Raw genomic sequence first — 144179 nt, forward strand, 5'->3', positions numbered from 1 at the left:
CAGGCCACGCCACGCTGCTAGGTGACCGGCAGCACCGACCCTCCACGTTAAAGAGGGAAGCAGAGGCGCGCGCCTTTTTCTCCAAAATGGCTGAGCAGGGTCACGTGGGCTCGGGGGCGGGGCTGGTGCGCTCGCCAGAACGGGGCGGTGGGTCACGTGGTTCAGACGGGAGGCGGTAGCCATCGGGGCGTGGCCGTCACACGACCCGATGCCCCTGGGCAGCGGCTCTTCCGGGGCCACGCCCCCCGGGCCCTGGGGGCCTAGCGCACGGCGGTGGGGTGGAGCCAGCCTCGTGACCTTTTACCCCAGCATGGCTGCGCCCGTGGGACCAGTGAAGTTCTGGCGACCCGGTAAGGCCTTTGGTGGAACGCTGGGCAGATGCGGCGGCCTGACTTCGGTCTTGGCGCCGCGACCGGCGCCCTGGGGCCAGCAGACCTGCTCGCAGGCCTGACCTCGGCGAGCTGGGCGCTGCCGCCTCTGCGCGGGGGGAACTCTGGCTCAGGCTCCCCAGTGGTCCCAAGGGATTCGGGGGTGCTCCCCTAGCGTGAGCAGAAACTCTCTGTGACCTTGTTAAAGTGGTCCAGCCTCCTCGGGCCTCGTATTCCTCGTTACTGATGCTTGTCCTGCCCACCCCGCGAGATGGGGAGTGCTAAAGCTCCTCGTGTCTCGTTACCGCCATGGGGTTGCGTTGGGGCCCGACAGACAATGCTGCTCGCTGCTCAGGGCTTGCAAGCCCAAGTTATGGAGTCAGACTGTCCGGGTTCGAATTTTCGTCTTTGCCTTGTGGTAGTAGGGTGACCTTGGGCGAGTAACTTAACGCCTCTGAGCCATGACCTCTTTTTACCTGTAAAGTGGGCAGAATAACAACTTCTATCCTGTGGGCTTAGAAGACAAGCACAACGCGTTGTCAGACTTAGAATAAGTGCTCAAAAAAAGGGAGAGTGTGTTATTTTCTTTTAGGATAATTGTTGTCCACTCCGAATGTCTACTAGAAAAGGAAACACTCCTTCATATTGGCTGCCAGCCACTTCCTCTCTTACAAACTAACACGAATCACAATCACAAAATGCTTTGCTTGTTTTGTCTTGATATTTACTCATTAATCAGGTTTTTATTGAATGTGTATATGCCAGACCATACTAGATGCATTACTTCCTCTCTGCAATCAGTTTCTTGTAAAAAACAAAAGTTTTTCAGTTACAGCTACCAGCTGGATTTTTTTCCACCACCTGCACCCCTGCAGGTCTGGATGTGCAAAGTATATTGCAGCAAAAATGAAATGACACCAAGAATGTAATATAAGGAAAGCTTTTAATTTTTCAGTGGTTCCCTGAAATTCTGACCATGCATATGTTGATGTGAGAGATAAACCCAAGCAAGAGGTATGTTTAATGCTTTTTAAAAATTTGTAGTTGGTCACTTGACAGTTTTATGATTCAGCATTTCAAGTCATCAGCCAATTATCCATCCTGAGTTTTACTTGCATCCAAAAACTAGGAACTTACTAAGTAATGAATACTTTTAATTTGTTCACACTTTTAGTAACAGGTGAAAGTGGTAGGTATAATAAAGAACTTAATGAACTGTTTGAAATCAGACCAGAGTACTATTTTGGTTAAAGCATGTGGAATTACTCTAAGAGTTCTATTTCATTATTTTAGTTCATCCATTGAGGGTACACTTATTGAAAACCTAATCCTGTGTTCAGGAGACAAATACAGATGCTCAGGGCTCTGCTCTCAAGTTACGCTCTCTCTCTTAATTGAATATAAAGTAAGATGTCCTCTAGAAGAGATTTTACAATGAGGCAGAGTAAGGTGGTGGTAAAGATGAGCTCCAGAGTCAGACTGCAGTGCCCGTTGTGTCTGCCACTTACTAAGTTGATGACTTTATAGTCTCTTAAATTCTCAAAGTCTCAGTTACTCCATCTGTAAATTGGGTGTAATACCTACACAGTGTTGTTGTGAGGATTAAATGAAAATAACACACAAAAGGATCTTGGCACTAGATAGGTTACTATTATAATTATATGGAAGTATGGAAGAGAGAGGGAAACTTGAATGTATGGATAAGAAATACTTCATTAAGGTGGTATTTTTGGGGTGAACATTAAAGGATGAAAGGTTTTGTTTCATAGAGAAATGGAACTCAAAGCAAAGGGTGCAGCATGAACAAAGGCAGAATGGAATTTGTGCCTTTAGAATGTCCAGAAAGCCAAAATAACAGAGCAGTGTGGTGGTGTTAAGTGCTAGGGTATATTTTGGGGTGTGACAGGAGATGAAGCTAGAAAAGTAGGTAGGGGCCTCATTGTGAAAGGTCTTCATGACAAGTTAAAACATTTAGACTTCACTTTTTTTTGTTTTCTTTCGTTTTCTTTCTTTTCTTTTCTTTCCTTTCCTTGCTTTTTTTTGAGACAGAGTCTGGCTCAGCCATCCAGGCTGGAGTACAGTGGCATAATCTCGGCTCACTGCAACCTCCACCACCCGGGTTCAAGCGATTCTCCTGCCTCAGCCTCCTGAGTAGCTGGGACTACAGGTGTGTGCCACCACACCCAGCTAATTTTTGTATTTTTAATAGAGACAGAGTTTCACCATGTTGGCCAGGATGGTCTCGATCTCTTGACCCCATGATCCACCCACCTTGGCCTCCCAAAGTGTTGGGATTATAGGCATGAGCCACCAGGCCCAGCCCGACTTCACTGTTTTTAAGCAGGAACAAATCAGGTTTACTTTAGAAAGATAACAGAGAAGGTACTACTGAAATCCAGGAGGAATGTTAAAAACCTTAATCCGGCCAGACGCGGTGGCTCAGGCATGTAATCCCAGCACTTTGGGAGGCCGAGGTGGGCGGATCATGAGGTCAGGAGATCGAGACCATCCTGGCTAACATGGTGAAACCCTGTCTCTACTAAAAATACAAAAAAATGAGCCAGGTGTGGTGGCGGGCGCCTGTAGTCCCAGCTACTCGGGAGACTGAGGCAGGAGAATGGCGTGAACCTGGGAGGCACAGCTTGCAGTGAGCCGAGATCATGCCACTGCACTCCAGCCTGGGCGACAGAGCGAGACTCTGTCTCAAAAAAAAAATAAATAAAAATAAAAAAACTTTAATTCTGACCTGGGAGCTTAGAGTAGGGGCCTGTTGGATAGACATTTTAAAGGAAGATGTGAGAGAAGATGAAGTCAATAATGACTCAAGATTTCTGGGTTAGGTGACTGTCTAGGTTAGTGATTCTCTAATTTTGCTTTATAGTTGAATCACTTGGGAAACTCTGAAAAGTCCTGATTTCCAGTTGTACCCCACACCAATAAATTAGAACTTTGGAGGGCTAGGAGGCAGGCATCAGTGTTTTTTAAAGTCTCTAAGGAATTCCAGCATGCATCAAAATTTGGGAACCCCTGGTCTATGTAAATTGTGCTGTGATTAGTGGACATGGAAATAGCTTTAGTACACAGTTATTGGGCCCTTGCTTTGTGTTAGTCACTTTCATTTACACATCTTATTAAACAGTCACAGTATCTCTGTGATGACAATAATACTCTTATTTTAGTGATGAAATTCAAGATATGAAGTAGGTTGTGGGAAATGCAAGGTGAAAGTCAGGGAGGTGGTTGAAGCTGGATATAAAGCTGGACATTGGAATCATGAACATATCCTGTAGTCCTGAGCCCGTGACTCCTAGTCACAGAGTGTGCAGAGGGTGCATGCATTGGATAGATATGTACAGTGGAGATCTACAGTAGAGCTTACGTATGCTTTCTAAAATAGGGAGCTGTACTCGGGTTCACCTAATTGTTATCATATGGGTTCAGAGTTGCCCAATCTTTTTTTTTTTTTTCTAAGAAGCCTGATATCCAGATCTGAATGGGAAAATTTTATGTGTTGTTTTAAATGAACGATTTAAAACATTGTAACAATAGCATGTCCGGGGACCTTAAGTGTGGTCTCTACCTTAGGAGTGTGACTTAAAGGCCTTGTATGACTGGCCTGAGAGTTTTCTACAAAAATCTTTTACTTAATTTGCAAGTACATGTGGATCAGAAGGGCCTGCCCATTTTCGTTTGCCCATTTGATAAATATTTCATGATTGTTGACCATGTGCTTGACAAAAACTTTACAACAATAGCTTTTAAGCTTTTTTTGACTTGACCCATGGTAAGGAATATATTGTGTTGTGATCTAGCACACATACATAACCAAAAAAGTTGTTCATAAACAGTGTTCCTTTCTGGAATGTGCTCTGATGCTTTCTATTCTATTTCATTATTTAAAAAGTGCTGGTATAACATACTACATTGATTTCATAACCCACCATTCAAATTTTTAAAAACCGAGTTAAAGGGAATGTGGGATTGGGGATATCAGCCTTGTTGAGATAGAGAAATGAAGATGTTCATAGTTTGCAAAAGTTATGAAGGTGTTGCTCCTTTAAGCATAGAGCATACTCTCAAGGAAAGATCAATCATAGGTAGCCACAGAGGGGTGTTTATAGAGGGAAAGCAGCCCTGATGTTCTGGTTTGGTTGAAGGAAGTCTTTTATGAGGAGAAGATACATTGTTTATCAGCTGACATAGCTGTTCTTATAAAAGAGCTCGGCTGGGCGCAGTGGCTCATGCCTGTAATACACTAGCACTTTGGGAGGCCGAGGCGGGTGGATCACCTGAGGTTGGGAGTTTGAGAGCAGCCTGGCTAATATGATGAGGCCCTCCCTGTCTCTACTAAAATTACAAAATTAGCTGGGCGTCGTGGTGCGTGCCTGTAATCCCAGCTACTCGGGATACCCAGGCAGGAGAATCGCTTGAACCCGGAAGGCGGAAGTTGCAGTGAGCCGGCATTTTCCATTACACTCCAGCCTGAGCGACAGAGTCCATCTCCAAAAAAAAAGAGCTTCTAACAAAAGAGATGGATTGGGCTGTAGGTTAGAGACAAGGGAGGAATGTAGTAGTACAAAAGACACGTTGAAATATTAAATATTCCAGAGAGGACATGAAGGTTTAAAACATAGTATGAAAAGGCAGGAATTCAGTACAAAAACAGCAGAAGAGCATAAGGTATTCTTTGTAATTGTTTTCTTGGGTAACAATTACAAGGAATTATTAAGATGTAGTGACAAGAAGGGAAGAAAAGAAAGGAAAGGAAGCCCGCCTTTTTGAGGACAGGCGTTGTTCCAGATCCTGTTCCATCTTTTATCTTGTTGAAAGGAAGGTCAACATTTTGGCAAAAGCAACATAACTGTCCCACTTACCTGATTTTTGGCAGTCTTGAACCTCTGAAACACAACTGTGTTCCTGGAAGTAAATGGAAAAGGGTCAGAGATCTAAAGGGTCAATGATTCTAAACTTAGCTCTAGGGGTTCAATGGACCCCCAGAATTTTATATTCTGGTAAATTCTGGTGTGTTTTTTAGGAGAGGGAGTTCATAGCCTTTATCAGATTGTTGAAGCAATCTGAGAATCCTAAAAAGTGTAAAAGTCACTGAGCTGAGTATTCTTGTTACAAAGCTTCTGTGTTTTCACATAGCATGACAGATTCTCTAGGAAATGATAGTTATTGGTTATTGTCACTGTAGTGCCCCAACAGGAGGCTGTATAGCATGTGTTTGATCTAGCGAGGATTTTTATTCATTTACAAGGCAGCATACTCCAGTGCTGAACGGTGTGACCTTTTAGAAATTTCTTCCTTACATTGAGTTGAATTCTGAACCCTGTGTCATTTACTTATTATTCCTAGTTCTGTCCTAGGGTTACAGCAGCAAATCAGCATGAAAAGTTATGGAAGCTGATCACGCAATTTAAACTTAGGTTTCTCCTGATTTTTTTTTTTGTTTGAGCTAAAACTGTATGGAACCTTCAACAGGTTTTCAGGATGGGATATGGCTTCTCTGTTCTTCACCATCATGAGCACCGGTTTGTCATTGTTCTTAGCAAGAAGCTGGGGTGAAGATCTCTTGTTTAATCTGCCCAGCATGGCAGTTTCTGGGAATAGCATTTTTCCATCTATCCACTCCCAATTCCACGGTTGCAATGGGGACTGTCATTTACCACATCACATTCCACTGGCCATGGTTGATTGTATTGGGGTGGGGATTGGACCTAAGCTGGGAGAAGTCAGTCCCTGCCTGTCCAGTGTAAAAGAGCCTCCCCCACCCCCCATTACAACACGTACCTGGGACTCCCAGTCCCCTTTATGGTGTCTTGATTTCTCTCCATAGCACTTATGACCACTTAATACACTAAGTTACCTTCCACCGAGAGGAAGAATAAAAAAAGCAAATGAACTCCGGGAGGGTACGACTGGCATCTGTGTTGTTCACTGTAGTGTTTCCAGTGCTCAGAGCAGTGCCTGGCATGGAGTGGGCCCTCGGTCCAGCCTTGCTGGTCCTTGCTGGATGAATGATGGATGCTTGGTAGAGGAGTTGTAAGCGTGAACCCTGGCACTGCCGGCAGCCGTGTTTCCAGCTCCTATAGAGTAGCCAACCTAAGGGGCTGGAAGGAACCTGCAAGAGTTGCCAAGATGAGAGAAGGAGAAAGCCATGGCTGCTTTGAGTGCCCAGTTTCTGTCATCTCTGAGCCTTATTGCCATCCTATGGTAACAGGATTCATTCTTTTACCTCAGCTAATTCCCATTGGGTTTCTTTCACTTCTGTTAAGAATTCAGTAATAACATGGACATGGAGGCCAGAACTAAAGACACTGTGCTCTGTAATATACAGTTCTGAGTGGCCACTTTGGAGCCCAGTGGGACTGCCATGTCATTTCTTTTTTCTTTTTTTTTGGAGACAGAATCTTGCTCTGTCACCCAGGCTGGAGTGCAGTGGTGCGATCTTGGCTCACTGCAACCTCTGACTCCTGGATTCAAGCAATTCTCCTGCCTGAGCCTCCCAAGTAGCTGGGACTACAGGCGCACACCGTCATGCCTGGCTAATTTTTTGTATTTTAATACCAGTAGGGTTTCACCTTGTTGCCTAGACTGGTCTCGAACCCCTGAGCTCGGGCAATCCGCCTGCCTCAGCTTCCCAAAGTGCTAGGATTACAGGCGTGAGCCACTGCGCCTGAACCTATCTTGTTTGTTTTTGACACTGTGGTGAAGCTTTTAGGGAAGATTTTTGGTTCCTCCTAGGCACTTTTCTGGATGCTTTCATAAAGTTAAAGTTGAATACCTTTGGGTAGTTGGAGATAAAAAGTATTGCTTCTCTTGTATATCTTCATCTTCAAAATTTGTAACCTTAACACCTTTTTCTGTTCATTGTATCAGAGAATCTGAAAAAAACATTTCTGCTGCAGGTACAGAGGGGCCAGGTGTAAGCATCTCTGAAGAGAGACAAAGTCTGACCGAAAACTCTGGGACAACAGTTGTTTACAACCCTTATGCTGCCCTTTCCATAGAGCAGCAGAGGCAGAAGCTGCCAGTATTCAAGGTACGTCAAATAATCGTGTTCGATCTGTGGGCTTGAATCGTATGTCTGCATTAGCTTTATGCTCACCACTGAAGGGAATGATATCCTCTTTCTAGAACACAGTGAGCTCAGAGAAACCCTTATCGTAAGGGATGATTTCATACTATGTAATTTTTAGTTAACCGTATAAATCTTGAGAGTTCTTAAGATTTTTTCAGTTGCATCATACATACTGGGAAACTGGAAGAATTAGAATGACTTTTTTTTCCCCTTTATTTCTTTCAATTACAGACAATTTCAGACATACAGAAAAGTAGAGAAAATAGCAGTTACTTTCTATATAACAGATTACCAACATATAGCCAACTTTTGCTTTATTTTTAAAGACACTCCTTTAAACAAGTTTACTTGGGAATATGAGGTTGTTTCTGCTGAAGACATCAGTTAATACTCTGACTTCCTCAGACAGTGACAGGATTTTGGTATGGTTAGTGCTTACCAACTGCACATCCAGACACTCAGTTTTATTAGTGCTCATGAAATAGATGCGTACTCAGCTACAAGAGACCAAAGTGCAAACTAGAATTCATTCAGAACGTGTTCATTTATGGCTAGTGATAGTTCTCCACTACAGATGGACACAGTTGATATATACACTTTCTTCCTGTTGGCACATCCACATGGGAAGTCAAATTGTAATCTGGAAGTACAGAACCAAGACAGGTTACTACAGAAATGTCATACAGCCCCTGATGAGGGGTGAATCCTCCCTGCTCCACAGGATGCCTCTGGAATGACCTGAGTAGGTGTGGCCACCAGCACCTGTGTCTCTTTCTTTCTCCTGGATGTTGCTGGGTGAAAGTTGCCATGTTCTCTGTCTCTCTGTCTCTCTCTATCTCTGTCTCTCTCTCTGTCAGTAAATCAGACAGGGTCTTCCTATATTGCTCAGACTGGTCATGAACCCCTGGGCTCAAGCAATTCTCCTGCCTCGGCCTCCCAAAGTGCTGGGATTACAGGTGTGAGCAGCCAACAGGTGCCAAGTTCTTATACTCAGGGGGTTCTTTTGGCTAGACTGTCCTGGTAATTCCTCTTCTATTAATGTGTTCTTTCTCCAAATAGATAGGCAACAGCAGCCTTCTTAATTTAGCCAGACTGCCTTACTTGGAATTTTATGTGGCTCCCAATGTTTTAGTCACATGTGAACTGACTGTCTCTGGGTTTCTTCCTCAAGTGACTAATTCATTCACTATGTATGAATGTTAGCAGGTCTGACTCTCAGGAGATGAGATGGTAGGTTCAGTATTGCTTTCTCACCACTGAGGGACACAGTTTGAGCTGTGATGAAGGGTCTGGACTCTGGAGCTAGACTTCAGGGTTCACACCCAAGCTTCACCATTTATGTGCTTGGTGAAGCACTTCTCCATTCTGAGCTTCTTTTCCTTATCTGTGATGTGGGACTAGCAGGAGTACCTACCTCATAGGACTGTTATGAGGACCGGATGAGGTCATTCATGCAGAGTATTTAGCAAGATATCTGACATGTAATAAATGCTCAAATACAAGGGAAATTACTGTTTATTAATTCTGGCCTTTTCTTGACTATTCTTTGTCTCCCAATTGTACTTAAAACATAACATAAATGAAACAGCAAATGAAAAAAAAAGAAAAGCAACAAGGAGTTGAGAAATGTTGATAAAATTAAAATGGTGAGAAGAAGGGTATACATTATCGATATAAAACAAAGTAGAGTTTAAGTACAGTTGAGATCTTATAAGATGTTAAAGATAAATCTAGTACTAAACAAGTAGATACGTGTTTGCCCTTAAAAAATGCAATTACTGGTGTATTAGTCACACTGTTCTACATCTTACTTCCTTTTCTTAACATGTCTTGTAGATCATCCCATATCAGTACAAATAGATATTTCCCCTTCTTAATAACTGCAAATTATTCCATTATTGGAGTATTTTATAACTGATTTAACCAAACTTTTGTTGATCAACATTTAGGCTGTTTGAATTTTTGGCTATTATAAACAACTCTGGAGTGAGTATGCTTGTATTTATGTCTTTGTACACATGTAGTATGTAGTAGTATGTCTATAATTTCTTTTCTTATTTTTTATTTTTATTTTTTTTTGAGATGGAGTCTTGCTCTGTCGCCCAGGCTGGGGCTCAGTGGCCAGATCTCAGCTCACTGCAAGCTCTGCCTCCCGGGTTTATGCCATTCTCCTGTCTCAGCCTCCCGAGTAACTGGGACTACAGGCGCCTGCCACCTCGCCTGGCTAGTTTTTTGTATTTTTTAGTAGAGACGGGATTTCACCGTGCACCGTGCTAGCCAGGATGGTCTCGATCTCCTGACCTTGTGATCCACCCGTCTCGGCCTTCCAAAGTGCTGGGATTACAGGCTTGAGCCACTGCGCCCGGCCTCTTTTCTTATTTTTTTGAGACAGAGTCTCATTCTGTTGCTCAGGCTGGAGTGCAGTGGCATGATGTCTGCTCACTGCAGCCTTCCCCCATTGGGTTCAAGCGATTCTTCTGCCTCAGCATCCTGAGTAGCTGGGATTACAGGCACTTGCTACTGTGCCCAGCTAATTTTTGTATTTTTAGTAGAGACGGGGTTTCACCATGTTGGCCAGGCTGGTCTTGAACTCCTGACCTTGTGATCTACCCCGCTTGGCCTCCCAAAGTGCTGAGATTACAGGCATGAGCCACCCCGCCTGGCCTATAATTTCTTTTTTTTAATTTTTATTTTATTTTTTTTTTTTTGAGACGGAGTCTCGCTCTGTCGCCCAGGCTGGAGTGCAGTGGCCGGATCTCAGCTCACTGCAAGCTCCGCCTCCCGGGTTTATGCCATTCTCTTGCCTCAGCCTCCCGAGTAGCTGGGACTACAGGCGCCCGCCACATCGCCCGGCTAATTTTTGTATTTTTTAGTAGAGACGGGGTTTCACCGTGTTAGCCAGGATGGTCTCGATCCCCTGACCTCGTGATCCACCCGTCTCGGCCTCCCAAAGTGCTGGGATTACAGGCTTGAGCCACCGCGCCCGGCCTATAATTTCTTATAAGTGAAAATGTTAAAGGGCATCTGCATGTATTTTGGTGTTACACTTGATTGCAATTGTATTCGCTCATGCTGAGAGGAACAACAGTACCTGAGAGTTAGAAAAACATTTTGATAGTTCTGTTTAAAATTTACTTTCCTTTGAAAATAGCTCATTTCATAATGTTTCAATATCGTTGTTATTTAGGTCTTTTGAGACAATGTATGGCTTTTTACAAGGTGTGTTATTCTTTTTCAGCTTAGGAATCATATTTTATACTTGATAGAAAATTATCAGACAGTGGTGATTGTTGGTGAAACGGGATGTGGGAAGAGCACACAGATTCCTCAGGTGAGTACATATTTAATATGTGTCTTTGCACTTTGATTTGGCTGGAAGGATTTTGTAACTTGAGAACTCTTTTTACTATCATTTACATTTTTAAGATCTCCTCTCAGGAAATGTTCACTTCAACTAGATATTTTTAATATTAAACTTTTAGGGCTTATAATTTCTTTGGTGAGTACTAAAGTAATAGTTTGTCTTCGATTTATTATAATTCCAAAATAGTAATGGAATAGCCATCCTCTGAAAGTTATAGTGGAGACTTATTCAAAGATGTGTAATACAGAGTTTTTATCCTTAAATAGTTATAGTTGAAGAGGTTGGGTAAAATGAATATTGCTATAGTTGTAAATAAAAGTTGGTCATTATAGAATTATGCAGTGCTATGGAAGAACCCTTACTTACTAGGAAAAATCCTAAGTGGTGTGGATAGGAGTAGAAAGAAGGATCAAGAAAGGCCTTGTAAAGGAATTGGCATTTGAATTTGACCTTGAATTATCAGTGGGAGCTGACTGAGAAGATATTCCAAGCCAGTGAATATTGTGGTTAGAGATACTGGGGTGGAGAAGTATCGGGTGAGTTCAGAGTATGCTTTAAGAACCTTAACTTGAAGAGTGAAGGCTGACCGAGTTTGAGAGACTTTGCAGGTTCTTCTTTCATTTTTTAATATTAATTTTCTTGAAATATGAAATATATGTAGAAAAATACCTGTATCATAATTGTACACCTTGATACGTTTCTGCAAGTGGAATACATCTGTGTTACCAGCACCCAGATCAAGAAACAGAACATTACCAAAACCCCAAGAACTCTTCTTCTGTGTCCTGTTCTGGTCTCTAATTGCCCTCTCTGCTTACCCCTATAATCATGAACACAAAGGTAGCTCTTATTCTGGCTACTAACCTCATAAATTAGTTTTGCCTATTTTTGAAATTTTGTAAAGGAGTAATATAGCTTCTTTTGTCCAACATTATGTGTGAGTCTTCCTTGTTGTTGAATTAGTTGCAGTTTGTTCATTCTCATTGCTGCATAGCAGGGTTCAGCAAGTCACAGCCAGTGGGCCAGATGCAGCCCACTGCCTGTTTTGTAGAGAAATCTTTACTGGCACACAGCCACACCTACTTGTTGATACATTGCCGGTGACTGCTTTCAGGCTACCACACAGGGTGAACAGTTTTGACAGAGACCCTACGATCCTCAAAACCTAAAAATGTACCATCTGGCCCTTTACAGAAATGTGAAATGTACTGTTAACCCCTGCTAGTTAGTATTCCACTATATGAGTATTCCATGGTTTGTTTATTTTTCCTATTGTTACTGACATTTGAGTCATTCCCAGTTTTTAGTTATGGATCGTGCTGCTGTGAACATTCATGTGCTTGTCTTTGGTGAACATACGTGCATATTCTCCTGCTGGGCTCTACTTAAGAGTAGCATTGCTGGATCCTGTGTTCAACTTTAGTAAATACTGTCTAAGATATTCACAGTGGTTGTGTCCTTGTAGGGTTTGCAAGCAAGTGAGCAACATGATAAGCTGAGTTTTAGATAAATGATTGTATTGAGATATAAGGTGACTTAGGAACTGGAGGAGGCAGGCCATAGAAAGCTATTGCAGTGGTCTGGAGAAGGGTGGTGTAACGGGGTCCTCAACCAAGAGCTGATAGTGGGATAATCTGATAAGGATAGGGAGGAGAACAATTTTAGCGTTAGGGTCTGTAGATATTAGAAACTTAGGTTGGTGCTTTTGCACCGATCTAATACATGGATATTTGTGATGACAAAGGGGAAGGGACAAAGGTGCACACTGACTGACCATGACTTGCTGCCTTGGCGAACAGTGCTAATATTAAATGTGATAGTACAGTAAAGATTTTTTTTGGCCGGGCACAGTAGCTCAAGCCTATAATCCCAGCACTTTGGGAGGCCGAGACGGGCGGATCACGAGGTCAGGGGATCGAGACCATCCTGGCTAACACGGTGAAACCCTGTCTCTACTAAAAAATACAAGAAAAACTAGCCGGGTGAGGTGGCGGGCGCCTGTAGTCCCAGCTACTCGGGAGGCTGAGGCAGGAGAATGGCGTAAACCCGGGAGGCGGAGCTTGCAGTGAGCTGAGATCCGGCCACTGCACTCCAGCCGGGGTGACAGAGCGAGACTCCATCTCAAAAAAAAAAAAAGATTTTTTTTGAGGGGAAATTAACTTGTTTGCTTTTAAACAGATTTATTTTTTCCTATATTATTGATGGCCTTTGATGACATTATTAGCAGGAAGATTGGAATGGGAATCTGAAGCTTGGTGGAGGTCAGATGTAGAAAGTGTGGACATAGGGATTGAACATTCTGATACATGCAGGAAGGAGATGGAACAGAAATAACTGAGAAGAGGATTAAGGACAAAGTCCTAGGAGCATCAACATTTAGGAGTCAGGAGCAGAAAGGAGATAGAATGGCAGCCAGGGAAATGGCAGAGGAACGAGGAGACTGTTCATGGTTAGAGAAAGCAAAGAAAGAGTGAGGTTTCTGGAGAGGTGGGTAGGTGGCAGGTGCAGCCAACAGAGCGGCCAGGGAGCAGGAGAACTGGTTCGGTCCTGAGTTGTTCATCTTGGAGACAGCACGTCCAGTGGTAGGGTTTTAGGGTTAAGGGTGTCTAAGGGGAAGATGATAAAAATCCCTTTGCATTTTTGAGTATGTTAGTGATGTGTTGTTGACTGCCTGGTCCAGACTTGTGGTCATGCCAGCATCTGTGTAGGTCTTCTTTTTTGTCTGCTCCCCAACTCCATTCTCAATAATGGGTTTATTAATAGGTTGGGACCCAGATATAGTTATTTTTTTAAAGTTTCTCAATAGACAGCTAGGAAAAGGTAGACAGAGGAGAATGACCTAGTGAAGGACAATTTGAAATGCATACAGGAGAAGAAATGGTGGCCTAGAGGAAAAAGATAAACATATATGCAGATGGAATTGAGAACCTAGTAAGTTACTCATTTCTTACAGGAAGAAACGGGAGAAAGGTTAAATTACTGTGTGATTGTCATTTAGAGAGTAATATAACAATAATATAACAGCTAATAACAGTAGTAAGTGCTGCATAAAGTGATTTTACACATGATGATCTGTTTAACCCTCAGCGACCCTATGAAGCAAACACCATTGTTGTCTTCATTTTATAGGTGAGGACACTGTAGAGAGTAGTAAGGTTATGGAATATAGAACAGAGGTAAAAGGCCACATGATGTTCCAGAATTGTTTGGGAATTAGTCTGTGATGTTATGTAGTCACCTTAGGATAAACTATATTCTGGTAACAAAGAACCTGAAAATCTCAGTGGCTTAAAAGCACAAAGGTTTATTTCTTGCTCATACTATGTGGTTATCTTGGGTTGGCTTCGAGATTCTATCACATCATCATTGGGCCTTAGGCTGATGGTACTGCTCTTGTGAGGGACTTGTTGGTCTTGTGGTAGATGGCAGAATCATGAGATAGCTCTTAAAACTTCTGACCGAAAGTGGCCCTTCTGCTCACATTTCATTGGTCAAAGCAAGTTATATGGCCAGGCCTGATGGCAATGGGGTGGCAGCATATATAATCCTCCCATAGGAATGGGTGGCAGGTATTTAGAACAATGATAAATATATCACAGTGATTTGACCATTTACCCCTGTAAGGTTTAGCTGCCAGGGAACAGAGAGGGCCTGCTGTGTTACTAAGTCCAGGGAAAACTGGTGGGAAGGAGAAAGAGGAGGGATGAGGATCTAGGCTGGGTAATGTGGGCAAACAAAGGTAGTTTTTTTTCTTTTAATTTTAAGATTTGAGTATTTTTATTATTTTTGAACATTAATAGATTCACATGGTTTTAAATTCAAAAGGCACAAAGGGCCATAAAAAGATTTCCTTCTGCCCTGTCTTCCTGGTACTCATTTCCTTTGTGCAGTTATAATCAATATTACCAGTTGTTTGGTAGAAATGTTTTCATGCATTTACAGAGAAGTGAGTGGGTGTGTGTGTATGCACATATATACCCTATTTTAAACATGAAACATCTATACATGTTTTAGTATGCCTTGTCTTTTTTTTTTTTACTTATTCTTTCATTTTTTAAAAAAGCTGTTTTGAATTGACATAATAACTATGCATATTTATGGGATTTAGTGTAATGTTTTGATATGTGTATATGTTATATAATGATCAAATCAGGGTCATTAGCATATCCATCACTTCAAATATTTATCATTTCTTTGTGATGAGAACTTTCAGACTCCTCTTAGCTATTTTGAAGTCTATGGCACATTATTGTTAACTATAGTCACTCTGCTGTGCAGTAGAACACCAGAACTTATTCCTCCTACCTAACTGTAACTCTGTGCTTGTTGACCAACCTCTTATTCTCCCTACTCCCTGTCACCCTCTCCCCTCTGCACTGTTCTATTCTCTACTTTTGTAAGATTAACTTTTTTAGATTCCACACGTGAGTGAGCTCATGCAGTATTTGTCCTTCTGTGCTTGGCTTATTTTACTTAACATCATGTCCTCTAGGTTCATCTGTGTTGTTGCAAATGACAGGATTTCATTCTTTTTTATGGCTGAATAGTATTCTCTTGCGTATATATATCACGTTTTAAAAATCCATTCATCTGTTGATGGACACCTAGGCTGATTCCGTATCTTGGCTGTTGTGAGTAGTGATGGGAATGTGGATGTCTTTTTGATGTTCTGGTTTCCTTTGCTGGGAATAAATACCCAGTAGTGGGGTTCCTGGATCATATGGTAGTTCTGTTTTTAATTTTTTGAGAAATCTCCGTATTGTTGTCCATAGTGGCTGTACTAGTTTACATTTTCACCAACAGTGTACAGGAGTTCCCTTTTCTCCACATTCTTGCCAACATTTACTTTCTTTCATCTTTTTGATAGTAGCCATTCTAACTGGGGTGAGGTGGTATCTCATTGTGGTTTTGATTTGCATTTTCCTGATGATTAGTGATGTTGAGCATTATTATATATATATGAAATAATACACCTGTTGTGCATCTTCTTTTGAGAAATGTATGTTCAGGTCTTTTGCCCATTTTTTTTAAACTTTATTAAAATACTGAGTTTTATTTCACATTTATTTCACATATTTTTGTCTCCCCACCATTTCCATGTCTGACCACCAGTACTATTATGTCCTGTCGTAACATTCCATGCATACCTAAAGCCAAGCAAAGGGTGAAGTTCCATCTTTAAAAACGAAACAGGCATTTTGGACAACACAGCCTTGGCAATGGAACCTGGACAACATTTATCAAATACGGTAGGGAAAGTTCACACTCTGCATTATAAAAAGGACAACTAGATATCAACTGTTGCACAAATGAAATAAGATGGAAAATTTTAAACATATTGTTGAAACTATTTGCTTGAAGAGACTTCCTCCACTACCAGAGGTCTTGAATAGCCTCCTGGTCAGTCATCCGGAAGCAATTCTTCACATAATTGATGAACTTGGCTTCTACTTTGGGAAGAGAACCACCTTTTTCTATGCTTGCTTGCATTTTTGCTTTAGTGTTTTCTACAGAACTTTTGATATTTTAGGACTTTTTTTCCTGTTTTTTGAAGGATTCTTGTCCTTTTGATCTTGGTGTTGATGGTATTGAGTCTTTTCCATTCTGATTTGACTTTTGTGCATTTTTTTTGGCTGGAGTATCTTGTATAGATTCTTTACTGGTGCTTTTCCTTCAGTTTCCTCATCATCAAAATCATCATCATCATCTTCATCAGCAGCAGGTTTTACTTTTTTCTCTGGGACTTTGCTACCACCTCCAGGGGCAGATCGCCTTCCAGATATACTTAAGAATTTCACATCCTCCTCTTCATCTTCTGGCTCTGCATCTTCCTCCACAGCTACTAAGTGCTGTCCACTAATATGTACTGGCTTTGAGCCACACTTCAACTGTAAGACCACCGGTGATATTATCTCAAAGCCGCTAAGGGATATCATTGGCTGTACAGACATTTTAAAGTTGACAGTGTTACTTTAATTGGACTGCCTTCAGCATTGTGCCTCTGCTTCAACAATGTGCAGTTCATCCTTTGCATCAGCCCCTGAGCTGACTGTTCTTAACAATAACTGGTGCTCATTTTCATGAATATCCACCTTAAAGTGATGATCTTTGTTGGCCTTTAGTTCACAACCTAAGAGATTGTTCTGGGGCCTCAGAGGGCTCATGTCCATGTCCATCGTATCTTCCATGGGGTGGTGGCGTGTACTTAGGTGGGAAAGAAGGCAGATAGAGATAAATGACCCCTGCTCCAGAGAATAGCCACGCAGAGTGGAATCACACCCTTTTGCTCATTTTAAATTGGATTTTTAGTTTTTTGCTATTGAATTGTTTGAGCACCTTATATATTCTAGATATTAACCCTTTATCAGATCATAGTTTGCATTTATTTTCTCCCATTCTGTAGGTTTTCTCTTCACTCTTTGATTGTTTTCTTTGCTATAGAGAAGCTGTTTAGTTTGATGCAATCCCATTTGTCTATTTTTGCTTTTTGTTGCCTGTGTTTTTGAGGTTATATACAAAAAAATCCTTGCCCAGACCAGTGTCATGAAGTGTTTCCCTTCTCTTTTTTTCTGGTAGTTTCGTACTTATGGGACTTTCGTTTACGTCTTTTATCCATTTTGATTTGATTTTTGTATGTGGTGAGAGTTGGGGAACTGGTTTCATTTTTCTGCATGTGATTATCCGGTTTTCCTAGCACCATTTATTAAAGAGATTGTCCTTTCTCTAAGATGTGTTCGTGGTGCTTTTGTTGAAAATCACTTGACTTTAAATGTGTGGATTTATTTCTGGATTTTCTGTTCTGTTCCGTTGGTCTGTGTGTCTGTTTTTATGTGAGGACCATGCTGTTCTGTTTATAGCTTTGTAGTGTATTTTGAAGTCAGATAATGCCTTCACACTTTATCTTTTTTTTTTCCACGTAATGTATTACTGTTTTTTTTCCAGTTCCATAGATGCTAGTATGTGAACATAATTTACCAATCCCCAGTTGATAGACATTGAGGTTGTTTACAGTTTTGTATTATCACAATGATGCAGTGGAGTTGGTTTGCACATAAATCATTTTGCACACATATAGATATTTTTATAGAATAAATAAAATACTTATGGGGGTTGCTGGCTCAAAACACACATGCATTTGAATTGAATTATTTTAAGGAATTGCATTTTATTATAAACACTTTTTAAAAATAGGAAATACATTTACATGGTACAAAATTCACAAAGAACAGAGGAATAAATGGTGAAAAGTGAATCTCCTAAGCTTTGCCGTTGAAAATGACTAGATCATTATGATAGATTGTATTATTGGTCCAAATATCTGCTACATCTCCTATGGAGTATTCCCTTTTCTCCTAGCCACTCAGTTCCCCGTCCCTGAGACAGTCACTGTTTTCAACTTATTGTGAAGCTAAATTTGGGCTATGGCCTCGGAAAATTGGAATGACTGAGGAACTAAAGGTTACAGCAAGGATACGGAGCAGGTTTTTCTGTTTTGTTAGATTTATATAGTACCTTTTCTTGGGAAAAAACAACATGCAAAAGCACCAAATACTTAATAATTTTGAAATTCTACAAACTATAGGTAGAACCTAGATGATATATATATATTTTTTACTAGAGTTCTGTAAAAAAAAAAAAAAAAAAAGAGCTATGAATACAAGCTCTTCTTAAGTACAGTTTTTATTAGTACTGTTATTGGTGGAGTTCTTCCTACTTTTGTCCTTTAGCCAGAAGCCCAGATTGGGTGATCCTTAAAAAGTGGAGAACTCAGATGGATTTCAGCTATGTTTTAGTGATCTCCCTCAGTGACAGGCCGCTGCCTCTTGACGTCAGCGCTACACCTGCTTTTTCAGTAGCTTTACATTTCCACCTCTCAGCAATCATAAGCATGCCGTAGAAGTCTGAATCACAGATTCAGTCTAGTATTGAGGTGACTAGCTTTATGGACAGGTTTGTTTTTTTTGTTTTTGTTTTTGTTTTTTTTTTTTGAGACGGAGTCTCGCTCTGTCGCCCAGGCTGGAGTGCAGTGGCCGGACCTCAGCTCACTGCAAGCTCCGCCTCCCGGGTTCACGCCATTCTCCTGCCTCAGCCTCCCGAGTAGCTGGGACTACAGGCGCCCGCCACCTCGCCCGGCTAGTTTTTTGTATTTTTTTTAGTAGAGACGGGGTTTCACCGGGTTAGCCAGGATGGTCTCGATCTCCTGACCTCGTGATCCGCCCGCCTCGGCCTCCCAAAGTGCTGGGATTACAGTAAACTTTATTTTTAACTGCTTTTAAACTAATAGAAAAGTTGCAAAAAACAATACAGAATTCCCTTATACTCTTTACTCCGCTGCTAGTACAAAGATGGAAAGCAGGACATTAACGCTTGGACAGTAATAGTAACTGGACTATAGATCTTATTTAAATCTCATCAGTTTTCCTACTAAGGTTCTTTTTTAGTTCTAGGATCCTACATTGCTTTTAGTTGTTATATCTCCCTAATCTTTTCCAGGTGGTGTGAATTCCTCAGTATGTCTTCATCTTTCATGAACTTGACACTTTAAAATAATGGGATTTACTTTGTGGAATGTTCCTCAGTTTGGGTTTATGTCATGTTTTCTCATGATTAGAAGGAGCTTATGTGTTTTTGGCAAGAATACTACAGAAATGATATTGTATCCTTAGCGCATCATTTCAAGGGTTCGTAACGTTGGTATGTTTTGTCGCAGGTAATAGCAACTTTGGTCACTTGGTTAAGGTTCCAACTTTTGCCTATGAAGCTACTGCCTTTCCCTTTTTAGTTGATATGTATCTTGGGGGACATATTTTCATACTGCAAATATTCTGCTTTTCTTCCAACTCTCACCTACTAAGTTTAGCATCCACCTCGGTGGATCTTGTCTGCAGCAATGATGATTTTCTTTTCTCTTTCCCTCTATCTTTATTAAATGTAATTTTCTGTAAGGAAGAACTGTGCTTTCTTCCTCATTTCTTTGTTAGATTATTTGCGTATATCAATATGGATTCATAGATACTTATTTTTTTCTATGTGTTAAAGCCCAATACTGTCATTATTTATCGTGTTGCTCAAATTGTTTCATCTTTGAACATTAGGAGCTCCTTCATTTTGGCTCCTGTTTTCTTTCTAAAGGCTTTCATTTTTTTGACCACTTCCTTACTTTCTAGTACTACAGGATGTTTCAGGCTTGTTTTATATTTTTCCTACACAAGCCCTGGTTCCTTTTATTGGAGAATGATGTTTAGAAATCATGATCTGGGACTGGGCGTGGTGAATCATGCCTGTAATCCCAGCACTTTGGGAGGCCAAGGTGGGTAGATCACCTGAGGTCAGGAGTTCGAGACCAGCCTGGCTAACTTGGCAAAACCCCATCTCTACTAAAAATACAAAAAATTAGCCAGACGTAGTGGTGCATACCTGTAATCCCAGCTACTAGGGAGGCTGAGGCAGGAGAATTGCTTAAATCCAGGAGGCGGAGGTTGCAGTGAGCTGAGATCATGCCATTGTATTCCAGCTTGGGCAACACAGCGAGACTCCATCTCAAAAACAAACAAACAAACAAAAAAAACAAAAAAATGCTGGGCGCAGTGGCTCACTCCTGTAATCCCAGCACTTTGGGAGGCCGAATCGGGCAGATCACGAGGTCAGGAGATCGAGACCATCCTGGCTAACATGGTGAAACCCCGTCTCTACTAAAAATACAAAAAATTAGCCGGGCGTGGTGGTGGGCGCCTGTAGTCCCAGCTACTTGGGAGGCTGAGGCAGGAGAAATGACATGAACCCAGGAGGTGGAGCTTGCAGTGAGCCAAGATCGCGCCACTGCACTCCAGTCCGGGCGACAGAGCGAGACTCCGCCTCAAAAAAAAAAAAAAAAAAAAAAAAGAAAGAAAGAAAAAAGAAATCATGATCTGGATGCTAGAGTGCTCATTGCTACTGAGATGTCATTGCTGAGTCTCAGTGAGCAGACTTAGGAAATATATGTATGAATATTAAGCAATACATTGTAAAAAATCTAGCTATCTGTATCTGTCTATCCATCTATGTCTTAAACACCATGAGTTTATGCAGATGCTTCTGATTCCAGTCTAATACCATAGGGCTCCTTTGAGCCTTTCTTTATTTATAACTTCTCTGCAACGAGAAGCTTAGTCCTTATTATCTACAGTATATTTATGGATTCATTAAAATAGTTTCAGAATTGCTAACTCATAACCTTGTTTGGATATTTACTAACTATATTACAGCATTTATGTCCAGTTCTGTCTTTAGCCTTACAACATCCAGTCAAGATATATTTTTCCATCATTACTTAGGTTAGTTCTTCTCCACCCCCTGCAATGTGGTTATGTTATTCATTTGTAGTATAGAAAGGGTCATCTGTTAGTGTTTGTCTTTCCTTTAGGTTTCCCTCCACATCCTGGTTGGTTTTATTTGTCTTTTGGGTATTTAAAAAGTATGGGAAACATGCATGGCTATGGTTCTGAGAGTCAGAGCTACACAAAAAGATCTATTGAGAGCATTGACACGCCCTCTTTATCCCTGTTACCTTGCCTCCATTTCCCCTTCTTTCTATGACTTTCCCACCCATTCCCTGTAGACAACCATTTTCTTAGTATCTATATTATCCTTCCTTTATTTCTTTTGAACACATGAGCAGATACACGCAATAACTTTTAGAATCTTTTTTCTAGTGTTGAAGTAATATGTGTTCATTGTAAAACAATTAGATGTTAGAAAAACATGTAACTGATAACCACTGTTATCCATATTGGATTTTAAGTGCATATAATCAAATAAATACATAGATATTAAATAAGCACATAACTCAGATAAATACACTTAAGCAATTTTTTTTTTAATTTTAATTTTTATTTATTTATTTTTTTTGAGACAGAATCTTTTTCTGTCACCCAGGCTGGAGTGGAGTGGCACAGTCTTGGCTCACTGCAGCCTCCACCTCCCAGGTTCAAGTGATTCTCCTGCTTCAGCCTTCTGAGTAGCTGGGATTACAGGCACGTGCCACCACACCCACCTACATTTTTATATTTTTGGTAGAGACTGGGTTTCACTATGTTGGCCAGGCTGGTCTTGAACTCCTGACTTCAAGTGATCTGCCTGCCTCGGCCTCCCAAAGTGCTGGGATTACAGGTATGAGTTACCGTTCCTGATCAATCAAATTTTATGTATGTGTACTAATATAATGTAATGGTATATAGTCATATATATAAAATCCAGTTGTATTTAATATGACTGAAATGTGTTGTATGGTTGATATTTATATTGAACCATCTCTATATGTGCTTAAAAATTCTTTTTTCTACAGATTTAGCACTGTTCTGAGTGACCTATGGATAATTTTTTGTTCCTTGAGGCATCTGTAGAACATGGTGATTTTCCAGAACTGGGGTGTCAGAATGCTGGAATTGTGCCTTAGTTTTTCTGTTGATCAGCTTTGATGTGAACTTAATTACCTAACATTACCAAGCCTCAGATTCTCCATCTGTAAAATAATTCCCAAAGTTCTGCTGGGACAATAACTATGCTTTTTCCTTTCTTAGTGACTTTAACACAATATGGGAGCATCTTGGGGGAGACTGTTCTGGAAAAGTGGTGTCATATGTATACTTATATGTGATTTTGTTTGTAGTACCTTGCAGAAGCCGGCTGGACAGCCGAAGGAAGAGTGGTAGGAGTGACCCAGCCTCGGAGGGTGGCTGCTGTTACAGTGAGTTTCTTTTTGTATTGGAAAGATTCTATCTGTGTTGTCTACATTTGTGATTTGTTTACATTTCCTAAAGGCTTTAAATGAATAGAAGTTGCTCCTTAAGAATGTAGGTCTTCAGTTTTTGTGGTTTATTTTTATTTTTATTTTTTTCCCGAGACAGAGTCTCACTCTGTCACCCAGGCTGGAGTGCAATGGAGGGATCTCAACTCACTGCAACCTTTGCCTCCCGGGTTCAAGCAATTCTCCTGCCTCAGCCTCCCGAGTAGCTGGGATTACAGGCATGTGCCACCACGCCCGGCTAATTTTTTTTGTAATTTTAGTAGAGATGGGGTTTCACCATGTTGGCCAGGCTGGTCTCAAACTCCTGACCTTGTGATCTGCCCGCCTTGGCCTCCCAAAGTGCTGGGATTACAGACATGAGCCACCGTGCCTGGCCAGGTCTTCAGTTTTAAAACAATTATGATTTGAATATTTTTGTTAAATTGATCCTGCACATTATGAACATTTTAAGTAATAAAGTGCTGAGGAAATAAAAAAACAAAATATTTTTTAAGCCTAAATTTCACCATCCAGCATAAACAATGTGAACATTTGTGAACATCATTCCAAGTTTCTCTTAAAGGTGAAGATGAATGGTTAACTGGCTGGATAGAAATAATTTTATAAAAATGAGATCATATTTAATATTTATTTTTTATTGAATTTAACAAAATAGGAAACTTTAGTGAAATAGAAGTAGTGACTGTACTTTGGATAAATGTTCACCACAAAATAGTTTATTAAAGCTTGAAAAGTAAGAAGAAAGAGTACAAAAAACCTCAGGATGTTACCTATATTTCAAATTATACCGTATAGTTTCCTGTTATGAAAGAAGAGAAAATTAGCATGTATTCTTCTTTCCACCTTTGCTTTCTCCATTTGTCGTATATACAGTCGTGTCATTTTCATTTCAATATTTATAATGTACATGTTCTTAATCATAATTCTCACAGGTGTTTAACCTTAATTCTAGCTTAAATGGATTCAGTACTCATCATTAGTTATTTTCCATGATTTTGCCAACCTTTAATTGCTTGTTTTGCTTTTATTTCTTGTATTGGCTGAATTTTATCATTCAGCTTTTTTTTTTTTTTTTTTTTTAATATGCTTGAGAATGTTCAGTTGTGGTTTTTGTTGATATAAATTTCTTGATTCACGCTGTCCCTGCGAACTGTGCAGACTTTGCTCACTGCCTTTTGGCAATTGAGGATCACTGTGTAGAAGTCGGAGCCACCATAAGTTTTTCGTTGATAGTATGTTTAAATTCTTTTGTCGTTTTTGAATTAGCTCTGAGAGATTGGATGTGGTGGCCAATGCCTGTATTCCCAGCACATTGGAAGGCTGAGGCAAGAGGATTGCTTGAGCCTAGGAGTTTGAGAACAGCCTGGGCAACATAGCAAGACCCTGTCTCTACAAAACAATTTTTTAAAAAATTAGCTGGGCATGCTGGCACCTGCCTGTGGTCCCAGCTACTTGGGAGGCTGAGGCAGGAGGATCGCTTGAGCCCAGGAGTTTTAAGGCTGCAGTGAGTTGTACTCCAACCTTTACCCTATCTCCAAAAGCTTATAGAAAAGGAAGGAAGTAGGGCCTTTAGTTTGCAGTCTTTACCTGGACAAGAAATTAATTCTGTTTCCTCAAGTTATTTTTGTTCTGTACTGAGTTTTAATTATTGTGTCATCATTTTGCCCAAAGTTCATTTTCACCAATGGTGTTCAATTAAGAAGTTATGGGCCGGGCGCGGTGGCTCAAGCCTGTAATCCCAGCACTTCGGGAGGCCGAGACGGGCGGATCACGAGGTCAGGAGATCGAGACCATCCCGGCTAACACTGTGAAACCCCGTCTCCACTAAAAAATACAAAAAACTAGCCGGGCGAGGTGGCGGGCGCCTGTAGTCCCAGCTACTGGGGAGGCTGAGGCAGGAGAATGGCGTGAACCTGGGAGGCGGAGCTTGCAGTGAGCTGAGATCCGGCCACTGCACTCCAGCCCCAGCGACAGAGTGAGACTCCGTCTCAAAAAAAAAAAAAAAAAAAAAGAAGTTATACAGTTTTACAAGTTGTGTGTGTGTGTTGTTTTTGTATGAAAATGGTGGTAACAGTTTGGAAACTAAGTTGCAAATGCTGGAGTTAATCTTTTTTTGTCACTAAAAGATGACTCAGTTACCTAAAAATTAGAGCAATCTTTCCTGTTTGTGGTTTGGAATCCCAGCTCTTAATCAGTTTGCATTTTAGTTCCAAATTTGTAGCCATGGATAAAGTCCATGAAACCACAGCTTTCTCTTGAAAGAGCAAAGAGCATGTAATATTAATAGAGCTGTCAAGTTTGAAATGCTACATCTCAGAAAGTATTTTATGTGCAGACTAAAATCTGCAAACAGTCTCAGAGCCTAAAAACAGATTGTATAAGCTGTTGCTTGATCTCTGTGAGAGGCAATTAGTAATGAGGATGCTTGTTGAACTCATGTGGCCTGGGTTTGACTTTAAGACCAGGTCTTCCCTGACCAATGATTTCAGAATAAGCTCTAACACCTGTCTTATTTCAATTTCTTCAGTTGTAAATACAACAGTGTCTTGTCTGCCTCATGGGCTGTGTGTATATTTAATGAGATACGAATTTGTGAAAGGTTAGAGCACAGTACTCGCCAGTAGTAGGTGCTCAGTGATTTTTTTTTTTTTTTTTTTTTTTGGTCTTTTTACCTCCCTTTCCTTTTGGTCTGTCAAAAAGATAGTATTTGTCCAGTCTAGTTGATGAGGTTATTGGGGGCAGAACTAAAGTGATAGGGATAAAATCTGTTAAAAAACCAATAGAATATAACCTTGTGTGATTATAAATAACAAAGATTTAAAAATAGAGTTTGAAAATAAAAATACATACTTTTTATAGCAGATGTATTCAAATAGTGAAGGAGTAAGAATAAGCAGGTTTGGCTTTTACCTTGTAGACTCATAAAATGATTATATTTTTACAGAGATTCGTTAATTTATGCTCATTTTAAAAAATTTAACATTTTTGTGGGTACATTGTAGGTGTATATATTTATGTATGCTCATTCTTATAAGCCTATTTTCTCCATCAGTTCCTAGTATCTCTATGCACACATTCTCTACCTGTACCATATTCTGAGATTTATAATATAATGACGTGTAGGGCTGAAATTGGAACAATAACAATAACAAGTCTGTCCTGGTGAAATGCTGGTCATTGGGAAATACAACCAACCAGAGGTAGAGCAGTGTGGGATAACTTTCTGGTTTCATCAGATGTTTTGAAAGCCTACATGGTATAGACCAGCTGCCAGATGATTGATTTGGTTTTGGCTTCCCCAGTCTGTAATTTCAAGTCACCAGGCAGAGCTGCTTCTGATCCTCATCTGCTCTTCAGTGTCTTAAACACTGATGGGCAGGAAACGCCTGGGTGTGTCTGGCTCAGAAGCTGAGTGCAGAGAGCCTCTGCCTTCCCGAACCTGGGGCTGCTAGGGTGGAAAGGCTGGAGCAGTAAGCTCTGCCTCAGGACACCTCCTGTGCCAGCCACGTTCTAAAGTCAGCACCTGGGAACTGCGTGGGTGCTGGGGAGGTTGTCTCACCTGTGAAAGAGGGAGACTGAACTCCTTCCTTCTGTGGGGATTGGTGTGCTGGGTCCCTGGGAAACCTATTAATATTGCTTCCCTTCGGTTCTTTTCATTTAGGTAGTTTATGTGGTGGGAATACTAAACTTTCTTTTCCTTCTTTTTTTTTTTTTCAACACAGCCTCTCTTTGTCACCCAGGCTGGAGTGCAGTGGGGTGATCTCAGCTCGTTGCAACCTCCACCTCCTGGGTTCAGGCGTCTCCTGCCTCAGCCTCCTGCGAGTAGCTGGGATTACAGGCGCGTGCCACCATGCCCAACTAACTTTTTGTATTTTTGGTAGAGATGGGGTTTCACCATGTTGGCTAGGCTGGTCTTGAACTCCTGACCTCAGGTGATTTGCCTGCCTCGACCTCTTAAATTGCTGAGATTATAGGTGTGAACCACTGTATCCGGTCCTATTTTCTTTTAAATTAAACTAAATGATATTCATTATTGCTTTTCTACTTTTATGCTTATTCATTCTTTTAAATATTTTCTATTAATAAGTTAACTTTTGAATAGCCTTCTTGAGGGGAATGCAGAGATCTTGCTGTTGGATTCATTTTTCTCTTTCCTGCATTCACTTTTTATTTGTTATGTTTTGATGGGTGAAATTTTGTCTATAGTTTATGGTCTTCATAATGTATTACATATTTTGTCTTTCACTTTATTATGCTACCTTGGATTTTTTATTAATCTTCTCATCCACTCATCTGCCCTCTTTATTTTAAACCCGAGTTCTAGTCTGTATTTCCCCTCTCAGTGGCTTTGGCAGCTGGAACACAGTTGTGAGCTGTTTTCACGTATCTCACTCTTGAAACTTACCTTTTTGCCTTCAATGAGAAAATGAAACTGACCTGGCATTGAATATGGTAATTCCTGTTCTGCCCTCATGGTCCAGGGGGATGGGTTTTCTTTTCGAGCGTGGAGATGGAACACTGTCTCTGGTTGGTGTGCCCTTTCTTTAGGAACAGGGTGAATCTTGTCATTTCTTTTACTTTCCTTTTTGCTTTGGCCACCAAATTTAGAGCTGAATTTGTGGCTCAACTTGAATAACTTTGGCATATCTATGTTTAACATTTTCTCATTGGCTTTGATCTTTTGAAATTTTTTCTGCGATTTTTTGGATCTTGATCTCTAACATTTTTATGTGATTTTGTTTTTCATTGTATATGTTCTTGTAAGTTGCCCCAAGACCTTTATAGAATGGAGTGAGATATATAAGTTAATAATTGGCTGGGCATGGTGGCTCACACTTGTAATCCCAGCACTTTGAGAGACTGAGGTGGGCAAATTGCTTGAGGTCAGGAGTTCGAGACCAGCCTGGCCAACATGGCGAAACCCTGTCTCCACTAAAAATACAAAAATTAGCTGGGCCTGGTGGTGCTTGCCTGTAATCCCAGCTACTTAGGAGGTTGAGGCAGGTGGATTGCTTGAACCTGGGAGGTGGAGGTTGCAGTGAGCCGAGATTGTGCCACTGCACTCCAGCATGGGTGACAGAGTGAGACTCCGTCTCAATAATAATAATAATAATAATAATAATAATTGCAAAAGTTATTATGCTTGTTCTCTAATAACTTGTCTTTCATTTTTCATTGTGTTCACATACTATTTAAAATATAAATGACCTTTAGATTTTCCATAGTATGTGCTCTGTGCAGTAATTTCTATGTCTCTATTTTCAGCATGATCTTTCTTCCCAAAGGTTGCAGGGAGAGTAGCTGAAGAAAGGGGTGCAGTGCTGGGCCACGAGGTGGGCTACTGCATCCGCTTTGATGACTGCACTGACCAACTGGCCACGAGAATTAAGGTAAAGTGCTCAAGCTGCTTTTCCTAGTGGAAATAAGGAAGAAGATTATTTTGGGAGAATTAAAAACATGTAGCCCTTGCTGCTGTACAGGACATTGATACCATGGCAGAAAGTGAAGAAAATTATCCTGACATTCAGAGACTTTAGTCAGCTGGGAGACACAGAGCTGTTTCTTTCTTTTTTTTTTTTTGAGACGGAGTCTTGCTCTGTCACTTAGGCTGGAGTGCAGTGGCGCGATCTCAGCTCACTGCAAGCTCCGCCTCCCGGGTTCATGCCATTCTCCTGCCTCAGCCTCCCAAGTAGCTGGAACTACAGGCAACCGCCACCACGCCCGGCTAATTTTTTTTTTCTATTTTTAGTAGAGACGGGGTTTCACCGTGTTAGCCAGGATGGTCTCGATCTCCTGACCTCGCGATCCGCTCACCTTGGCCTCCCAAAGTGCTGGGATTACAGGCGTGAGCCACCGCACCTGGTGGCACAGAACTCTTTCAAAGGGTCCTGCAGTCTTAGCCCAGAAAGGAGATTGGAAGTAAGGTTTAGTCCTTGGTTCCACAGATGAAGAGGTTAAGGGCTTGGAAGGTTGAATGACTTGCCTGATATTATATGCTAATCAGTGATAGGACCAAGACTCAAAGCTGTCTTTTCTTATGTGTATTTTATTGTATTTTCACTGACTCAAATAGCTATCGAAATATAGAAACAAGCCTGTAAAAGACTTGAAAATAGAGACCAAGTAGTATAAGTTGATGAAGTGTAGAATTCATGAATGTTGTTTCACTAATTAGTAATTTTCCATTTACATGTGAAAATGGATTTTGTATGTGTGTTCTTTGGCCTCCTTGCTAATATTAAAATAATTAGTATCAATAGTAATCAGTGTATAATCAACTCAACAGGATGTCTGCCTACTACCTACCACTGTGCTAGAATCAAAGTCTAATTAGCCAGTGCTGTAAAACAGTGAATGAAAATAATCTGATGAAATGAAAATTGGTTATTAGAATCTCAGTTACCTCTTAATTTGCAACAGAGGAAAAATTGAAAATCAGATGAACTGAATGACCAATGTAGTGATTTATAAAAATATAGACCTTACTTTCTGGATTACTATATTTTGTTACATTCATTTTGCTAGGTGAAGGGAATATTTTTCTGTACCATCAAATGTATTTGAACTAGCTAAATTTTCAGTGGTTTGCATAACCATAAAAACCTTTGAGCCATCCATAAAAACCTTTTGTATTCCATTTGATCACAATTTCAAGGTGCTCAGTTCTTTTTTTTTTTTTTTTTGAGACGGAGTCTCGCTCTGTCGCCCAGGCTGGAGTGCAGTGGCCGGATCTCAGCTCACTGCAAGCTCCGCCTCCCGGGTTTATGCCATTCTCTCGCCTCAGCCTCCCGAGTAGCTGGGACTACACGCGCCCGCCACATCGCCCGGCTAATTTTTTGTATTTTTTTGGTAGAGACGGGGTTTCACCGTGTTAGCCAGGATGGTCTCGATCTCCTGACCTCGTGATCCACCCGTCTCGGCCTCCCAAAGTGCTGGGATTACAGGCTTGAGCCACCACGCCCGGCCGGTGCTCAGTTCTTGACTGGTGATTTGTCATTGATAGCAGGTTCTCACTTTCGCTCTTACATATGTATGTGGCAGCTAGTACCAGGTCCAAGAAAAATATGATGGTAATGCATCCTGCTCTTAAAACAAAAAAAGCAAAAAACACTAAGATACAGCACGCAAGGGAGATGGTTTAACCTGAAAACAAATGCAGTACGTTAAGAAGGCTGTTACTATATGTTTCTGAAGCATTATAGATTCATTAATCTTAAACAATATTTGCTGACTTTTCTTGAGTGCTACTCTGTCCTAGGTCCTATGCTAAACGCTTTACATGTACAGTCAGTCCTCCGCATCCTGCGGGTTCTACATCTGTGGATTCAACCAACCTTGAATTACTAATATTAAAAATAAAAATAAAAAATTATGTAAATTTTAAAAAATAGAGTATAACAACTATTTACATAACATTTACATTGTTTTAGGCATTCTAAATAATCTAGAGATGATTTAAAGTATATGGGAGGGTATGCATAGGTTACATACAAATACTATGCCATTGTATATAGTGGACTTGAGCATCTGCAAATTTTGGTGTGGGCTGAGGGGGTCAGTTTCTAGAACCAACCCCCAAGGATACCAAGTAACTACTATACTATCTTATTATTTTTCACATTAACTTGGTGAGGTACATACTTTGATTACCTCATTTTACAAATGAGCAATCAGGGACAGAGAAGATAAGTAACTTGCCCAAAGTTCACACAGCTTAGTAAGAGGTAGAGCCAGCATCTGAACTCCCAGCAGTCTGACACCATAGCCCATGTGCTTAACCATGATCCTGTCTAGATTCTGTGAAATAATATTAGTTGAAGTTTAAGTTAATAACATCAAGAACTGCAATCTGTAGTCTTTGGGACATTTGAAGAGCAATTTATCTTAGACTTAAGGTGTTTCTTTGGGCAGATACCAGTTGGTCTTCACTGCCTCTTTATCGATAGTACTAGTGGTGCAAGTCCAGAGGAAATGGGGCTTAGCTGATGTTTCCATAATAAATGCAAGTGAAATTCTGCTCAAAGATTTGCAACTCCAGCCGAGCACCCTATGTTTAAAGCCTTTTGTGAACAATTACATTGCTTGATAATGAAAATATGGAGGCATTTTCTCACAGTCCTTTGTGGGAATTTACTTGTACACATCCTGGCAAAGAGATTGCACTTGAACTTAAACAATACCATTAATATATAGTGTAAGTGAATTATTTCTAAAGCTTTGTGTTTTTATGTTTTAGTTTCTTACTGATGGAATGCTGGTCAGGGAAATGATGGTTGATCCGTTGTTAACAAAATATAGGTAAATGTGTTTTTCTTACGATAACTTTCCTAGTTTCCAAAGTCCCCAGGGAGATGGAGAAGCAGGTGTGTTAGTAGCTGGGATTCATGTCTGTTTTAAGCTTCCCCAAAGCTTTTCTCTTGACCTTCGCTGTTGGGACCCTTGGTGTTTTTCTCAGAATTTAAATAGTATGGCCCTTTACAGTCAAAAATGGGCACATTAAAATTCCTGTCATGACTTAGTCTGGTGACTTGTCCTTTTTATTTTGCCTTGTCACACTCCAGTATTGATGGTGACTGCAGAGAACTAACTGGCCCATGTTAAATGTAATTTACAGAGTCTAAATAATTTTTTTATCACTTTCCCCCTCCTTGTATATCTGTCACTCACAGCATTAAAGCTGTCCCACCCAGGCTCTGGTATTCTCGAGAAGGGTGTCACATTTGACCCCCTGTTCCACGTATGTCACAACTGTAGTCAGCTACCTCTTTGACTGTTGTTATAGCTTAACAGTCTTCAGGTGATTGGGCTTTGTTCTGATTTTTATGCGTTCTGTGAGGTTATAGGTAATGTTTTCATTTAAAATCAGATACTAAATTCAGTTGGAATTCAGTGTGAATGGTAAAATGCTTAAAGATAACAATAGTACACTTTTAAAAATTCAGATATGTTATTGTCACCATTTTTATTAACCTAAGAATTACCTCTTTGTCAAAGAAGAGTAGCTTAGGTTTACTTTTGATGCAGAGTGATTGTATGAGGACTAAATACCCAGAGGCTCTTTGATGGTCTAGATGAGATGATGTGTGATTTTTTTAGAGGCTCACTGAGAGCTTCTCTTTGATTCTTAGTGTCATCATGCTGGATGAAGCCCACGAGAGGACCTTGTACACTGACATTGCCATTGGCTTGCTAAAAAAGGTATGACTTTACTGCCAGCTTTTTATTTGTGTGTGTTTATTTTATTGCCCGATTACAAAAGCAATTGTAGCGACTTGGAAAAGACAACAAAATCCAAGGAAGAAAATTAAAATCATCCATAATCCTACCCATTCAGAGAATATCAGCAGTAAAATGTTGGTATGTTGTATTCTCTTTTCTGTGTGTGTGTGTGTGTGTGTGTGTGTACTTGGATCTGTTTTGGCATACTAGGGATTGATTGAATTATATATACTAATTTGTATCTTTCATATTTCCCTTAACATTACATTAGGATCATTTTTCTGTGTCATTTAAATATTCTCTGAAGATACTATTTTTAATGGTTATTTAATCACATCTCTATCATAAAGTATTTAACTTCCCCTACTGTTAGCAATTTATATAGCTTGCAGATTTTAACTATTATAAATACTGTTGCAGCGAGCACCCTTGTAATTAAATCTGCTGCATTTCTGTTTCTTTCTTTATTATTAAGTTTCAAACATATCCCAAAGAAGTGTATAATGACCCCCATGTACCCATCATCTGGCTTCAACAATTACAACTCACAGCCAATCTTGTTTCAATCTTACCTCCACTCTCTCCTCCCTTCCCACATTTTCTGATTGTTTTCTTTGGACAGATTCCCAATTAGAGTCTAGAAAGAAGTGGTAGAACAGAGTGATTAAGAGCATAGGCATTGAGTCAGACTACCTGGGTTCAAATTTTGACTTTGCTGAGTTTACTCATCTCTAAAATGGGATAATAGGAGTATCTGTGCTGGTGTACTTTCCTCTATGGTAGCCACTAGCCACCTGTGGCTATTGAGATAAAAGTTAATTAAAATAGAAGAAAGTAAAAAAATTCAGGTTCTCAGTCACATTGGCTATTTTTCTTTTCTTTTTTTGTTTTTTTGAGACGGAGATTTTCTCTTGTTGCCCAGGCTGGAGTACAGTGGTGTGATCTTGGCTCACTGCAACCTCCGCCTCTCAGGTTCAAGCGATTCTCCTGCCTCAGGAGAATCTCCAGCCTTCCCGAATAACTGGGATTACAGGCATGTGCCACCGTGCCCTGCTAATTTTGTATTTTTAGTAGAGGTGGTGTTTGGTTCCTCCACATTGGGCAGGCTGGTCTTGAACTCCCAACCTCAGGTGATCCGCCTGCCCCGGCCTCCCAAAGTCTTGGGTTTACAGGCGTGAGCCACTGTGCCCAGCCACATTGGCTATTTTTCAAGGGCTCTATAGCCACAGATGGCTAGTGGCTTATGCATCAGACAGTACAAATAAAGAAAGTTTTTGTCATTGCAGAGAGTTCTGTTAGACATAGGTGCTGTATATTGTGCTTTGTTTTGAAGCTTAAGTAAGATAGCAAAAAACTTCTAGGTTAGTGCCTGGCATAGGGTCACAGCTAGACTGTGAGGTTCTTTTGTGCAAATTAGAAAAAGATGTCCCCTCTGGGAGGATGTCTAGAGCTAGGTAGGAGGCAAGTAGGCTGGATTGCTGATGCCCTTGGCCCCCTCAGCCAGGCATCTTTGCACAGTGGGTATACTCTGTACCTGTATACAGGGCCTCTGGGCTAGCACATAAGTTAGTCTGTATTAGTTGTTATTATTACTACTTTCATTATGATTTTATTCCATTGCCAAAGATTTAGATTTTTTGATACTTTGAGGGAATTATTACCTTTTTCAGGAACAGTATAATAAGAGGGCTGATTTCACTGAATTTTTGCCAACACTGAGTATTAGCCTTAAAAAAATAAATCCTTGCCAATGGGATAGATGGGGGAAAAAATCTCATTGTTATTATATATCTTAGCTGTAGCTCATTTGATCACTTCTCTAATGCCAGTTGATTATGTGTTTCTTTGAGTAACTTAATATCTTTTATCTCTTTTTTTGTCATATTTCTGTCTTGGTGTTATCATTTATTGTTTGTTTGCTTTTAATATACTTTTTCTTTTGTTTTTTTTTTTGAGACGGAGTCTCGCTCAGTCGCCCAGGTTGGAGTGCAGTGGCCAGATCTCAGCTCACTGCAAGCTCCGCCTCCCGGGTTCACGCCATTCTCCTGCCTCAGCCTCCAGAGTAGCTGGGACTACAGGCGCCCGCCACCTTGCCCGGCTAATTTTTTATATATATATTTTTTTAGTAGAGACGGGGTTTCACCATGTTAGCCAGGATGGTCTCGACCTCCTGACCTCGTGATCCATCCGTCTCGGCCTCCCAAAGTGCTGGGATTACAGGTTTGAGCCACCGCGCCCGGCCTAATATACTTTTTCATACATAGATTCAAACTGTCTTGAGACCCGGGTTTCAGGAAAAAATGGTTTTATTCTCAGTAAATTCAGATTTGGGTCTTAAAGCTTCTTTATAGTTTTTATAATTAAAAAAATTTACTTTGGAAAATTCCATACATTTACAAAATTGGAAATAATAGTGTAATGACCCCCCCCACCTTTGACAATTATTAGTTTGTAGTCAGTCCTTTCATCTGTAAGCTCCCCTACCTCCTCCTCAGGCAAAACAAAACAAAACAAAACAAAACACTGAATTTTTGAAATACATTTCAGATATCAAATGATCTCATCCATAAGTATTGCACTATTATTATTTCTTAATGTCTTCTTTTTTTAGATTCAGAAAAAGCGAGGGGATCTTCGATTGATTGTGGCTTCAGCCACTCTGGATGCGGACGTAAGAGCCTTTCCTCTCCTTTCCTCCTCTCCTCACAAACACTTTCGTCCTATATATCCTTGGGAAGTTACCTCTAGCAAGAGCTTATCTTTGGCAGAATGGCCTACCTTCTTTATGGGACCATCTGATGTCCTAGATTTCATATAATCAGAGGATACTCCTTTTCAGCTTGTGGGTGGAAATTAGCCTGTAATTAATTAAGTTCATAATTACCTACCTGTCTTGTTTATCTACATTCTGTCTTTCTCCTCACTTAGGCAGCTTCTTTTTATTATTTTTTCAGTATGAGTCTGTATTTCTTGAATTTGTTTATTTATGACTATACTGTATATATTTAGATTTTTCTGTGCAATTGAAGTTTCTCCTGGGCTGGGCACGGTGGCTCACACTTATAATCCCAGCCCTTTGGGAGGCTGAGGCAGGCGGATCACTTGAGGTCAGGAGTTTGAGGCCAGCCCAGCCAACATGGTGAAACCCCATCTCTACTAAAAATACAAAATTAGCTGGGCGTAGTGGCGCATCCCTATAATCCCAGCTACTTGGGAGGCTGAGGCAGGAATATTGCTTGAACCTGGAAGGCAGAGGTTGTAGTGAGCCGAGATCGCTCCATTGAACTCCAGCTTGGGCAACAAGCGCAAAACTTCATCTCAAAAAAAAAAAAAAGTTTCTCCTGTATGTATAATAATTTCCATGTTGAAGTTTTTTATGGCTAGGTTTACTTATTTTTCTCTCTTGATGACCGATAATTTAAACAGCAGCTCAACTCAACAAATACTTTTGACCACTTGCTATATATACATGCAGGAATAGATGTTTGCAGTTCAGTGTGTTCAAAGTACTGAGGCAGCCAAGGAGGGAGCCCTTAACTCCAGCCAGCCGGGGGGTGCCCAGAAACTTTCATAAAGGTGGTGACGTACCAGCTGTGCTTGAAAGATGAACAGCCGTTTTCCAGATGGATGAAGGTGGGGAAGGGCACCCTAAGCATAAATGAAATCACAGGGACATGACCATGAGTTCACGGAGCTTCGAGTCTTATCTTACCTGCCAGACCCTTGTGGGTGAATTACCCCTGAACTTCCTCTCTGACTTTATTTTCTTCCACTTTCTCCAGTGCTCGCTACATTTCAGCCTCACTGGTCCCCTTGCTATTCCTCAAAACAACCCAGGCATGCTTATGCTATGGAGGAACCCTCTTTTTAGATCATTCTTACCCAGTCTAAGGTTCTCTCCTAATTTCATTCCAGTTTTGAGTATTTATTATTTCCTCAGAGAGGCGCTATCTAAAACAGCACCCCAGTTGCTCTTTATTCCCTTATTCTGATTTTTTTTATGTTTATCACTTTTCTATCACTACTTAACATTATATGCATTGTTTATTGTGTGTCTCCTGTCACTAAAACGTGAGCTCCATGAAGATCAGGACTTTATCTCATTTTGTCCCTTCCACCTAAAACAATGTCTGGCACAGAGTAGGCACTTGGGTTGAATGAATTTTGATTGAATGGAAAGCAATGGAAGATTAAAATGGGGAGGTTAGGGTCGGATGACGGAAGGCCTTACAGGCTCAGCCAGAGAGGATGAACTCCATCCTATATCTGGTTGGGAGCCATGGGAACATGTGAGAGAGGGCAGTGACTTCATCATGTTTGGGCTCTAGAAAGATCATTCTGAGTGCTATGTATGGGAGACAAGAGTAGATATGGAGTCTCCAGTAGATACGGAGGCCAGTTCTGAAATCCAAGTGAGATGTGGTCCCTGGCTCCTGGCTCCTAGTCTCCCTGTGGCTTCTGGGAAACAGAACAACTTGGAGAGAGAGAAAGCGCAGTATGGCGAAGGTAAATGTCCAGTGTGTCTGGAGACTGGTTTTTCAGACTTTTCTACAGGCTGTAGGAGTCTGTTGCCTTGGGTCTGCCCATGGCAACTTTTGGGTTAAAGCTCCTCTCTTGGCCGGGCACGGTGGCTCAAGCCTGTAATCCCAGCACTTTGGGAGGCCGAGATGGGCGGATCACGAGGTCAGGAGATCAAGACCATCCTGGCTAACATGGTGAAACCCCGTCTCTACTAAAAAATACAAAAAATTAGCCGGGCGTGGTGGCGGGCGCGTGTAGTCCCAGCCACTCGGGAGGCTGAGGCAGGAGAATGGCGTGAACCCGGGAGGCGGAGCTTGCAGTGAGCTGAGATCCGGCCACTGCACTCCAGCCTGGGTGACAGAGCGAGACTCCGTCTCAAAAAAAAAAAAAAAAAAAAAAGCTCCTCTCTTGCCCTGTTTAATTGTCATCTCTCTCACCCATGGTATCTGCTGGCATGCTATTTTGTGGACTATGGCTGACTTCACCTCTAGTTAGCTCCTCTGTGGCCACGTTACACAGAACATCTCTATCTCTTTTTCACCCCCCCTTAAAAATTATTAAATTAAGTTAAAAATTATTCTAGTTTTTGTTATGTTCAAAACTGTAATGTCCAAGTCTTTTCTTAGATGCATTTTATTGATTGATTGATTGATTGATTGAGACCGAGTCTCTCTTGCCCAGGCTGGAGTGCAGTGGTGTGATCTCAGCTCACTGCAAACTCTGCCTCCCAGGTTCAAGTGATTCTCGTGCTTCCATGCCCCGAGTAGCTGGGACTACAGGCGTGAGCCACTATGCTTGGCTAATTTTTGTATTTTTAGTAGAGAAGGGGTTTCATCATGTTGGCCAGGCTGGTCTCGAATTCCGGACCTCAGGTGATCCTCCCGCCTCGGGCTACCAAAGTGCTGGATTTACAGGCGTGAACCACCACGCCCAGCCAGATTCATTGTTAATTAATACTAATTGTTCACAATTGCCTTTTATTGTCTTGGTGTGACACAGAGATGAAAAAAATAGCTTCTTTCAGTTCTGTCTATGGTAGTTGATATAGATGACTTTCTGGAAGCAGTTTTGTAAGCAGGAAGGCAGCATGTAGGAACTTTGTCCTGCCTTCCTCTGCTGTGGTACAGGACATGCTGGACCCTGGTGAGCTGGGCCATTCCTTCTTATTCCATCCTCACTGCTCAGCCAGTACCTCCTGTGTGAGGAGGACAGTGGTTTCTATGTGTCTCTGAATGGGGGATCTGTGTGTGTGAGTCATCTCTGTGTGGGTTGTGGGTCCGTGTGTGAGCGGCCTATGTGAGGTATGGGATGTGAGTTTGTATGTGAGTGAAAGAAAGAAAGAGGATATGAGTGGGCGAAAGAGGGCAAGAACGAGGAGGACGATGTGGGAGTGGCAGTGGGGTTGGGTATGGCTTAGGAAACATTTTGATCTAGAGACCCAGGGAAGTCCAGAACTCATCCCCTGCCCCCCAGCGGCTCGGTCTGTGGGTGATAGACTAACTTCAAACCTCCTAGAGCTAGGGCTGCTGATAGGCCACCTGCTGTGGTTTCTCTCAGCAACTGGGGTGGCCCAGCTTGCAGATGAAGACAGCGGCAGCTGCAGCTGGTAGGCAGAGACCAGCAGAGCATGATGGGGCTGATCAAATAGCTGCTTTGGTTGCTTTAGCTGCTTTCTTAATGTTAGCCCATTTAAATGAACAATTATGTAACATGACTGGATATAATTATGAAGTATTTATTGATCCTGTATCACATGATATTATGATATTGCTTTTCTTTTATTTGCGTCCAACTACATGGCAGAATATGTGGTTACTGCTCCCATAGTTTTTTTGTTGTAAGTCCAGCTACTTGAAGAGAGACTAATTTCTCTTTCCAGGTTCTTAGAGAAGGAACTTAGGATCACCTGGGGTCAGATCCACACCCTGGACCTGTCTACATGGGCCAAGGGCTATTGGCCAAGGGATGGGTGTCTTGGGTAGACATGGCTGCTTGGCGGCCACTCCGGTGGATCAGGAAGGGGCAGCTACCAGGGAAGGAGCCTATGGTGAGCTAGAAGACAACCCTGCAGATGGCCACATCATTTACATTCCATTTCATAGACTGTCCCCTGCGTTTATATGATGTACGCTTCTTACCATGTCTGTATGTCAACGTGACCCCACCTCTTTCAAACCTGACTCAAACTCCTCTTTTCTGGGTGTGTTGAACTCATTTTACTCTTCTTGTTCCTTGATCCTGCCTCAAGATTCTTGCATTGTTGGTACTATATTTATTTAGTTTTTTATGTATTTTGTATTTCCAAATAAAGATACAAGATAAAGATCTTAAAGGTCTTGTGCCTTCTCAGTAAATGCTGAGTCTTAATTCTTTTCTTTTTTTTTTTGAGACAGTTTCGCTCTTGTTGCCCAGGCTGGGGCGCAATGTCGCGATCTCGGCTCACTGCAACCTCCGTCTCCCAGATTCAAACGATTCTCTGCCTCAGCCTTCCTAGTAGCTGGGATTACAGGCGCCCTCCACCACGCCTAGCCATTTTTTTTTGCATTTTTAGTAGAGATGGAATTTCACTATGTTGGCCAGGCTGGTTTTGAACTCCTGACCTCAAGCGATCCACCCGCCTTGGCCTCCCAAAGTGCTGGGATTACAGGCATGAGCCACCGCATCTGGCCGAGACTTAATTCTTGAAAGAGTAACTCCCTATCTTTAATTTTCAGTACTATGTATTCCTTAATGGTAAGGTTTAGGCATCCACTCTAATAAAATTGTCAAGGCATCATCTTCCTTGTTCTGCTTGCCTTTTTGGTAACATTCACCCCTGTCCAAGCCCTTTGGTAAAATCTTCCTCCTCCTCCTTCCAAAGCTCCTGGAGCCCTGCCAACTCCCCTCTCCCACCTCCTTGTTGGCTTCCTCTTGGGCTCCTTCTCTGTCTGCTCTTCCCCCTCAAGGCTACACACCCCTGTGGCCTCTAGTTCAGCTGAGCCTTCATGCTTGTGGCAGTCTTGACTGTGTGCCTGCACACTAGCCTTAGCTGTCTGGCAGCTGGCTAGCCGTGGACATCCTAAACTCATAAACTTGTGACTCTCGGATTCTCCATCTTAGTCTCTTTCTCATGATCATTCAGACCAAGACCTCCATTGCTTTAAGAAGTTTTTATCCCCGGTTGAGTAAGAAGTCACTCCAGCCTTCTTTCCAATGTGCATGTATGTGCACACTCAGTCACTGATTTAGCTAGTTCCTGCCAGTTGTATCTCTGGAATGATTTGCACAGGTTCACACTTTGTCTCCCCTGCACTATTATTATAGCTTCATTAATTAGTTTGTTTGCCTCAAATCTTTTAGTTCCTCTGCCCTTCTCCAAAATGGCCACTGGAGTCCAGGATCCAGCTTGCGGGTCTGATAATATCATGCTCATCCTCACTGCCCTTGTCTTGCCGGTTGGATAAAGTGTCAGTGCAGCTCAGCACTTGGGTCCCTTCAGAGTTATGGCTAACATCACTTACTGAGTGCCATTCTAGGCTAGACGTGTGCCACAGCTGTCCCACACACTTTATTTGAACCTCACAGCAACCTTGCAGGGTGGATAGCAGTTTGTCCATTTTGCAGATGAGAGGGCTGACTCAGAGACGAGGGAGGCCTGCCCTAGACCTTGCCTCTGTCCTCCCTTAGGGACCCCTTTACATTTTAGTCCACACTGTGCTGTTGTCCTGGTAAGGGATGTCTCCCCTTCCCAGCCAGTAATAATCCTCCTTAGCCTTTATGGTGCAGGCAAGGGATATTGCCGCCTCCATAAAGCTCTCCCTGAAAGCCAGTAGTTCTTTTTTTTTTTTTTTTTTTTTTTGAGACAGAGTCTCGCTCTGTCACCCAGGCTGGAGTGCAGTGGCCGGATCTCAGCTCACTGCAAGCTCCGCCTCCCGGGTTTACGCCATTCTCCTGCCTCAGCCTCCCGAGTAGCTGGGACTACAGGCGCCCGCCACCTCGCCCGGCTAGTTTTTTGTATTTTTTAGTAGAGACGGGGTTTCACCGGGTTAGCCAGGATGGTCTCGATCTCCTGACCTCGTGATCCTCCCGTCTCGGCCTCCCAAAGTGCTGGGATTACAGGCTTGAGCCACCGCGCCCGGCCAAGCCAGTAGTTCTTAACTTTTCATTCTATCAGATTGTAATCTGCAGCTCTTTCCTGGTCACAGGGTCAGTCTGCCTTAGGGTTTATTTGATCAGCTCTTAGCACATCTGCCTTCTGTGAACTCTTTACTCTTTTGGGGCATGGGGTGTCTGTTCCCACTTGTTTGTGTGTTACTTCTAGTGTACCTGTGCTGTGCATGTCATAGGGCTGCAGGAAGGCTGAAGCGACTTGCAGGGAATTTACCCAAAAGAAAGTGAACAGGGGTACTGTGTGGAATTCTGCATAGCAAAGCATAGTTTTGTTGGCATGAGGCACTGTTATGTCTGTGCTTATTCTTCTCAATTTTGAGGTTAATGTATAACATCCGTGTACTTTGTAGTTAAATCAATTTACTCTTTTAAAAATACCCCTCAGAGCCCCTTCACTTAGTGTTTGATGCCGTTCATTAGCACAGCTCCTGGGCTTCTGGGTTTCCTGGAGCAGGATGGACATATTTTATAAAGGTACATAGGGAAATAAAGACAAGCTTTGCAGTTACGTAGCCAGGCCTTGGGGAAATGAGTAGAGGTGGGGAATGGAAAGGGGACCCAGATTCAAATAGTGGAGCACTCCACCCGACGGGACATCCATGCCCCCTCTGCAGTGGATACCAGCTGCTTCCCAACTGGTGCTCACTTGCCTGCCTGCATAGTCACTTAACTCTTCTCAGTCTCAGCTTCTCTTTGTACCTTAGGGTCACATTCCCCAAGAGAGGATCTTTGGTGGTGTTTCCTTCCTCCATCATTGGCCAGAGCCCTTAAGACAGGTCTCCCTGTGGGCTGCAAGTGGTAGTCAAGTACCATTAAATAGGATGTGGCCACCTGTTTGGGAGAAACTGCCAAGAGACACTTCTCCCAACGGTACTGCAGGAGTGTCGGGGAAGTACATGATTGATGGCCTACCCCATGCAAAGCCTCGCACTCACTACTGTAGGGTGTGTAAAGATGGAGAAGACACTATCCCTGCCATCAAGTGACCTAAAACCAGTAACAATGGGGCCAGAAACACACCTACTGTTCACAGAAGGAAAAGTTTCCTTATAAATTGATAACTCGAATGATCATATCTATGTTTTCCAGATAGAGTTACGCACCAACCTGATCTAACCTGTACTGAACTTGAATCACACCTTTGACCAAATTTTTGCTTAAATGAAATAGAGAGGATAGGAATAAGATAAATAATACTACAGCTACATGTTAACTCAGATGCTATACTGAATGCACTTTTGAAATCTAACCTTTATTATTTTTATGAAAACTTTAGTAAAGACTGTCGTTGAAATGTGATTCCCCGCAATTGCAGTTAGAAAAATGTGAATTTAAAAAATGTATGTTGCAACCCATAATCTGTATTGCGTATATGTAATCCTTGCTACTCACCTGTCTTTGGCCAGTTTTAATATTATTTTTTTCCTTCCATGAATCGCTGTAACCTTTTTCTCTAAGAGAAATGAAGAATTAATTTTTTTCTTTTTAGAAATTCCAGGATTTCTTTAATCAAAATGAAACCAGTGATCCAGCAAGGGATACAAGTGTGATCCTTACAGTGGAAGGGCGAACATTTCCGGTGGATATCTTTTATCTACAAAGGTTTGATGATGCTTGATTTCTTGATGATGGTAATTAGAAAACTCGGTCTCTGATGTAGAATGTCAGAACTGCATTTGCTCACAACTCTAAAGGATGGGGAGGAGCATGTTTTGTGTCCCTTGTCATTGGTCTAGAATGTTTTTACCCTGCTCTGCATCACTGCTGAATTTAGTTTAAACTCTTCACACTGACACGCAAGTTTCCATGAGTCTGTGGCTAGTAGCTCAGCCAGAGAAAGCAAAAGTGGTGAAAGGTTTTGGGGAGGGAAGCTTGATAGTTTTCAGAACTGGGGTTTACAAGGCTGCATGTCAGCAGGGGCAGTATTGGTGATTTGAATCATTTGGCTGTCAGTTCTCTACATCCCTAGCTAGAAGGCCCAGTTGGCACTTTTGGGAGTAGCCTACTTGGACAAGCAAGGGGCCATCCTAATTCCTGTACTAGTCACTGCACAAACAAAGACCAGGAGCCTGTTACAGTGGCTGATAAATCCAGAGTTGTGGACTTGATTTCTGAATCGTTTTGTTGCAGAGCACATCCATCAGGGCCATCCATCCGACCCATAAATGCTGCTATTGATTAGGAGGGAAAACAGGCTGGGAAGAGCGAGGGCTTTAGCACTGGGATCACAGCTCCCGATTTTCACTGGTCCGATGTCTTTGCATACTAAAGATAGCACATCTGTTTGTATGGGTATATCATTTTATTTCTTTGCAAATGAAGCTAAAAATCATAGTTGACATATAATTATGGATTATTCTTGAATATTAGATTAAAAAATTGAATATTTATTTTATTTATCAATGTACTAATTACCTACTGGGCAGGCCCAAACTCACTTCTATGAGCTTTGCTGCCAGATTATTAGAGTAATTGATCTGTAATTAACGAGCATATTCTAGTGATGAATTCATCCCATTTGTCTTTTCAGTCCTGTTCCAGATTATATCAAATCAACTGTGGAAACTGTGGTGAAAATTCACCAGACAGAGGGAGACGGAGACATTTTAGCATTTCTTACTGGCCAGGTAATGCCATTGTACTTCTCTGATGAACAGACATGTTAAGACAGCACCAAAATTAATACAGAGCCTTCTTACTTTACTCAGCCATTTATTTCATGTTTTGTTATATTTCATGGTTCCATAATTATGTAAAAAATTGATTTGATGTCATTCATCTACCGTCTAGATTGTCAGGGAGTCGTTAACCCCTGCCTGTTCTGTCTGCAGCGGGTTAAATGTTTTTTAAATGTATTAACTGATTCCAAAATAAACTAAGTAGTTGAGTGAGGGCTGTTTTGTTTGCCAGAATTGGATACTACATTAGGTCCATGGTCCTACACACATGTTGCTGCTGTGTACCTCTTTTTCCAGTGACACCTTTACAGCTCATCCTGAAGGTGATAAGTGGCCGTATTACCGCTAAAACAACTGAACAGACCCAAGTGCTCACTGAAGGTGGCAACACTATTCAGACCTGCCCTCCAACTGTAATCTTTTCCACTGCCAAACACTTTCCATGGTTCAGTAATCTTTTTTGGAGAAAGCTTCTAGTGATTTTATATGCTACAACTTGTCCATATGCTTGCCATGCTTGTTTGACACGGTATATGTATGCTGGGTAAAATAGTCATTGTTTTTATTTATTGGGAACCCGTCCACTCATTGCAGATCACATTGATTTTTTAGTAACTAATAGTGTAGTTGCAAAATTTCACCCATTGTTATCATTGTTTTTTTTTTTGAGGCAGAGTCTCGCTCTGTCGCCGGGACTGGAATGCAGTGGCCAGATCTCAGCTCACTGCAAGCTCCGCCTCCCGGGTTCACGCCATTCTCCTGCCTCAGCCTTCCGAGTAGCTGAGACTACAGGCGCCCGCCACCTCGCCCGGCTAGTTTTTGTATTTTTAGTAGAGACGGGGTTTCACCGTGTTAGCCAGGATGGTCTCGATCTCCTGACCTCGTGATCCGCCCGTCTCGGCCTCCCAAAGTGCTGGGATTACAGGCTTGAGCCACCGCGCCCGGCCGTTACCATTGTTTATTAGCGTTTAATTAAATATCATCCCAGAGTGGAACATGATGGCACTGAAATTATTGCATCTGACCAAAATTAAAATCCAAATTCTGACTTTGATTTTCTTTCAGTATGATAAAATAGCATGCTTTAAAGTGATCTCAGTTTCTTTGGTTCCTGGTTCAATGTCTTTAGGAAGAGGTAGAAACTGTTGTGTCGATGCTCATCGAGCAGGCTCGGGCGTTAGCTCGCACTGGGATGAAGAGACACCTCCGAGTTCTCCCCATGTATGCAGGACTGCCTTCCTTTGAGCAAATGAAAGTGTTTGAAAGGGTGTCACGCAGTGTCAGAAAGGTGAGACTATCCTGATGACCAAGGGTGTTGGCAGCCGTCTATAATCATAATGATGCTTATTTACTTGTTTTGAAACTTACTAAATACAAGGCAGACTTCTAGGTCTGTATTTCTGTGTAGTAGATCTAAAAGCACACAATAAATAATACATTGTGAAGATTTCTTTCTTTTTTTTGTTTTTTTGAGACAGAGTCTTGCTCTGTCGCCCCAGACTGGAGTGTAGTGGCGCAATCTCAGCTCACTGCAAGCTACGCCTCCTGGGTTCATGCCATTTTCCTGCCTCAGCCTCCTGAGTAGCTGGGACTACAGGCGCCCGCCACCACGCCCGGCTAATTTTTTTTGTATTTTTAGTAGAGACTGGATTTCACTGTGTTAGCCAGGATGGTCTCGATCTCCTGACCTTGTGATCCGCCTGCCTTGGCTTCCCAAAGTGCCAGGATTACAGGCGTGAGCCACCGCGCCTGGCCCATTGTGAAGATTCTAAACCCGTCCCACTGAAGGGTCACTCTGACAGTAGTTATCAGATCAGGTGACTTCCCTTTTCTTCTCTTCTGCCTTCCTAATATTTCCCACGACTCATGCTTACTTTGGCTAAAGGGATTGTTTGTGGGGATTTAGGTCATCTGTCAGGAGGAATAGAAAGGTTGGTACACATGGTTTCTAAGTAATTTAAGTATCAGCTTGCCTATTTTAAAGGGCCAAATTTAAATCAGTTAATTCAAGGTGTGGCTTAAAAATGTTTAGCCTTGAAGTGAGAGTGGGGAAGGGTGTGGTGGAAAGCACTGGTTTGAAGGAGCTGGCAGGCAGCCAGTCCGCCCGCTGTTCATGGTCCCCCTGGGCCTGACTCTGCCTTTTGCTTTCATTAGATGAGGACCGCGCAGAACCAGCCCGAGGACAGCTTTTACTGTAGTAGCTATTTATGAACAGATGGCAGAGAATAGAGCAGGTGAGGGATGGTCTGAGGATCCACTCCCAATTCAGATCACCTGGAAGAGGGTGCTCAGCTTCTTGACCATTGGGATGGAGCAACTTGAGTCTGCCGCATCAAACATTAATTGCAGCCAGTTAATCAGGAGACCTGAATTCTGCCCCTGAGCTACTATGTGCCTTGGGACGACTGACTTAACCTTGAATCTGAGTTTTTGCAGCTATAAAACATAAATAATAATAACTTTCAGATAGGTGGTTTAATAGCATAATATCTTAATCCCAACTACATAAAAATATTAGGGAGATTATGTTATAAAATGATCATTTATAAAATCATTTTTATAAAATGATTTATAAAATGTAAAATGCCTGAAAATAGTTCTAACTGCTATATGTATGTGTCCCCTGCTACTTAAACCCTCCAGGGGCAGCTCCTGATGTACTGGGAATAAAATGCAAATACCTCGTGGTGGCCCAGAGACCACATATAATCGTATCTCTGCCTCCCTCTGCAACCTCATCTTGTACTTACTCTATATTTTGGCTGCACTGGCTGTTTCTCCTTCCTTTGAACTGTTTCTTCTTCTTAGATCTCTGTAGGATTGGCTGCTGCTTGTAGGGCAGGGGCCTGTCTGTCTTGTTTATCCTACATCCCATCACCTTGAACAGTGCTTGACAAAGTGCATACCCTCAGGAAGTAATCACGATATGAATGAATAAATGACTATACCTGCGCAAGGTGGTGGTGATTTACTTTGGTTATGCCAAAGGGAAAAACTAACAAATACTAGGCTCTGATCACTTTATATGTTAATTGTATATAGTCCCTTCAGTAGCCCTAAGGGAGGTGGTAAATCTTACGATGTAGATGAGGAAACAGGTTCAGGAGGTTGGGTAACTTATCCAGGGTCACATGAGTAGGGAGAATTCAAATCCAGGGCACCCCCGACATCGAAACTCACACTCTTTCTAGTATATTAAACTGCCTCTCACAGATTCTGCAATGTTGGAAATGTTAAATCTTTTAGGATTTTTAGGAGTTTATTAAAAGCAAAAAGAGTAAAATGACTTTTATTCTTCTTTCTGTGCGGAACTTAGGTGATAGTGGCCACCAATGTGGCAGAAACCTCTATCACAATCAGTGGCATTGTGTATGTGATCGACTGTGGCTTTGTCAAACTCCGAGCCTACAATCCCAGGACAGCTATTGAATGCTTGGTGGTGGTGCCAGTCTCCCAGGCATCGGCTAACCAGCGAGCAGGACGTGGTGGTCGTAGTCGCTCGGGAAAATGTTACCGCCTTTATACAGGTTAGTGTGGCTTTCCCTAAGGGTTTTTGACTTTCTCATAGTCAACCTGGGCGTCAGAGTATAGCAAATGTTTACTCCTAATGGTAGAACTTAACATAAAATACAGGCATTCCTCACAAGGCCCTGTGTAATCTGCCCCTCACCACCTTCCTCACATTAAATACGGTATTTCTTTGTTACTAGTCCCCATTGGCCAAAGCCGGCCTGTGAGTGACCGCCTATTTGCTATCCTGTTCTGACCTAACATCTGGGCACAGACCTGTGTAGCCATGCGCCCCTAGGGCACGGACTATGTGTCCCGGATCCTTTCTTGCCTTTCTTTCTTGACTTAATGTGCTGTTTTCATATTCTGAGGTCCCTGAGTCTTGTGGAGCCTCACATTGGGTTCCACTTTTACTTCTGGTTCAGAGCATCTTTGCCAAGTGAAAATGGAAGGTCTGTCCCGAGACTCGTTCATAGAAAACAAATAGTTGATGAACTCCTGCTCTGTGCTGTGCATCATGCTAGGTAGGCTCTGAGGGAACAGAAGGCAATTTTAATACTGTCTCAGCCCTTCTGGAGCTTTCTATCCAGCTTGAAGACAGCCTTACCTACAGACAGTGATGGACCCAGAGCTGCTCTTTCTCTCTCTGCACTTCTCTTTTGTGGGGAATGCTGCTGAGATTTTCCCCAGTTGTCCAAACTCAATTTCCAAGTCATTGTTAATTCGCTTCTCTATCCAGTATCCATCTGCATTCACTTAACCAGGCCCAGGGTTTTCTGTTTTATTTTGTTTTGTTTCTTCTGGCGTGGCTACCGCTGAAGAAGGTCCAGGGGTTTTAGCTCTGCCATTTGTCTCTTCTTTTCCTTTCTGGTTATCATTGTCCTTGTTCAGTCTTTGGTGTTGATCTTTCTTTTTTTTTTTTTTTTTTTTTTTGAGGTGGAGTCTCGCTCTGTCGCCCAGGCTAGAGTGCAGTGGCTGGATCTCTGCTCACTGCAAGCTCCGCCTCCCCGGTTCACGCCATTCTCCTGCCTCAGCCTCCCGAGTAGCTGGGACTACAGGCGCCCGCCACCTCGCCCAGCTAGTTTTTTTTTTTTTTTGTATTTTTTTTTTTTTTTTTTTTTTAGTAGAGACGGGATTTCACCGTGTTAGCCACGATGGGCTGATGTTGATCTTTCTTTTAGCAGTGTTTGTAGAGCACCTGCTGTATGCTGGCGATGGTGCTAGGGCTTGGAGATCTGGGGCTAGTAACCACGGTCTGTGGCCACAGTGGCTGACAGTCTGGTGGTGGAGGTAGACCTCAAACAGATCAGCATGCTATGGTATGATAGGGAGCAATAAAGAATCGGGAGCCTTGGAAGCAGAGAGCAGAGGCTTTTCCTTGGGCTGTTTTCTCTGCCCAGCAGATCCTCCTTATCTTTCAAATCCTCTCTCAGATGGCAATTCCCTCATGAAGCGACTTTAGATGCCTTCTCCTAGAAGCTGGTGTTATCCTTCTGGGGATTTGGGGAGTGCTTCACAACCAGGGTGGTGCTTGAGCCTGATCTTTTTGACAGTACAGTCCTTATCTAGGTGAAGAGGTGATTGGGGAGATTCAATTTCAGCACACCAGGCAAAGGGAATGGAATGTACAAGTACTTGCAGGGAAGGAAGTGGGTTTGGAACATTCGTGGACGGGAGAGAATAGGCAGAACCCAGGACCAGAGGACCAAGGGCAACCACTGAAGATGCTAAGAAGAAATGACTAGAGTAGAAAAGGGAGAGCCAGGACTGAAAGGGATTCTGATATGCAGAGAAGATTTCAAGACATTTTTCTCTTCAAAAATTATTTATTGAGGTGAAATTTACGTAACACAACATTAACCAAATCAAAGTGAACAATTTATTGTATTCACAATGTTGTGTGACCACCACCTCCATCTAGTTTGAGAACATTTCAGCCACTCCAGAGTAAAATCCCTTATGCATTAAGCGGTTTCTTCCCATTCTTTCTGGCTGCGAGTCCCTGGAAATCACCAACCTGTGTTCTTCTCAATGGATTTCTCTCTTTTGGATATTTCATGTGAAGAGTCATACAATATGTGGCCTTTTGTGTCTGGCTTCTTTTAGCATAATGTTTTTGAGGTTTATCTACATTGTAGCATGTACTTAATTCCTTTTTATTACTGACTAATACTCTGTTGTATAGATAAACCACACTTTGTTCATTTATTAGTTGTGGACATTTGGGCTGTTTTTGCCTTTTGGCTATTGTGAACAGTGCTGGTATGAACTTGCATGTACATGTACTTGAGTAGGTGTTTTTAATTTGTTTGGCTATTACAAGGTTATATGTAATTTTGTTTAACTTTTAAGGAGCTCAAGTTACTTTTATAGAGGCCAGCATTATCTCATGCGCCAAGAAATCACAGACTAAAGATAGGCAGGTGGGTTTGGGTGAAAAGTCGCTGAATCCCTTTGCATGAGCAGTTTTAGTGGAAGTTGGGTTGGGGATGGCCCCTGACTATAGTGAATGCATTAGTGTCCAGCCTCTAGGCTTCCACAGGAGCCTCCAGAAAGTGTTGCTTTGAACAGGGTGCCACCTGCTCAGACCCTCCACAGTTTCTCAAACCATGCAGGAATTTTCCTCAGCTTACTTCTACTAACCACTACACATTGCTTCCCAGCTGAACTACACGACATGCCCTCTGCATGAGAAACACTTTGATACCTTTTCCTTGGGCTGTTTCCTCTTTGCCCAACAGATCCTCCTTGTCCTTCAAATCCTCCCTCAAATGGCAACATGCAGCTTCCCTGGAGGCCTTCTTCCAGCCACCCTGCTTCCTCCTTCCCTGAGCCTCCATTTCTCTTTGGGAAGACCACTCCTTGGGACTTTTCCTGTTTCTCCTTGACGGTCAACTGTTTCTGGTCCAGGTCCCAGACCCCTGCATATCACTGAAGCTTTTCAAGGGGATTGCCTGCGACTCCTACAGCTTCTGGCCCTATGCCTCACACACTTGAGGCCTCAGGAGAACTTGCATGTCATTGAACTTTCAGGAAACACCCACTTCCTGTGAGCTTTTTCCGCAGAGTGGTCCTCTTATGTGGTAACTTTGTTTCTCCTTTGGTCAGTAGAGTGCTTGGAAAATGGGGTTATATTATCAAGAAGCTGTACCCCAAATGCAGTTGAAGTGTCTCGTTTGGAACTTCTTGCTGTTGGCTGTCATCCAGAACCTGCCGGTTAGACCCAATTTGTATCAGTTAGTCCACAGAATATTGGTTGTCTATTTTCTCAAAGAAAACCTTTTTGAAGTTCTTCAGGGACAGTGGTATTTCTTCAAGGCACTTTTTTTTTTTCTAGTTAACTAAAGCTTTAAGATCTAAATGGAAGTTGGGTCACCCTTGTATTGTTTACGAAGGGTGTACATCGGTTAAAATGTTGACTGATGTGGGAGATTTTGGTAGGTGGAGCATTGTCTATATAATCCTTAAGCTTTCAGAATATACATGAAAATGATTTAAACTCTTCCTCTTTTTTCCGCACCCTTCCTGCCTAGCTTTTATAAAAAGGCCTTCTTCCAAAGTCTATTCTCCTTCCCCCTCCTTTTCTGCCCTTCCTGTCTTGGGATCTCTCTGTCTGAGGATGATTTTTCCTGTGTAAGGTCACCTTTTTTTTCCTGGCAGGGCATGTAAACATTCATTTCTTGGTTTGGGGCAGCACTGGATTCTGGGAACGATATTGTGTACCTGGCTCGTTGATTTAAAAACTTTGATTTGGACAATTTTTGCTCTTTATAAGATTTGGTCATTTGTTATATTTTGGTGATTTATCTTGAGGTTGTTCTTTGCTTGTATGTGAAGCTCTTGCTTCCTTGACTTATTCCAAACAGAGATGGTGGCAACTGGGAACTGATAGAGTGGTTCAGCAAATACTTACTGGTTTGATTTAATGTTTTGCTGACAAAAAACATTAAAAAAACAGCATTTTAAAGCAAAAAGAAAAAGTTTTATAAAGGTGTATTCAAATATATTTATCTAAGGCATTTTAAAATAGAATGGTCTTTCCTAAGTATAAAAATAACTTTATATCATGGTATCATGTGCATCTGCTCCTAGAATCCTAGAGCTTCTTGTTCAAGATAGAGAAGAAAATTTGTCCCTTGGTATAGTGATTGCATTTGATTGTGACATTTGGTCCCAAACAGTTCTGATTTCCTATCCTCAGAGGAAGCCTTTGACAAGTTGCCTCAGTCTACGGTTCCTGAGATGCAGCGTAGTAATTTGGCACCTGTCATCCTGCAGCTGAAAGCGCTAGGAATTGACAATGTCCTCAGGTTCCACTTCATGTCGGTAAGTCCTGCCTGCTGTCTGGGGCAGTAGAGAGGCTAGGGAGCTCACAGGGGGATGTCAAGACACTGTCGTAGGGCATGCTGTCTTTCTTTTTTTCCCTACTCAGGTCATGTGTTGTGTGTCTGCTTTGCAACCAGGCCCTGTGCAGGACGTAGGGGAAAACAGCCAGACAAATTAGCCTCAATTTCTGTTCTTATATAGTTCCTATTCTTGTCTGCTGGGGAATAGAGACAAGTAAGTGGGTAATTACAGAGCAGTGTGCCCAGGGCTCTGAGAGACAGAGGAAGTGCCCCCCCTTAGTCAGTCATGTCCCAGGTGAAACCTGAAACCCAAATAGGATCTCACCAGGTTGGGAGGAGTGGAGAGTTACAGGACGGCTAGTCTTTGTACAGGCCTAGATGCAGGAGTACCATGACTAGGGGATCCTGGAGGGTTTAGATAGAGCTGCAGGAAGACCTTTGTGTCTGATTGCTTCTTGAGATGATTTCTAGGAGTGGAATGACTGGGTCAAAGGGCCATAGTCCTGTTGAGGGTCCTGTTACATGGCCAGATTGCTTTACCAATGTCAACTCTAGCAGTGCGTGAATGCCCACCTTGTGGTACTTCCATTGTGCCATGTTATCTTCTTTTAGTTTCGCTGACTTGATTGGCCAGAGAGAGGGGGAAATTACCTTTATTATAATTATTTTAAAATTTCTCATAAGGTAGCTTTTTATAAAAACATTTACTAGTCAGTTTGTATTTCTTCTGAATTGTTAAGCTATTTATCTGTTAGAATTTGTGTCTGTTAGTGATTTTCAAGAGTCCTTTGAATATTAAAGACATTAATCTTTATAATATTTCTTACAAATATTTTCTATTTGTATTTTATTTTATTTTTTTAATGTATGGACATTCTAAATATATTCACAGTAATCTATTTTTGCCTTTATGATTTCTTTGGCTATTCTTTTTTCTTTTTTTTTTTTTTCTGAGACAGTCTCACTCTGTAGCCCAGGCTGGAGTGCAATGGTGCCATCTCGGCTCACTGCAACCTCTGCCTCCCATGCTCAAGTGATTCTTGTGCTTCAGCCTCCTGAGTAGCTGGGATTACAGGTGTGTGCCACCACGCCTGGCTAATTTTTTATATTTTTGGTAGAGAGAGGGTTTTGCCTTGTTGCCCAGGCTGGTCTTGAACTTCTGAGGTCAGGTGATCCACCCATCTGGGCCTCCCAAAGTGCTGGGATTACAGGCGTGAGCCACCACCCCCGGCCTCTTTGGTTGTTCTTGTGCTTATGAAGTACTTCTTATATTTGGGTCAGTTAATACATATTCACTCATATTTTCTTCTAGAATTTTTGTGATTTGGGAACTTTGTTTTTTCCCAACTATATATGGTATGACAAGTCTGGATTCTTGGATCGTAAAGTCCCTAATGTCATATGTGATGGTAAAATAGGTGAATGAAAGACTAGAACTTACAAATATCAACTCTCCCAAAGAAAATTGTGTACTTATCTTACCATAAGTATAGGGAAAATGGACCCTTTGTTTATTGGTGTAGAGTAGAAGATATTATAAAGAAAAGATAAACAGGCTGAGCATGGTGGCTTATGCCTGTAATCCTAGCACTTTGGGAGGCCAAGGCAAGTGGATCACTTGAGGTCCGGAGTTCAAGACCAGCCTGGCCAACATGGTGATACCCTGTCTTTACTGAAAATACAAAAGTTAGCCAGGCATGGTGGCATGCGCCAGTAGTCCCAGGTACTTGGGAGGCTTGAGGCAGGAGAAACGCTTGAACCTGGGAGGCGGAGGTTGCAGTGAGCCTAGATTATGCCACTGCGCTCCAGCCTGGGCAATAGGGCAAGATTCCTTCTTAAAAAAAGAAAAGAAAAGATGAACAGTATGTGCCAATTTAAAAGCTTATGAGAAGCCCCACATGTAAAATTAAAGAAAAACATATAGTGACAGAAATGACAGATCAGTATCTCAAAAAATACAAAGAATTTTTATACGTACATCATTCACAGTAAATATTCAATAAATAAAGCTAAAGGAAAAAAAAGCACAAATTCAAATTGTAACTATCATTAGGACATGTTGAGCTTCTCTAGAAGAGAGGTGACTGCATGTTGATATAGCTATAAAGGATGACTTTACACTGTTTTTTTTTTTTTTTTTGAAACAGAGTCTCACTGTGTCACCCAGGCTGGAGTACAGTTGTGTGATCTCAGTTCACTGCAGCCTCCGCCTCATGGGTTCAAGCGATTCTCGTGTCTCGGCCTCCCAAGTAGCTGGGACTACAGGAAAGAGCCACCAGGCTCGGCTACCTTTTGTATTTTTGGTAGAGACGGGGTTTTGCCACGTTGGCCAGGATGGTCTTGAATGCCTGACCTCAGGTGATCCGCCCATCTTGGCCTCCCAAAGTGCTGGGATTACAGGTGTGAGCCACCGTGGGCAGTTGACTTTACACTAATTAAATGATCAAGTATAAAGAAAAATAAAGAAATCCAAAACTGCCACAATTTGGGAAAGTAAATTCCTCCCATGTTATGCTGTTTCTGTCCCTATGGAGGACTTTCTGACAACATTTAATGAGCTGTAGAAATGCCTGCTATTTCTTCTCATAAAAATTTCTGCTGAAAAAATAATTCAGAAGAAAAAAAAAGCTTACATATATGATAATACTTATAGCATTTATATTAAATTTAAAAATATAAATAATGAAAAGTATCGCAAAACTTTAGAACAGCTGAAAAATGAAAAAGAATACATGCAGGTTTATCTTCACATACTTCCTTCTGGTTATTATCCCCTGAAATTGTGGTTTTTATGGTTGAAATTACAGAGTACATATAATTTTGTATATTTAGCAATGTTATTTACAATGGTGAAAAACTGGAAACAACTTAATTGCCCAGCAATAAGAAAATTGACTTTTTTATGGAGTATGATCGTCATTGAGTATTACGCAGCCATCCCATGTAGTTACTGTGAAGTTTGTATGGGTGCAAGAAACAATGAAAACAGAAAAACATGTAGTGAGAAGACCACACTAAAACTATACGTACACAGTAATTCCAGATATGTTAAAACGGTGTTTCTGTATTATCCCAAATCAGTTGAGGTCATAGAGAAATACTAGTGAATGTGATTAGATGAAAATACTATGGATAAGATTTTTGTGGGGAGGGGGATAAGTTTTTTTTGTTAATTGACTAGAAATCGGGCCAGGAATTGAGTCAGAGATGACCTTGTTAGTCTTTTCTGTTATTGTTAAAAGCTTAGTTCAGAGATTGCTATTCCTATTATCTCATCCACTCTCAGTATAAAAGATCCCAGAGGGTTTAAGCTCCTTCATTTAGGTGTGTCCGTTTTGCCTCTTTGTAGAGAAAGATGTTGTAGGCACCAAGGAAGGTCTAGTGGATCATTTACGTGATTTGCTCAGTGTTGATTTGTTGAATCCTCTCTGTGTAATGAATCCAATAGGTTTAGTTCCTGCCCTTGTAAGTGTGTTCACCTGTGTGTTCAGTCACTACAATGTTTAAAATAGTTTAACTTTGGTCTTTGGCAAACAAAGTAGGGGAGGTAGACTGGGAAAAATGAGGCCTGAGTTCAGCTTTGCCACCAACTGCCTATATGACCTTGTTCAGATGTCTTTTCCTTATTACAGTTCACTTTCCTCATCTGTAAAACTGAGCTAAAACAATGTGATGATTAAAATACATTTGCTATGTGAATGCAATTAGAAAAAAATGCTATGTGAATTTAGAAAAAAATGCATTTAGAAAACATGCTATGCAGTTTAAAACCGTACTATAATTTTATTACCTGGGTTATTAGAAACCACATAATTTAAAAAGAAAACAATATGATGCCTGGCACTTAGGTGCTCAGTCAAGATTTGTAGAAGAAAAGGAGGTAAAGATCTGGAAAATCAGACTGAGGCTCACTACATCAACTTTGCTTATGAACTTTAGGTTCTCTAGAACTATTATTTTTTGAAATTCAAATTCAACATATGTTGCAGTTTCCAGACAGGGATTAAGAAAAAACAAATTTAGCATATGTTATTTACCCACCATGGGGCCTGGAGTGGGTCTCTGGGGGATGCAAAGATAAATCATCCCCGAGTGCTGCAGTGTCCTGGGGCCCCAGTGTGGTAGAAGGTTGAGTCTGCGAAGTAAAAATTAGAAATGGCTCAGGAGGGTTTAAGGAAAATGAAGAGGTAGTTTAGGATAGGGACCTATCACATCTGATGGAGGGGAGGATGAGGGAGCGCTTCGAAGGGAAATGTTTCATCAAGCTGAGCCTTAAAGACCAAGCGGTACAGGGGTGCCTGGAAGAACAGGAAGGACATTTCAAGAAGTGCCAGCAGCATGAACAGAAACATGGAGGCTGGGAAGAATGGGGCATGGTAGAGGGGAGAGTGGATTTGAAAAGGAAACAGCCACATTTTAATGTTTGTTGCTCAAATAAATTGATTTAGGAAGATTTTTAAATGTTTTTTCCAGCCCCCTCCAGCACAGTCGATGGTTCAAGCCTTGGAGTTACTGTATGCTCTGGGAGGTATGCCAGTTTTTCTCATCATTCTCTCTTGTTATTATGTGTTCTCTTTTGCGATATTAAAAGTGAGGTCGTATTCACTTTAGGGCTCTTAGTATCTTCAGAAATGGGGTTGGTTCTCCCTATATATATAATCCCCTTAATGGTACTTTATTGAAATAGAAAGTTGGGACCATAATTAGACAGATGAAAGCTGATTATGACAGCCAGTATATAAAACATGCCAGTTCATCAGAAGCTATTAATAAGAATCACCAGGGCCACACTCCTAAGAGATGTCTAGAGATCAGCAGTTCCCAACCAGGATGTCAGATCTTACCTCCCCAGACCTTTTTTCTCCACCTAACAACCACATCCTTAATCACGGCTCAATATTCCCTCCCTAAATCCTCTTCATTTCATTCCTGGAGTTACTTGTGGAGAATTGGGGACATTATCAGCTTCTAGTATTGTTTGGGCAAGGAAATACGATGTTACGGGGGAACTTCTATTCACTTGTTGATTAAAGATGTTATTACAATTGCTTTTGTACCAACCTTAATAGCATTTATCTTGACATAGAGAAAAATCATAGTCCAAATTCACCTCTTCGGGGAGTACTGTCTCTTCTGTGACTGGTACCACAAATGAATATAATTTCCAATTTGGAATTAAGTTTTAGTGGAGATTTTGCTTTTTGAGATTTATTTTGAGTATTACTTTTTTTTAAATAGCTGTATTGAAGTGTAGTTTATGTACTATACAGTTCACTCATTTACAGTGTACAAATTCAGAGGCTTTTAGCATATTTTCAGGGTTGTGCAACCATCACCACAGTCTAATTGTAGAACATATTCATCACCCAAAAAAGAAATCTTTACCCATTAGTGCCGAACTTCTCATTCTCTTTCCCCCTAGTCCCCTAGCCCAGGGCAACCACTATCTGGTTCCATCTCTATAGAGACTTTTTATCTCTACAGGTGCACCTTTTCTGGACATTTCATATAAATGGAGTTGTATAATATGTGGACTTTTGTGATGGGCTTCTGTCTCAGTCTGTCTTCTGTTGCTATAACAGAATGCCGGAGGCTGGGTAATTTCTAAAGAGGTTTATTTGGCTCACGATTCAGGTGGCTGAAAGCTCTTAAGATTAGGCAGCTGCATTTGAGGAGGGCCTCAGCCTGCTTACACTCAAGGCGGAAAGCAAAAGGAGAGTGGGTGGGTGCAGAGATCACATGGCAAGAGAGGAAGCCAGAAAGAGAAACAGAGGAAGCCAGGCTCTTTTAAGAACCTGCTGTCGTGGGAACTAATCCATTACTCACCGTGGGTAAGGGCATTAACCTGTTCATGAGGGATCACCCTCATGACCCATACACCTCCCACTAGGCCCCATCTCCCAACACTGTCACGTTGGGCATCAAATTGCAACATGAGCTTTGGTGGGGACAAACTACATCCAAACCACAGCAGCTTCTTTCGTTTAGTAAGATATTTCCCAGGTTCCTTCATATTGTAGCATATATTCATACCTTGTCCCTTTTTCTCACTGAATGATACTCTGTTGTATGGATATACCACATATTTTTTATCCATTCATTGGTTGATGGATATTTGGGTTGTTTCCACTTTTGGGCTAATATAAATAATGCTGCTGTGAATATTAGCATGTAAATATGCTTTTGTGAACATTCCCACCAGCAATGTATGAGAGTTCCAGTTTTTCCACATTGTTGGCAATGCTTGTAATTGTCTTTTGTGTTGTAGCCAGCCTAGTGGGTATGAAGTGGTATCTCTTGGTTTTGATTTGCGTTTCCCTGATGAGTCATGATGTTGAGCACCTTTTCATGTGCTTGCTGCCCATTTGCAAATCTTCTTTGGAGAAAAGTCTGTTCAAATCCTTTGCCCATTTTTATTTGTGCTATTGTGTTTTTAAATTGAGTTGAAGTTCTTTATATATTCTGGGCACATATTCTTATCAGATATGTGGTTTGTAAATATGTCTCCCATTTCTGTGGTTTGGCTTTTTACTTACATGTACTTACTTATTAGTATTGTTTGCAGTACAAAAATTTTAAGTTTTTGTGTGGTTCAGTTTATCTGTATTTTTCTTTTGTTACGTGTGCCCTTGGTGTCATGTCTAAGAAACTTGCCTAACCTGTAGTCATTAAGATCTTCTCCTGGGTTTTATAGTTTCGGCCCTTACATTAGGTCTGATCCATTTTGAGTTACTTTTTTGGTGTGGAGTGAGGTAGGGGTCCATCTTCATTCATTATGTTGATTTTACTTCTCTGTGAATAGCCAATTACTGATTTAAAAGAGCGCCAGTGATTTAAAAGACCTTCAGCTGGATTTACATAAGATCAACCTGGAGTGAATGTGTGTTGGAGAAGGTTTCCACCCCCTCTTCTCAAGCATGTACTAGGAACCGAAAACATGTTTCCTGGGCTGATCTGTAGTGAGGATGAGAGAATATTGACAGCATAGGAATTTTTATTTGGGATGATTTTTCTCCAGTCAAACAATGAAATTTAAAATATTTCCTATTTCTTCAATAGCCTGAATAAGCTGGAAAAGGTAGAGGGAGCCCCCCAGCTTCATTTAATTTCAAGCTGAGTCATCACCTTTAAAGAGATGTCTTACTGAACTCTGCCTCACTCTGAGGTCTTGCAGCATTTAAGTAGTAAAACAGTAGTCTATATCTTGGGGGTCTTGGGAATCCAATACCTGGATGCTGGCAAGTGTTAGAGCGCAAGGAGGGCAGTTGGGGAGTTGAAGGAGTCAGCCCAGTTCAGCAAAGTGCTCAGGAGGCAGTCACATGAACAGGGCTGGTGTTGGCACCAGAGGGATCTGGGTTAGTGTTTAAATTCTAGGTTGCTGGCCTTGTAGTTGCTCATTGTTGTTCTCATGCTGCTAATAAAGAGACACCCAAGACTGGGTAATTTATAAAGGAAAGAGGTTTAATGGACTGAGTTCCACATGGCTGGGGAGGCCTCATAATCATGGAAGAGCAAAGGCATGTCTTACATGGCAACAGGCAAGAGAACTTATGCAGGGGAACTCCCATTTATAAAACCATCAGATCTTGGGAGACTTATTCATTATTATGAGAACAGTACGGGGAGACTGCCCCTGTGTTTCAGTTATCTCCACCTGGCCCCGCCCTTGACATGTTTACAATTCAAGGTGAGATTTGGGTGGGGACACAGCCAAACCATATCACTCATGTAGTATGAGAAGGGCACAGGACATGGGATGCCATCAATGCCATCCTGGCACATCTGTGGCCTGTCCTGTCCTGGAGGTGGAAGAAAGTCCAGACAGTGAGGGGACAAGGGAGATGGCAGAGAACCAGGAGAGTGGGGGGCCAGAAGCTGGCGAAGGGTAGTTCTAAGAAGCAGCGGCCAGCAGAGCTGAGTGCTGCCGAGGCTGTCAGGAAGATGCCTTGCGTTTGACACTACCCAGTTGTTAGATTGTTGGGAAGAGTGGTCTCTTTGGAGTAGTGGGAACAGATGAGGCTGTTGTGGCTTTGGGAGAGGGTACAAGCAGAAGGCTGCAGGGCATTTCCTTATAATTAAGTCCTTGAATAGAAGTCTTTAGAAGTATCAGTTTTTAAAAACTAGGTATTCAAGAGTTCAGTGGAGATCTTTTCTTCTTTTAATGTAATAGCACTCTAGTGTCATGGAGTTTGGTAGTGCATGAATCATCTTTTGGATACTTTCTTCTTTTTAGCATATATTTTCTTTTATTCTCTCGACAACTGTGTGCCTTCCAACACAATGGTACCTACCTTCTGATTTCTTTTGTTGTTCTTACGGCAGGTCTGGACAAAGACTGTCGCCTGACTGAACCACTTGGCATGAGAATTGCAGAGTTTCCTTTGAATCCCATGTTTGCCAAAATGCTGCTTGAATCAGGTGGGTAGAGCCTGATAGCTTGAATTGATGTTATTTGGACCGTCAGAGGTGTTGTTTGCCTGAATTCTGAGCACCCTGGGGAAGAGGGTACAATATGGTAAAAAAGTACATATGTATCTGTAACATAACATTTATTGTTTTAACCATTTTAAATGTGTAGTTCTGTGATACAAAGTATGTTCACGTTGTTGTGCAACCATCAGCATCATCCATTTATAGAACTTTTTCCATCTTCTCCGTTGAAACTCCATACTTGGTAAACACAAATTCCCTATTCTCTCCTCTGCCCAGCCCCTGGCAACCACCACTACTTTCTGTCTCTGTGAATTTGACTACTCTAAGAACCCTCAGAAGTGCAATCACACAGTATTTGTCCTTTGTGACTCTGTGGTGTCTGTTAGCATAATGTCTTCCAGGTTCTTCCATGTCATAGTATGTGTTAAAATTTTCTTCATTTTTAAGGCAGAATAGTATTTTATTGTATATCTATACCATGTTTTGTTTATCTGTTGACAGATACTTTGGTTGATTCTAACTTTTGGCTGTTGTGAATAATGCTGCTATGAACATGGATACACAAATATCTTTTTGAGTCCCTGTTTTTACGTTTTTTGGGTATATAGCCAGAAGTGGAGTTACTAAATCATGATAATTCTTTAATTTTTAAAAATTTATTTTTAATTAACAAATAATAATTGTATATATTTATGAGATACAGTGTGATGTTTTAATCTAGGTACACATTATATATTCAACCAAGCAAATTAACATATTCACCAACTCACCAACTTATTTTTTTGTGCTAAGAATTTGTGCTAAGAATGTTAAAATTCTATTCTTTTAGCAATTTTGAAATATACAATACATTATTATTAACTGTGGTCACCATGCAGTGCAATAGATCACTAAAACCTATTCCTCCAGTCTAACTGAAACTTGGTTAGTTTCAGTGAAGGGATCTCCCAGCCTCTGGTGATCACCTTTCTCCTCTCTGTTTCTATGAGATTGACTTTTTTAGATTCCATATATAAGTGAGATCATATGGTGTTTGTCTTTCTGTGCCTGCCTTACTTCACTTGGCATGATATCCTCCAGTTCCATTTATGCTGTCGTGAGTGACATTGTTTTCTTCTTTTTTTAAGGCTGCATGTTATTTCATTGTGTGTGTACATATTTATATATACCACATTTTCTTTCTTCATTCATCCAATGAATGGACACTTGGATTGCTTCCAAATTTTGGCTTTTGTAAATAATACTGAAATGAATATGGGAATACAGTTATCTCCTTGAAATATCAGTTTCAGTTCCTTGGGATATATACCTAGAAGTGTGATTGTTAGAACATATAAGTCCATTTTTAGTTTTTTGAGGTAGTGCCATATGATTTTCCGTTAAGGGGTGTACCATTTTGCATTTCTGCCAGCAGTACACGAGGGTTCCAATTTCTTTGACTTCTTCAGATTTTTGTGAGGACATGAGTTCTAGGATAAAAGATCTGGAAGTCTTCTCATAATTAGAAATCAAAATCATCTAGAAAGTATAATTTGTTTTTTTACCCCTGGGAAAGAGTTTAATTTTTTCTTGCTTTTGTCTAACGTTTATATCAACTGGCAGTTTATGAAGATTCAGACCCAGTATGGGGAAAGCTAACTAATTATGTTTTGAAGCAACCACTTGTCCTCAGGCTTGGTTTAGAAACAGGATTTTTTTTTTTTTTTTTTTTTGAGATAGTATCTCACTCTGTTGCCCAGGCTGGAGGGCAGTGGCACAATCTCAGCTCATTGCAACCTCTGCCTCCCAGGTTCAGTTCAAGCGATTCTTGTGCTTCAGCCTCCTGAGTAGCTGGGATTACAGGCGTGTGCCACAATGCCCAGCTAATTTTGTATTTTTAGTAGAGATGGAGTTTCACCGTGTTGGCCAGGCTGGTCTTAAACTCCTGACCTCAAGTGACCTGTCTGCCTTGGCCTCCCAAAGTGCTGGGATTACATGTGTGAGCTACCGCACCCGGCCGAGAAACAGGATTCTAAGTGTGGACTGGGGAAGTGCATCATTCATGAGGTGGGAGGCGGTGGGGAGATGGGACACGGGCAGTGCAGTGTGCTTTGTCTTGTGCCCTGGAGTGGTGATTGCTGCTGACTCTGTTTCCAGGTGCTCCCAGGTGCTCCAGCAGCCCCGCAGCATGCTTTGCTGGTCTAGTTGTGCCTTGGGCTTCCCAGCTGAGATGAACCCTTTTGAGAAGGAAGCCACTTCATAGAAGTGGTCAGGAGCAGAGAAACAGCAGAAGGGGTACAAGTCTCTCATTCCCTGTCCCCTTCCCCTCTTGGACTTCCTGCCAGGATTCCAGATGTTCCCACAGGAGAGTAGGGAGCAGGTGTGGAGCTGACCTGCCCTTAGTGATGGGGCCAGTCTTGACCTTGGCTTACAGTCAGAGTCCCTCATATTTCAGCTGCAGAGGGCAGTAACACCTTCTTTTTTGGAGTCCTTCAAGGCTACTGTTCATCTGGGCTACATATGGGACTTCACATTTGGCTGAGTGAAATATTTATATACTATAAACTTTATTTTTTTATTTTTATTTTTCTGAGAGAGGGTCTCGCTCTGTCACCCTGGCTGGAGTGCAGTGGCGTGAACTTGACTCACTGCAGCCTTGACCTCCCGGCTTTAAGCAATCCTCCTGAGTAGCTGCGCCACAGGCACATACCACCATGCCTGGCTAATTGTTTAATTTTTTGTGGAGATGGGGTTTTGCCATGTTGTACAGGCTTATATATTATAAACTTTAAAAAATTAAGCTATAGAAAAAAATATGTTCTTAGTCTTCAGTGTGGTGCAAGGAAAGTATCATAAAATGTCTTTCACTTCTTGTTGACATATTATATGGTTGAAACCAAACATGCTTTTTGTTTTACAGGAAACTTCGGCTGTTCTCAGGAGATTCTAAGCATTGCTGCCATGATGCAGATCCAGAATATCTTTGTGGTCCCCCCAAACCAGAAGTCTCAGGCAGTAAGTCAGCTCTGTCCCCAGGCTGTCTGTACCAGTCTCTTTCGCTTTGAGCTTTCCTTGTCAAAACTGTACCCAGGAACTGCTGAAGACAGAGCTGTACAACTGTGATCCGCTCATGTTTTGAGTGTTTATTGTGTGCTTGATGTTGTGTCAGGCGTTTTGCAGGCGTCATTCCACTTTATCTTCATTGTAAACCTGGGAAGTAGATATCATTATCATATTTTATTTATTTATTTATTGAGAGGGAGTCTCACTCTGTCGTTCAGGCTGGAGTGTAGTGGCATGATCTCAGCTCACTGCAACTGCACTCTGCCTCCCGGGTTCAAGCAATTCTCCTGCCTCCCATGTAGCTGGGATTACAGGTGTGCTCCACCACGCCTGGCTAATTTTTGTATTTTTAGTAGAGACGGGGTTTCACCATATTGGGCAGGCTGGTCTCAAACTCCTGACCACAGGTGATCTACCCGCCTTGACCTCTCAAAGTGTTGGTATTACAGGCGTGAGCCACCGTGCCTGGCCTATTATCATGTTTTAAAGATGGAGGCACAGAGAGGTTAGATAACTCATTTACAGTTGCACAGCCAGAATTGTTGGCTCTGGATTCACAGTCCAGAGCCCCACACCTTAACCATGGAAATACCAACTTCTAGTTTCTGTCAGGGAAATTGTCATTCGGACTGCTCTGCTAGAAACCTTGGTGGGCACATTAGTGACATAAGAAGTCAGGTGCCAGGGCACCATACGGCATCGTGGTGATATTGCAGGTGGACCATTATAAGCTAGAGAGATCCAATCCCCACCTAAGGCGCAGGCATCAGCAATGACTAATTGAGTGAATACTGGAAAGATGAAAGGAGAAGTTTTGATACTGAAGAGTTAGATACTCAGACATAAGGTGTGCTGATAGAGTTAAGTCAAAGATGAGTTCAAAGTCAGCTCCTGTTTGAAAGTCAGGGAATCAGGAGCCTTATGCATGGAGGGACTGAATTTGTATGTGTAATGAGGAGGGAGGAGAGAGACTTTCTTAGGGATTGTTGGGATCCTCCTTGTCAGTTGTGTAACTATAGATTACAAGGTTTTTCTGCCTCTCTGCCCAGATGCTTATGTCTGTTTTTGTTTAGTTTTGTTTTAATTAACCTGGAGGAGGAGAGAGACAAGAACACTAACATTTTATCAAATTTCTTTGCCAGATACTTTATAGTAAATTATCTTAATCCACAGCAATCTTGATAGGTTTAGTTTCCTGATTTTACAGATAAGGAAGTCAAGGCTGAGAAAGGTTAAGTAACCAAGCTGAGTTCTTTCAGGATATGGCAGAGCTAGAATGCTGCAAACCAGTTCTTTCTGAATCCATAACCCACACACTCTTCACCATGCAATATTATCTCCCAGTGCAAAAGGCTCACAGGAGTCAATTTCTTTCTTTCTCTTTTGAGACAGGATCTTGCTCTGTTTCCTTTGGGTGGAGTGCACTGGTGCAAACATGGCTCCTGGGCTCAAGCAATTCTCCCACCTCAGCCTAGTAGCTGGGACTTGGAGGCACACACCACCATGCCCTGCTAATTTTGTTTTTTTTTTAGTTTTTGTAGTCATGGGGTTTACCTATGTTGCCCAGGCTGGTCTCAAACTCCTGGGCTCAAGCAATCCTCCCACCTTAGCCTCCCCAAATGCTGGGATTACAGGCATGAGCCACCACACCCAGCCAAGAGTCAAATTCTGAATGTTGTTTTATTCTTTCCAGATTCGAGTGCACCGTAAATTTGCTGTGGAGGAGGGCGACCACCTCACTATGCTCAATGTATATGAAGCATTTATCAAAGTAAGCACAACTGCTCAAAGTGCCACCTTAACACACCACCCTCTGGAGGTGATCTAGGAAGGAGGATCCCAGAAGTTCAGTTCGTAAAGGAATGGCCAAGAGAGCCCTTGATTTTCCTTTTAGATTTATTGCCAGTACTAACTGGTGGGTTGGGCTTTCTGCCTGAGTGTGTGGTGCTGTATTGCTGAGAAGAACATGGGAATCATTCACTGCTTTCCTTGCTTGGAGATACGGTACACTAGTGGCAGGCCAGTGGCCCAGCCTCACGTCATCTCATATCCACCGTGTAGTAGACAGAAAGGCAACATTTGAATAGGAAGTTCTGTTACATTTTCTGAGAGCAACTTGTAGTCCTGGGTTGACTCTTCAAAGCTATGCCAGATGCCATGAGAAGACATTTAGTTGAGATCTGTGCATATTCACATATCCCACCCATATTTAGCTATAAGTGATGTTAATTTTTTATTGTTAATATTCTCTAAAACTAAGCAAATAATACAGCTTAAAGTTCTCATAAAAAATTATTAATAAAGGTGATGAAAATGATAAAAAAAGAAACCTTACATAAAAGAAAGGGTATAGTATTTCAGATTTTTAATATTCATTTCTTACTCTTTTAGAATGAAGAAATACTAAATTTTTGTTTACCAGTGATTTTAGATGATTCAGTTGGTGAAACGTTTTCAGAAAAAAGAAATTCACTTCTTACTGAGACTTACGGCTTAAATCAGTTAAAATTCATTTGTACAGGCACAATGTATCATCTGCAATCTGAAGCTTTCTCTACCAGTAGAAAGTGGGTATAGGTCTACATTGTATTATTCTTTGGTTGCCTTCTTGGAATATCTTTAATTACATTTTCTTTTTAAAAGCACTTTAACTTACAATATAATTTCAGAGGTACATTTCCACAGCAATAATTTACTCTAAGACATAATGATCATACTTATGAATACAGAAAAAATTGAATACTATTGATAGAAAAATCATGCTTTGGGGACAAATAATAGTAATTTGTAAATTATTTCTACATTGGCAAGTGTCATATTGTTGGCCTCTAGTATAATAAAGTGATAAATTCAAGCATGCCAAAGAAGAAAAATTGATTTACAAAGAACCGCATGGATAACTGGTTCTTTCTGATAGTTTACATCTAATGAAGGTATTTAAGATCGAAACCATCTCTACGTGTCATTAAGTTCTCATTTGCCCTTTAGTGCAAAGAGTGAGGTTGCAGAGCAGTCAGATGTGTGCAAGGTTGTTAACATCTGTTTTGAGAGATGGGGCAAAAATGGGCCAGTTCCAATCTTTAGATCTCATGCCATTGAACAGCACATGGGGGAAGAGAGAAGAATGATCTTTACAACATAGACTTAGTCGAGAACACGTCTGTTTTCTAACTCCCTCTTTCTGGGTTGTTCTGTAGCACAATAAGAACTCTCAATGGTGTCAGGAACATTTCCTGAATTACAAGGGTCTTGTCAGAGCTGCGACTGTAAGAGAACAATTGAAAAAGCTTCTTGTCAAGTTTCAAGTGCCCAAGAAGTCTAGTGAAGGTGAGAAGAAACTGCCCCAGCTGGTGACTTCCCTTGCTTCATTCTGTTGAGTTGTCTTCCTAAAGTTTTCATGCTGGGCTGGTGCGAGGCAGCGTGGCGTACTCTGTAACAACACTGGGTTTTATATTTTGAGTTGCCTACATCTATGAAAATCTAAAGGTCAAGTTACATATTTTTTCCAAGGAGGTCCATTTTTCTTTCTGATGGGCATTCTTACTAAGGGAATTTCATAGCCCATGACAATACTTAAGAATCATTAACAGTCACATCAGCACATCCTGTCATTGATTTTCCCATGTAGCCTTTGCAAGAAAAATTACTTTTTGGTTGATGATATTAGTAGCTATTACATAAAAATTAAATTTTATTTTCAACGACAAGTATTATTAGAGCAAGTGCTAGGTGTTTAGCCTATGCAGTCACTAAGGGTAAGACAGAAAAGTACTATAAAGTACTATGTAAGACATAGTCTGTGGCCTCTAGCAGTGACAGTGACTACTGTTAATCAGGGACACGGTAGGTTACACTGTGGCAGGGATTCTCCAAATATTCTCTTGCTCAATCTCCCACTCTGTGAGGTGTTGGCAATATTATCCTCATTTTACAATTAGTCATAAGATCCTAGGGAGAAGTTAGATTAAATTCGGGACAAAGCAGCTGGTAAGGAGGAGAGCCAGACCTGTATGTGGTTCAGAAGTCTATGCTTTTAAGGAAGTGACACACCTGCCTCAGCAGTCAGCTTGAAAGCCTGCTGTGTGCCAGGTACTCAGCCACATCCTCAGCACCATTAGTACTTGGTAACATTTCCTGAGTGCTTATAAGTGGCCAGGCAGCGCTTGAGTGTTCCATGTGTTTATTAATTTAACGCTCACAACAGCGCTGTGAAATGTGTGCTCTTTTCCCCATCTTATAGGTGAGAAAAGCATGGCTAAGAGGTAAAATATAACTTGCTGAAGTAACACAGTGAGGGTATGGTGGAGTCAGAACTTGAGCCCAGGTGGTTCCATTTCAGTCTTATTTTGTCTTTATACTAAGAGTAAGTGATTAAACAATGACTGAGTCTTGGCCTTTACTCTAAGGGAACAGTGCAATGAAAGGAGAGATTCATACGAATAGACAAAGTATTCAGACTTTGTCTTCAGTCCTCTTAGAAGTTAAAGTAGTAGATACTTTAGTAATCATAGAAGATGTGCTGGAAAATGTGGAAGGAATGCCAGGAAGAAGGAATCCAGAGAGGGCTGGCTTGGGAAGTCCTGCAGCTTCCTTGAGGTGTGGTGGGAGTCCGGTCACGCTGTGGGGTCTGGTTGAATTAGAAAATGGTGGCAAAGAGCACTCTAGGGACGGAGGACTGGAGACAAGTGCTTGGAGTGAGGAGTGTATTAGACGCTCAGAGAATATTTGATGGGTGAATATGCTCACAAGAGAGGGAAGAGTTGAAACCTGGGCCATTGAGCCATGTTGGAGTTATTGATAGAAACAGGAAGCTTACAAGGAGCACCCAATTGGAGAGCAGCTGGTCAAATGCCTGTCACCCAGCAGGTAGATGACAGCCTTATTTTAGCAATTGGTGGTCTTCACCTGTGTTTCATTATCAGACCCCTGCCCAGGAGAAAAGTTAAATTTAAATTCTACCCAGCCTGAGAAATTAAATACTTAAATACTAAGGAATAAGATTTTGTAGGGTTAAGATTGAGCTTTGGAGGGCCACAGGCCATTGTAGTATCTAAGATACTTCCCTTCCCCTGCCTCCAAGAACCAGTTTTCACCCCTTTGGAAGTGGTATCACCCCTGATTAGAGTGCATATTTTACATGGAAATTTCTTATGGACAATAGGAGAGAAGAGACTGGGCATCGGATTAGATCATGGTTATACATGTAGATTTGAGATTTATCAACTTAGTGCTTAGGAACAATACAGAAAATCATGAAGACTAAATAAATTACATGCAAATTTAAAACATCTAAGTGTCAAAAAATAGAAAGCAATTAGTGAAAGATACTTTCAGCAGTCATGAGATAAAAATTAAAAACTTTATTATAGAATTATTTAATATATTTAGGAAAAAACAATTTTCGGGTTGATAAAATGGGCTAAGGATTAGAACAAAAAATTCACAAAAGAAGAAATATACCAATAGTAATCAAATAAATGTAACATAAAAGAAGGTAACCCTTTTTGCCAAAACACTGCTAGTAAGAATGCAGTGAAACTGCCATTTTTATATATTGTTGATGGCTTTGGAAATAGTACCACCGTTAGGGAACTTACTTACCAACATGCTGTATTCCATTGGCTCTAAGATACCATCATGTGTAAGAAACATCATTTTATGTATCACTAAGGGAAAAAAAATGCTGCCAGTTATAATTGTAAAATGCTATCCTAATTTCAATGAATTAAAGTTAGAAAAAGAGAGAGTCTTAAAATTGATGAGATATGGTATGTCATTAACCATAAAAATAACATTAGCCTTTTGCACAACAATTTGGAATGTATCCCATGGACATCATCTAATAGTGGGGAAGCTTTATTCATGGAAGATGTTAGCTGTAGCAATAGAAACAACAGTTAAAATAGAACATTTGAAAAAATTGAAGAATTACTTCAATTTTCAAACACTAGCTCACAACCACAGAAGTCACGTTGTGTAGTATTTCCAGTTCGTGTTTTATAGAAAGAGCGTCATTGCCATATCACACTCTCTTACGAAGGAGTTCTGAGGTCACTGACCAGCCTGCAGAGCAGCACTCTTAGGTTCTGGTGCCCAGCCATGGTCCAGCCATGTGTGGCTTCAGGGAGGTTGGAGGGGTCCCAGGTTCAAGGAGCAGACCAGCATAGTTCTTAGCAGTGGTTGTGGGGAGTGGGACCTCCTTAGACAGTGCCAGAAGGGCAGGGCTGGAGCCAGTTCGGGAGAGGGTTTTGAGGTGGCTTGAAGCAGCCTGGGGTGGTGCTGGGAGTGAATCCTGTGCCTTAGAGCACACGGAGCATAGGGCAGGCAAGGGTCTCACCCGCCTGTCTGTTGGCTGCCTGTGTAGGTGATCCGGATCCGGTTCTGAGGTGCATTGTCTCCGGCTTCTTCGCCAATGCAGCGAGGTTTCATTCTACTGGAGCTTATAGGTAACACGATATTTGGTGAAGTCATTTGTTAAAGGAACAGTCTTACAAATGACCCAGACCCCACAGAAAGCTGTGCAGAGATAGTAGTTACATAATTATTTTTAATTTCTACCATGTCTCCTTCCAAAACTGAGTTGAGGTTAGCGACATAGCTTTAAGCAAAATATCTTGACTTTCTAAAAATGATTCTCACACGTTCAGCTCATCTATATGTTGTATGTTTTAGAAGGATGACAATTTTACATCTTGAGGCTGGTAATAATTCAATTCTAATGATAGAATAACATGACCTGAAGAAACCATTAAAAGTAATCTTTCCCAGATAAGTTACTTTTACAGTTGGCTAGTTTATTATGTCTTCAGCGATCTGCAGGACTGAAGTCCCCACCCACCCTGGTACAGTGTGGCCACGTCTGGTGTCTTTGGAGGTAGCCAGGTGTTTCTCATGTGCTTGGTGTGCCTCCTGCTACATAACCTGATTCTTCCAGTTCCGTTTTCTAGGCACAGAAAACCATTGATCGTTGATGCCTTCCTAATGGTCTTTAGTATGTTCAAATGCAGTGAAAATTCAGCATAGCTTCGCTTTCCTTTCTCCAGACTAATCATTCCAGTGCTTTGAATTGTTACTTTTAGTCTGTCTTTTGGCTCATTTTAGTTTCATAACCTCACTGTAGCCTGTTTAAAGTATAGCTATTATCATTTTCTGTTCTTTAATAAGAGCACACTCCAAAGAATTTCTCCCCAGCTCTTCTTCCTATGTGTTATTTTGTCATTAATTTTTTTTCCCTCAGAAAATATTACTGCCCTGTTATCTTGAGGTCAGCCAAGAGATTCCTTGTCCTGGGCTCCTGTTAATGAGTCCAGAATTGCACTGAGCCTTTTTTAATTTTGGCAGCCGGATCTGCTCCATTTAGTATCCTAGTAGCTGACTGTTTGAACTGCAGGATAGCACTTTACATTGATCTCTAGTCTGTTCTCTTTGTTACTCCAGGCATGTTGTAGCCTGTCAGTATCATGATTCAGTTGCCCATTGTATGAGCTCACCTCCCCACCCTGAGTTGTCTGTATTTGAGGCAACTCGTCCGTGTGGAGGTGACCCCCGCAGTGGCCCAAGATCTTCCCAAGGAGTGCTGCCAGCTTGTCATCTTGAGTGCTCCCACTCTCCTGGAGAGTTAGCAATTTCGACTAGTGTTTAGAAAATCCTTTTATCAGTGTCCTCAGCAACAATGTGGGCTACCTAAGAGGTTCCAGGCTAGTCATTCCTTTGAGACAACATTTAGTGTTGATCAGCTCACCACCACCTGGTAGGACAGCCTGGGACCCCAGGACACTGGCTTTATTACAGCGCCGACGAGGCGCTCTCACAGCACTTGAAGCGCTTCCCCCAAGAAACAGATCATTCTACTGAATTGGAATTGGAAGTACTATTTCAGAGAAATTAATAGTCCAGTATTGAGCTTTCTTTTTTTTTTTTTTTGAGATGGAGTTTTGCTCTTATTGCCCAGGCTAGAGTGCAATGGGGTGATCTCGGCTCATTGCAGCCTTTGCCTCCCAGCTTCAAGTGATTCTCCTGCCTCCTCCCGAGTAGCTGGTATTACAGGCATGCGCCACCACACCCAGCTAATTTTGTATTTTTAGTAGAGACAGGGTTTCTCCATGTTGGCCAGGCTGGTTTTGAACTCCCGACCTCAGGTGATCTGCCCACCTTGGCCTCCCAAAGTGCTGAGATTACAGTAATGAGCCACCGCGCCCGGCTGTGAGCTTTCTTTTTTCATTATCATTACGTCCCCCTATAGTCATTATCTTTAGTATTTAACTTTGCTTTTTAGATTATAGAAGAAATCGCATGTATTATTTCCATTCCAAAGGAAATTGTTTTGAAAGAGCACCTGCAGAAGATACACATAAACATAGGCAGAGCATTTTATTCCTAAATGTTTTCTCTAAGTGTCCAGATGTTGCTTTTCTCCTCTTCTCTTTTCCACATGGTTTATTGTTGACTTCTGGGGTGGCAGCCGGGGAGCGATCGAGAAAGGTTATAAGAGAAGATGGAGATAATTGTTTTGCTTGTGACAAGTTCAGTCTGCATGCTTTTTTTGGTAATATTACAAATATCTGTGGGAAAGTCTTGCTATAAGTATTTAAAATGTGCTTCAGACAAAATTCTTCTATGTTCCAAGGACCATCCGTGATGACCATGAGCTGCACATACACCCTGCGTCAGTCCTTTATGCAGAGAAACCGCCTCGCTGGTAAGCATGTCCTGCTGCTTAGCCTGTGCCTGCTTTGAGCAGGGCCATGTTCTTGGTTTTCTCCTGTACGTGTTTCTTGACATTGCCTCTAGAATTTCTGCTCTGGGCCAGTTGTGGTGGCTCATGCCTGTAATCCCAGCACTTTGGGAGGCCAATGCGGGCAGATCACCTGAGGTCAGGAGTTCAAGACCATCCTGGCCAACATGGTGAAACGTCATCTCTACTACAAATACAAAAATTAGCCGGTCATGATGGGCACGCCTGTAATCCCAGCTGCTCGGGAGGCTGAGGCAGGAGAATCGCTTGAACCTGGAAGGCAGTGGTTGCAGTGAGCCAAGATCACACCACTGCACTCTAGCCTGGGTGACAGAGCAAGACTCCAAAAAAAAAAAAAAAAAAAAAGAATTTCTGCTCTAGCAAAGATCTCCTTAAGCAACCAGTGATATTTGTCTACTCACTCATCCACTAAGCAAACGTTCATTTTCACCCACTGACTAGATGCTTAGCCCTGCACGAGGCACAGCTATGCAGAGATGAATTGGGATCCCAGTTCACGGTTTTTTTTTTTTTTGTTTTTTTTTTGAGACAGAGTTTCATTCTGTTGCTCAGACTGGAGTGCAGTGGTGCTGTCTTGGCTCACTGCAACCTCTGCCTCCCAGGTTCAAGTGATTCTCCTGCCTCAGCCACCTGAGTAACTGAGACTATAGATATGTGCAATCACACCTGGCTAATTTTTGTATTTTTAGTAGAGATGGGGTTTCACTGTGTTGGCCAGGCTGGTCTCCAACTCCTGACCTCAGGTGATCCACCCACCTCGGCCTCCCCAAGTGCTGGGATTACAGGTGTGAGCGACCGCACCCGGCCCCAGCCCACAGTTTTGACATAGAGACAGACACAGAGTCAGCTACCTTGGAGGAAGGGCTTTACTAGTGGCGTGGATGAAGTGCTGGGCTTGGCACATCATGTGCCAGTGAGAATCAGGAAAGGCTTCTTGGAGGAGGTAACATTCACCTGAACCTGGAAACAAGAGTGTTCAGGCAGAAAGGACCCAGAGGACATTCCATGTAGAGAAGTAGCAGGGCCAGAGCCATGGAACATAAAGGAGCCTCTTGCGTTTGGAAAATGGGTAATCATTAGTATGAGTGGCCTGTGAAATGGTGCTGCTTTGTAACACTGCCTGGGAAGAAAGAGGTAAGCACAGAAGTCTAGAGTCATCTTTATAGTATTTCAATGGTTAAGTTTAGGTTTGTCTTTAGACATCTTTATGGCATTTCAATAGTTTAGATTTGTCCAATTTAATAATAAAAATTGGGGACTTAACATTTTTCTTGTTTACAATTTCATTTTTCTAGAATTCATTTATATTGTATTTTACCAATAAAAAATATTGATTAAAAGTACTGATCAACCATGGATTAGATTTTGCTTTTTTGAGACAGTCGCACTCTGTTGCCCAGGCTGGAGTACAGTGGTGTAATCTTGGCTCACTTTAACCTCCACTTCCGGGATTCAAGTGATTCTCCTGCCTCAGCCTCCTGAGCAGCTGGGATTACAGGTGTGTGCCACCATGCCCAACTAATTTTTGTATTTTTAGTAGAGACAGGGTTTTGCCATGTTGACCAGGCTGGTCTCAAACTCCTGACCTCAGGTGATCCGCCTGCCTTGGCCTCCCAGAGTGCTGGGATCACAGGCATGAGCCACTGTACCCTGCCCAGGTTGGAAATTTTAAAGACAACAACAATTTGTCCTTCTCCAGTTGGAAGATGGAGAGGCCCTGGGAAAAAGGGTGGGGCGTGTGTGAAGAGAGGGAGAGAGAAGATAGCGGTAGATTTGAAGGCAAGAAGGTCTGTGGTCAAACACTTTGTACCCTAGAACTGCAGCTTTCAAAGTATGGTCTCCAGCCCAGCATCAGTATCACCTGGAAACTTGTATGAAATGCAGCTTCTCAGGCCATGCCAAGTTCCATTCAGTCAGAAACTGGACTAGGGCCCAGGACTCCATTTTAACAAGCCCTCCAGATGTTTCTGTTGGGCAGTAAAGTTTGAGTTCTGTTTCCCTAGACCAAGGAATCAGATTTATCCTGTAGCCAGTGCAGACCTTGAAGTTTCTTAGGTTGAGAGCACCTTGGTCAGTTCTGGGTTTAGAAATGTTATCCAGTGACTACACTAATGTGGCCAGGATATGCACACTCATGTGTGCAGGAGAATTTGAAGAGTGCCCACACCTGTAATTTCAGCACTTTGGGAGGCTGAGGCCAGAGGATTGCTTGAGGTCGGGAGTTCAGTACCAGCCTGGGCACCATAGCCAGACCTCAACTCTCAAAAAAAAAAAAAAAAAAAAAATTAGCCAGGCATGGTGGCACATGGCTGCAGTACTAGCTGCTCAGGAGACTGAGACAGGAGGATCGCTTGAGCCCGGAGGTTGAGGCTTCAGTGAGCCATGATTGCACCACTACACTCCAGCCTGGGTGACAGAGCGAGACCCAGCCTTTAAAAAAAAATTACTTTTTTAAATCAAGAGAGATGCAAAACCTCAGTTTTAGATCCTTTTTTTGCTGACTTTTGGGTGGTTAAATTTGGGAGTTGCTTAAAAGAGAAAGGCTTTTCTTTTTCTTGCTTCATTCCTAAGGAGCTCTGAAGGGCAAAGAAAGGTTGGGGAAATAGAGCCAGCCTGAAGCAGTGCCATTCCGTTCAGGTGGCAAAGAAAGGGCTCCCCCATCACGGCCTCTTTGTAGGGGGTCCTCCTTTTTCCTTTCGTCAGCTGAGATTCATTGACTGGTTTTTGAGGAGTAGGGAACCGCAGTGTGGCTGGTGTGTTTATAGTTACGCAGGAAGCCCTGAATCAGCACTTGGGATGTTTCGGAAACTAGTATCTACTCATATGCACACCTAAAATCTGGGGACTGGATATTATGCTCTTGGCTCTTTGGTTGTCTATTACCTGAGCCTCAGAAACATTTTTTTCCTTAAATAAAGGTATAATTTATTTACAATGCAAGATGAGTTTTGACAAATGTGTATACATGTAACCTGGACCCACATAAGTTATACGATGTTTTTATCATTTTAGAAATTCTTTGTGTCTCTTTACAGTCAGTTCCCAGCCTCTTTCAGAATCAGGCAAACCTTTGCCTCTATTTCTGCATTTTCTAATAAAGTCATTAGGCTCAGTTCAGAGTTCTGTAAATGCAGATGCAGGATCCAGAAAGGTCCTTCGCGGATAACTGAGATGTCCCAGAAGTCATTTAGGATTTAGAGTCTCATCTGAAAAATGGACACACCATTACCCAGCACTTAGGTCTTGAGGCTTTGATGAGTGACATAAATGCATGTGTTTAGCACAGTGTCTGGCACATGGAGTAGAACCTGTTAAAGGAAACAGCATGTCTAACTGTGGATCCTGACTGTCATCACAAGAGGGTGAAATTAGCTCATGTGTCTTTCTGATTTCAGGGTTATCTATAACGAAGTTATACAGACCTCCAAGTATTACATGAGAGATGTGACTGCTATTGAATCGGCCTGGCTGTTGGAACTGGCTCCACACTTTTATCAACAAGGAACGGTAGGAATGAACGGAGCCTGTGCCCCAGCCACCTGTTAGCAGCCTCTCCATGTTTTTCAATGTACTCTTTTTCTCCAATTTAATGCCCTATGTGTGTTCCTCCTAGTGGTGCATAGGGTAGAAAGGCTATTACCATATCCCCAAAACATTCTGAGAAAGCACTCTAGCGTTTAATTCATAGTGAAGTGCAATTAAAAAAATCCCCCAACCTCATAAGAAAAAAAAAAAAGGTATCGCTTTTTCTCCTTTTGTTCTTCCAAACTATTTCTCTTTTTTTTTTTTTTTTTGAGACAGAGGCTCACTCTGTCGCCCAGGCTGGAGTGCAATGGCACGATCATGGCTCACTGCAAGCTCCGTTCCCTGGATTCAAGCGATTCTCCTGCCTTAGCCCCGTGTAGCTGGGATTACAGGTGTGCGCCACCACACCTGGCTCATTTGTTTCTTTTTCTTTTTTTTTCTTTTTTGTATTTTTAGTAGAGACATGGTTTCACCATGTTGGCCAGTCTGGTTTCAAACTCCTGGCCTCAAGTGATCCACCCACCTGAGCCTCCTAAAGTGCTGGGATTACAGGTATGAGCCAGCAGGCCTGGCCTGAGCTAACTAAAAAAATTTTTTTTTAGGGATGGGGTTTCACTGTGTTGCCCAGGCTAGTCTCGAATACCTGGGCTCAAGTGGTCCTCCTGCCTTGGTCTCCCAAATTGCTGGGATTACAGGTGTGAGCCACCATGCCCACCAGTTCCTTTTTTATTTTTATTTATTTACTTTTGAGACAGAGTCTTGCTCTGTCATCCTGGCTGGAATGCAGTGACACAATCTCAGCTCACTGCAACCTCTGCTTCCCAGGTTCAAGTGATTCTCCCGCCTCAACCTCCCTAATAGCTGGGATTACAAGTGCGCGCCACCATACCTGGCTAATTTTTGTATTTTTAGTATAGACAGGGTTTCGCCATATTGGCCAGGCTGGTCTTGAACTCCTGATCTCAGGTGATCTGGCCGCCTGGGTCTCCCAAGGTGCTGGGATTACAGGTGTGAGCCACCACGCCCAGCTCCTTTTTAAAAAGGGTTACAGCCCCGTGCTGTTTGTTGCCTAAAAATACTTGCTTTACATATTTTGCCCAAGTTTACTGTTGTTTACAGCAGAAGGGAAAGTCTGAAACCTTTTTCTCCATGAGGGCCAGAATTGGACTACACAGTGTTTTCAAAGCATTATTTGAATTGATTGCCACATTTAAAAATTGGGAGATTTCATATTAAACATGAATTTCTGTTTTATCTTGAAAAACATGTTTAGTCTGGTAACACTAGGCCTGAGTTCCCGCGTGGTGGCATCACGGGCTTAGGGGTGGCTGCCTGCCGTCAGTGACATCGCCAGGTGCCACAGCCCCACTTGCTTACTTGCCTGCTCCACTCTTGGAGACATTTGAATTTGTGACCCTATAAATGGAAGAATCTCCATCTCTCCCACTCCAGCAAAGTCAAGGGAAATTGTCCTCTCAAAATTTTATAATATTTAATTTTTATCTAATCAAGCAAAAACCATGTCACACCTTTATAGTTCTTCACACATCCCAATTGAGATATTTCAGCTAGAAAGCACATCAGCCTGCAGGGACTGATAAAAATGCAGAGTGTGTTGTCTTTGCTGAATTAGGTTGATAAGAATAAACGTGGTGAAAGAAAGTCTTTTCCTTCAAAACCTCTCAGGTGGAAAGCAGCAGACTTCAGGAGTCCAAGAGAAGGGATTAGAAAGGTAAACTAGTGGTTGAAAGAGGAATGGTGCAGTGGTCAAAGTGCCTGTTCAAGTAAGAAGATGCAGACAGCCAGAGAAGGATAAGCCTGAAATTGTCTTGGATTCATTTAGACTCTTGGAAACAGAATTAGCCCAGAAGCTGAGTCATTTTCCCTTCTCAGCTCAAAATTCCAGTTTCTTTAGGTCAAACCCACAAAATTAAAGAGCAAATAGCTTCAGAAGTTTGAAGAAAATGACAAGCCCAGATTTCTGCATTTGTCTCTTCTCTCCAAATGGCTTTTTTTTTTTAAGCCCATCACCTCCACTGTCATCAGAGTATTTTTAGAGAGGCTGTGACAGACCTTTCAAAATCACCTAGTGTGGCTGAGCACGGTGGCTCACGCCTGTAATCCCAGCACTTTGAGAGGCTGAGGTGGGCGGATCACATGAGGCCAGGAGTTCGAAACCAGCCTGGCCAACCATGGTGAAACCCCGTCTCTACTGAAAATACAAAAATTAGCTGGGCATGGTGGCATATGCCTGTAATCCCAGCTACTTGAGAGGCTGAGGCAGGAGAATCACTTGAACCCAGGAGGTGGAGGCTGCAGTGAGCTGAGATCACACCACTGCACTCCAGCCTGGGCGACAGAGCCAGACTCTGTCTAAAAAAAAAGAAATCACCTAGTACAACAACCTCATTGTATGGCAGTGGTCCCCAAACCACAGAGAAACTTGCGTTATTTCTTAACTGTATAGTCCAAGGGCACTTCTACTATTAATTTGCCCAAAGCAGATTGATTTCTCAGAGAGCCTCCAGATCTGCAGGAGTTGTCCATGTACAGTAGATGTTCCTTTGTTGAACACAGTGCAGCGCCTCGCAACCATCCACAGCCCACAGATCATTTGCAGCTCTGTTCCTGGCACCTTTGGAGACTTTCCATCACTGCTGTTTTTCGGAATGTTGCTCTCACCCTGTGTGGAGGCCTGAAATGGTTCAGAGTCAGCTTTGTTTATATTCAACATTCTTCCCAGAAACAAGCACCAAAAATGGCCCCACAGGCACAATGGCGTCATCTCCCATCCCCAAGCTAAGGCCGTGGATGTCTAACATTAGCTGTAGGGGTTATATCAGGTGATGTGTAGAGAGGAGAGAATTCAGAGAAATTTAGCAAGACCTACAGCTAGACAGGGGAAGAATGGGGTGGCCTATTCAGAGATTTGCCTTCTGGCTTTTAAATTATTTTTCCTTATTCTCAGAGATATCTTCATTATTAGGGAAAACTCCTTTAACGTGGCCTTTGCAAGAGTCTGTAGTGGTCCTCCCTCAGCTGTAAGCAGATAGAAAGTCTGAGTTCTCATAGCTCATTTAGACCTGGGTCCCGTTCGCTCTGTTGTCTCTCACGTCACACCTGCTGGTATGCTGTGTCTCCATTCACGCCCTCCATTTTGTCAGGGCCTGCAGTTCTCTCTGGGGCCGATGCAGCTTGATGTTGTGAGGCCGTATGGATGTGCTAAGGAGTGGGCACACCGGCCCCGGAGCAGGCGGGATGGGCACTCTCGTGTGAGGCTCACTGTGTGTTGGGTGGCACGGCTCAGGGATCTCTTGGTTATTGATGATTAGTAATGGGCTGTCGGGTGTATTCCAGTTGATGAGTGGAGGGACGTCTTTCATTAAAAGCTTGTATTCACACACTGTGCCTCAAAGGCATATTTAAGGATTTCTGCCACTTTCAGCTTTGCTTTAGAATGTAAAAAATACTTCATCTTCCAATCCTGTTATCTGATGCCTATGATTATAATGTTGTGCTTCATGTTATTCATAATGGTAGAAAGTGACATTTCTGGGAGAAAAAAAAAGTGTCACTAGGAGGTGTCCTTTCTGTCTTCCTAGCAAGCTTGTACCCTCCATGTGGGCAGAGGCCGTGTCTTTATCTCCATCCTTGAGCCAGGTACTCCATGGGTACCTGGCATGTTGAGACGCTTGGTAAATTGACTTCCTTGTTCCAAAAGAGAAGATACTTTTTCTTGATTGTTGTCAGGAACTTCCTGGAGATTTGAGGTCACTTCCAGCCTGAGCCCAGTCTCCTGAGCACAGGTGTCTGGCTGCGGTGCTGTCCTCTAGACTGGGGCAGAAGGAGAGCTGTGTCTCAAAAAGAAAACCTTGCCTTCACAGCTTCTGCAGAGCCCTATATAACCAGCTTCAGCCACTGTGGCTTGGGCCTCGGGTTGCTGGCGGCTGACTTAAGGTCTGCTTCTTCATTGGCCACTTGGGCTTTTTCCTTCCACGCTATTTCGTGAACAGCATTTACTGGGAAGGTGTGGACCAGATGGAAGATTTGATGTGGTCATTCATATGGGGAGTACGTTGCAGTCTGGTTTCTTTGTCTAATCAACCCCAACTGGAGTGTCTTCTCTTCTCTTGCAGCACCTGTCCCTGAAAGCCAAAAGGGCCAAGGTCCAGGACCAGTGAGAGGAGCCCACAGCCGCAGCTGCAGGGACTGCTGGTGTCCTCTCCTCCATGCTGCTGCCCCTGGCTCCAGGTGGGGTGAGCTGGCACCAGCTCCTGTAGAATGTTTGGTTGCTCTGAAGGGGGCTGCGGCCTGTTCATTAGCCCTTTCTTCCTACTGCCCACAGCATTTGCATCCTTGCTGGGATCCTGGAGGACTCTGTGCATGGGCAGACATCCTTCTGTGCTGCAGCGGGCAGAGTGGGAGTTGACTCACTCAGCACGCTCACTAACCCAGCATGCCACTTCCAGCAGGCACGCAGTCCTGGCCCAGCTCTATGGGAAACAAGGAGGAAAGTGAAGGCTGAAATACCATGTGAGGTGGACAGAGGAATGGTTTGCTGGGCTGGTTTTGCTTTCCCTGCTGGGGCCACGGCTGTGTTAACCAATGAGGTCCGCTGCCAAGTTTGTGAACAAGTGTGTATCTACGAAGGAACGAAACATCGGGGATCTCTGCCGAAACCACCAAGAGGCATGTCTGATGGGCACAGGGGCTCCCAAACCCAGTGACTTCTGTCTGTCCTCAGCCCTTGTCCCTGTTGGTCTGCAGCTAGGAGATTTGCAAGGGATTGGTGATTGACAGAGAGGACTCGTGTGCTGTTTTGTGTTAGCTGAGGATTTCTGTTTCACAAGTGGGCTTAGCGTCTTCTCAGTGCAGTGCCAGGTCCTGGTGCCACACTAGCTGAGCACTCAGGAGAGTTCATCAGCTCAGATCCCACAGGCTCTCCTCTTTAGCAGGAATTCACAACAGTTTAGACGCCCTAAACTTCTGTAGCTCAGGAACATAACTGGCGTATTTGTTATTTTGTTTGTTTGCTTGGCGTCTTGCAAGAGCCCGCGGGGGTGGGTCTTCCAGCAGGCACTGGTTTTGTTGCCCCAGGGCTGCTTTGCTGTGATGATGATTGCGTTTCAACACATGCCAGATGCAGATGTTTTCCCCCTTACTGTTTCAATGACCTTTATTTTAAAAACACGTAGCTTGAAAATTTATTTTTGTACTGATATTAGTTTGGATGTGCCACTTTTGGCACCAAATGTGTATGTTATTTTTATTTCCATTTTATAAACATGTAAATAATAGTGATAACTTGTTAATAATAGTAAACCTTTATACCTAAAGTAAATGTATTCCCTCCCACAGCTGGTTCTCGTGGTCTATATGTTAAGATGTTCTAATGCATTGTTCGGAGTGAGGGCCTGACGTTAGCTAAGAAACTTAATGCTGTGGCATACAGCAGCTTTGGGATCTCAGGGACACAGGAAGCCCCCTAAAGCAAGATGATGTGACTGAATGACCTTAAGACCTGATTAGAGTAAACTGTGGGACATTAAAAGAAGTCCCAAAGAGGTGCTCATTCTTGCCATTTCCAATTGGGATCTCCCTGTAGAGGGGTCAGAAACATTATTTTTCAAGTTTGGCTTGAGGACTGAGGCTGATCCTACAAAGCTTAGGTGGTGGTGGAAGGGGAGGTACAGGGTTCACACCCTCAGGTTGGAGACCAGAGCCCACCGGGAGCCCGGACTGTCTGGAGGGAGCACCCAGAGGCAAGCCCGTCCCTGCATGCTGCCTCTAGCCCTGGCCCCTGATCCTGAGCACATGCCTCCCCTCTGTCCCTCCACCTCTCAGGGCAGCGCTCCCCCGGGGACAGCTCCCAGTGTTGTGTCCTGTGTTATATCACAGTCTGCGATGGGTGGGACAGGTCCTTGCTGTCCGAAGCAACTGCGAAATCCTGGGCCCAGGGGGAATCCCCTTTACAGTGGTGGTGACCAGCAGGCTGGGACCACACAGCTGGCCAGGGAGTGGGGCCCGGCCTGGGGGAGAGACATGAGAGCTTCTGACTTTGTTTGTTGCAGGTCTGTATCGCCGTTCCCATTGCCAGCCCGCAGGTGTGACAGCAGGGCCTAGCACCTCACAGCACTAGTAGTTCCACAGAATTAGTCCCCTTGGGCTCCACACCGGTCTTCAGATACTGCTAGTGAAATTACCCACAGCATTGCTGTGTCTTCCCTTTGGAGCAAGTGAGAGGGCAGAGAGAAGCTGGCACTGGAAAGCATGGAGGCGGTGGTGCCCTGTAGGCCCAGAGATGGCAGCTTTCTGTGTTGGTGGCTTGCAGAGACCATGCCAGTTCTCTGCCACAGCTGGTTTCCCCAGGGGTTGGACGTTGTTGTCACGGGGAGCCCCTGGTTCAGCCAGCGCGCCGCTCGGTCCAGCCAGCAAATGTTGAGCACTCAGGCCATGTGCATGGCACAGGAATGAGGTGGAGACTCTTGACAACAAATAACCAGATGAGTGGACCAGGATGGAGCTGGGCGCACAAGAAGGACAGGGTGGCAGGAGATGGCAGAGGTCCAGTAGGGGTTGTTAAGGCCAGGGCTGTATCCACAGAGACTTCCCCACGATAAGATGCCTTCCTGGTGAAAGGACAGACCACTCTCCTGTTCTTCCCTGGCTGTACCCCACTGCTGAGCATTTCACGTGGGCCATGAACTTGGAGAGCTGCTTAGTGCCTCAGCTCCATGCTCCCATCTCCACTGTTTTGTCCTGGTGTCAGCACAGCCTGCTCCCAGTGCTGCTCCAGTTTCATGGGCCAGGCCCTGCCATTCAGTCCTGGATTGTCCCCAGCACCCCAGCCCTGCCCTCAGCTCTGTTTTCCGGGGGCTTGCTGGAACAGGGTGTCTCCTTGCCTGCCCTCAGCTCTGTTTTCCGGGGGCTTGCTGGAACAGGGTGTCTCCTTGCCTGCCCTCAGCTGTTTTCCAGGGCCCGGTGCTGACAGCGTGTGGCTGACACATCTAGTCTGAGCAAGGATGTCTGCTGCTGACCAGACAGAGGGTTGGGTGGCTGGGGGAGGGAAGCTCAGGCCAAGGGGCCTAAATCTGGAAAACCATGAGACTCCATCCTGGAGCCACAAGACTGGATGTCTGGCAGTGAGGCCTGGGAAGCTGTAAGTTGTAAAAGCCCCATCTTGGGTGGTTCTGATGAAGTGGTGGACTTGGGAATCCTGGGGACAGGAGTTGAAGATGTGATGACATGCAGCCCAGTGGACAGATAGCCCCAGCCGGGGAGATCAGAGGGTCAGGCCTGAGTGAAAGCTGATAAATTGTTTCTTCACAAGTGTGCTTAGACCCCATCCCAGTCCCCCTTACGTGTTTCCCCAGAACACAGATCTGCGGGGCTGGGATTCGACCCCAGGCAGGTTGTGGCAGCAGGCATCAATGTCAGCCCACTATGAATTTTCCTGAGTCCTGCAAAAATGAGTAATGTGTAGTAATGAGCATTTTATAAAGCTTAAGTTCATTCTCTATAAAAGACCATCCTTTAGTGTTATTTATTTATTTATTTTGAGTCAGAGTCTTGCTCTGTCACCCAGGCTAGAGTACAATGGCATGATCTCAGCTCACTGCAGCCTCCACTTCCAGGGTTCAAGTGATTCTCCTGCCTCAGTCTCCCGAGTAGCTGGGATTACAGGCACCTGCCACCACACCCAGCTAATTTTTGTATTTTTAGTGGAAACGGGGTTTCGGTGTGTTGGCCAGACTGGTCTCAAACTCCTGACCTCAAGTGATCCGCCCGCCTTGGCCTCCCAAAGTGCTGGGATTACAGGCATGAGCCACCGTGCCCGGCCATCCTTTAGTCTTCTTGGTGCTAAGATGCTTTTAGGAAATGATGGTGATAGTAGATGGTGGTTTTCTTTTTTAATGTTTTCTTTGGAAAACAGTCAACAGTCATTCATCTGTCACCCAATTAAAAACCAATTCAAAATGATGAAACAAAAACTGATGTAATTCTCAAGTCTGGGAACTACTGGGTTGTGGCTGAGTGGGCCAGGCAGGGCATCTGGCAGCATCAGCACCAAGATCATCGTTCTGGGAAGTGGATCTGAACTGCCAAGCACCCACCTGGGTTTCAAGGGAACTTTGGCATTGCTGGGGGACATTTCTATCCCCTGGAAGAATTCGAGTTGGCAGGTCTCAGCCCCATATCCCTTCTTCACCTCAAGATAAGATCAGATATTTTCCGCTCTGCAATGATTCATCTGGATTTTCTCCTCAGCCTTCTAATTTGTGATGAAATAGGATGATGGAACTCTGGATTTCTTGTCAGTTAAATCTTTTTTTTTCTTCTTCTTCTTTTTTTCTGAGTCATTGGAACTGGAAATAGCCCATCAAATAATTGCACCAACAGCTGGCTACTGTGGATGACCAGGTGGAGTTTGCGTGGCAGGCGGTCTGGAGAGGGCTTGTCCCTGAGTCCTCACAGTCATTGCTCCCTCCAGCAAGCAAGGATGACAGGCTGACGTCTCTGGTGAATCCTGGCGATGTTGCCTTTTGTACTCTTGGGTGGCATTGGACTTGCTGGAACAGGGTGTCTCCTTGCCTGCTTAAGTGTGGCCAAAGAGATTCCCAGCGCAGCGTTCCCCCAGGCCCTCTGGCACACGTGGCCACTACTCCCACTTGTGGGTTCTCCTGAAGGCAATGAGCAGGCTAGGGAGGCTGGGAGGTTCACAAGGGAGGAGTGGTGCATGTACAGGATTTAATACCCCAGCATCTCTGTAGCCAGCTGAATGACCAGCACAGGGTACGGGTTCAGGATTTAATACCCCAGGATCTCCGTAGTCAGGTGAACACCCAGCCCATGGCTTCTTGACCATGGCCTCATCAGTGGCTCCAAGTACGAATGTCCTAGCTGGGCTCTTTGCTGGTCTCAACCTGATGGGCGGACCCATGTAGGACCCAAAGGTCACCTGAGATCCTTTCTGCGTCCCCACCACTGCCATGAGCCTCTGCATCGCCCCAGACCCCAGGAGAGCAGGAGCTGGCTGATAAGGCCTTACCAGCTCACCCTCAGGCTATTTATATTAGCCTTTTTCTCTTGGTTACTTTTCTTCCCCGCATTTTAGGCTTGTTCTGTTTTCAGGTGCGGTCTTCAGTTTGCCTGGTGTCTGCTGTCCCTGTGTTTTTTCTTTGCTGTTCTTTGTTTTTCCTCATGGGTGTGCCTCGCCCCTTTAATCTCCACCTCTCTGACCTCTGCATTATTTTCCTTTTTACCGTGAAGTTTTAAGAATGCAGTTGTGTTGATTTTTAATGCTCTTCAAAAGTATTTTTTCCTCGACATTTATGTTAACGTTTTGGTCTTTTTTTATGCTCTGCTTGTTTATTTAACTTGTATTTTGGACATTTAGGTACAAAAAGTCTTATTTAGTTTTGTTGTTGTGGTTCTATGAATATTTTCTTCTGTGATCTTCTTTTGTTTCTTTTTGTTTTGTTTTGATTCAGAGTCTAGCTCTGTCACCCAGGCTGGAGTGCAGTGGTGCAGTATGGGCTCACTGCCGCCTCGGCCTCCTGGGCTCAAGTGATCCTCCTACCTCAGCTTCCCTGGTAGCTGGGACCACAGGCGTGCGCCACCACGCCTGGCTAATTTTTGTATTTTTGTAAAGACGGGGTTTCTTGGTGTTGCACAGGCTGGTCTCGAACTCCTGAGCTCTAGTGATCCACCCACCTCGGCCACCCAAAGAGCTGGGATTACCGGTGTGAGCCACTATGGCCTTTTCTGTGATTTTCATCTTCCACTTTAGTGTTATTAGTTTAAAACTCAACAGTTGACTTCCCATTTTATTTTACTTCCTTTGCCCCCCTTTTCTTCATTTCTTTTTTTTTTTTTTTTTTTTTTTGAGACAGAGTCTTGCTCTGTCACCCAGGCTGGAGTGCAGTGACGTGATCTCGGCTCACTGCAAGCTCTGCCTCCCAGGTTTATGCCATTCTCCTGCCTCAGCCTCCTGAGTAGCTGGGACTACAGGCGCCCACCACCGTGCCCAGCTAATTTTTTGTATTTTTTAGTAGAGACAGGGTTTCATCGTGGTCTCAATCTCCTGACCTCATGATCCGCCTGCCTCGGCCTCCCAAAGTGCTGGGATTACAGGCGTGAGCCACTGTGTCCGGCCTCTTCATTTCTTATTATGCTTAATTTGCTTTAGTGGTTGGCAAAAGGCCTACCTGTAGGTGTGGGAGCTGGGGGAAGGTATTTCAAACAAAGGATTAAATGTCAAGAATGCACAAGGAACTCCTGTAAATCACCAGTGAAAAGACAACCCCAGCAGAAAAAAATGGGCAAAGGGAATGGAAGGCAGTGTATACAGGCAGACCCAAAACTCCACCAAGCCACCGAAGAGATATTCAGAGTTAGTCATCAGAAAAACACAAGCTAAAGCAATAATTAGACATCACTCTGCACTCAGGAGATTACCAATAAACTGGAAAGGTAGTGGATGGAGATGCGGTGGCCTTTGTGCACAGCTGGTGCGGCAGTCCTGGAGAGCCACCTGGGACTACTTATCCAGTAAAGTGTGTTCCTGCCCCACAGCCCAGAAACTCTGCTTCTGAGGGTGTGTTCCCAACAGAATTCTTACCTGGGTCCTTAGGAGACACATGTAAGGATGCTTACTGGTGTGATGGATGGGGTGGGGACTAATGTCCATCCCTGGGAGGTGTGCAGCGACAACGTATTGGATGACACTGTGGATAAGTACAGAGCAGGTTCATAGAACACAGACCTGAGAAATAGCTGAGTGGAAGAATTAAGAAACTGCTGTAATCCCAGCACTTTGGGAGGCCGAGGCTGGCAGATCACAAGGTCAAGAGGATGAGACCATTCTGGCCAACATGGTGAAACTCCGTCCCTACTAAAAATACAAAAATTAGCTGGGCTTGGTGGTGTGCACCTGTAGTCCCAGCTACTCGGGAAGCTGAGTCAGGAGAATCATTTGAACCTGGGAGGCTGAGGTTGCAGTCAGCCAAGATTGTGCCACTGCACTCCAGCCTGGTAACAGAGCTAGAGTCCGTCTCACAAAAAAAAAAAGAAAAGAAAAGAAAGAAACTGATGTGATAGTCCTGTTCACGGAGACTAAGACTACATGCACACAAAACCAATACGACTGCAAATGTATGTACAAATAAGATGTGCATTGGAAGCGTTGCCTGTGGTGGTAGGGGTAGGAAACAAGGATTGGCAATGAAAGAAAATGTAAAATGAAATAAAACAAGATGGGGAGAACAAGTGTTCATCTGGAAGAGATGTGGATTTTAGGACACGTAGCCCTTCTTGTCTAAGGTTTTAGACCTGCTCACCAGTGGCCCCGGGAGGCAGGAGGTTGTGGAGTTGGCTTCAGGAGCCTGCCTCCCACCTCCAAGCTCATATCCTGGCAGGAACCACTTCTACCCTGGATGGAGTGAGTCGGCCAGCAACATGAGACATTTTGATGCTTTCTTTCCGTATCACAGCGCATTTTTACTCATACATGATCTCCTTGGGACACCCTTTTAACTCATGTTTATTCTGCATGCCCCACGGTACAGTTAATTTTCACCGGCAATCTGAAAGCCAGCAACAGCCACAGAGCTTGTCTAATCACCAAGGAGTCAAAGGCATGCAGCCCTGCGGCCCCTTTCAGTAGAGGCGAAGGAACTCACTGGAGAAGCCCGCCCCAGTTTATGATTAAATAGGCTACTAAAATGGATGGTAGCTTATGGGATTTATCTGGGCAGAGCACCTTCACACTTCCAAGGCAGGAACCAGTAGGACAGACGGCATCATTTAAGTCCTTCCTGCTGATCAGTATCCTTAGGATGGAATTTATGCTCTCAGTCCATAGGGACTCTTGTTCCCTCCACTTCGGCACCTGGCCCTGTGCTTCTGAGCCTTTGGCCTTCAGGAGGCAAAAGAGAACTGGATACGCCAAGGCTTTAAAGATCCTTTGATGAGCTTTTGCCATCTGAGGAACATGTAGACTTAGCTGTGTTTGCTACACCCAGATGTGGCTCCCTCCTCTCTTGGGCTTGCTGATCATTTAGAACCAGCTTAATTAGCACTGGTATATGGTTTTCCAAAGATTGCCTGGTAGGAGGCAGAAATCTGGGCCAGGTTAGTGAGGCAGTATGCAAACTGGAAGAGGCCACCAGAGAACTTGTTCAATGTAAGTCTTACTCCAAGCTTTCCATTGCTTGGAGAAGGATGTTCTAAATCGCCCTCGGTCTTCCCGACTTCAGTTGCAGGCTCAGAAGGAGGGCAGATTCTGGGGCGATTTCCTGATCCAGTGGTGATGGGGTCGTGGGAACTCAGCTTCTAGGGAGACAGGGTAGGTTTCCTGTCCCCAGATTAATAAACCAAGGTCACTTCTCCTGAACTGTGATGATGCCTGACCCTGTTCTTAGTGGGCATAGATGGAGTTAAATTTTTTTTTTTAGAGGCGTGGTCTCACTATGTTACCCAGGCTGGTCTCAAACTCCTGGACTCAAGCGATCTTCCCGCCTCAGCCTCCCAAAGTGCTGGGATTTTACAGGCATGAGAGTTAAATTTTCACATGGGATTTTTGCCAGTTGATGAGTCTGTTGCCCCAGCCAGGATCAGGATAAAAGGGCTTTGCATCCTCACAGCCTCTCTTGATTGATCTTGTTCATGCACAGATGGAATTTGGACACCCTTTGGGTATGCGGATAACCCTTACAGGCCACAGGACCCAGATTAGTGACACCACAACTGGGCATCACCTGAGTAGAGAGGACAGGAGCACTGAGCTCTGAGTCAGAAGACCCGAATTAAAAAACGACCATCTTTAATGAGGTATAATTTACCTATAATAAATGCACTCATTTAATTGGGTAGTCAGTACGTTTTGACAAATCAGTGAACCACAGTGACCACCAAAATCAAATATAGAACATATTCATCCAAAAAGTTTCTCATGATCTTTTGTAGTCAACGACCACCACGACTGCCCCCAGCCTCAGGCGTCACTATTCTGCTTTCTGTCACTATGGGCTAGCTTTGCCTTTTCTAGAATTTCATACACATGGGATCATTTAGGATATACTCTTTTGGGTCTGGAGGAGACCTGGTTTAAGCCCCACACTCAAAATTAGATAACTTTGTGACCCTTGGCAAGACATAATTTTTTCTTCAACTCAGTTTCCTTACCAGTGCAATGGGGTAATAATAAAACCAACCTTCCCTCCCTCCCTCCCTCCCTCCCTCCCTCCCTCCCTTCCTTCCTTCCTTCCTTCCTTCTTTCCTTCCTTCCTTCCTTCTCTCTGCCTCCCTCCCTCCTGTCCTTCCATGTGCACAGGTGCTACAGGGAGCTGCATTGTAAAATTCCAGAAAGGAGCTGGGTCAGGGTTTGCTCAGGAAACAGGAGCCTCTGCTCCCTCCATGTGTGTCACAGAGGGCACCTGCTGCCCCTCCCTCCATGCCCATCCCAGCCTCCCTGGTGCCGTGGTGTGCAGGTCCCCGAATCTTCTTCAAGGAGGACTCGTTTTATTTAAGGGAGATAGGAAGTCACCCCTGGAAAGAACCAGATGTGGTGATGAGGGCCCCCACCCTCAAGACGTGCAGAGGCCAGAGGTGACCAGGATATGAGCAGAGGGGAAGACCATGTCAGGAGGTGGGGATGCACAGAGGCCCGGAGTGAGGCCCGCTTGGCCCTGGGGCTCAGGACACTGGAGTTTTCAGGGGGAGCAGTGAGTGGAAGGCCCGTGGAGCTGCTGGACACCAGGTGAGTGTTGGCATCAGGACACACTGCTCAGAACCACCCAGGAACAATCTGATGGACACCTTCGTGCCCTTCACAACACAATTCACTGACACTGGACACACCCAGAAGCACTTGCAAATCAGAGACCACTCATACACAGTACAGTCCCTGCTTCCCTGGAGCTCACGTGCTAAAACATGACCCACATCCAGGCTGCAGCCCATCCTTAGCCAGGATGTGGAGGGTCCTGAGTCTGGTCCTGTTGAGTCCTGAGTCTCCGGACTAGCCCTGCCAAGCTGCCGGGCATCTGACGCAGCAGAGCAGTGCTGTGCTGCCCTCTGCTGGCCACATGGAGGCAGTGAGTCCCCACACTGCTGTCCACAACTGGCAATGAGCTTCAGGGAAGGTGGACCGTGTTTCTGGTCCCTTGCTTCTGACAACCTGGCAGAGCAGATATGGAAGGGCAGAGCACTATAAGAACTCTTCTCCCAGTGCCTTGATCTCCCCATTATTCCCTATGCATCCTTCACTTCCCCTCCCTTCCCTATAAGTGTCTGGATTTAAGAAATGACAGTTGAGGCAAATGATGTGGCTTTTTTGGCCATCTCCTGCAGTGTCCCCTTTCCATGGCCTCATCCTCTCATGGCCCCCAGCTGTTGCAGCTGGTTCAGGGAGGTCTCTCTTGGCCACCTTTCATCCAGTGGGGATGGAGGGACCAGTGCCATTTCCGGAGGAAGCACTTGAGTTTGGAGGTGAAACATAGGCAATAGCTTATCCAGGTGACACGTTCCCTAGGCCACACAACCCTAGTTTCTAGATGGAGCTGGGCATGGTGACTCACGCATATAATCCTAGCACTTTGGAAGGTTGAGGCCAGGAGTTTGAGATCAGCCTGGGCAACATAGGCCCTGTCTATACAAAAAATAATAATAATTTAAAAAATTAGCCAGGTGTGGTATGTGTGTCTCTAGTCCTAGCTACTCATGAGGTTGAGGCAGGAAGGTCACTTGAGCCCAGGAGTTTGAGGCTGCAGTGAGCTGTGATCGGTTGTACCACTGCATGTCAGCCTGGTCAACACAGTGAGACCCTGTCTTTTAAAAAAATAGATGGACTGGTGCCGTGCCTCCCCCCTCTCCTCATAGATTCTTTGACATGCCTCCCATGCAGCGGTGGGGTCTATGTCCCTCTCATGAATCTGGCCAGGCTGCTGGTTGTTTTGACCCAGGGTTGTGTGAACTGATGTGCTGTGACTTCTGAGGCTGGGTCATGAAAGGCCATGCAGCTCCTGCCTGGCTTGCTGGGACACTGCCACTGGAGCAAGCCAGCTACCTGATACCAGGATGCTGGAGAGGCCACTCATGGGCTCTGGTCCATGATGCCATCTCAGAAGTGGGTCCTCTGGCCCAGCTCTTCCAGGGCCCAGCCTTCTGGATCACTGTCAGCTGAGGCCCAGACCTGCAGGAGCATAGACAAGCCATCCCTCCTGTGCCCTGTCCCGATTCCTGACCTGGCTTCTGGAGCTTGATTTGGAGACAGAGCCCACCTTGACAATGCTGTTTCCCTGAGAGAATGGGCCTCCTCTTGGCTGGCTTGCCAGGAACTCTGGGGGCCTCCTTCCCCTGTGATTCCTAGGGGCTTGGTGGCTCTGAGCTGGGGGCAGCTCCGCATTCTCTCAATTTCATTCTGTCTGATCCATGTTAGTTTTATTTACTTTTAATTTTTTTTTTTTTTCCCTTACGTAGACTCTCGCTCTGTTGCCCAGGCTGGAGTGCAGTGGGGATCATGGCTCACTGTAACCTTCAAATCCTGGGCCCAGGGGATCGTCCAGCCTCGGCCTCCCAGAGTCCATGTTCGTTTTAATATGAAAGCAATGTTTTATGCGACAACCAGAAACTCTGAAGGGTTTTCACGTGGATGAGCCACACGCCGGGATTTGGAATTGCGGGAAGTGTCCAGCGAGTAGGGTAGGAGGAAGGTTGGGGGTGGGACTGGACCAGAAGGGAGGCTGGGACGTCGTTGAGAACGAGGTTGCAGGGACGCTGCGGTGGGAGAAGACGAATTCCCAGCCTGTTCGTCCTCCGCAAGGAGTGACTGAGGCTCAAAAAGCCACAGTCTTGCCCAAAACGGATGCAGCGGGCGCAGGCAGGGTCCACACCCCGAAGCTTGCCGATGCCCTCGGCGGCGGCCCGTCCTGCAGAGCCGCGTTGCCTGCGCCCAACAAGGCCGGACCCCCACCGGGATTCCTGGAACCGGGTGTCCTGCGCGTCCCCAGCGCAGGCCGAGACGGCGAGACCTCCGGGTCGGCGCTGCACACGGCGGCCGGCAGGCGGCGCTGGAGCCCCGCGTTTGCGCAGCCAGGACGCCCTTGAGCTGCTCCGGGTCCTGTCGGCGCCCAGGGAGGGGGTGAGTGCAGGGAGGGGGGGTCAGACCCGTGTCTTGCCGGGTGCGAGCTAACTGCCTGCACACCGGGCGCGCCCCCAGCAGCTCGGTCCGGCCTGAACGCCTCGGAGTGAAAAGAGCCCCCGCACCTCCCGTGACGGTGTCTCCTTCTCTGTCCACGTTGCAAAAAGCTGTACTGTACCCACCACGTCTTTAAATCTTGACCACTTTACCAAGGAAGGCATGAACCTCTGCATTTTACAGGCCCAGTTCATGATAACAAAAAGCAACGACAAAAATTAAATAACACCAGCAAACCTTTATGGAGTTCTAATAATTGACCTGGCTTGCCAGGGTCCTTCAGAGCGGAGTTGGGGTGGGTGCAGGGGAGGGGTCAAAAGCCAGCCCTCAGGAGGGGGCCACCCGCGCAGCCCCCTCTCCACCATCAGGGCTCTTGCAGACCCGAGGGCCTGCCAGGAGGAGCAGATGGGCCATGGTAAATCTGAGGGGCCATTGGGATGCCCAGACTATCCCAGGTCACTCCATTTCTGCATTTTTGTTCATTGCAGACATTCCTCCTGCAGGCTTAAGTGGCCAGAGTACCTGGGGAGTGGCCCTGGGAACAGGAGGCCGGGCACCTACCAAGGAGCCTTGCCCCAGGGCATGGTGCTTGCAGCTACAGCTTGATCCCAGAGCTGTGCCCATCTGTGCTAAGACCATGAGGCCACAGTCTCAAGTCCTGGCCCCATCTCATTCCAGGTGCTGGTCCATTGGAGACCAGCCAGTGAGCAGCCCCTGGTCTGGAAGCAGGCCTGGCACAAGGCAATGTGGCATGGTGGTGAAGGGCTTGGCCTGTGGAATGGCAGTGCCTGGGTTCAAGTCCTGCTGCCACCACTCACCAACTGTGTGACCTTGGCATGACCCTTAGCCTCCTACCTCAGTTTCCTCATCTGTACAATAAAGGTAGTAATAGTTTATTTTTGTGTGTTTTATGATGCTTTGACATCTTGGAGTCTGATGAACCCAGGGAGGGACTGCCCCTAGGGAGGCTAACTAATTCTTAGAGTGAACAACTTGCCGGCAAGTTTGCCTCTTTTTTTTTTTTTTTTTTTTGATGGAGTCTTGGTCTGTTGCCCAGGCTGGAATGCAATGGCACAATCTTGGCTCACTGTAACTTCCGCCTCCAGGTTCAAGTGATTCTCCTGCCTCAGCCTCCCGAGTAGCTAGGATTATAGGCACCCGCCATCATGCCCGGCTAATTTTTGTATTTTTAGTGGAGACAGTGTTTCACCATGTTGGCCAAGCTGGTCTTGAACTCCTGACCTCAGGTGGTCCGCCTGTCTTGGCCTCCCAAAGTGCTGAGATTACAGACATAAGCCACCGTGCCTGGCCTACAAACTTGCCTTTCATATGCACACCAACCTGTCCAAAGCCCATATCCGCTAACATCCCCTTTATAAAACTCTCAAACCCCAGGCCAATATTCCCCCTGCCCTAAATCACTCCAGGGCCACGTACCAGATAATTAGGAATGACCACTATAGCCTGGACTGTAAACTAAGATGATTAAAACTAGCCAATCTTAATTTAAACCTTGAACCTTGCCTCGCCTGTTCCTTTCCCATGAAAGCCACAATAAAGGCTTTTGTCCGTGCTTTTCCCTTGTTCATTCTGCCTCCTGACCCAACCTGGCGCTTCCCCAGGTGGCCCTGAATGGTGTCCCCTCCTCTTGGAAACTGTAAGTAATACAATCTTCCTTTCAGGCAGATGACTCTGTGTCTGTCGTCCTCCCATACCTGATTATAACAGAATCATCGCGGGTACATTCTTAAACAACCATCTAAGATTGTTGCAGGGATCAAATGACTTAACTTTTCTAAAGTGCTTACAATGATGCCTGATACATGGTAAGGCTAATCGAGGAGTAGCTATTGTTACATCTCCTCCTCTAGCATCTTCCTTCTTTGCACCAACTGCCTCCCTCTGAGCAATTTTGAGGGAGGTGTATCTCGAGGTGCAGCCAATCCCAGCTGCTAGAGCCAAGGTCAGTCAGGTGCTCCTTTCCCTTGGCCATAGCTTTGAACACTCCAAGCTGACAGTGAGTGCCAGGGGAGGGGGCTGCTTGGAGCCGGCAGAGGGGATCTCACCTTTGTGCCATTTGGGTAAAGGGACTATGTCCCTAATCAGGGGCAGCCTCCCCAAATCTGCACCCCCAAATCCTCTCCCCAGCTTGACTGGAGAAATCACTGTCACTCCCAATGATAGTACCTCCAAATCATCGCAATTTACTGAGTGCTTACATGAACCAGGCACGGTGCTAGCATCTTCTACCAGCAGTTTTCGAACTTTTTGGCTTCAGGAACCCTTTACACTCTAAGAATGATCCAGGCTCTCAAAGCTCTTGTTCATATGAGTTGTATCTATCACTAATTATCATTTTAGGAGTCAAAACAGAAATTTTAATTATATTTCTTTATAATTTATTTAAAATAGCAATAATACACTACATGTGAGCATACATAATATATTCCTGTGAGAAATAACTATATTTCACAACACACAACATTTAAGGAGAAGGAAGTGTGGCTTTGTTTTATATTTTTGCAGATCTCTATAATGTCAGTCTTAATAGAAAGTTCGATTTTTATATCTGCTTCTGCAAGTTTTTGAGATATCACATGTCACGTATCGCCTGTAATATTCCGCTGGGAGTTTTAAAAAGCTTTCATTGAGAGCAAAAAACCCCCACAAATAACATCTTAGTATTACTGTCAACATTATTCTGACTCTTACGAACCACCTGAAAAGGTCTCAGAGACCCCAGGGGTACCCGCAATACACTGTGGAAACTGCTGCCTTATAAACATGATGGGTAGGTTCCAATATTGCCCCAGTTTTACATATGAGGAAACTGAGGCACAAGGAGATAAAGTGACTTGTCCAAGGTCATGCAGCCGGGCATCAAAGTCAGCTGGGGAGTCACTGGGAAAAGACCTTGATCTTGGTGTCCTGGGTGCCAGCACTGAGCCCTGAAAGAGAGGGTAGGAACTGGGCACAGACAAAGCGGGAAGGGCAGGTTGGGCCATGAGTCGGGGAGCCGGGTGTGCAGTGAGGGGCGGGGGTGGGAGGGGCTCGGGGGATCAGTTAGTCACCAAGTGGTCCCGGTGACAGGGCTGGAGATGGCAGCTGGCGGCGGATGTAGCCTCGGGCTGGAAAATCAATAGGTGATCAGCGGTCCAGGGGCGAGCTGTTCATCAGGTGCGGCAGAGGGGCAGGGGCAGGGGCGGGGGGGCCGGGAGGAAATATCACTGACCCCCGGCAGGATTGATCAAACAGCCAGACACCCAAGGCCAAACTCACTAATAAAGTGAGACGTTCAGCTCAGCCCGGCGGCTGCTGCTGAAGGTCTTAAAAAAACCGCTTACTGGGGAGTTCTTGATAAACTGTCTTTGTTTCTTGAGGCAAGTGGGAGGGAGGACAGACTGTGGGGAGGCCTGGCTTGGCTGCTGTTTGGCCTGGGACTCATGGTTTGCCCCAGGTCTGGACCACAGAACCCTGGTGCTTGTATGGCGTGTGTGCCTGCACTACAGCACATGCCATTTACACGGGGCGTGTGCACACACATATGTGCACACTATATCACACACATTCAAATGTGCCTGCACATGTCTTTGCATGCCCGTGCACATGCTGCAACCTACATTTGCTTATGGCATGTGTGCACACCTACGCATGTGCTACAGCACACATGTGTACAAATATGCCTTGCATGTGTGCATATACATGTGTGCACCGCATCACATGGCATTTACACATGCATATGCTATGGCACACATGTGGGCACAGATGTGCCTTGCATGTGTGCATATACGTGCATGTGCCATAGCACACAGAATCGGCCTTTGAGGGGTGGGCTTGTGTGCTTGGGGGTTAAACTCTTTCTTCATTGTTTCACTGATATCACCACTTTCTCTGCCTATAGCCCTAAAGGTGCCACATTTGTAATGACAGTCATGATTATTATGGAGTGGGGAGGCAGAAAAGTGGGGACTGGAAAACTGTATCTGAAAGGCTAAGCTGCGCAACAGAGAGAGGCAGGCGTGAATAGGAAGGAGGGAGAGGAAAAGTGAAGGGAGGCATGGTAAGAGCGAAAGAGCATTTGGACTGGAGGTTGAGGGAGAGAAAATGGCAGGATTCGGGGGTGACTGGGTAGCTGTTGGGGGAGAAAATTAGAGAATAAAGGATATGCAAGTATAATTTTTATTTTTGTTTATTTGGTTTTTTTGAGACGGAGTCTCGTTCTGTTCCCCAGGCTGGAGTGTAGTGGCATGATCTCAGCTCACTGCAACCTTCGCCTCCTGAGTTCAAGCAATTTTCCTGTCTCAGCCTCCAGAGTAGCTGGGACTACGGTTTCATGCCGTCACATCCCGCTAATTTTTATATTTTTAGTAGAGATAGGGTTTCACCATATTGGTCAGGCTGGTCTCGAACTCCTGACCTCAGATGATCCACCCGCCTCGGTCTCCCGAAGTGCTGGCATTACAGGCATGAGCCACCACGCCCGGCTGCAAATAGAATTTTAAGAACTGTGTTGGGTAATGACATCCTTTGACATTCTTTCAGGAATCCAAGTAAAGACTAGAATCGCTCCTGGCCACTTTCTGATTGTTGGACTGTGTTTTGTGAAATGTGCTATCATATTAGACTGGGCTTGTGCATACACTGAATTTATTTTGATTTACTAGTTATGCCATTCACATTGAGAATGAAATTTTATTGGAATGCTTTTGCAGATGAGAGGTTTTATGAAGAGCTTTTCTATGTGTCATATACTAACTCAAAGGTATGGATACTACTTTATTTCCATTTTTTGGATGAATTCATTGGAGCTCAGAGGCTTAATCACTTGCTTATGTCACAAGGCTTAGAGGAGGTGGAACTGGGATTTGAACCCAGCCCTCTGACTCCAGAGCCCAGACTGCCTCGGCCATTATGCCAGAGCACAGTGGGGAAGCTAGGGGGTCAGACTGGTAGACCAATGGAGGAACATTTGCCATCCCTGTATCTTGTCCCAAAATAGGTAAGTAGAGCCCTGAGGAGAGGGGCAGAGCATTTGGCTTACACACCATTCAGACCCTTCACCCACCAGCAGTTACAGCCCATCTAGCCCCAAGATCCCTCCCCCCAGATCCCCCGTCATCTTCTCTCTTGATTGCTGAAGGGCGTGTGGATGCATCGGAAGGGGCTGGGAGGATCTACTAGGCTCTTACTTCAGGGTGTGTAGACCTTAAATCCCCAAAGCTTTTCGGTTTTGTAAAAGCACAGAACAGAGTCATTGAGAATGATCAAGGATCAAAGCCACGGGAGAAATATAAAACTATATTTTCTTAAAATGTTGTCATTGGACCACCTGCATCGGAATCACTGGAGAGATATAAAAATGGAGATTCCCATTCCTGGGTCCCTCCCAGATCTACTGAACCAGAATCTCTGAGTCTAGGGGCCAAGGGATCTGCATTTAAAAAACTGTCTTGAGTAATTCTTCTGCACATTCTAATCTGATCCTTTGTATTTGCTGTTCCCTCCACCTGGCATGCTCTCCCTGCAGATCTCTCTTTGGCTCCCACTTTCACTCCTTTAGATCTCTGTTCAAATATCCTTTCCTCAGAGGGGTCTTTCCTGCTATCTTACCTAAAATAATATCCCTTGCATTCTCAATACTCTTGCTCTGCTTTATTATGTTATTATTTTTAGCTGCATGGATGCTAACTATATATATAAATAAGTAATAGAGAGTGTACAGTATAGATAACCATACATGATACAGCCATTTAATCCATATCAGCCTTATCAGTGTGCTTATTTGCTCCTTTTGGTCTGCTCCCTGAGAGGCTAAACTCTCAGAGGGCAGGGCTGGCCTCCCTTGCTCAGGGTTGCACCCTCAGTGACCTGTATTGGGTCTAGGAGAGGTTGATATGGGGGAGGGGATAATGCATGCAAAGTGCCCAAGGCTTAGTGGGTGCTCAACATAATGACTGTATCCTAAGCATGGTGTATACTATGAAAACAAGAAGCTGTAAACTTCCTTGTTCTGGTAGTGATTCCCTACTCCTCCACCCTAAGGACCAATGAAACTGTTATGAGAGTGACCAAGAAGAAACGTCTTCTTTTGTCCTCTTCAGTGTCTGAATTCTGCATCCAGCACGTTGTCTTCGATGTCTCTGCCATTTACTTCCCTTGCCTTCTTCCTTAAGGAAGAGCAGCAGTGATAATCCTAGCAACTGGCCAGGTACGATGGCTCATGCCTGTCATCACCGCACTTTGGGAACCTGAGGCGGGAGGATCACTTGAGCTCAGAAGTTTGAGGCTGCAGTGAGCTACGATCACGGTGCTGCACTCCAGCCTGGATGACAGAGCGAGACCCTGTCTCAACAAAAAACAAAAAGCTCAGAAACTGTAGGCACTGCTAGACATGCTAATTTTACATCTTAAGTCGACTCCTTAACTCTTTCTGTTGCGCTGGCTCTCAATCAATTTTGGGGAAATCTCTCCGGGGGCACTCAGGGCACTCAGGTCCAAGGCTGGCAAAGGACCAATCCAGTTCCTCCTCTGGAGGACTGGGTGACACAGACGCTCAGGTCACTGTGTTTGCCCTGAAGGTGGACGGCAGATGGGTTCCAAAGATGCTGGGGTACAGATCCCCTCTGCCCTTGGTGAAAGGCTGGGGAGGTCTGGCACGGGTGGAGCCCCCAGGCTGGGACCTTTGGACCAGAACAGCTTCATTTGTGTACCCTGTGAACCTTAAGGATTTTATCACATTCTCTGTGTGCCATAACGTGAAGAAGATTGGGAAGCATTGGTGTAGGTGTAGGGGTGAAGGCAGTTACACTGGGCCATGAGGCCGTCTGTGCTTTGTTTGCTGGTCTTGGACCAGCCTCTCTTTGTGAGTATGAGCTTGCCTGGGCCTCTGTTTCTTCAATCAGTAGCACCGTAACCAGGACACTACAGCAGCTATAGCCCAGGAAGGGGCTACGGGTCTTGAAAGGGCAGAGGCAGTGGGGTGGGGACAATACAAGGAGTCTGAACTGGGAAGGGCTTTGCTCAGAGGAATCTGAAGCCTAAGGTGAGACAAGATTATTCGAGAGCTTGGAGCATTGATGTATGAGTTGGGTATGATTGTCCCCATGTTTCAGACAAGGAAACCGAGGCTCAGACTAGCAGAAAACCTCACCACAGTCCATGGCAGAACTAAGTGGGCCTGAGTGCTGTCTTTTCTTAATGCTGCTCCTTGTAGCTCAAGGAAATTTGATAAGGAGTGTTTTGAAACTTCAGCTGGCTCTTGGCAAGTGTTTGTGTGACATTTTGGTGGGAGAGATGGAGGTATGTCTGCTGGTGTTTGGGGCAGTTAGGTGCATCATATCAGTACCAATGGGGATAGAGCAGCCTTGGCATTCCACCGTCTGAGGAATGGCAGAAGGACCGAGACCATTCTGTCGGAAGAATAAAAAACTTAGGGGGTGCATTGAGTTGAATGATGTTGCCCCAAAAGATATGTCCACTGAGAACTTGTGAATGTAGCTTTTTTTTTTTTTTTTTTTTGAAAAAGGAATGGCCAGGAATGGTGGCTCAACCTGTAATCCCAGCACTTTGGGAGGCCAAGGCAGGTAGATATCCTGAGGTCAGGAGTTTGAGACCAGCCTGGCCAACATGATGAAACCCCATCTCTACTAAAAATACAAAAATTAGGCTGGGCGCGGTGGCTCAAGCCTGTAATCCTAGCACTTTGGGAGGCCGAGACGGGCGGATCACGAGGTCAGGAGATCGAGACCATCCTGGCTAACACGGTGAAACCCCGTCTCTACTAAAAAAAAAAATACAAAAAAAAACTAGCCGGGCGAGGTGGCGGGTGCCTGTAGTCCCAGCTACTTGGGAGGCTGAGGCAGGAGAATGGCGTAAACCCGGGAGGTGGAGCTTGCAGTGAGCTGAGATCCGGCCACTGCACTCCAGCTTGGGCAACAGAGCGAGACTCCGTCTCAAAAAAAAAAAAACAAAACAAAAATTAGCCAGGCTTGGGGTACACTCTTGTAATCCCGGCTACTTGGGAAGCTGAGGCAGGAGAATTGCTTGAACCTTGAGGCTGAGGCAGGTGGAGGTTACAGTGAGCTGAGATTGTGCCATTGCACTCCAGCCTGGGCAGCAGGGTGAAACTCCGTCTCAAATTAAAAAAAAAAAAAAAAAAGGAAAGAAAAGAAAGAAAAAGATAAAAGGAGTTCTTGTAGATGCAATTAAGCTAAGGATCTTAAGATGAGATCATATGGGATTATCTGGGTGAGTCCCAAACGCAGAAGAGGAGAAGACATAGACACAGGAGAAGCTACTGTGGAAGCAGAGGCAGAGACTGGAGAGGTGCCGCTGCAAGGCGGGAGTGCCAGAGACTGCAGGTGGCTGCAGGAGCTCAGAGACGGGCATGGGACAGGTTCTCTCTCAGACCCTCCAGAAGGAACCAACCCTGCCCACACCTCTATTTTGGATGGCTCTCCTTCTCAGAACCGTGTGAGAAGGAGACATGTCTGTTGTTTGACACCACCAAGCTTGTGGCCATTTGGTACAGCAGCCCTGGGGAACTCATACTGGGGGGTAGGATGCTGTCCTCGAAGAAACGAGGGTTGACATGTGGAAGAGGGACCCTACTCACTCTGTGTCCCTGGAAGAATGTGGGCTTTCCTCTGAGCTTCTAGGTCCTTAGGAAAAGGACTCTGTATGGTCAGGGGGTTCAGGGATGGAGTGGGCTGGGCTGGGGGTGTGTGAGCACCCCATCACTGATATGCCACCAGGGAGTTTCAACTGGCATCTGTTGTGTAGTTGAACTTGACCATTTGTGAGTCTCCCTCCAGCGCTGAGAATCTACGCACTGGTGCAAAGAAAGAGGTAAATGTTTAGAGAGGTGACAGAGGACTTAGAGCTGATGTCCAGGATGCTGTCCAGGGGCCTGAGAGATGGTGACAATGGTTGGTGGGGATATGGGTCTGTTGGAGAAGAGGAGGAAGAGGAAGACAGCCTGACTGCCAGGCAGGCAGAGGTATCTTTGGGGCTCTAGGGGCCCCAGCATCTGGGTTCTGCCCTTAGTGAGCTTTGCAGGCCACCCCACCACACCCCTTCCCCACTTTCTTCTGATAGAGTCGTTTCCATTTGGATATTGCCTTGAACATGATGTTCACAACTGCCAAAGGGAACAACATCCCTCAATAAGCCACACTGTTTTCCCAGCCAAGAACTTGCTGTTCCAAATTCATTAAAATTGCTGTGATATTCTTTTCCCATTTCTGTGCCAAGAGCCATTGTGGACAGAATTCATAATACCATGGAGTGGTGGATGTAACTGGTTGTGCAGTCAGAAAGAAATGAACTTATTTTATTTTTTTTTTAATAAAGGCGTACCTTTCAGGTTGGCATCAAATGCAGGTGTGGGTGTGGGGAAGTGGCACACTGATGTGTTTATTAAGGGAGCACAAATTGGTCTAACCCCGATATATATCAACTCGGAAATGACATAAGATGCAAAATGTGCATGGTGGTTTTGAGTTTGTTAGTCTCTAAAATTCAGGTGGGCGGCTGGGTGCAATGGCTCATGCCTGTAATCCCAGCACTTTGGGAGGCTGAGGTGGGCAGGTTACCTGAGGACAGGAGTTTGAGACCAGCCTGGCCAATATGGTGAAACCCCGTCTCTACTAAAAAAAAGAAAAAAAAAATTAGCTGGATATAGTGACACAGGTTGTAATCCCAGCTGCTCAGGAGGCTGAGGCAGGAGAATCACTTGAACCCGGGAGTCAGAGGTTGCAGTGAGCCGAGATGGCACCACTACACTCCAGGCTAGGTGACAGAGCAAGACTCTGTCTAAAAAAAAAAAAAAAAAAAAAAAAGTGAAATGCAGGTGGACAAGAAATGTCAGTTTTAGTTACTCTGTGATTGAATTTGGTTTTTGTCTCAATACCTCCCTCTCCCTCCCTAATACACATACCTTTCCACCAGAAGGTAGAAAATTAATTCTAGCTAATTCAAGATAGACTTGCCATTTGAGAGGGTCTTCAGCCAGTTAAGATCTCTTCTCCTACGTTCCTTCCTGGGGGATCTTTGCTTTACCTTAGTAAAGAACCTTTCCTTGCTTCCTGGGGGGTGGGGCACTGTATTTGGGGTTGCTTATGTAGTGAGTCCTTGCTAGGCTGTGACCCCTCACTGCAACAATGGTGCTGGTGAAGGTGTCTGTGGACCAGCGCTGAGTTCTCTGCACCATTTGCTCCCTACCGTGCAGCCCTGAGAGCCTTTCCGGTGTGGGTCCCAGCTCACTTTTCTGATCTTCTCCTGTGCACACACTCATTCAGCTCTTCCTCCGTGCTACTTTGGAGATGTAAACATATAGGAGAGTGTCCTGCGGCAGTGTATCTCCCCTGCCATCTCTGCTAGCATGGCTGAGGATTGCAGATGGGAGCTGGGGCCCAGGTCACCTCTACTTTCAGATCCCCAAACTCATTCAAGGCACCATCTCCCCAATCCCATCCTCAGCGCCTACCTGAGCAGCATAGCAACCCATCCGGCCTTTCCCTAGAGACCTTCATCAGCTCCTTCTCCCCACTCTGTTCTCGACCTTCTCCCTCTGGCTTAGAATGTTTCCCTTGTGGCCGGGCGCAGTGGCTCAAGCCTGTAATCCCAGCACTTTGGGAGGCCGAGGCAGGCGGATCATGAGGTCAGGAGATAGAGACCATCCTGGCTAACACAGTGAAACCCCGTCTCTACTAAAAAATACAAAAAACTAGCTGGGCGTGGTGGCGGGCGCCTGTAGTCCCAGCTACTCGGGAGGCTGAGGCAGGAGAATGGCGTAAACCCGGGAGGCGGAGCTTGCAGTGAGCTGAGATCCGGCCACTGCACTCCAGCCTGGGTGACAGAGCGAGACTCCGTCTCAAAAAAAAAAAAAAAAAAAAAAGAATGTTTCCCTTGTTTTGATTCCCTTTTTGCAGGAAGAAAACTCACTCAACAAGCACTCTTCTGCATCTTACCCCTTGAACCTCAAAGCTGGGAACGTCCCCACTTTCCTCCTCGATGCTGCTCCACATCGCTCCTTCTGCCAGGCAGGTGCCTCAATTGGAGTGAGTTCTGGGAGAAAAAACAATGGGGGCCGGGCACGGTGGCTCACACCTGTAATTCTAGCCCTTTGGGAGACGGAGGCCGATGCATCACCTGAGGTCAGCAGTTCGAGACCAACGTGGCCAACATGGTGAAACCCTATCTCTACTAAAATACAAAAATTAGCTAGGCATGGTGGCGCGTGCCTATAATCCCAGCTACTCAGGAGGTTGAGGCAGGAGAATCACTTGTACCTGGGAGGCGGAACCGAGATTACGCCACTGCACTCCAGCCTGGGTGACAAGAGTGAAACTCCATCTTAAACAAACAAACCAAAAAAACAATGGGTCTCATGCAACACTTCTCTATTTGTGTTCTCCTTATTCGAAATATATAGAGCAGGCAAATTCACGGAGACAGAGAGTGGAATAGAGGTTACCAGGGCTGGAGGGAGGGGGAAATGGAGAGTTATTGCTTAACGGGTCCAGGGTTTTGTTTGGGGTGATTTAAAAAGTCTTGGAGATGGATAGTGGTGATGGTTGCACAGCAGCAAGCATGTATTTAATGTCTCCGAATGAACTGTACATTTCATAGTTAAAACGACCAGTGTTATGTTATATATACATTATCATAATAAAAATAGTAAAAAATAAATAAATGCCAGCAACAGAGCAGAAAATAAATATCCCAGATCACATCAGTCAATACTTGCCCACAGCTTTCTGACTTTGACCCTGTGTTCCATTTAGGGGTCTTGAGTCTGTGGAAACGCTGGCTGAGGTGTGCCTGGCTCGAGTGCAAGGGGGTGCATAGCAGCAGCCTGGCGTGTCATCGTGAGACACGGGAGACAACCTGAGTATCCATCAATGGGGGACCAAGGGCATAAATGATGGCGGAACCGCACAATGCCACGCTGTGCAGTGGGATGAAGAATGCACCCTGCTCCCTGTATGTGCTGACATGGAAGATGCCCACGATGTATTGTGCAGGGAGCAGAATAATGTGTGTGGTAGCATCTTGTTTGTGTAAAAAGGCATATATATATGGAATGGGTATGAATTTGCTGGACATCTGAGGTAAAGGAAATGCCACCTCTCTCCCGGCTCCCTCCCTTTTTTCTCTCTTTACTAGATAAAGATTTATATTTGCTTTCCTTACTTCTTTTTCCTCTTTTCACAACTGTGATTTTCTAATCTACGTGTCTGCTGTGCCTGATAGTCATTTTCATCTTTTTTTTTTTTTTTTTGAAGGGGGCCTGAGTCTCGCTGTGTTGCCCAGGCTGGAGTGCAATGGCATGGTCTCTGCTCACTGCAACCTCCGCCTCCCAGGTTCAAGCGATTCTCCTGCCTCAGCCTCCCAAGTAGCTGGGATTACAGACAGCTGCCACCACACCCAGCTAATTTTTGTATTTTTAGTAGAGACGAGGTTTCACCAAGTTGGTCAGGCTGGTCTCGAACTCCTGACCTCAGGTGATCCACCCACCACGGCCTCCCAAAGCCCTGGGATTACAGGCATGAGCCACTGCACCCAGCCTTCATCTATTTTTAACATGTTAAAAATTTTGAGAGATAACTAATATACAGAAAAGTGCATAAAACAGAGATGTCTAGTTTAAACTTATAAAACAAACACCCACGTATCCACCACCCAGGCCTAGACATTGAACAGTGCTAAGCCCCTGCATGTGCCCTCCTCGATTAATTCCCTCAAGAAGTAACTGTTCTTCATTTATAGTAACAATCATTGCTTTTAAGAAATCATTTTATTTTGAATAATTTTAGATCGATAGAATAGTTGCAACAATAAAACAGAGAATTCCTGTATGTCCTTTGTATACTCACATACCCTTCACTCGCCTTCCCCTAATGGAAGCATCTTACGTAACCACAGCATGTTTATAAAAACTCAGAGATTGACACTGGTCCAACACTATTTACTGAACTACGGACTTTATGGATGTTGCCAGTTTCCTATGAGTGTTCTCTTTCTGTTCCGGGATCCACTCCAGGATCCCATATTGGGTTTAGTTATCATTTCTCCATAGTTTCTTCCATCCATGACTGTTTCTTATTCTCTTCTTGTGTTTTCATGACCTTGACACTTATAAAGGGTACTTGTCAGAAATTTAAGTAGAAAAGTAAGAAAACCCAGGTAGAATCCTTGCTTTTCTTTGTAATTTTCCTCTCCTAAGTATGTATCCCTGAACAACATCGTTAGGTTTGGCCTGTTTTGAATTTTATCTAAGTGAACTAATACACGCATATTCTTTTGTGCCTTACCCTTTTCATTTAACATTATGTTTTTGGGGGAGCCATTCATGTTGTTGTGTGCAGCTGAAGTTCATTTTTCTTGCTGAATATTATTCTATTGTATGGCTATAATAATAATAATGAAATGGCTATAATTCTGGAGTGTTTCTAGGTTTTGGCTGTTGCAAACAATGCTGGCTGAAGCATTCTTTCTTTTTATTTTACTTTAAGTTCTGGGATACGTGTGCTGAACGTGCAGGTTTGTTACATAGGTATACATGTGCCATGGTGGTTTGCTGCACCTGTCAAACTGTCATCTAGGTTTTAAGCCCTGCATGCATTAGGTATTTGTCCTAAGCATTCTTTTTATTGAGACAGGGTCTCACTCTGTCACCCAGGCTGGAGTGCAGTGGCCCCATCTTGGCTCACTGTAACCTCTGCCTCCTGGGTTCAAGCAATTCTCCTGACTCAGCCTCCTGAGTAGCTGGGACTACAAGTGGGTGTCAATATGCCTGGTTAATTTTTTGGTTTGGTTTTGTTTTGCTTTTAGTAGAGATGGGGTTTCACCATGTTGGCCAGGCTGGTCTCAAACTCCTGATCTCAAGTGATCCTCCTGCCTTGGCCTCCCAAAGTGCTGAGATTATAGGCGTGCGCCACCATGCCTGGCCGATGGTTGAAGCATTCTTATTACATATCTTCTGAAATACTTGGGCCCACATTTCTCTAGGAGAGGAAACCAGGAGATAAATATCCAGGAGAGGAAACTTTGGCTGAAGAATTTCCATGTCTTCAGCTGGACTGGACGCTGCCAGACTGTCTTCCGGAGTGGAAGCTCCACCTGCAGTGTCAGAGTTCGCAGTGTGCCCTCTCGTTATTTTTTCCCTAGTCCTCAGTAACAGACGTCATTATTTTTTGAAATCAAAATGAATCAGTCAAGATTCTGGTAGGAAAGAGATGTACACAAAATGCTTATAACAATGCTAGGGTTCTATTTAAGAGAATTTAATGAAGAGATTATTTATACAAGGGTGAGCAGGATGAAAGAGACCAATAAGAAATGCTGAGACACACCCAGGCCCTAGGGCAGCAGGAAGCTGTTGTGGCCTCTGGGGCTGAAGGGACAGGAGGAGAAGAGGGAAAGCGGAGGTCCCTGCCTGGGCTGTCAGCACACATCAGTGTTTCTCAACCCATCTTTCTCTCTCTTTCTTTCTTTCTCTTTCTTTTCTTTCTTTCTCTTTCTTTTCTTTTCTTTCTTTCTTTCTTTCTTTCTTTCTTTCTTTCTTTCTTTCTTTCTTTCTTTCTCTTTCTTTTTCTTTCTTTCTCTCTCTTTCCTTCTTTCTCTCTCTCTCCTTCCTTCCTTCCTTTCTCTCTCTCTCTTTCTTTCTCTTTCTCTCTCTCTCCTTCCTTCCCTCCCTCCCTCCTTCCCTTCCCTCCCTCCCTCCTCCCTCCCTCCCTCCTCCTTCCTTCCTTCCTGAGACAGAGTCTCACTCTGCAGTGAAATGGCGCCATCTTGGCTGACTGCAGCCTCCTGCTCCCACGTTCAAGTGATTCTTGTGCCTCAGCTTCAGAGTAGCTGGGATTACAGGCACCTGCCACCATTTCTGGCTAATTTTTGTATTTTTAGTACAGATGGGGCTTCACCATGTTGGCTAGGCTGGTCTTGAACTCCTAACCTCTAGTGATCCACCCACCTCAGCCTCCCAAAGTGCTGGGATTACAGGCATGAGCCACCACGCCTGGCCTCAACCTGTTTTTCATTATGACACCCTGTTGCGGGTTGAATTGTATCACTATCCAACATATGTCCAAGTCCTAACCTCCAATATCTGTGAATGTGACCTTATTTGGAAATAGAGTCTTTGCAGATGTAATCAAGTTAAGATGAGATCTGTCTTAGCTCAGGCTGCAAGAGCAAAGTATTGTAGACTGGGAGGCTTAGACATCAGGCATTTCTTGCTTACAGTTCTGGAGACTGGGAAGTCCAAGATCAAGGTGCTGGTGCAGATTTGGTACCTGCTGTGAGCTCACTTCCTGGGTTGTAGACAGCCACCTTCTCACTGTGACCTCACGTGGTTTTTCCTCGATGTGTTGGTGGGGAGGGAGAGAGAGCTCTAGCTTCCTCTTCTTATAAGGGCATTAATTTCATAATAAGGGTCCTACCCTCATAACCTAATCTAGACCTAATTATTATCTCCCAATACCTCACTTTGGGGATTAGGGCTTCAATGTATGAATTTTGGTGGGAAACATTCTGTCCATAACAAAGGTCATACTGGATTAGGGTGAGCCTTCTGATGACTGGTGTCCTCGTAAGAAAAGGAAATGTGGACAGAGAGACACAGGGAAGGAGGCCACGTGAAGCTGGAGGTAGAGACTGGAGTGATGCTGCTGCAAGCTGAGGAGCCCCGGGCTTACCAGTGACCATGCAGAGCTGGACGAGGTGTGGAAGGCTGTGTCCCAAGAGCCTTCTGAAGAAGCATGGCCCAACAGACTGATTCCTGACTTTTGGCTTCCAGAACTGTGAGAGGAAGCCACCCAAGTGTGTAGTACTTTGTTGTGGTTGTCCTAGGAAACTAACACAGCCTCTCCCAGCAAGGAACCTTTTAAGGCATTTTTTTCTCTAATTGTCTCTTCCTTGCCATCATAAAATCACAATACCACAGGCAAACTGCCTCTCTGTTTTTGTGTTGTGGCTTTTTTTTTTTTTTTTTGAGATAGAGTCTTGCTCTGTCACCCAGGCTGGAGTGCAGTGGCTCCGTCTTGGCTCACTGCAACCTCCACCTCCTGGGTTTAAGTGATTCTCCTGCCTCAGCCTCCCAAGTAGCTGGGACTACAGGCATGTGTCATTATGTCTGGCTAATTTTTATATTTTTAGTAGAGACAGGGTTTCACCATGTTGGCCAGGCTGGTCTCGAACTCCTGACCTCAAGCAATCCTCCCACCTCGGCCTCCCAAAGTGCTAGGATTACAGACATGAGCCACCGTGCCTGGTCCTGTGCTGTGGTTCTTTGGAGGGTGACAAATTATTACAATATGTAAGGTTATGACTCCCCGAGAACCAGTGGTCACCCTCTTGGGGGCGTGATTGCTCTGAGGCTGCAGGAGCCAGAGGGAAGAGCCAAACTGAGGGGAGGCAGAGAAGGGACCAGAGAACAGATCCCCTTCCCTGTCTTTCCACCCACCCCTGGGTGGCCTCCCACTGGCTAGACTCAGCCAGGAGCCAAGGCTGAGGGGGTTCAGGGGTGCTGCCTTCTGAGGTCAGCCCGGGGAGCAGAGCAGGGCTAACAGGGGCAGAGAATGGGTGCAGGTTGGGGCGCCCACGAGGAGCAACTCAGTACACAGCCCCAGCTGCTCCCAGCGTCTGCCAGTCCTTCTGGGGGCTGTCCTTTCTCTGCTGGAAACTTAGGAGACCCCCCAAGGCCAACACGGCCCAGCAAAATGGGAGGAGAGGCTGATTTTCCATCCAGATGGCCTCTCTGGGTGACCCTGAACCACATGACCTATCTGAAGCTGGGCAGCTGCACTTCCTCTGTGCCCAGCCAGGGCGAGGGGCTCTTCACGAGGCTCTGACATTGTGGCAGTCAATACAGGCCTCCCCCAGCACCCCACGGCCCTCCCGGATGCCATGGAGGAGTGCAGCTCAGCGTCCCTGGCTTGCAGCTCCCCCACCTCCCCATCTGGCCCCCACCCCACCCCCTCCTCTTTAACAAGCCTTGGAACCCTTCCCCTCCCAGGCCCTTCAGGTCTGTTGCCTCAGGGAATCGAAGTTTCTATAAAGAAAAGCATAAAACAAGATGGACATCAGCATCTTAGGGATGATCACAGACAGCAGAGTGTGGGAGATGAGTTTGGGTTCTGGGCCAGGCTGCCTGGGTCTGGATCCCGGATTTGCTATTCACTGGCTGTGGACCCCTGGGTAAGTTACCTAACCTCTCTGTGCCTCAGCTCTCTATCTGAAAAGTAGGGATATGACAATATCTATCTTACAGAGTTATTCTGAGCATTAAATGAGCTAATGGATAGAAAGTGCTTAGAACAGTGCCTGGCATATAGTAAGTGCTATGTAAAAGTTAGATCTATTATCACTTTGCTAGGTGTGTCTCTATTTTGAATGTGCCATAGAAAGTTCTAGAGTTGGCTGGCCAGGCATGGTGGCTCATGCCTGTAATCCCAGCACTTTGGGAGGCCGAGGCGGGTGGATCACCTGAAGTCAGGAGTTCGAGACCCTGCCTGGCCAACATGGTGAAACCCTATCTTTACTAAAAATACAAAAAACTAGCCGGGTGTGGTGGTGTGTGCCTGTAGTTCCAGCCACTCGGGAGGCTGAGGCAGGAGAATCGAACCTGGGAGGTGGAGGTTGCAGTGAGCCAAGATCATGCCATTGCACTCCAGCCTGGAGTGCCAAGAGCGGAACTCTGTATCAGGGAAACAAAACAAACAACAACAACAACAACACAACAACAACAACAAAAGAAGGTTCTAGAGATGGCTAATGGTACCACCTCACTGGAGTAGAGCTGGGCCTACAGGAGAAAAACTTTCACTTTTTAAAAATACTTACTTTATATTATTGAAAAAAAATTTTTTGAGACAGGGTCTTGCTCTGTTGCTCAGATTGGAGTATAGTTGTGGAGCCATAGCTCACTGCAACTTCAAATGCCTAGGCTCAAGCGGTCCTCCTGCCTCAGCCTCCCACATAGCTGGGACTATAGATATGAGCCATTTATAGACATGAGCCACCCCACCACACCTGGCTAATTTTTATTTATTTATTTTTTGTAGAGACAGGGTCTTGCTATGTTTCCCAGGCTGGTCTTGAACTCCTGGTCTCAAGTGATCCTCCCACCTTGGCCTCCCAAAGCTCTGGGATTACAGTCACGAGCCACTGTGCCTGGCCTTATTTAAAATTTTTAAAACAAGCACTTGTAATAGTGTTTACGAATAACATATTTGCTCTACAAATTTTAACTGTTTTTGTTTTTTTTGAGATGGCATCTCGCTCTGTTTCTCAGGCTGGAGCGCAGTGGCGAGATTTCTGCTTACTGCAACCTCCACCTCCCGGGTTCAAGCGATTCTCCTGCCTAAGCCTCCCAAATAGCTGGGATTATAGGCGCCTGCCACCACACCTGGCTGATTTTTGTATTTTTAGTAGAGACGGAGTTTCGCTATGTTGGTCAGGCTGGTCTTGAACTCCTGACCTCAGGTGATCTGCCCGCTTTGGCCGTCCAAAGTGCTGGGATTACAGGCATGAGCCACTGTGCTCAGCCTCAGAAATGTTAACTTTTTAAAGTAAAAGATAAGTTTTTGCAAAAATATGATAAGCTTTGCACCATTTAGTGTGGAATATAAGACAAGGCAGATTGTCATCAATCTCCTTTTCACTGCATGTGAGCTTCTAGAGCAAAATTTGTGGGTGTTCCTGGGATTGGGGTTGGACTTGCCTAGTTCCCTAGAATTGGGGGTTATTTAAACTTCTGCTGGACATGGAGGAGGGGCTGAGCCTTCGGCTGCACTCTCCGCACCCACCTCTAGTGGGCCTCCCAGGACCACCTGCCTCCCAGCACCTCCCCTGGTTGCCAGGGAAACGGCCCTGTATTGAGTGGAGCCATCCCCAACTCAGCTCAGTGATTTGTCCCTGTCTAATTATTATCACTCTTTGCATTTTCCTTTGGATGAGTAATGGGGGAGGGTCAGGGGGTGGGAGGGTGCAGGAGCAGAGGAGCAGTGATTTGTAGGGCTGGAAGCTCATCTTTGAGAGGAGGACATTTATCTTTCTGGAAGCAGAAAACCGCCCAGTGGAGACAAATTCAGCAGTTCCCAAGTGGTTCTGTTTGTGGATTCACACACTGATCCGGAGTTACCGACCTGGAATTGCATGTGCATGTGGGTTTGGGGTGTGGGAATATGTGCACATAGCAAGCAGACCTCTCAGAGTGGCTCTGTCCAGAGCCACAATCCTGTGAGTGTGTCTGTGGTTATTGTGTGCTCATTGTGTACAGCTCCTAAAATGGCATGTGCACACGTCTGCATATGTCTGAATGTGTGGGCACACTTTAGTCAGCCTAGGTGTGTCTGCTTGCATGCACTCATGTGATAACAAGTGGCTGTGTGTGCACATTGTAGACAAAGCAAGGAAAAGCTGGGCGGGAACACGTTGAATATGTAGCTATCAAATGTGTCTGTCTTCGTGGGGCTGTGTGCATAGGGCCTGAGCACATGTGTAGCCAACTTCTGAGCATGCCTGCCTGTGAACATTGTACACATTGTCATGAGAACCAAAACATAGACTGTAAAATCAGGGTGCTGACCTAAGCCAGAGACACCTGAGAGGAAGGCATAGGGTTTGGATAGTATGGAAGATATGCACACTGCACATTTTAGTAGCTGGGGTAGATTGCAAAAATGTCCCCACTCCTTTGTTCCTGCCTGAATCCTTGCCCTTTCAATGTGACTTTGCAGTTCCTCCTAATAGAAGATAAAGTCTATTCCCCTAACCTCTTGACCTGGGCTGGACTTGAAACTTGCTTTGGGCAATAGAATGAAGTGGAAGGGACGATGAGTCCGTTCTGAGCCTAGGCCTCAAGACAGCTGGCAGCTTCCACTAACTCTCTTAGAACTGTGCCCAGCTGCACATGAACAAGGCTGAGCTAGGCTGCTGGAGGATGAGGAACCATTAGAGACTAGGGGGAGAACAGCCCATTTATCCTGGCTGCAGTCATCCTACACCATCTTATAGCCAACTGACTTGCAAACACATGAGAGAGTCCAGCCAAGACCAGCAGAGCTGCCCTTCCTAACCTTTAGCTGATCACAGATACATGCGTGAGCCCTGCTGACTCACAGACCTGTGAGCAATGACAGCTGGTTTTAAGTCTCTTGAGTATTGGGGTGATTTGTTATTGCAGCATTATTGTGGCAGTGCGTAACTCATTACTAACTGAATACTCAGCATACACACAGATGATGTACACACACAGTAAAAGCATATACCACAGGCATACACATAGGATTGTTGACTCTGTATACTGAAAGTATTGGTTAGTTATCTGTTGCTGTTACAAATTACTCCAAAATTTAGAAGCTTAACACACAAACATTTATTATCTCACAGTTTCTGTGAGTCAGGAATCAGGGCATGGCTCAGCTGAATGTCTTTGGCTCAAGGTCTTTCATGAGGTTACTGTCATATTGTTGGGGCTGCAGTCTCATCTGAAGACTCAACTGAGGAAGTATCCACTTCCACTTTCACTCACACGTTGTTGTCACGATTCTGTTCCTTGATAGTGATTGGTTGTGGGGGATGTCTTCCTCAATTCCTTGCCATGTGGGATTTTCCACATGGCAAGCTTACAACATGGCTTACAACATGGCAGAGTGAGACAGAGAGAGAGAGAGAGAAAGAGACAGAGAGAGGGAGAGAGGCAATGGTATTTTTGTAACATTATTGCAGAAGTGACATCCATTATTTTTGCCATATTTGTTAGAAAAAAGTCACTAGATCCAGCCCACACTCAAGGAGAAAGGAGAGGGGATTACATGAAGTGTGAAAGGAGAGGAGGGATCATTGGGGACCATCTCAGAGGCTGCCCACCACACAAGGTGTACACATACATAGGCTCACATTCAGCTGGATTAGCTGTACAAGATCAGCCTTTTTTCATGGCTTTTCCTCAGCCAAAGAAATTGACTGTCAGAGAAAGTGGGTTTTGCAGGTTCTAAAGACCCAGGTGCTATATTCTCTTGGTCCTGGCATTGGAGCTAAGGCTATTTTGCCTAGAAAGGAAGCTCTTTCTGCTGTGGGATGGGGGAGGAACACTTCACTCCAGACCTTCCAACCAGGGTTCCAAACATTCACATCCTGGAGCGTGAGGAGGCACAGGAATCCTCAGGTTCTCAGAGAGGAGGAGCCTTTACTTAGGGTGTGGCTGGAGGCAGAGATACCTGAGACTCTCTAGATGGGCAGATGCTGAGAGCTTTCTCCTTTTCGGGCATCTGATCTGGAGAAATGTGGTCTCCCTGCAGGATCTGATTTTCCTTTCAAGCCCTTTCTCCTCTGTGGTCTCAGGGCTGGGCTGTCTATGAACATTGCAGACCCAGCCTGCACATCCCCAAGATGGGCCAGCCCAACCTCTTCCTCCTTAGAGCTCACCTGCCCTTTCCACTCTCTTCCCAACCTGCAATTTCAGGTCCTTTTGTCCCCTCCCCACACCCAGAGCTGGATGTTGATGACCTGGGACCCTGTACACTGCACCAGCACTGGGAAATGAGCAGCTGTGTGTGTGTGTTTGTGTGTGTGTGTGTGTTTGTGAGGGTGGTGGGGCTGAGGTAGGGGTGGGTTTCAGTCCCCATATTAAGCCTCTTGCAGATTGAAATAGGCAGATGAAGTCAGGAGTGGTGGCTCACGCCTGTAATTCCAGCACTTAGGGAGGCACAGGCAGGAAGATCGTTTGAGCTCAGTAGTTCAAGACCTGCCTGTGCAACACAGCAAGATCCCGTTCTTGTTAAAACAAAACAAAACAAAACAAAAGGGCAGATGTCCTGCCCTGTAAACCAGCCTCATGTTCAAACCTTCTGCTAGGAAAGTGGAGGGCAATGTGTCCTCCCAGGGTCTGTGTGGGGCTCCAGCCCAATGCAGTATGACTCCCTCCTCCTGCTGGGAGCCACTGGTCTGCAGGTATTCACCCGTCTCCCTGCTTAGAGCTGCTCACTGCCCAGGAGCCAGACTGTCCACTCCCAGGACCAATTTGGGCCAAGAATGAAGTCAGGTTTCCTAGCTCAGAGCTCTTGAACTGGAGAGTTTTTGGGCCCCTTGTGTACGGTCCCAGTCCCTCTGCTTTGAATAAAATTGTGTGTGAGGGTCTTGACATGGTCCAGGGAGGGATGATGGAGTTTGGACTGGGGGGAGGCGGTGGGGATGGAGAGAAGCATGGGTGGGTTTAAGAGACATTTAAGCAGTCTGGCTGACGAAGCTCACAGGATGTAGATATGGAGGCTGGGTGAGATGATGCAGGAGGGAGGGGGATGAGGAATAATGACACACAGCATGTTTTCTGTAAAGTTCACTGGGGATAATGAGTGCCTCTGGCATTTGAGTAACAAATACAGCAGCTTTAGTCTCCTGTCCGGGGTTGGCTCCAAGGCGCTAATGATACCTAATGATACCTACATGCAGAACTTTCAGAAGGGCAGGTAGAAACTTAGTTACGAGAGGTCACTTTCTGGGCAAAGAGGCAGAGTGTATTCTCTGAAGGCTGTGTTACTCTAGGAAGTTGGATGTTGGGCATCCTGAGACTCTGGGAGGACAGTCCATGTTCCAACCCTCCCCTCCAAGCCCCTACCCACTCAAGGTCATCCCTCAGGACTGGCTCCTCCCTGACTTTTCTCCTCACTCCTACCCTTTGCTTCAATCCAGCCCTGTTTCTATTTTTGTTCTCTGAGCTCTGGACTCTGTATTTGTCAGGGCTTTATTGATTTGTGTAATGAGACACTTAGAGATCCGTCTGCCTTCAGGAAGCGCTGGATCCAGGAGATTGGCCAGTGGTGTCAGGAGTCAGCTCTGCTTTATGTTTCAATGCTCCTTTCCTTTTTGTGTTCTTTGAAAAGTTTTTTATGAATTTTTTTTGACACGAGGTCTCACTCTGTCACCCACGCTGGAGTGCAGTCATTCGATCATAGCTCGCTGAGGCCTCTGACTCCTGGGTTTAAGGGATCCTCTCACCTCAGCCTACCAAGTCTCTGGGATTATGGACTGAGCCACTGCTCCTGGCTCTGTGTTCTTGATTCTCAGTCTACACAGCTGCTGCAACCCTAGATTTTCACTTTCATGGTGAACAGCCTCAGAGCAAAGAAGACCTTTATTTTCAGGACAGTTCCAGCAAAAGCCTCAGGACTGACTCGCTGGTGTGAACCAGTCACTGGCCCAGCAGGACGTGGCAATTTGCCTGGCTGGGCATGTATGGGTGCTCACCCTGAGGGTTGGCCCAGCCCAGCTCAAACCACACAGCCTGAACGTGGGCGGGGGTGGTCCTCAGAATGAAATTGGGGTACTAAAAGCAGAGCAAAGACGAATGGAGCCCAGGTGGAGAGGACCCATGGAGATTGACCCCAGACCCTACGTTGTCTCTGTCTCCTTCCTGGCATGCTTGACTTCCAGTATTGGGAACTGACTCACTCATCCAGCCCCAGGTTTGGCTCTGACACTTTACTTTGGTCACCTGGGGTAGGAAATTCTGCTCTGGCCTCACCAAACCTTGTTCTTTTCCTAACCACTGAAGAAGAAGCACTGTATAAGGGTCTTCCGGAGGGGCAGGACCAATAGGATGTATGTATACACGTAGAAACAGATTGATTCTAGGGGCGTGACTCCTGCGATGATGGAGGCTGACAAGTCCCAAGGTCTGCAGGGTGAGTTGGCAAGCTGGAGACCCCAGAGAGCTCGTGCTGGAGTTCCTGCCTGAATGCTGGGAGAGACCCAGGAAGAGCTGATGTTTCCATTCTAGGAAGAGGGCAGGGAAATAGGTCAATGTCCCAGTGTGAAAGAGGTTAGGTAGGAGGAAAGATTCACTTTTACAGTGGGGAGGGTCAGCCTTTTTTCTTCTACTCAGCCCTTCTACTGATTAGTGAGGCTCACCCATATTATATGTGGTGGGGGACAGTCTACTTTATTCAGTCTGTCCATTTCAATGTTAATCCCATCCCCAAACACCCTCACAGACAGAGCCCGAATAATGTTTGAACAAATATCTGGGCACTCCATGGCCCACTCAAATTGGCACATAAAATTAACCGTCACAGGCATCAAGCAGGTCATCTCTGACCCTCTCTAAGGCTGGATCAGAGAGCTGGTCAGAGGACTGGGTTGGAACTCTGGGCTGAGTTGGAACTCTGACAGGGCATCCTCTCTGTGCCCCGAATGACCTTTTTGCCTATCTTGGAGAGGTTGTGTATTTCATTTGCCTGGACCGCATTCCAAAATACTGTCTTCCTTGGTTACCGTCAGGGCTGGGGAACCAGGCGAGGTCTGTTGCCAAGTTCCCTCCACAGGGTCCAACTCCGTCAGGGCGGGGTCCGCTGTATCATCTCCACCCTGTCCTGTGCCCTAGGAAGGCTGACTCCTGGGGGCCGGGGCTTCTGGCCTCCAGGTAGAGTGGGTCCTAGGAGCCCCCTTGGGATCAGAGAAATGGGGGACAGCTGCCAGAGGTTGGTTCCCCTGTTCCTGCCACAGCTGTGTCCCTCTTTCCTGGAGGTGGCCCTCCCTGCAGCTCCCCCGGCACAGGCTCAATGGTACTGTCCTTCCTCCTCTCACCCTCAGGTACAGGGATGTGGCTGCTTCTGCTGGTTCTGGTTCCAGGGGGCTCCCCTCCCCTGTTGGGGCCCTTGACCCTGCCAACACCTCTGACAGTCCCCTCATTTTATCTCTGCAGAATCCCAGCAGGCTGTGTTGAGAGCAGTGTTCCCGTGGGAGCCACCCGGGGGAGTGGGGGCCAGCCTGGCCCTGAGAGGCTGTGTCGGGGGGACTCCCCTGTGGGCGCTACCAGGTGCTCCCCTGTGGGCGCTACCAAGTGCTCCCCCGTGGGCACTACCAAGTCTGTCTAAGGCTTTGTGTCCAGAGAAGGCTCAGAGCAGCCAGCAGGGTTATCCTAAGCGAATCCTACCCTCTGTCATTGGTATGATGAATTTGGGCAGTTAACTGAGCCTGGGTCACTTTCTTTCATCACCTCTCATTCGTTGTGTGACCCATAGCAAGTCAAGTCAGGTGAGCTTTCTAAGCCTCAATTGCCTCACCTGTAGAGTGGGTATACTAAGACCTCCCCCAAGGCCACTCTCCATAGCTTATTTCATCCTGAACAGTGACTTTGTCTTTGGGAAGAATTAAGTTTGGCCCCAATTTCATTCATTCATTCGTTCATACATTCACGGACTGCCCCCTGGGCTTCACAGCATGCTAGAGGCTGGGTTTGACCCTTACCCTTCAGGTCAGAAGCAACTTCCCTCCCTTTTCTCCCTCCTTCATAAAGTTTTTTTGTTAATGGACTTTATTGAGGTATAATTTACATAAAATTTGTATATTTTAGGTTTATAGATCAACCACCTTTGACAAATGTATACACCTGTGTAATCTGCACCCCAACCAAGACATAGACCATTTCCATGACTCTGGAAAGTTCCCTGGAGTTTCGTTGTAGTCACCTCCCACCCACCCCCTCACCGTCAAGCCAGCTCTGATCCAATTTCCATCACTATCTCTCAGTTGAAATTTTCATTTACTTTCATTTTGCCTGTTGTGCCCTTTTCCTTTCCCTTCCTTCCCTTCCCTTTCTTTCTTTCTTTTCTTTTTTTTTTGAGATGGGGTATTGCTCTGTTACCCAGGCTGGAGTGCAGTGGTGTGATCACAGCTCACTGCAGCCTTGACCTCCCAGACTCAAGCAATTCTCCCACGTCAGTCTCCAGAGTAATGGGGACTGCAGGTGTGCACCACTACTGGCTAATTTCTAATTTTTTTGTAAAGATGGGGTCTTGCTATGTTGCCCAGGCTGGTCTCGAACTCCTGGGCTCAAGTGAGTCTCCCACTTCAGTCTCCCAAGGTGTTGGGATTATAGGTGTGAGCCACCACACCCAGCCGTGTTTTACACAAGGAGAGCACACATCTCCTTGGTAAAACAATATTCATTTTCCTATAACCTATCTTCTTCAACCATGCCAATAATGGCCAGATAAAATACATGAACGCGAACACAGACACGGGCACATACGTGTACCTACGTATACGCACAACCCTCTCACATACGCACATTCACACTCACACACATACATGCATTACACAAACTTACATGTATGCACACAAATGTAGGTTAAGGAAACTTTTTCTTTTTTTTTTTTTTTTTTTTTTTTTTTTTTTTTGAGACGGAGTCTTGCTCTGTCGCCGGGGCTGGAGTGCAGTGGCCGGATCTCAGCTCACTGCAAGCTCCGCCTCCCGGGTTCACGCCATTCTCCTGCCTCAGCCTCCCGAGTAGCTGGGACTACAGACGCCCGCCACCTCGCCCGGCTAGTTTTTTGTATTTTTTAGTAGAGACGGGTTTCACCGTGTTCGCCAGGATGGTCTCGATCTCCTGACCTCGTGATCCGCCCGTCTCGGCCTCCCAAGTGCTGGGATTACAGGCTTGAGCCACCGCGCCGGCAAGGAAACTTTTTCAAGGCTCAAAAAGATCTAGGCCATGGTGAGACAGAACACAGCTGTGTTTTCACTGAAACCCCTCACGTTAGTGCACACATGAACACACATGCACACAAGTCCCAAAGCTGACAATCATTCTCCATCACCTCCTGCTCCCCTGTCAGAGTCAGTGCAAGAGAAGAAAAATCGGAATTCTTTCCCTGTCTCAAAAGTAAAAGGGACAAATTAGTTTCTTGTCAGTGCACCGCAATAAATACATTGTCATTTTTATCCCCCAGTGAATCATAGTCTCCATTTCTCCCGTAACTATTATACAGTCTGCTGGCACTATATCATTTTTTGGTAATTTTATTTTCACCAATTGTTTTATGAAATTTTTGAGTTTTATGGACACTAAAACAAATCTACCCTGCAAGTGTTATAGCCCTTTAAATCATCGGCAGGAAATCTCAAGGTTCCTCCAGACTGTGGTGGAAGGAGGCTTTAGGGAAGAAAGATCGCCCCTAGCTTATAAACTGAGCAAAAACCCAGAGATAAGTTTGTAAAAGGGACATAGATCATGGCGGGTGAAAACTGGGGTGTAAAACATCTCCCTGCTCAGCTCCTATAAGAATAAAAATGGACTTTTATTTAGCAGAAACACTAAAGTAGTTGGGGGGAAGGAACACATGGTCCTATCTCCTCCTTCTTAGCCACAAGAGCCTGTATTTCCCTGTGGGTCAGCGTGAGCCTGACTCCAGCAGCTCACAGCCGGGAGGGTAACTAGGTTAGGCACCATTTAAGGGAAGCCGAGAATCCCCGTGATGTTGACACAAAATACAACCTTCTGTGAATGTCAAGGTCACATCTCTGATGTCAGTGGAAAAAGGGATAAAACTGACTCTAAAGCATGTGGGAAAAGAAAAAACAACAATCCAATCCAACAAGAGGTGAAGAGCTAAATTGATGTGAGAGAAGGTTTGCCTTACCAGGTATTAAAATGCATTATAAAGCTACACTAATAAAAGCAGCATGTTACTGGTATACGACTAGACAGACAAATCAATGGAATGAAATAGATAGTCCTAAATAAAACTCAGTCCATGAAAAATGAAAGACCATATATCAATAGAAGAGGAATGGATTATTCAGTAAATGCTATCTGTAAATCTGGTTATTTGGAAAACAGTCAATTTAGATATTTGTCTCATTCGAGAGTTCAAAAAATAAAAACTAGATGAGTGAAACATTTGAAACTAAAAAGTAAACAATAAAAGACTAGAATAAAGTATTAAAAAAGTATTTGATTTCCAGATGAGGAGGCCTTTATTCATGACTTTGGATAGAAAAAAGACCAACAGATTTAGCTTCCAACGTGTTTACATGCCTGCATCTCAAGACATATCCCTCATCTAGAGGCCAAAAAAAAAAAAAGGCTGGGCATGGTGGCTCATGCCTGTAATCCCAGTGCTTTGGGAGGCTGAGGCAGGAGGACTGCTTGAGCCCAGGAGTCTAAGACCAGCCTGGGCAACATGACAAGATTCTGTCTCTACAAAAAATAGTAAGAAAAATTTAGCCAGACGTGGTGGCATAAGCTTGTGGTCCTAGCTGGGAGGGTAAGGTAGGAGGATCTCTTGAGCTTAGGAGATTAAGGCTACAGTGGGCCATGTTTGCACTGCTGCACTCCAGCCTTGGCAACAGAGTGAGACCCTGTCTCCAAAAAACAAAAATCAAACAACAACAACAAAAAACTCAAACAACCAAAAACAAACAAAAAAAACTGAAGGACAAGCTGACCAAACCTTTTTGACATGCATGACAGCAAAAGGTAAATCTCTATAAATGGATAAAGAAAATCAGTAGGACTTGATGGAATGGACAGAGGACACAACCCTATAATTCAATGACAAAAAAATCTCCTAAGCATAGGAAAACATTTCTAACCATACTAGATGTGATGGTTCATTTTATATGTCAACTCATGCCCAATGTGGTCAAACATTATTCTGGGTGTATCTATTTCTGGATGAGATTGACATTTGAATTTGGGTAGACCGAGTAAAGCAGATTACCCTTCCTCATGAGGGTGGGTCTCATCCAATCAGTTGAAGGCTTGAATAGAACAAAAAGGCTGCCCTCCTGCGAGTATGGGAACTCCTCCTGCCTGGTTGTCTTCAAGCTGGGATATCAGGTTTTTTTTCCCCCTGGGTTTGGACTCAAATGGAAACACTGGCTCTTCCTGGGTCTCAAGTCTGCTGGCATTTGGACTAGAACAACATCACTGGCTCTCCCAAGTATCTAGCTGGCCTGACTGCAGATTTTGGAACTTAGCTTCTACAATCGCATGTGCCAGTTCCCTCTACTGAATCTCTTTGCATATCAATATCATCTCTATCCATCCATCTCTCCTCTTGATTCTGTTTCTTTGGAGAACTGTGACTAATATGCTAGGCATCAGGGATATACAAATTAAAATCCCACTGATAGGCTAGTTTTTCTCATGCCTCTTGATTTTTTGAGAATTCTCTTGGATTCTCCTGATTACAATCTAGACAAAGCTTATCCAATCCGTGGCCTGTGGGCTGCATGCAGGCCAGGACAGCTTTAAATGCGGCTCAATGCAAATTGATAAACTTTCTTAAAATATTATAAGATTTTTTCAGCTACTGTTAGTATTAGTGTATTTATGTGTGGCTCAAGATAGTTCTTTTTTTTTTTTTTTTTTTTTGAGCTGGAGTTTCACTCTATTGCCTAGGCTGGAATGCAGTGGCTCAATCTCAGCTCACTGCAACCTCCGCTTCCCGGGTTCAAGCGATTCTTCTATCTCAGCCTCCTGAATAGCTGGGATTACAGGCATGCACCATCTTGCCTGGCTAATTTTTTTTTTTTTTTTTTTTTTTTTAGTAGAGACAGGGTTTCACCATGTTGGCCAGGCTGGTCTTGAACTCCTGACCTCGGATAATCTGTCCGCCTCAGTCTCCCAAAGTGCTGGGATTATAGGTGTGAGCCCCCGCGCTTGACCTCAAGGCAGTCTTATTCTTCCAGTGTGGCCCAGGTAAGTCAAAAGATTGGCCACTCCTCATCTGGACATTCTCAAGTGTCTCCCAACTTAAAATATGATCTCTCTCTCTCTCTCTTTTTTTTTTTTTCCAGACGGAGTCTCGCTCTGTCGCCCAGGCTGGAGTGCAGTGGCGCAATCTCGGATCACTCCAAGCTCTGCCTCCCGGGTTCACACCATTCTCCTGTCTCAGCCTCCCGAGTAGCTGGGACTACAGGCTCCTGCCGCCACGCCTGGCTAATTTTTTTTTTTTTTTTTGTATTTTTAGTAGAGACGGGGTTTCGTGGTTTCAACGTGTTAGCCGGGATGGTCTTGATCTCCTGACCTCGTGATAATCTCGGCTCACTCCAAGCTCTGCCTCCCGGGTTCACACCATTCTCCTGCCTCAGCCTCCCGAGTAGCTGGGACTACAGGCTCCTGCCGCCACGCCTGGCTAATTTTTTTTTTTTTTTGTATTTTTAGTAGAGACGGGGTTTCGTGGTTTCAACGTGTTAGCCGGGATGGTCTTGATCTCCTGACCTCGTGATCCGCCCGACTTGGCCTCCCAAGGTGCTGGGATTACAGGTGTGAGCCACCGCGCCCGGCCAAAATGATCTCTCTTTATTCCCACAGCTGTGTCAAATCGCTAACTCCTCTTGTTGCTCTCACAGCCCACTTTCTTTAAACTGCTGGCAAGTCCTGCCTCTTCCTCTCTTGTCATCCAGTCGTCAAACCTTTCCACGTGGCTTCCCACCCGCCTCTTCCGCGGAACCTCATGTCTGGGTCCTCATCAGGGTCTGCCTATCCACCACTCCAGGGGCGCTGTTTGCAGGACTTTGATGGGAGTCATGTCCCGCTGTTCAGTACAGCTGCCCTGCTGCAGATCCCTGGGAGCTTGCAGCCCTTTCCTTATCAGAGCTTTCAGGTACATTTGACCCCAGGATGGCAGAAGTGAGGTTTATGGGAGGAGAAGAGAAGATGGCCTTCCATGGAGTTTTAAACCCGCATTACTGCCCCACTCTTTGGAGGCAAATGAGTACATGCTACTTCCTTGGTATCTCACGTAGGAAAAACAAGCTCCGGAGAGTCATCCTTTTCACTTTTATTTAACGTTGTGTTTAAAAATGTAACAGATACTCCATTAACCCTGAAAATCTGAACAAGTCTTCCTAGTTCTTTCTACCTACCCACGTTAACTTGCCATATTATTATTACTTTTTTTTTGTGATGGGGTCTCGCTCTGTTGCCCAGGATGGAGTGCAGTGATGCTATCATAGCTCACTGCAGCTTCAAACTCCTGGGCTCAAATGGTCCTCCTGCCTCAGCCTCCTGAATAGCTAGGACTACAGACATGTGCCTTCATGCCCGGCTAATTTTTCTTATTTTTTTTGTAGAGATGGGGTCTCACTATGTTTGCTCAGGCTGGTCTTGAACTCCTAGCTTCAAACGATCCTCTTGCCTTGGTCTCCTAAAGTGAATTTGCCTTATTGTTAATGTGCAAATCATAGCATCTGGCACATAGGAAAAGGTATAGGACCTGTCATTTGAACCCAGGTGGCCTGGCTTCACAATTTGTCATTTATCTCCTGGATGTTGGTTACCTCTAGCCTGTTCTTCCCCCAGCAGCCAAAGAGAACATTCTAAGACTAAAATTCCATCACTCTCCCAGTATAATAGAAGCCTTCAAAGACTTCTATTTGCATATACAATGAAAGTCTTGCCTGGTCCCCGTCTGTCTTTCCAGCCTTTCTTTCCCACCCCTTTCCTTGGATCACTTTGATTTAACCACAGTGACCTCATTTATGTTTCTTTCTTTTTTTTTTTTTTGAGACGGAGTCTCGCTCTGTCACTCAGGCTGGAGTGCAGTGGCGCGATCTCTGCTAACCGCAAGCTCCGCCTCCCGGGTTCACGCCATTCTCCTGCCTCAGCCTCCAGAGTAGCTGGGACTACAGGCGCCCACCACCGCGACCGGCTTATTTTTCTTGTATCTTTAGTAGAGACGGGGTTTCACCATGTTAGCCAGGATGGTCTCGATCTCCTGACCTCGTGATCCGCCTGCCTCGGCCTCCCAAAGTGCTGGGATTACAGGTGTGAGTCACTGCGCCTGGCCTCATTTATGTTTCTAGAACACTCAGCACTTGCCCATGTCAGGACCTTCGGCTGAGCCATGGCTTCTGCCCTGTCAGCTCCTCCCTGCTGGGTTTCCTGTGGCTGGTTCCTGCTGTTCCTTCTCCTGGTTAGGCTTCAGATTAACCCCCACCTGATCAGAGAGGCCACCACTGGCCACAGTTTAAGGAGCCAGTGAGTGCCCCTTTTATTAGTTATCCCGGTTGATATGGTCTGGCTGTGTCCCTATCCAAAATCTCATCTTGAATTATAATCCCCACAATCCTCACACGTCAAGGGCGGGACCAGGTGTAGGTAATTGAATCACTGGGGCAGTTTCCCCCTATAATCCCCACAATCCTCACGTCAAGGGCGGGACCAGGTGGAGGTAATTGAATCACTGGGGCAGTTTCCCCCTATAATCCCCACAATCCTCACGTCAAGGGCGGGACCAGGTGGAGGTAATTGAATCACTGGGGCAGCTTCCCCCATGCTGTTCTCGTGATACTGAGTGAGTCTCACGAGATCTGATGGTTTTATAAATGACTGGCCTTCGCCGTTGTACTCGCTTTGGCCTGCCGCCTTCTGAAAAAGATGCCTGCTTCTCCTTTGCCTTCCGCCATTATTGTAAGTTTCCCAAGGCCTTCTCAGCAGTGCAGAACTGTGAGTCTGTTAGACCTTTTTCCTTTATAAATTACCCAGTCTCGGGTATTTCTTCATAGCAGTGTGAGAACGGACTAATACACCAGTCTTTTGTTGGTTTCCTTTTCAGCACTTTTCATAGCTTGCAGTTTTCTTATTTATTTTATTTTATTCTGAGACTGAGTCTCCCTCTATCACGCAGGCTGTAGTGCAGTGGCATGACCTCAGCTCACTGCAACCTCCATCTACCGGGTTCAAGCGGTTCTCCTGCCTCGGCTTCCCAAGTAGCTGGGGTTACAGGCGTGAGCCATCACGGTGGCTAATTTTTGTATTTGTAGTAGAGATCTGGTTTCACCATGTTAGCCAGGCTGGTCTTGAACTCCTGGCCTCAAATGATGCACCCACCTCAGCCTCCCAAAGTGCTGGGATTACAGGCGTGAGTCACCATGCCTGACCAACTTGCAATGTTTAAAAGTTGATTTGTCTGCTTGTTTTGGCTCTTGCCCATTAGAAGCTAAGCGCCATGAGGACAGGAGCTCTCTGCCCTGAGTGTTGTGGTGTGCCCAAGCATAATGCTTGGGACATAGAAGACACTTAGAATGGAGAACTATCCACCAAATTCTCCCCTCTGTCCTACTGAACAAACAGCACTGTTTCCCAGAGAGGCGGAAGGATAACAAGTGGGAACTTATCTGGCCGGGACTGGTAGCAGCTGTAGATTTGTGAAGAAGGGGGCAGCTTGTTTACATTCGCTTATTTATTTATTTAGACTGAGTCTCACCTTGTTGCCCAGGCTGGAGTGCAGTGTTGTGATCTCGGCTCACTGCAGCCTATGCCTCCCGGCTTAAGCGATTCTAGTGCCTCAGCCTCCTGAGTAGCCGGGACTACAGGTGTGAGCCACCACACCAGGCTAATTTTTGTATTTTAGTAGAAATGGGGTTTCACTGTGTTGGACAGGCTGGTCTCAAACTCCTGACCTGAGGTGATCCACCTGCCTCGGCCTCCCAAAGTGCTGAGATTACAGGTGTGAACCACCGCACCCGGCTGACATTGACTTATTTTTGGTTCTAGATTGATGCTTTGCGGACTCTAATATGCACAGGCAGTCACTTGGGATCTTGTTAAAATGCAGTTTCTGATGCGGTAGGTCTGGAGTATGGCTTAGATTTGGCATTTCTAACCAGCGCTCAGGTGATGCTGATAGTGTTGGCTACACATGTAAAGAAATAAGGGCGTGGTTCTCAAACTTGGCTGCATATTGGAATTACCTGGGACCTTTACCTAGAAATTCTGATGTAATTGGTCTGGGCTGTGGCCTGGTCATCGTTTTTATTTTTTAAAGTGCACATTACTGCAGCCAAATTTGAGGACCCCTGCTCTGGACAGTGTTTTACTTTATACATAATTGTGATCAAATAAAGACATTTGACTTGTCAGAATTCTTTTCATGAACAGCGTTGCATTTTTATGCCAAAGGAAAGTTCCTTGACAAGCTTGCCTGAGTCACAGCAGGGCCTGAAAGTGGGATGAACTCTTCTGCAAGGACAAGGCAGAGATGGGGCTCTGCCTGCCTTAGGGAGAAGAGGGAAGTGGAAACAGAGCCACAAGCTGGTGGGTAACAAAGATGGAGGAAGGCCTCCTGCTCCTGCCCCTTAAATCTTCAGAAAATTAAATAGTGAAATGCTTGAAAATAATGGAATATATTTTAAAGGATGCCAGTGAAGGTGGTAGTGGTTCCCCGGCTTATTTGCAGATTCAAATTGCTTGCAAGTCCTTACAAAAATTCCAAATTAGCTCAAAATCTCAGGGTAGGCCACAGGCCTCAGAACTTTCTGAAGCTCCCCTGCAGATTCCAACATGCAGGCATGTTTGGGAACCCCTGGGTTCAGATGATGAGGCTCCTGCAACCCAGGCAGATGAATGCAGGGTGCAAAGGCAGAAGCCAGTGTTAGGCAGTGCAGGGATTCCCCAAATGCAGAGAATGTTCTGGACTCTGAGCTTATGAAATCAGGGTTCGAATTCAAGTGGAGCCAGAACTCCAAGCCAGGAGAGTCCCAGTCAACAACCACTAAGGAGGCACTTGGTTTGAGAGAATGGCTTCTGTAAGCCTGTTTCCTTCTCTGTTAAGTGGGAATAATAACACCTGTGCCTAAGAAATGTTTTGAGGAACAGAGGAAAAGATGTGGATAGATTTGCTTTGTTATATGCTGTGTAGACAGGCAGCTCCATATAGCTCTTTGAACGTGGTTTGCTACTTTACAGGGCACAGCTTTTGATAGAAAGGGATAATGGAGAATAATTTGTGAATCTAGGGTGGGAAGTATCCACCAGTACAGGAAAGAGAGGCACTGGCTGAATCGCCACCTTGTGGTGGAAACTTGAGTTGCAGGAGTGGCCGCCAGAGGCTTAAAATGAATAGACTTAAATTGTACCAAGCCCAACAGGGTTTCTCACTCTCTGCACTATTGACATTTTGGGCAAAATAATTCTTTGTTGGGGGAGTAGTTTTGTGCATGGTAGGATATTTAGCAGCATGCATAGCCTTTTCCCACTAGTCACACCGCTCCCCTGCAGCTGTGACAACCAAAAATATCCCCAGATGTTACCAAATATCCCTCTCCAGGGGCAGAATTCCTCCTGGTTGAAAACCAGGGTGCTATAGAAAACATCAAACAATAATAACAAGAATAATAATACAGTCTAGCAGTTTTTGAGTGCTTAATATTTCTAGTGCTTTGCCTAACATGCTAACCACTTTACATCTATTGATTTCTTTGATCCTCACAACATCTCCCCATCTCCAAATTTAAACATGAGGAAGCTGGCCGGGCATGCAGGCTCATGCCCGTAATCCCAGCACTCTGGGAGGCTGAGGCAGGTGGATCACCTGAGGTGAGGAGTTTGAGACCAGCCTGGCCAACATGGTGAAACCCCGTCTCCACTAAAAATACAAAAATTAACTGGGTGTGGTGGCGCATGCCTGTAATCCCAGCTACTTGGGAGGCTGAGGCAGGAGAATTGCTTGAGCCCATGAGGTGAAGGTTGCAGTGAGACTAGATTTCACCACTGCACTCCAGCCTTGGTGGCAGAGTGAGGTTCCATCTCAAAAAAAAAAAAAAAAAAAAAAAGCTGAAGTCTGAAGAGGTCACACTTTCCTGGGATCACATTCCCATGCTTAGAGAAATTGATTGAGCTTAGTCTGGAGTAGAGGGTATCTGGAGACCAAAACCTGTATTAGTTTCCTAATGTTGTAACAAAATCACAATAAACTTAGTAGCTTAAAACAACACCAATGTATTATCTTACAGTTCTGGAGGTCAGAATTCCAAAGTGGGTCTTATGGGCTAAAATCAGGGTGTCATAGGGCTGTGTTCCTTCTGGAGGTTCTAGAGAAGAATCTGTTTCCTTCTCTGTTTTAGTGTCTAGAGCCTTCCTTTGCCCGTGCCCCTCTATCCATCTTCAAAGCACATCATTCCAACCTCTGCTTCCGCTTCAGACCTATGTGGGCTGCGTGTCTGAGGGAGCCAGTCCCTTCCCTGGAGCCCTGGAGAGCCTTGCTGAGAAGAATTCGAGAATCTTACAGGAGGTAGATATTAGCTGATATTGAGAAGAGATTTCTAAAAGCATCCTTGCCCAGAGCTAGGCTGGGTGGTGTAGGGATTTGACCATGGGAGGGAGTAGCTGAGATGGATGAAGGTGGAGGTCCCTGGAGGTGGGGAGGTAGGGGATGCCTGAGAGCCAGGATGATGGATGGATTGTCTAGGTGCAAGGCGACTCCCTTAGGATGATGCTGGCCCTTGGGTGAACAGGAGCCTGAGCAGTGGCCAAAGTCTTCAGTGTGTGAGGGGAGGTGGTCAGGAGGTCAGAGGCTGAGAGAGACAAGGAGAGAAGGGTGGTAGATGGGGCTAACTGCATGGGTGTGCCGCCAGGGCAGTCCCACAGGCTTGGAAGGGCCCCGTGCTTCATGGTTGCTGTCTTGAAATTCTTCATGATTTTGTATTTGAATTTGTGTTACAATGGAGGGTGTGTGCCTCTGCCTCTCATTGCCTCCCCAGGGCAGGAACCCATACCCTCACCCCCTGCCACTTGGTCCTGGTCTGATGCACACTCTCTTTTTTCTATTGACTGAATGATGCACACTTTAAAACTGGGTAATTGAGAGCAGTTTAATGAAGGGGCCATTTACAGTCATGTAGACAGAGGGAGGGAGTCACAAGGGATGGGGCGGTGTCCCAAGCTAGCAGCTGTGGGGAGACTTTACCATCTCCAGCCAAAGAGGCAAGGGGCTGGTGGTTACCAGCACTCAGAGCGGGAGTCATATGAAGAGAGCTCCTTGGGTAGAGGGACACAGCCAACCCATGGCTACCCACAGGGACCCTGCAGAGCAGGAGCCAGAGGATGAGTCCTTAACCTCATCCTGCCTCCTTCAGGTCTCCTGCCAGTGCTGCCTATTTCAACCAGAAGCCAGAGGGCAGGCGGTCCATAGGTCATCCTCTCTGGCCACCTAGCAGGGGGAGGAGGCTCTTGAGTGGACCTGGAGGGGCCAGGGGGCTACTGGTGGAAAATTCAGAAGAGAGTCAGGTTGGGGGGAGATGCCCAGTTTAGGCCTGGCCTGGTGATTTGAGGCGCATGGAGAAGTGTGGGAAGAGCTGCAGTCAGGATGGGAGGGTCTTCAGCATTTTGGTCGGGTCCCCACTAGCCTTGCACACCCAGGTTGGAGCAGACCTAGATATGGAGGGGTGCTTGGGAGTCTTTGCAAGTCTGTTCTGTGAAGTTCACTTTCCATTTTGCCCTGGAGGAGCAGCCTCTGGCTGGGAAGGGCTTACCCTGACCCCAACCACCCACTGCCCCCTTCTCCCAGTCAGGGCTTTCACCCCAGCCCCAACCCCGGGGGTGGGCAGTTTTGTCTTTCCCTTGGCCCCCAGTTGGCCTGGCCAGCAACAGCTCTGTCTCCTGCTGTCAGGGCCGCCAGCATGTGACAAGCGGCAGATGGGCCTCTGATCAATGGACCCCGTCCCTAAGCAAGGACAGTGGGGCTGGGGGTAGGATGGGGAGCGGCTGCTAATGGATGGGCCTGAGAGCAGTGACGGATGGGCAGGAAGAATCTGCCATTTGTCTTCGAAGTGAATGACTCCAGGGAGGAGGAGAAGGGAGGGTGGCTGTCCGGCTCCAGGGTGGAGAGAAAGCGACTGGAGCCAGAGCCCAGCAGGGTTGGGGAGATGGGGCCTGAGGGTGCCCTGGCTGGGATGGGATTGGGAGGAAGGTTTTTCCTACCTACCTTTAACTAGAGCTCTTCAGTCCTAGTCAAGAGGGTCATGACATGTTGAGTGGAAGATCCAGGGGCATCCAGTAAAAATGGAAACCGGATCATGCTCTCACCTGGGTCTCATTCAGGGTGAAGTCTGTCCTTGCATGATTCTCCTTTAAGACTCTCCACGGTCTTCCTCACCTTCTCCTTTTCCCCCCTGACCTCACCTCCCATTACCCTCCTCACTCATGCCTCTCAAGACTATTGAATTTCTTGCTCTTAAAGGTCTCTAGGCCTTTGCCCCAGCTGTCCCCTCTACCTGGAATGCTCTTTCCCCAGATACCTGCACAGTATTTATTTTTTGAGACAGAATCTCACTGTGTCACCCAGGCTGGAGTGCAGTGGAGCAATCTTGGCTCACTGCAACCTCCACCTCCTGGATTCAAGTGATTCTCATGCCTCAGCCCCCTGAGTAGCTGGGATTACAGGCCATCACACCTGGCTAATTTTTGTATTTTTAGTAGAGATGGGGTTTCACCATGCTGGCCAGGCTGGACTTGAACTCCTGGCCTCAAGTGATCCGCCCACCTCGGCCTCCCAAAGTGCTGGGATTACAGTTGTGAGCCACCATACTTGGGAGGATATCTGCACAGTATTATGTCCTGAAGGTCAGGTGTCAGGGAAGCCTTCCTGGGCACTCCTTATAAACAGCAATGTCCCCCTGCCCCATGGCCCTGTTTCCATGTTGTATACACTATCCCTCTGCCTCTGCCTTGTTATTTTAGAATTTATTTTGTACCAGCCACATCTGAAATGTCATTTATTTGTTTACTGTCTAAGGTCTGTCTCTTCCACTAGATTGTAGACTCCATGAGGACAGAGCGTTGTCTCTTCTCTTTGCTGCTCTATTTTCAGAGCTTAGAATAGCACTCAGATAAGCTCAACAAATATTTGTTGCATGCATGAATGAAAGGGTTCTAACTCCAGTTTGGTGGTTCCTGGCTTTGTGAGTTTGAACCATCTCCTGAGCGTCAGCGTCCTCACTTGCAAAAGGAGGGAGGACTGTCCTTCCCAGAGCCTCTGTGAGGATGATGTAAGATAATGTGCATCAGCCAATGTCCATATTTTAGAGAAGTCTAGAAGGCCTGGGACTTGTTGAGGTTGGAAAAGAAAACTGCCTTGTATCTCCAGTCACCCAGCCAGTAACAAATTCTCAAAGTAAGATAAGACTGGAGTCTAAGGATAAAATTAAGGACCATGCTGGCACCTGGATCCTGGACTGCACGCTCCGGAACTGTGAGAAAATACATTTCTGTTGTTTAAACCCCCCAGTCTATGGTACTTTGTTATGGCAGCCTGAGCTAAGACAAGAACTCAAGGTTCTGAACATGAAGCTATAATGGCATGAGACATTTTGTGGGAGGAGAGAATGAGCATATTTTGAATGTGGAAGAAATGAAAATAATTGTAGCAGGGAGTGGACTAAAATAAGCTTAACATTGTGGCCACAATATTTTTTAGTGCCTTCCGTTAAAAAGTAGTCTACTTTCCTAAGCTGCCTCCTGATCTGCACTGACATGCAGAATGTGGTGGAAGTGATATCAGTAAGCTCTAGAGTGTGGCAAAATGTTGAAAACAACCTAAGTGGCCATCATCGGGGGCTGGCTAAATAAACAATGGTGCATCTATATCTGGAATGCCTCAGCACTAAAACAATGCCTCAGAGCATTAGAAAACAATGAAGTGGATCTATTTCTATCAAAATGGTAGTATCTCTAAGACATATGGTCGAGTTATGAAAACAAGTTACTGAATGATAACTTGAAGTAAGATACCATTTATGTTACAATATAAGTTCATGAAAAGATACTATATATAGTTGTCCCATGGTATCCACAGGGGATTGGCTCCAGGCTACTCCTTGGATTCTAAAATCCATGGATGCTGAAGTCGCTGATACAAAATGGCATAGTATTTGCATTTAACATGTGAACATCCTTTTGTATACTTTTTTTTTTTTTTTGAGACAGAGTCTTGCTTTGTCGCCCAGGCTGGAGTACAGTGGTGCAATCTCGGCTCACTGCATTTTCTGCCTCCCGGATTCAAGCAATTCTCCTGCCTCAGCCTCCTGAGTTTACAGACATGCACCGTCATGCCTGGCTAATTTTTGTATTTTTAGTAGAGACCGGGGTTTCACCATGTTGCCCAGGCTGGTCTCGAACTCCTGACCTCAGGTGATCTGCCTGTGTTGGCCTCCCAAGGTGCTGGGATTACAGGCATGAGCCATCGTGCCCAGCCCTTTTGCATAGTTTTAATCTCTAGGTTACTTATAATACCTAATACAATGTAAATGCTATATAAATAATTGTTATACTATTTATATTATTTATAATTTTTATTTTTATTTGTATTTGTACGATTTATATTTTACTTTTGCATTATTATTTTGCATTTTTTCTGAATTTATTCAGTGGCTAGTCGAATCCATGGGTGTGGAGCCCACAGATATGGAAGGCTGATTATATTTTCCTGTACATAGTGTGTGTGTTTCTGTGTTTGTGCCTACACACATACATTCATGTGTGTGTAAGATCATTCGAATAAAAGAATAAGTTCTACTCAGTAACCCCTTCCAGAATCTGGCCTGGGATTGACATTGTTCTCCCTGGCCCTTGGTTAGTGGAAACCAGAACCTCTTTTCCTGAGAGGGTGCTTCTCTTGAGTCTAGGGTGATTCCTTTATGGCCCCGGGTGCTGTCATTGGTCCTTCCTGCCACCCTGACTGCCAGTTCCCTCTCCCTACTGTCCCGTCTCCCTCTGCAGCTGGAAGATCATTCTTGTTGATCCAGAAGGCACAGGTGCCCTCAAGCTGTGGCGTGTGTAGGTCCCTGCTGACCTTCATTGACAGGACTTCAGCTGCAGTCTAGGCCTCCACTCCTTAGGAGCTTCTTGCCATTGCATCACTAAAATGTCACATTGTCTTGTCCTGAGCCGTTCTCGTGAGGAGCCAGTGCAATGCAGAGGGGAACAGAATAATATGACTGGCCCTTTTTATGGCCCTACAGCTAGTTGTGCAAACTCGGGCCAGCCACTTAACACTCCCCAGCAAATCTTGCTTTTTATGAAATGGGGACAGGAGTGTCTTGCTTCTAGGGCTGCTGTGAGGAGCAAGTGTGATAATGCAGGTAAAGTGCCCCATGCAATGACAGGCATGCTGTGAGTGCTTGCAAAAGGATTTTCCCTTTCTGTCCCTAATTCCAGTGTGGCTGTAAATCCCTTCATAGCTGTGTGGCTCTGGGTAAGTCACTTAACCTTTCTGAGCCATTCCTGTCAAGTGGTGATAATGACATCTCCCCCACAGTGTTCATTCATTCATTGAGCAGATATTTATCAAGGACCTAGTATGGGCTTGGGCATGGTGCTCAGCATTAGGGATATAGTAATGGATGAGACTGATGAAGCCTGTGATTTGGTGTTGGCGATTGCCTAGTGAGAAAGAGAAATAAAACAAATGACTGTATCAATAATTGTCATGAGCTTGGAGTTGAAACAATAAAATACCCAGTAGGTGTGTCAGGAAGACAGCTGCCCATCACCTACTGCAGTCCCAGCCACATCTGGGCTGCATGAAACCGCTACTGGAGCCCCAGTAGAGAGCTCACTTCCACCACCCGGCCTGTGGAGCTCAGCTCAGCAATGCTCCGGCATCTTCTATGTTGTCCTGTGTGATTTCTCAGAAGATGTAGACTCTCCCCTAGGCGCAAGAGCATTGTTGCTATCCGAGCAGCCAAGATGCTGAAGTTTCATCTCAAACTTTCATTATCCTTTGCCTTGGGCTGTCACCTCCCCCGTCCTCCCTGCCTTCCCCCTCCCTCCTCCCCTCTCCTCTTTCCTTCTTTTTCTTGAGACCAGGTCCCACTCTGTTGCTCAGGCTGGAGGGCAGTGGTGCCATCTCATCTCACTGCAATCTCTGTCTCCTGGGCTCAAGCGATCCTCCCACCTCAGCTCCCTGGTAACTGGGACTTACAGGTGTGTGTCATCATGCCCGGCTAATCCTGGTGTTTTTTTTATAGAGACATAGTTTTGCCATGTTGCCCAGACTGGTCTCAAACTCCTAAGCTCAAACGATCTACCTCCCTCAACCTCTGAAAGCGCTAGGATTACAGGCATGAGCCACTGCACCTGGCCTGTCCTGTTTCTTGGTGGGGAATTCCTTCCGTTCTTTCTAGGAATTTTTTTTTTTTTTTTTTAATCTTTCTTGCTAAACCAGAGCGTGGGAGAGGCTCCCAGGGACCCCTTACTCACGATCATTCGGAGTAGTAATAACCATCCGTGAAGCATGATGATATGCCACGGTACTTTACCCTCTTGATCTCTTCGAATCTCACAGCAGCCGTGGCAATCTTATCATTCGCATTTTACCGAGAAGAAAATAGGGAAGCAAAGAGGTTGATTAAAGTGCCACAGCCGTACAGTTGGTTGGTGGCTGTGTTTGAATTCAAACCTGGACACCTGTTGCCTTTCTGAGGGTGTTCTGTAATAACATGCCTGAATCAGAGTTGGGAAGACGGGGAATGGGGTGAGGACAAAGGAGAGAAGTCCAGAGGCTGGCTAGACATGGTAAGAGTCAAGAGACAAGACCCTGGTGTTTCTGTCCTCAGTCTCTTTTGAGAAGTTCCTGTTATCTTTAGGGGAAGACAGGAGGGGATGGAGAAGAGAACTTCTGGGAGATCCCTTGAATGTTTCAGTTCCAAGACAGTATCTCACAAGTCCACTGTGAACAGTTGCCCAGGTTGTGGACTGCACAGCTCTAGATGACACCATTCATGCTGTAGTCTATGAGAATAGACTGTTTAGGTGCTCTGTAGGGATATGCATTTCTGTTTAGGTGCCCTGTAGGGACATGCATTTCACATCCTATGTCATAAGAGGACTTCTAAGCAATACTGGCTAGAATGCCACGGGGACAGGGAGAACCTTTCTCACCTTAGAACAGGGTCCCTGGGCTCCTGCTGGGGAGAAAGATCAGAAAGGGACAGCCCACAGCAGGCCATTGAGTCTCCTGAGAAGAATGAGATGGGAGGTATGAGCCCTGTCTCTCCCAGCCAGCTTTTCTGGGTCTCTTTACCATGATGCCTGTTCAGAAACACCTGGTGGTCTCACCCTCTGCTCCCCATACATGAGGCTGAGGTCCCTGCACACCCAACCCTGGAACTTGGAGTTGGAGCTCACCCTCCCTGCAGGGATGCCGGCTTTCAGGGCCTTGCCTCCAGTCTGGTACTGTGAATAGCATCTCTCTGCCCACTCTCCTGGATGGCTTCTCCTGGGGACAGCTTGGGGGCCTAACTTGCCCCTTTCCCAGAATCCTTCCTACAACCAACTTGAGAGTTAAGGTAGCCCAGGGTGGTTAAAGGTTAATGTCCTCCTAACCATTTATCTGCTTTGAATTGACTTATCCCTAACAGTGGACCTCTTTATAATGCAGGAGAGTCTTGGAGCCACCAAACTGTCTCATTGCCCCGTGGCCTCCCCCACCTACCACCTCCCCTGTATAAATCCCCAGTCCCCCTCCCCCTTCTTGTCAGGAACCGATTTCAGCCCACAATGGAGATGGTTTATTACAGCTCACTTCCTGCTGTGAGTAAATAAGTTTGTCTCTTTTAAATTCCCTGGGCAATTAGGAGAATGAAAGACTGAGCTTTGGATTAGCATTTATTTCCTCCAAACGTTTATATGAGGCCATTTTCCCACTGACAAATTGTGGGGCAAATTGTTCTCGAGAAAGTCTGTCTGCGGCAAAGGTGCTATGATTAAACGGCCGGTGTAAATTTGGGGCCATAAATTCTTTCCCCGAGTTAATGGGATTTATTCACAGCAACTGCCATTACAGGCTCAAAGAAATAATAATAAATGAAGTTGATTTTGCACCTGTTTCAGGGTAATCAATATGCACACTAAAGGGAGAAGGTTGTTTTTACAAACTGCCTCGCTTGTGGCTCAAGATCTGGAGTCGTCCTGGGGTCCTCAGGCCAGTGGCCAGTCTCTTTCAGGACAGAGAGCTGGGAGCAGTTGGGAAGGGGCTCGAGGCAGGGAGGGGTGGTCTGAGGCGTGATCTGAGGCTCTTGCATTGCAGGTAACAGAACCCCTTCATGCTGGCTTGAGTAGTGGGGGTTTGATATCAGGACAAGGGGGTGAGTAAGACATTAATGAAACTCAAGTATGGTAATGTGGCACTGAATACATTGCTTGCAAGTGACAGAAACCCAAGACAACTGAACTCCCAGGACTGAAGGAAATGTTCCAGGAACCCTGGGCCCCAGGGATTGGAACAGAGACTCAGGACCACCAAATCTGTCTCTCTTGTTCTCTCTCCTGTCGTTCTCTCTCATCTCTGTTTCTCTTTGCTCCTCCAGAGTTGACACCAAAGTTCTCCTAAATGGAAGGTCAAAGTGCAAAACCCCTTACATTCTTCAGTCTCCCCCACATGGGATAAAGGGGGTGGTGGTTATTCCTGAGGCACCCTGGAGGGGCCCAGCCCTTCCAGACCCCACTTCAAGCTCATCCTGACCAGAAGGCCTCCCCCTCCTCTCAAGGAAGCCACTCATCTTGCACCATCCCCACTACTGGCACTCCTGCCTGCCATTTTGTCCCTATGCCCAAGTGACCTGTCTTCTCACAGAGCTTGCCCAGCTCTTCAGCCCCAGTGTTGCAGCCCAGGACCCCTCCCCAGCCCTGGTCAGACAGCTCCCTGGGAACCCTGACCCTATGACTCCAGCTACTACCTGCAGTATTGTTCCCAATGGATTCCCCCTAAATCCTGGGATCTGAGCCACACCCAGGTTGGGGTCTCCTTGGAGGGGCATTTGGACACTGGACTTCTGATTTGAAGCAAGATCTGATCCCCTCTGCCTGTTTCGGTTCTGTCTGGTCCCCAGTTCTCCTCTCTACTCCCTGGGGGGGCCTGGGCAATTGAGGTCCTAGGGGGTTTCTCACCAGACCCTCATAGGACAGCAGCTGGAGTAATCTGTCCAAACTCAAATTCAATTGCCCCATTTTCCTGAGAGGCAGTGGAAGTACAGTGATTATGAGCTTAGGCCCTGGAACTTGCATGCCTGGCTTTGAATCCTAGCTTACTGCTTCCTCACTGTCTGATCCTGGCCAAGTCCTTTCACCTCTTGGAGCCTTGGTTTCTTCCTCTATGAAATGAAGATGACAGCGGTGCCCAGCTTGCCTGTTTTTTTTCTTTAAAGTGTAAATGAGATGGATTTTAGGCCTATGTCTTGAAAGAAGGAGAACGGTGAAGGAGTAGAAGTGGGGAGTGGCTCTGATGTTTGAAGTTTTACCAGGAAGACAGGATAACTGGGTAACTTGGACTCAGCGCCTGCTTCTAGAAGCTTAGGAAGTCTGGAGAGTAGCTGATCCATCCTGGGGCAGCTAGAGAAACATTCACAGAAGAGAGGACATAGAAGACAGGGTTTTGGGTGAATAGGAGTTCTTCAGGTAGAGCCAGGGAGAAAGGACATTATTCCTGGCAGAGAGAACAGCTCATGCAAAGTAGTAGAGAAAGAGCTTACTGTGTGTTCAGGGGATGACTTGCAGTCAGTGAGAGTCCCTAGAGGGATATGGTAGTTCAACTATGACAGAAGTATCTAATTAGATCTTTTCCTTAAATCAATCAAATCAGACTAACCCCTATCCCCCATCCATTGAATTAGCAGGAAATTCAATTTCAGTCACTACCAAGGCCCTGACCCTTCTGGGGTCCCAAATTCAGGTGCATCTGGTAAATCTTCTCATCTGTTCTCCATGCAGCTGCCACAGCTGCCATCCTGCTTGTCTGAGCCCACAGAGGTTCCTGAAGCCCATGATTCTCTCCCACATGAGGCTCAACATCTATGTCCAGGCAGCACATGCCAGGGCCTGGGGTCTTGCTCAGCACATGGTGTGACTGCCCCTTGGATGTCTGCGGAGGACAATGAGCTGTGATGAGTCCTCATCCCTGTCTTGTCTGTTTAGCCTGGGAATAATTCCTCCTTTTTGGCCTAGGCCCTCTTTTCCTGACCCTCTGGCTCTGGATCACCCCTCCAAGTCTTCTCGGTGGCTCTGAGTTTACTATAAAAGCCAGGAAGAAAATGGGCAAATGCTATTTTTTGTTCTGCCAGATCCCAAGGGCAAGGGCATTCAAAAGGCTCTAGTACCAGTTCAAAATGTGGAAAAAGCAAAAAAGAATTTAAAAAAAGAAGAGGGAACATGCACAAAAATCAATTTCTAAAAAATTGGCTGGGCATGGTGGCTCATGCCTGTAATCCCAGCACTTTGGGAGGCTGAGGCAGGTGGATCATCTGAGGTCAGAAGTTTGAGACCAGCCTGGCCAACATGGTGAAACCCTGTCTCTACTAAAAAATACAAAAACGAGCTGGGTGTTGTGGTGAGCACCTGTAAACCCAGCTACTGGGGAGGCTGAGGCAGGAGAATCGCTTGAACTGAGGAGGCAGAGGCTGCAGTGAACAGAGATCGCACCTCTGCACTCCAGCCTGGGTGACACAGTGAGACTCTGTGTCAAAAAAAACAAAAAACAAAAGCAAAAACAAACAAACAAAAAACAAAACTGCCATGGCATGATGCAGGAGGATGAGTGCTATGGTCTGAATGCTGGCGTTCCCCTAGATTCATATGTTGAACCCTAATCCCCAATGTGATGGTATGAGGAGATGAGGCCTTTGGGAGGTGATTAGGTCATGAGGGTGGAGCCCTCATGAATGGGATTAGTGCCCTTGTAAATGAGGTCCCAGAGAGCTGTCTTGCCCCTTTTACCATGTGAGAACACAGTGAGAAGATGCCACCTATGAGCTAGGAAATGGGGCCCTTGCCAGACTCCGAATCTGCCAGTGCCTTGATCTGTACCCCCCAGCCTCCACAACTGGAAAATGAATTTGTTGCTGATAAGCCACCCAATCTGTGGGATGTTACAGCAGCCCAAATGGACTACGACAGGGGAGGTAGCAGCTGAGCAGGGCATGATAGCTGAAGCCGCAATCTGTAGGGGTTTAAAAGTCAGGCTACCTACCAGTGAGGACTTGACCCAGGGAGGGGAACAATGTGGTCAGATATAGGGCTTAGGGGTGGGGCTGAAGAAGATTCTGGAAGGATCATTGTAGTGGCTTTGGGATATTGTAGTCTCTGAGACTCATGATCTCTGGGGCAAAGACAAAGCCAGGTGTTAAGGTCAAAGCTCTTGAAGCTCAATCCTAAATCCCTCTATCCTCCTCTTGGGATTATCCTGGGAGAATGCTGGAATAATGGAGATACCCAGAGGCTACGTTTGCCATTCTGTATCTACAATGTGTGTTGATGTCTCAAATCTCCTGTATTAGTTTGCCAGGGCTGTTCTAATCAAGTGCAACAGCCTGGGTGGCTGACACAGAGACATGTATTTGTCTCACATTTCTGGAGTCCAGAATCAAGGTGTCAGCAGGGCAGGTTCCTTCCAAGGGCCAGGAGGGAAGGATCTGTTCAGTTCCAGGCCTCTCTCCTTGGCTTGTAGATGGCTGTCCTCCTGTGTCTCTTCACATAGGCTTTCCTCTGTGCATGTCAGTGTCCACGTTTCCTCCTCTCAGGACCCCACTCATATTGGATTAGGGCCCACAGCAATGGCTTCGTTTTAGCATGGTGACCTCTGAATATTTCTTTTTTCTTTTCTTTTTGTTTTTCTTTGTTTTTGTTGTTGAGACGGAGTCTCGCTCTGTCGCCCAGGCTGGAGTGCAGTGGCCGGATCTCGGCTCACTGCAAGCTCCGCCTCCCGGGTTCACGCCATTCTCCTGCCTCAGCCTCCCGGGTAGCTGGGACTACAGGTGCCCACCACCTCGCACGGCTAATGTTTTGTATTTTTTAGTAGAGATGGGGTGTATTTTTTTAGTAGAGACTTGGTTTCACTGTGTTAGCCAGGATGGTCTCGATCTCCTGACCTCGTGATCCGCCCGTCTTGGCCTCCCAAAGTGCTGGGATTACAGGCTTGAGCCACCGCGCCCGGCCCTTTTTTTTTTTTTTTTTTTTTTTTTTTTGAGACAGAGTCTCGCTCTGTCAATCAGGATAGAGTACAGTGGTGTGATCTCAGCTCACTGACATGGCTGCCTCCCAGGTTTGAGCGATTCTCCTGCCTCAGACCCCTGAGTAGCTGGGATTACAGGTATGTACCGCCACACCTGGCTACTTTTATTTTTGTATTTTTAGTAGATATGGAGTTTCACCATGTTGGCCAGGCTGGTCTCCAACTCCTGACCTCAGGTGATTCGCCCACCTCAGCCTCCCAAAGTGCCGGGATTACAGGCATGAGCCCCACCGTGCCTGACAATTTATTTTATTTTATTTCGAGACAGGGTTTCTGTTGCCCAGGCTGAGTACAGTGGTGCTATAATTAGGCTCACTGCAGCCTCAGCTTCCTGGGCTCAAGTGATCCCCCTGCCTCACTCTTCCAAGAGCTGGGACTAAAGGCATGCACTACCACCCCCAGTCAATTTTTGATTTTTTGTAGAGACGAGGTCTCACTGTGTTACCCAGGCTGGTCTCGAACTCCTGGATGCAAGCAATCCTCCTGCCTTGGCCTCCCAAAGTGCTGAGATTATAGGCGTGAGCCACTGAGTTCGGCCTGAACCTCTGTAAAGATTTTCTCTCTAAATAAGGTCACATTCTGAGGTACTGGAGGTTAGAACTTCAACCTATGAATTTTGGGGGTGCCATTCAACTCATAGGACCTCCAAACAAGCCTACAAAAGGCAGAAGTGATGACTGTTTTACAAATGAGGAGTTCCAGGTTGAGAGAGGTCAGGCAACTTGCTCAGGGTTTCAAAGCCAGCGAGGAACAGATGGGACTTAAACTCGGGTCTCCTGAGCTGTGCTGCAGCCGGGTCCCAGGGCCCCGTGGAGGCAGAGAGCTGGACTCCTGCTGAAGCTGGACCCCGCTTGTCCCCTCCCCTGGGTTTTTCCCAGGGCAGGCTTCCTAGCGTGCTGGAAGAAGGCAGGGAGGGAAGAGGAGGGATGTCATTCTGAACATCACTTGGCCAGGAAAGGTCTCTCTGTTCATTGCCTAAATGTGTTTGCATCTTATTACCCAAGCTAGGTAGATTTTTGCTTGGCTGAGCTGAGATCAAAAAGCAATTTTTCTTTTTGCAACAGCCAATTAGAACTTCATTTATTTTCACATTATGGACATTTGGCAAAAATTTCTTTGGCAATTTAGCTCCATTTATATAGTCTGCATAAAGGGAGACAGTGAGGCTAGGAGAAAAAAAAAGACAAGGCCCCAGGCAAAAATTAAATGCAGAATCATGTATTAGAAATGAGATGTATTTACTATTGTTTTTGAAAATTAATGGTGCATTTTTAGTTTTTATAATGTAATTTAATGATGCAATTCATCTAATAAAAAAAGAACACATTTTAACTCAGTCATACAGACCTACTGGGGCACAGGGCGGAACACCTTTTCCAAGGAAAGGGTTTGGAATGAAATGCTCGGGGCCTTTCTCTTTCTTTGTAAGACAAAAAAGGAAAAATGGTCTGTCTCTCTGTCTGTCTGTCTGTCTCTCCCTCCCTCTCTCCGTGTGTGTGTGTGTGTGTGTGTGTGTGTGTGTGTGTGTGTTCCCATCTGGAGTATCACTGGGAATTTAATAAAAAGGACATTTTTCTTTTTCCATATTGGTGTTTGTGCTGTGTTATAGAAACAGCCTTTGATTCTGAAATGCTAGAGGGTGTTGGCTGCCCCAGCCTGCTGAGTCCTAGATGCAAAGACCCTGGTGGGTGGGAAGGAGAAAATGGCCTTGGAGCTGTGTGGAGTTGGTCCCCCCTGGACTCTGAGGGGGTGTGGGCAGACTGGGCATCCCTCTGGAGGAGTCAGCCACACTTTCTGGGTTTGGGGCTCCCTGGGCCTCCTGGGTCCAATGCATCTCTCTCACTTTCATGTCTGAGGGCCTGATTTTCACTTGCTGTTGCTCCCAATTTTGAAGTAAGACAAGAATGTCCCTCTTGTCACAAAGAGGATGACTGGAAGAGAAACGGTGAAGGCAGGGACGGAAGAGGGAGGGGAGGCAGGCAGGCCCTGACCTAGCTCCTAGGGTGAGTCAGGCACAGTGGCCACTGCTTTGCTGCGCTCCCACCCCTGCCACTAGAATGTCAGCTCTTGAGGATGGGGTACATTTCCTATCTTGTTCATACCCATACGCAGCCCAACAGTACACCATATACACTCAGTAGATACTTTTTGACTGATAGAGTGGCTGATAAACCCTGGGTTAAGTACATTACATAAGTGTCCATTTAATTCTCCCTCCACTCCGGTGAGGAGGTGGGTACCATGACTACCTTGTTTAATAGGAGGGGACATGATGGCTCAGAGAGGTTAGGGAACTTTCTCAAGTTCACTCATCTGTTAAGTGGCAGGGCCGAGACCTAACCCATGACTATCTCGCTCCCAAGTACTTGCTCTTAACCACACCAATGTATGCAGTGAATGCATGAATGAATGTTAAGTATGAATGACAGGAGGGCTGGCCTTTCTGAAGGTTACCAAACCAAGGGGCTGGGATTTGAACTCAAATTTTTTGATTCCAAGTTAAGAACTTCTTTCTGAGCTGGGCACAGTGGCTCACACCTGTAATCCCAGCACTTTGGGAGGCTGAGGCAGGCAGATCACTTGAGCCCAGGAGTTTGAGACCAGCCTGGGCAACATGGCAAAACCCTGTCTCTACCCAAAATACAAAAGTTGGCCAGGCATGGTGGCAGGTGTCTGTAATTCCAGCTACTTGGGAGGCTGAGGAGGGAGTATCCCTTGAGCCCAGGAGGTTGAGGCTGTAGTGTGGAGGATTGCACCACTGCATACCAGCCTGGGCAACAGGAGCAAGACTGTCTCAAAAACAAAACAAACAAAAAACAAAAAAACTTTCTGCCACCCAGTCTACCCTCAGCAGGAGGGACGAAGCTGTGGATAGAAAAAGGAGTTTGGCAGGAGTTCAAGGTTATAGTGAGCTTTGATTGTGCTGTTGCACTCCAGCCTCGGTGACAGATTGAGACCCTGTCTCTTAAAGAAAAAGAAAAGGGGGTTTGGGACAGGGGGGAGATGAGGGCCATTAGAGTGGAAGGCCAGGGGACACATAGGCCTAGGTGTCTTCCAGTATGGCGATCCCTGAGGGAGGTGATCAGGGTTGGGATATATAGTTAATCCCAGGGGTCAAAGGTAATGCCCAAACCATTTGTATTCATTTGTTCAGCGACTATTTACTGAACATCTATCATATGCCTAGGACTCACCTGACCTTTTGCAGTCTGAATTTCCTCACTAGTAAAACAAGGTGAATTCCTTCAAAGTATTTCTCGACAAGGCGCGCTGTTGGCATTTTGAATGGAACAATCTTTTCTTATTCCTTTGAATGGCACTTCCCCACCCTCCCACACAGGTGTTGTTCTCTGGTTCATGGGGAGATTCCTAAATGCTCCCAGACCCCCTCCTCGAATGGAAACAGTGGCTTTGTAGGGCTGCTGGGAGGACTCAACAGGACAAGCTGCAGGAAGGCGCAGTGAACAGCCTCGTGCACAGGGGGCTTTTCATGCTTCCTTTGCCATCTCCCTTTCCCTTGCCTCTCTCCCTTTCTCCTTCCTCCAGCCCCACGAATCTGCTCTGAGCATCATTTTGAGCAGTTGGCCCTGCTGCTCCCCAGCCGGGCTGTCAGTCAGCTTCCTCCTCCTGCTTCCACCTCCCTCTGCTCCTCTGTCCCTGCAGACCTGCGTCTGGCTGCAGTCCCTGCACGTGGGCTCAGCAGCTGTGGACATTCTGCCACCCCAGCCACCGGCCCCAGCAAACCCAGGCCCTGCCCTGTCACTGAACCTTGGTGGGAAGGTCAGTTATTTCCCTCCTTTTTAGGAGGAGAGTTCTGCCCTTTGGGTGCCTGCCCTGGTGCTATACCAGCCTTGGATCTGGGATTTTTGCATTTTGGAGCTGCCTAGAGAAGTTGCCAAGCAGGCATGGTAAACAGGCCTCTGAGTTTTTAGAGTCTAGAACTGCACTGTCCGATCTGGTAGCCACTAACTGTGTGTGGGTCCTGAGCACTTGTCATGTGAATTGGGGTGTGCTGTAGTGTAAAACACACACAGAATTGGGAGGATCTAGTGCCCTTGGGGTGCAAGCAGCTGAGTGTTACACCTCTTTATTTTATTTTCTTGGATTTGATTTGGGGTGGCTGGTCACTAGATTGGCCCAATATCAGTTATATAGGATGATCCCTTCCCCTGTTTGAGCCATGTAAATCCATAAACTCAGATAGATCCTTACCAGACTCCCAGAGTTGGGATTCTGATTGCCAGCCCTGCAACACCAGAGCCTCCCCACTTCCAAGGAGCAGAGAGGGCTTCAAAAGGGAACGTGCACACCCCCTGCCTCTTCCTAGGCCCCCAGGACTTCCAGGGAAACCCTTTCTATCCCCTGATGCCCAGCCGAAGAGCCAGGGTGGGGATCGAGGGCTTCTTCCATGGAATCGCAGAGCACTTGGCAGACCCTGCGTGCTTCGTTCCAGACTTTTTGCCCACTGCCCTTCTTGGCCTGAGCCCCTGGATGGCTGCACGTTGCCCGATGCACTTTTGTGCCTCCCAGGGCCAGACACAAGTCTCACACCCAGTGGTGTGGTTCATAGTGAATTGATGTTCAGTTCTGTAGAGGCATTTTTGCAAAGGCCCTGCATGGAGGTGCCAGGTACGAAACTGATTTAAGTCACACCCTGGAGCCCCCAAGCAGGCAAGAGCTGGTGGCAGAAGTTTCCATTTCTTAGTACAGGGCCTCTGCTTCTGACACACATGCTGAGGGACACCTATGTGATGGTTCAAGGGAATCTTGCACTCACTGGGCTCTGTGCTGCATGCTTTATACACATGTGCTCACATTATCTTCTCAACAACTCTACTTGGTAAGGCTACAACGATCCTCACTTTGCAGATGAGAGATTGAGCTCCAGAGAGGTTAAAAAAAACTGGCTGATGTCACACAGCTGGCAAGAGGCAAAACTAGTATTGGTCCTCAAACTGTGTGACCCTAGAACCACAATACAGCAATTCTGCTTCTCACAGGCACGCACGTACAGACCCAAAGACACATAGGTATACATAGATGAACATGCATAGAAAATGCGGATATCCATATAGATATGTGGACAGACGTATGATATGGACACACTCACATTTCCATGGCTACTCAGATATCAAAATACACCTATGCATGTACCCACATTCATACCTCCACGTATACTACACACACACCTATGCATACACTTCATATACAAATATACATTTGGCTACTCTGACATAAAGGTATATACACATGCACACACTACCCATATTTGCACCTGGACATGACCACAAATATGCAGAGTTGAAAGTCCTCCCTCCTACCACACACACACAAGCATATAGTGAGGCTTGTATACCCAGATACTTAACTCCTGCAGAAACACACACACATCTTGACACACTTCTAAGAAAGCCCGCCCCCAGGTATACAGAACAGCCCCTCCCCCAGTGTACACTCACAGGCACTCACTCAAGCCCACTGATCCAATTTAAACTGAAAAGGGAAAACCAAGTTGAAAATTAGAGGGGAAAAAAAAAGTCCTTCAGAAAGTATAAAGCTAATAGGCTGCAAGTGGTGAGCCTGCTGCCTTCACGATATCAATAACTCAGTATTGGGTTTCCAA

General features: G+C 45.0%; 1 protein-coding gene and 1 pseudogene across 2 annotated transcripts; one reads left to right on the plus strand and one right to left on the minus strand.

The window, feature by feature from the left end:
* Positions 1 to 220: 220 nt before the first annotated feature.
* DHX35 (DEAH-box helicase 35) lies at positions 221 to 80136 on the plus strand. Of its 2 annotated transcripts, XR_004431232.1 has the most exons (23): positions 221 to 350; positions 7280 to 7413; positions 10691 to 10783; positions 22464 to 22541; positions 27887 to 27991; positions 30838 to 30899; positions 31730 to 31799; positions 34432 to 34491; positions 41980 to 42092; positions 43021 to 43117; positions 44298 to 44456; positions 46485 to 46695; positions 50880 to 51004; positions 55498 to 55552; positions 59347 to 59442; positions 62357 to 62451; positions 64193 to 64270; positions 65697 to 65826; positions 68864 to 68945; positions 71126 to 71197; positions 74650 to 74761; positions 78916 to 79030; positions 79125 to 80136. XR_004431232.1 is itself a non-coding variant. In XM_033186418.1 (22 exons), exons 1-22 carry the CDS (start codon positions 311 to 313, stop codon positions 78958 to 78960), a joined length of 2112 nt encoding a protein of 703 aa, XP_033042309.1. In that variant the 5' UTR covers positions 221 to 310; the 3' UTR covers positions 78961 to 80136. The 2 variants fall into 2 exon arrangements, 1 of the variants encoding a protein (XP_033042309.1); XM_033186418.1 differs by having other exon boundaries at positions 78916 to 80136.
* Positions 12424 to 17004, minus strand: LOC117069074 (annotated as a pseudogene).
* Positions 80137 to 144179: the final 64043 nt, after the last annotated feature.

This window comes from Trachypithecus francoisi, unplaced genomic scaffold (assembly GCF_009764315.1).
Source record: "Trachypithecus francoisi isolate TF-2019V2 unplaced genomic scaffold, Tfra_2.0 Lachesis_group21, whole genome shotgun sequence".
Lineage (NCBI taxonomy): Eukaryota > Metazoa > Chordata > Mammalia > Primates > Cercopithecidae > Trachypithecus > Trachypithecus francoisi.

Bases quoted from the DNA above. Each gene is read 5' to 3' on its own strand.
- DHX35 (XM_033186418.1), top strand. From the start codon at position 311: ATGGCTGCGCCCGTGGGACCAGTGAAGTTCTGGCGACCCG. The intron at 42,093-43,020 runs GTTTGATGATGC...TTGTCTTTTCAG, and splicing joins GATATCTTTTATCTACAAAG to TCCTGTTCCAGATTATATCA. The intron at 71,198-74,649 runs GTAAGCATGTCC...TTCTGATTTCAG, and splicing joins GCAGAGAAACCGCCTCGCTG to GGTTATCTATAACGAAGTTA.